This window comes from Strix aluco, chromosome 17 (genome assembly GCF_031877795.1).
Source record: "Strix aluco isolate bStrAlu1 chromosome 17, bStrAlu1.hap1, whole genome shotgun sequence".
In the NCBI taxonomy this organism is placed as follows: domain Eukaryota; kingdom Metazoa; phylum Chordata; class Aves; order Strigiformes; family Strigidae; genus Strix; species Strix aluco.
This window is the reverse complement of record NC_133947.1, coordinates 11,539,747-11,675,953: the sequence shown is the minus strand read 5'-3', so window position 1 is coordinate 11,675,953 and position 136,207 is coordinate 11,539,747. Positions and strand designations below refer to the sequence as shown.

Here is a 136,207-nt window from a genome sequence, read left to right as displayed (position 1 = left end):
AACCAGTAGCAGGTTACCAGGATAAATGGGAATCGTGCATTATCCTGACTAATCAATAGTTGACAGCAAAACCTACGGATTTAGTTAATTAAACTAGAAGTTAATGAATGATAAAGGGCTTTTTCCAAAAAACTTACAGTCGTTCACCAATCAAGTGTGTTGTTTGTTCCAGGAACAAATTGGTGGTGACTATAAGGCCTTGTTTTTTCAAGCGTGAATCAATGTGTTCCCTGTGTTCTTCCTCAGGTTACCATTTCAAATGAGACCAGGGAGCTGCTGCTGGCAGCTGTCAGTGAGGATTCCTCAATCACCCAGATCTTCCACGCTGTTGGGGCCCTGAGTGGCTTTGGCCTTCCTTTAGCATCTCAGGAAGCACTTAGTGCTCTTACTGCTCGTCTTAGCAAAGAAGAAAATGTGCTGGCGTAAGTCTTTCAGATGGAAATGATGCACTGTTGCATGTTTATCCTCTAGGCAGTTGAATTTTGGAGTAAAGGGTATTTCAACTCTTAATTTTTGTAATATAGACATAGTAGAATAGGTGCTGTGTTTTCATTTGATGTATTTGTCCAGTTCATTATTGTCCCTTTGGGGGAACAAAAAATATGTTTTGGGGCTATTTTCAGTGTGATTTTGGAAATGAGTTTATGTATTCAGTTTAGTTCAAGAATAATGGTCAATAAAAAGGACATATCCCAAAGAAGCCTCTTCTTTTTAAAAGATTCACAACAAATTCTTGATTTAATACCCAGCCATGGTTCTGTGTCATTTATGGTGCAGTAGACTTGATGCTTTTCCTCAGCCCTGTTGTTTGTAGGTTGGGATACCTGTACTGTGAGGTGGAAAAAATGTGCCAGTAAGCAGAAGGAATCTTTGCATGTATCACCAAGGAATTAAGTAATTGTACTGTGAAATGAGAGACTAGAGCTTTCATTAAAAGGTGGGGAAGAAAGGGAATCTTTAGAACTTGCTCTGTTGACGGAAAACACAGATTCCTGGAAGCCTCAGTAGCAAGTCTGGGGACCTGTGCTGTGCAGGGATCAAAGTTTGGATTGAAGGTCAGCTGAATGCAGTAACAGCTGTTTTACACTTCATTCAGAATAGAAACTGTAGATGCTTTGATTTAAATGATGTTTGGCTTTAAGCAAGGAAAACTCATACAATTGTTTGGTTTTGTTTGTTCTTGTTTAAGAACCATCCAGGCTTTGGAGACGGCATCTTACTTGTCCCAGCAGGCAGATCTAAGTGGCATTGTTGAGGAGATAGAGGTAGGAACATGCTATGCTCTCTAATTATTCAGGAATTTGTTAGCCTCTGTAGCACTAAAAGATGTATTAATGTGAAACACAAAACGAAAAACCAGTCTGGCTAATTCTTTGCCTGCATGGTGTGGGTTGGCTTCGCTCTTCCTTTCAAGGAGATACTTCTGGACTTGTACTGTTTTACTGACTTTTAAATATACTTAAATACACTAAAAGCTGAAGGTTTCTCTTTCTTCCTAGTAATAGTCTGGATTGTAATAGTAATGACTATTACAAAATACATCAGTGATCCCATACAGATACTCTTGAATACAGGTCTAGCAGTAGTGTTAGCTTATGTGGATCTGCTAGAATTTAAATTTTAATAACTCTTTCTGTCAGGATCTTGTTGCTCGCCTGGATGACTTGGGTGGAGTTTATCTGCAGTTTGAAGAAGGAATTGAGACTACTGCACTGTTTGTTGCTGCTGCCTATAAGCTGTCGGACCATGTGGGTACAGAGCCAGCAATGAAGGAGGTCTGTATCTGCCTTTTCCTCCCTTGCACACTGTAGCTCACAAAAGGATCTGCCTGGTCCCTGTTGTGCAGTGCAAGAGGCTGGTATAACTGGGTAGAATTTCTACTGGAAAAAGTAACGAGCACACTCAGTGAAAAGGGACATCTCAGAGGGAATGCTAAGTAACAGAATCTAGGAGGAAATTCCACCTTCGAGATCACAGGCTGAATTTGGTTTGTTTTTTCTTTTTCAAATGTACAGAAGGAAATTGCAAGTGAGGCCTAGTTTTTCTTTGTTTATTGAGACAAGCTGTTGGAAAAAATCCCCTCTTGTTTCAGAGTTTGTTCTGGTATTTGGCACTTGTCTAGCACTTCTCAGCATTTCAAAGTGTTTTGCAAATGTTATTTATCTGTGAGGAAATGCAGGCACCCTAGTTTGGGGTGCCCGAAAGGGAGACAACTGTAGTACTATATGCCCACAGGAATCCAGATGCAAAAACTTTTTGTCTAAAATGAAAGACTGTTAGAAATTCCTTTTGAGCTTGATTAAGCTAGAAATCATTACTGCAAGCTATCCACTTAGTAATATTTTTCCACAACAAGTTAACTGAGTTGGATGTACTTTTGATTGAGAATGGCAGCTCCCTGAAGCACAAGCCAAAGTGGCAGGGTTGAGACAGAAGCCAGTGTAAGACATCTGAGTTCATTCCTGGCTCTCTTCCATGCTGCTGCCAAACAGACTAATGCGAAGTAATTTTGATGTCATTTTTGAGGTGGTGATTCTGCTACACACAATTCAAACTGTCAGCGTCCAAATGATGTTTAAAAAAAGACCAATTAAGGAAAATTGTTTAGTGTTGCTTCAGAATTGTGCTGTCAGAAGGGCTGTTGTTGGGGTTTAAAGCTTTATCTCTTGTGAATGGTGAGAGCTGCCTCCAGAATGCCACAAAACTCTCTTTAAAAATTAACATGTAGTATTTGAAATAATAGCTCCCTTTTCTCCCCCCACAGTTTAAATGAGAGTGTCAGTTGCTGATTAGGGTCTGGAGTTATGCCATGCTCTCCATATAAATGAAAAACACTGCGTAACTTGCACTACGCAGGACTTCTCTAGCATCTGTCTGGACGCTTTCTCTAGTTGTGATTCTCGTTGGTGCTCATTAATACAAGTAGAAGGGTGAAAATTTGAGATGCAGTGGATTTCATTCAAAAGTGTTCTTTGAGGATTACTAAGTTGCATGCCTGTTGCTTTATTTGGGATTGTATTTGGTTATTCTCATTTCCCACACTCCTTTGCTTGGATCAAAGTACAGGTAACCAATCCCTCTGTTTTCCAGACTAGCAGGGAGTGATGGAAGAATCTGAATAATATGGCATACCCTGCGGAGTGTGGCACAGACGCACTAGCGCTGCAAAGCCAGACTGCAGAACCAGCTGGGGGATGCAGTCCCACTCCTACTTCGAAGAGAACAAATTAGCTTTGGCACATCCCAGGGCCAGAGCTGGCTCTGTGCTCCTAGTGGTACTGCTTTAAAGCTAATCCTCTTAGCTTGAGGACACTGCTGAGCCTAAGGGGATAAGCCTGCATGGGCCTAGACTGGCTCCTTCCAGAGCCATTAGGATGCTTTGCATCACTGCTCTGTGGCCTTCCCAGCTTGGCAGGTAGCCAGGACACCTAGCCTGGTCCTTCTCCACTGTATGGAGACAATCGTACAGCTCCTGGAGCCAAATTGTCATTTTGCAGCTGCACACAGTCTGGATAGCTGAGCTGATGGCATCGTCCATTCTGAAACACGTAGTTTGAAAAGGTAGATCCAAATTCTGGTTTTGAAAGTTTGTAGCACAATTACAGCAATTGTGGTTGGAACCTCCCAGCCAAGAATAAGAATGCTAATGTAACATTCAAAAGGTAGCTAATTTTGGGTTACCTCATAACTTTAGTTACTTTTAAAGCAAGTGGGAAATTAAACAGTCTTTATGAATGATGATTTTGTTAATAACATTATACTGAGCCTGTTTGCAATGTTGTGGTAAGCTGCTGGTGCTTATATGCGATTTACTTTTCCTCTTTCAGGATCAAATTATCCAGTTGATGAATGCAATTTTTAGCAAGAAAAACTTTGAGACACTCTCAGAGGCCTTCAGCGTTGCTTGTGCCGCAGGTTCTTTATCCCGGAACCGCTACCACGTGCCTGTCATTATTGTCCCCGAGGGGCCTGCAGCTGTGTCTCACCATCAGCCTGTACTCAGGGTGAGTCCTTAGCCCCAAATCTTAACTCTTGGCTCAGTCTTTAGTATTGTAGGTCTGGGCTGACTGAATGTGTAAGGTGATGTCTTTAATTTTTAGCTCCAGGACTCAGGTTCCCGTAGATCTGGGCTTTTAGTGCTTTTATGAAGTGATTCTTGGGAACCTCTGCTTACCCGGGGCTTACCAGACACTGCCTTGAGAAGACCCTGTGTGGAAGTCAGCTCTGCTGGTTACAGGCTCTAGCTTTCCCAGTTATGTTAGAAAGAATGGGATGCTGGGCAGGGGAGCATTCTGGGTGTATAATACAGAGGGGTAGTGAGTCATCTGTGTTCCTGCATTCCTTCTGGGACAACGGGTTTCATGGAAATTCTTTTTTTTCTCTTGTAGCTGCAAGTGACCGATGTTATGTCCCAGCCACTGACTCAAGCTTCTGTAAAACTTGACTATGCCAAGTCTGCATCTAGCAAAGCCACTGTCCTTCAACAGACACCATTTTCTCTGTCAGGGTAAGAAAATAATCTTATTTTTACAGTTTGTAAGGCAAACAGGTGTTATTTAAACAGTGTTAGACTTATGTGTTCTTCCACCACAGAAATGATTTTATGATGGAAAACTTAAAATGCTGTAGTTGCATTTTGTTGGCAATGGGTTACTGAGCACATTTGGTAGTACAGTGAATTTCTGTTGCTTTTTATTTTGATTGGGAGTGGGAAATTGCAATGTTCTTCTGACTTTGGGGGAACTTGGAAGAATTCTTTTCCCACTGCACTTAGCAATGTTAGTTTTGTTCTCCGTTTGTCTGCTTAATCTAGTGTATTTGGAGACTTCTTGGTAGCAACATGTTACCTATTTGTAGGCTGCTGTTAGTGTCCTGGAGGATGCTTAACACCTTGCTTTTTCTGTTACAGAGATGTCTTTGAACTGAACTTCATGAATGTGAAACCTGCAAGTGGTTATTATGATTTCTCTGTCAGTGTTGATGGAGATAAGCGATTTATTGCTAATAAAGTTGAGGTGGGTATGCTTTTGATGGCATTTTAATTATGTGCCTATTTACTGAAACAGCTTTTTATTTATACCTGTTCAGGATGTTACCAGTTGTCTGGCATTTTTATCTCATGTTTTTCTGTATTGCATTGTTTTTTGATTCAGGTATGACCAGGAACCAGATTAATATATGATCAAAAGAGATTTCTGTACATTTCAGAACTGACTTATCACTCAGATGCTGATCTGAGAGCATATGAACAAAGTGGGGGTGTTTATATAGTAGCCCAAAGCAGCTATGCAAAAATGATTAGTAAGAGTGTTAGTTCTTCAGGGCATTCAAAATTTGAGTCTGTAAATCTCAAGGCTTGGCTAGCAGTTGTCTGGTGGTTGCCCGATGTATGGATGCTGAGCATTTGTTGTTGTCTTTGTATAAGCTCTAGAGCCCTAGAAAAGAGTCAAGGGGGTCTTTTGGCATCTCCTAACTGTATATGGTGATGCTTTTGTAGTGGAGAAACAGTGACCAAAGCAAATGCAAATGGTCTTCATTTCATGCATACATGCATACATTCATGCATACGCCTTTTTGGTGGCAAAAGCTGTTACACCACACCTTTCTAAAGAAGAGTTCTATATCAACACTCAGAGTTTTACTTCCCTCAAGTTTGTTACAGTGAGAAGAATGTGACCTCTGTGACTATTCATATAGTCCGGTATCAACAGCTGAGCATGCTCTTCTCCAAAGATGTCTATTCCCAGGGTTAGTTTTTGCCCTCAGTTGCCCATTTAAGGGAAAGATTAGCTTTTAAAGTCTTCCAACATAGTCAGCTTGGAGTGGAGGAGGACACTTATTTACAACTGCTGACCTTTACTCTGTGTATCAAATTGATGTTGTCATTGTAATAGTAATGGCACTTAGGAGTGTCAAAAGGGGATTGATTGGTCCTGCTTAAGCTCGCTGCTGGCACGCAGAGGTACGGGTAGGAATGGATTAACGCTGGGGCGGCTTTGTGTGAACCGCTTCTAATAAGACACATTGTTACGGGGGAGGACTGCTGGGGGAGCTGCTTTTTTTCCTTACTGTTATTAGCATTAATTGTCCTTAATGCACCATCGTTTTGACAGTAATGAGCTAAACCAGTGGGTTATTACTCCGTCAGAGACTACATTTCCTGGCATTAAAATATTTGAGAGATGTTTGTGTACTGTTCGGTTGGAGGGGCTCTGTGCAACAGCTCTGAGTTGCCGTCACATAATTTTTTTGAAATTAATATTTCATTAGTCCATCTTTTTACTCCCATCTTGGAACAAACTAAGGCTTTACTAAAGTTAGCCTGAATAGTCTCCATGTTAATGGATCCATTTTCAGGGCTAACCTCTATCTTAAATTACACTTTTTGTCGTAAAGGAACTGCCAAGATTGTTGTGTTTGAAGTCTGACCTGAATAGTTTGGTTTGTGTTTCTACATATTTTTCCCACAGGTTCCTTGTGAATTATTTGTCAGGGTGAGGGTGTGGGGCTGGTTCACATGAGCAAACCTGTAATAACAAATTGTAGTATAAGATGAAAAATATCTTGGCAATGAAACTTTAATTCTCATCGGGAGCATTTGCAAGCTGTGAGAACAAATGTGCTAATTAAAAACTACAGACTGCAGTAACTGCTTATGTTTGAGAGAAGGATTGAAATCAGTCAAACCCACCAAGGTTCACTGCCTAGATGGTCTGTGGTTTGGGACTGGGGAGAGGGCAGGAAGTCATTTCTCTGCTTGGGGTTTATACTGCACTTAGCACAGAGGAGTGTGATAAATGGCAGGGCCTTACTGGCTGCCCTGCACTAAGTGATAAATGCTGTGACTCTGAAGGCGAGCTTGCTGAACAAAGTGCAGGTCTGCAGAAATGCTTTGGCTTTTGCCTGCTGGTAATAAAATCAGCAGAAACCTGTTAGGCTTTAGGAGCCAACAAAGGCATAACTCGTTGCTGTCCAGAGACCTCTCTCGTCTCAGATTGCTATCCAGTAAGCAGAAGTACGTGTGCACATGCAGTTTTAAGTTGTATCTCATGTGATGTGATCTTTAATAGCTAGTTTCTGCTGGTTCAAAAGGGAAACTAGTTGGATGTGGATAGTTTGATTGTTTCATTGAAAAAAGCTCTTCAAAGGGCAGCTAACTCCAGCATGACTGAGAAGCTGGTGTCTTCAGAGCTGGCTGCTTGTGCAGGGAGGAAGGGGGTGGATTAGGGTTAGTGACTGACACATGAGCTTTACCATAAGGTCAGTTGCTGTAAATCCTCCTGTTAGGTTAGATTCTGTCTTTGGCTTAGTGTAAGACCCCCTTTGGGGAAGGGGACAGAAGAGCTAAAGCTTCTGCAGTGAACTTGACCATAGTTAGTATATGCCGAGTACTCTGAGTAATTTTCTGTTGTGTTTTGTTGCAGCTGAAAGTAAAAGTTTCCACAGAAGTTGGGATTACTAATGTAGATCTTTCTACTGTGGATAAAGATCAGAGCATTGCGCCAAAAACAACCAGGTAAAATGGCTTGGTGTGTGTGATCCTTTAAGGGGCAACTGTGGCTCTGGGCTGGAGGTCTTCTGAGCTTTACCTACTTCAGCTAAAACAGAGGAGTCTTGTATTGGAGTAACTACAGAGTTACACCCATGCTGTTTCTCTTAAACCTGTGAGTTCATAAGGAGAATACTCATTATTTTTGTAGGTGGTTTTCCTTAATACTGAAATAAGTACTAACAGAAGCCAGGCAACCTGAGTCTTCTGTTCCTTTGTTGGCACCTCTCCATAGCAAAAGCAAGTTAAAAGAATTGTGTTAATGTTTCTGATATTATTGGGCTTCAGTAGAGATGCTCTAAAGCAACATGTACACTGTATTTAGGGGTGTGGCTGTACCACTGCTAGGTGTACTTGAACTTCACTGGTTTTTAACTGACATCAGTTAGAATGTAATGTATGGACTTTAACAGCCTCACTGAGGCCGCTCTGTGTGTTGATACAGCCTTCCTGTGCTGAAGTTTGAATGTCTGTTTTTTCTGTTCTGCTGCCATCACACCTTTGGTTGTAGCATAGCCTTGGCTAAATGGAATGTAGGGTCTAGTATTAGCAAAGCTTTCTTCTGGTAGTTCTTTGAACCGTATAACAAACAACTGTTTTACTTGATAAGGTATGTAGCTCACAAAAATCCTACTAAGAAAATTCCATTAATTTCTTTTCATGAAATTTAATGGTGGAAGAGGTAGACATGTTTGTTCACCTGTCTTTTTGATAAAATAGCTCATCTGTTCTGAGTAGACTGCAGGACTGCTAGAACAGGCTTTCATGCCTCGGTTTCTTTGAACACCAGGCCTTCTCTTGGAAGATCACCTCAATTGTGTTTGTTTTTTTTCCTCCTAGGGTAGCTTACCCAGCAAAAGCCAAGGGCTCGTTCACTGCTGACAGCCATCAGAATTTTGCTTTATCCTTCCAGCTGGTAGACGTGAACAGTGGAGCTGAACTCATCCCTCACCAGGTTAGGACAAATTTTTGTAATGGCTTTGTCACCAAAATGTTCCATCTTGAAGCATCTGAGGTGACAGTTGCTCTTGAAAAGATTTGATAGGTTTTGAGAAGCCTTATGTTTCTGACATGGACTGTGAAAAATGACTGATCTTGGTAGATGGGAAGTGGATTCAGTTCATTTGTTTAGGCTGTATGTTAAATGAAGCCTCTTCGGGCTCTGGTACTGTGTCTTACTTAACAAAATGAGTGCAGGTAGCCTGCACTGTTAAAGAACACTTCTGGTTTTTTAATACAAATTGTTTGCTGAAAAACCCCTCGAATGTAGATGTTTCTTTAACATTTTTTTCTGTATACAATAGGAAAAAAAGGGGAAAAAAAAACCCTACACAACAAAAACTATATATGCATACCTCCCTGTTCTGTGGTGCTGCATGTACCTTGCTGAGGAACATTCAGTGTATTGTCCCATACACCAAGTGGGCCACTGGATGGTCTGGTCCTGTGTTAATGTCATTACTCGCAGAGACATAGAACTCTGCTGATTTGCGGGTTATACTCCAACTTTTGTTAACGTGGTGCTTTTTTGATTTGAGGGTAAATCTCTCATTTCACTGGCATTTGTAAACACACTATGAGATATTCCAGAAATGTTACAATCTTTCCTTTCAGACTTTTGTCCGACTTCACAACCAAAAGACTGGCCAGGAAGTAGTGTTTGTTGCAGAACCAGATAGCAAGAACGTATACAAGTTTGAACTGGATACCTCTGAAAGAAAGACTGAATTTGACTCTGCCTCTGGTACCTACACTCTTTACTTGATAATTGGAGATGCCACTCTGGAAAATCCAATCTTGTGGAATGTGGTATGTAGCTGGAAGTGTGGTGATGTGGTTTTGAGATTACAGGCAGTCTGACAGGAGGGTGTGGTACAGGCTTGGAAGAAAAAAGCTCCAATGTTTTGTTCTTTCTAGTGAACTAGAATCCTTTGGGCCATTTATGGGCTCTGAGGTTTGCTGTTTTATTTTAAGTTTTTAAGTAAGCATCAAAGCAAGACAGAAGTGAACATTCATTTCATCATGTGGTGGAACAGCAACTTCAGAATCTTTATAGGTTTGATTGTAATTTCACAGCAAACACTTCAAGGTTTAGCCTTTCTGTGCTTGCTTGGAAATAAGTCCAATTCTTAGTGATAGGTGAATGGCATTGCTTCTTTAAAAATTGCGTCTTAAAACCTGGTGGCTTTTTTCTTAGTTTCCTTTAAAAATCATGTCAATAGTAGATTGACAAATAAGGAAATAGGCCACAGTAATGGAACTGGTTTTATAAATCTTTTAAAACGTTAAGATCAAACTTCATGAGGCTGCTTCATTTCAGGCTGATGTGGTAATCAAATTCCCAGAAGAGGATGCACCATCCACAGTCCAGTCCAAGAACCTCTTTGTTCCCAAGCCTGAAATCCAGGTACAGTCAACAACAAAAACTAGGTGCAGAGATGGGGGGCTAGTCCTACTAGTATTATTTGTTCTCATCGTAATTTATTTTTGAAAAGTCATATCTCATTAAAAAAAAAAAAATTTATACTGTGTAAGTAATGTAATTAAAAGAAGACCAGAGTTACTGCTTAATGGAAAGAAATCTGTTTCAGTCCTCTGGAGGATGAATAAATAAGTTGGGTGTCCTACCTGTGAGAGAGAAACTGGTGTCACTGGGAAGATTCAAACATGAAAATTTGACTAGGTTAGCACCACAGAGAGCTCTCTGCTTCTGAAGATTTCTCTTGTTTTGTTCCAGCCATCTGTGCTGATGACAAGCTAACAGGTACTTCTGTGAGCACAGGAAGTTCACTGTGCAAGAGATCAACTGTGCAGGGGCTTGAATAGATGCTACTTTAAAGAGTCTGTCTTTGCTTTAAGAGGAATGCTTATCATCCAGGGAAACGTCTGGGAACAGCACCGGGGCTGCAGCTAGCCCTCTGGGGAGCTGAGAAGCTGCTCTGTTGGAATACTCCTGCTTATGAGTTGGTTTTGTTCATTTGCAGCACCTCTTCAGGGAACCTGAGAAGAGGCCTCCCACAGTGGTATCTAATACTTTCACAGCATTGATTCTCTCCCCCCTGCTTTTGCTGCTCATTCTGGTGAGTGAACTGGGCCACAGAAGAACAACATTTTTTTCCTATCCGGTCTGAAGTCCAGACTTAAGAGGTTGGCTAGCTAAACTTCTTACTAAAACTCTCCGTTAATTGTGACTAGCACAGCAGTGCTGGAGTCATAGCTAGCAAATGTCAGTGCACAGCCCTGGTCTGGTATTGTCACTTTCCTAAACTGTTGTTGAGTTTATAGTCAAAACAGCAAAACACTGCTGCCAAGTAGAAGTGGGGTTTCTCCAGTGTGCTTCTGCTAGAGGTGTTGAATTAAGTTGAAAAGGGCAGATTAAGTTATAACAGACATTAGACTTCCACAGGAAAAAATAAAAAGCAGTGATTCTGTCCTGCACTTAATACATCCATCACAACATCTGTGTTAATCCTATCAGAATGATTCCCATGTATGGACATAATTAAAATTTGTGTGTCTGTAGTTGAAACATCTACTGCTACTCACTGTATCATCAGATCAGTGTTTTGAACTTAATGCAATACAAAATCTCATCTAGTCAAATTAAATTACTCCTTATGTGGAGGATGAAACTGATCCCTTATCTGCTTGGCAGTAATTTCCCATTAGGTACTCTCACTGAAAGCTGGCATTCAGTCGTGTCCACTGGTCTCTGGAGTTCACAATACACAAGTTGATCACACTTTAATGAAAAATCTCTTTGCTGCTGCTTCTGTTTCCCGTCCTTCATAGCTTTCCCTTTTGTGCTCTGAAAACTGACATTGGTTTTATGAGCAAGCATCTTGTATCTATGGCTGTTCTTTTGCTGAGTCCAAGCCTAGAACCTTACCCTTTTTTGTCATCTTAATTGTAATTAATTCAGCTGGATAGAAATAGAAATGTTTATTTTTCTGGAAAATGTAGATTTGGAGCAATACCCTCTCATCACTTTAAGAAAGATAATTGAGGAACTGCATTTGTGCAGTCAGAAGCAGTAGGAGAAATTTTCACTAAAGGAGTTCCAACAGTGCCGTCTTTAGCAAAATGAGTACTCTGTCCTCTTGTAGTAGTAAACAAGTGCTTCTGTAGAGAATACACTGTATTCATTGAAGAACTTAAAGCAAACAGGCTTGAAAGATACTGAAGTTTAAAATAAAAGCTTGTGTTTGTAAGGCTGTTGTGTGTAACTCAGGCTTTGTTTCTTTTCCTTTTAGTGGATAAAGATAGGTGCCAACATCTCCAACTTCAGCTTTGCTCCCAGCACCATTGTTTTTCACATGGGACATGCTGGTAAGTGTCAGAGGCTTTCTGCTTTGTTTGACCTTCTCACCTGGGAGTTACAGATGAGAGCCCCGGTGGTTAATGGGCTTGCAGTCTATTAACTATAATGACATAATAGCATAACATTTGTTCTCTTGTTTTCATCTGCCTTCCTGCTTTTCATGATTGTTAATATGGTGATAAACCTGTTTTGGCCATCAGCTTCTAACAGCCGTCATTATCTGGGCTCCTCTCTCACACCATTTATCTGTACTTAATAGAACTTCTTATTTCCAGAGGTCACACTTTCTTTATTGCATGTTTATCCTTTGTAAGCAGGGAGTTTCTGTGGGGATTGAAACCTGTGGGACTGCCATCTACACTGAAAGACTACATCTTTTCTTTGAAGCTCTTCCTGGGAAAGCTCTTCTTGTTCTTTGGCTGGACCAATTTTTTTCATCAATTCTATTGTGCCCTTGGTTGCACAGTTATTTACTCTCTCGGTAGAATTTTAAAAAGCAGAGCAGGTTGGGAGAACATTGGATCTACTGTTTCCCAAATGACAGTGTGTTGCTTAATCCAAGCCATTTTCCTTGGAAGCTTTATAAAGCTGTAAGCTCCTACAGATGTGCAAAGGTTAATATCCTCTATTGACATCCAGAGTATCCTCCTCATTTTAATAGCCTTTAATGTCTATAATATGTCCATAATTCTAACACGGGAGGGTTGGTTGCAAGCCATCAGTGTCATGTTTTTCTCCAGTATGGAGACACAGATGCCTTCTTCCCCTGGCAATAATGTATAGTCTTTAGATCTGCCATTTTAGAGCTTCAGAGATGAGATAGAAACCAAATGCTTAGGCCTGGCAGTACAACCTAACAATTGTTCTGAGAATAACAAATGGTTGGTCTTTCAAATGTAATTTCAGCCCTGTGCTCTGTCTTTTTTTTTTTCACAGCAATGTTGGGACTCATGTATGTCTACTGGACTCAGCTCAACATGTTCCAGACTCTGAAGTACTTGGCCATTTTGGGTGGCGTCACATTCCTGGCAGGCAACAGGATGCTGGCTCAGAAAGCAGTAAAACGGTAAACCAGGGACGGATGTGTTGGTGGGAGCTGCTTTTAAAATCAGTGGGGAGGAGATCACATTGGTGCTATCATGTGTCAGTAACTGATAGGGTAACAAACGCTGCTTTTGGTTCTTGGATCTTGTGTGTGGGGATGGGCTGCTCGGTCCCACTTTTGTGCCTGTTTTAAGAATAAGGGCATGAACTGAACAGGGCAATGAGCTGCTCTGTCTGAGATCCAGCTAACTGCTCCTTCAGAGAGAATGGTCCGTGTGGCCACTGGCTGAAGCCATCAGGCACACAGAAAAAGCAAAGGGTGCAAGTATGTGCACTTTGACGTGGGGAAACCCAGATTTGAAGAGACACATTCACTGACAAATTTGTTTTACTACATGATATATCAAGCTCTTACAGTATTGTTAGATAATAAAAGCCACTATAAATGCAGAAGAGGCCCAACTCTTCTGTAGCTGTGCTTGTGAGATAAATTTTAAGAGGAGGAAGGTAAGGCGGGGGTGTCTTACTGCTGTCTTCCCCTGCCTAAAGGGGGATTGTAGAGAAAAGGGAAGCAGATGCTTATTGGAGGTGTGCAGCGACAAAGGGCAATGCACGCAAGCAAAACCAGGGAAAATTCTGCTAAATGTTAGGGATACAGCATTCATTTCTGTACTGGCACAGTTGTGTCTTCTGCCACACAGTGTCTCGTGACTGTGCCCTGGCTTAGGCAGCCTGCAGGCAGTTTGACCCAAGCTTCCAATACGGTGCATTAATTAGAGGTTGATCCGTTCCCTCTCCTTCACTTCTGCCGCATGGGGTTTCCATGTGAGACTTAAGTTTTAGCCTTTTTGTACTAATGTAGAGTTTGGCTTTGAAGATGATCTTACTGACCTGCTTTGCCATCAAACCTGCGCTTTTCTTACTTTCCCCTCTTTGACCCACTAGGAGTTGTTTATCCTTGCATACCTGTTTACATAGGTATCCCTGGGTTCTCACTTTTTTGATTACAGATTATTAAAACCAGAACAAGAGCTGTAAAAAAAACCACAAGAATATGATTTTCAGTGGTTTTGCACTGATTTGTTTTCTTTAAAACATCTCTACTTGCATGGCTGTAGCAGGAAGGATGATTATTGTAATCAACCCTTGCCATACCATCCTCCCAGCTTTCCCAGCCTTGCTCCCTGGGGTGTCCAGCCCTCTCCACTGTGGTGCTTTCTCTTGATAGCATAACAGTTCCTACTGGGATTTTGTTGCCGGTGGGGCTATGTTATGTCATTTAATAATGTTTCTTTTTTAATTTAAAGAGTAATGATAAAATCATTATTAATTACAGATTGCCTAGGATACAGATTTGGGGAAAAAGAATACAATGAAGCTTACTTCTAAGCATCTTTGCTCAACCAGGGCTTCTGTTAGCACATAAATGCAAGTGGTTGGTTCCTACTTCAAAACACTGCAGGGGGTGTCTGTGTGCTTTTTCACTGTAAATGACATGAAGCTGCAACTACAATGGTAAATTTGAAAGTAAAACTTCTACCTTAGGCTAAAGTTAAACCCTTTGTACATTACTTTAAAGTTCAAAAAGACATCTTTTTGTTAACGCGCTGCTAGCCCGTCTCAGATGTTGAAGTGCAGTGGTAATTAACTAGATTGCACTTTGAGGCAAAGCTGCTGTTCCACTATGGGGACTGCTGGTGGGTGTGGGAAGGGGACTGTATAAACCATCTTTTTACAGAAGTTACCAGAAGGCCTGGTTTTGCTTTTTGCATTTCTGTCACTGGCTCTCATTGCTGGAGCAGGGCTGCTTTCCTCCTTCCAATCTTCTCTGAACCTTTCTCCCTCTCTCCTTTTGGCAGGATCGCTGCAGAGCAGAGCAGTAGGTTGGCAAAGTATAGAACGCTGCGGTAAAAGGGGGTTTTGCTAGTGACCAGCTCTTCTAGAAGTAAGGGCCTTTTTGGAATTTGCCTTTCCTGGGCATGCTACCTGTTTCATTTCACTTCATCACTCACTCCTTGTACAAGATATCTGAGCTGAAGCTGCTTCCTTCCAACATTGCTTATTGGGCTTTAAATCAGTCCTTGGGTGTCCTTGGCTACAGCTGGATTTGCATATTAGCAGTACGTGTCCTCTGACACTAAATTGCTTTTGTGTGAGTTCCTTAATCATCTGAAGTCTGTATGGTAATATGTGCACATGTGAGTGTGCTGTCTTGGGCACCAAGCAGCTATCAGGTGATGAAATAAACCTAGTCTAAGCAGTGTTGTTCCTGTAGTAAATTATTAGCAATGTTGGCTGGAGGAGAGCACAATGAAAATGGCTGATATCTGGGCTGTTCCCATCCTGCTGTTGGTACTCCCTATCCCCATCTGCAGTATTCTGGTTATTCAGCTGCCAGGCACTCTGACTGCTGAATTACGTCCTCTCTTGGGGTGGTGAGAGCTCTGTGTGCAGCAGAGCCAGGTCAGCACCACCTCAATTCAGCTGAGAACACGACCTACTCCAGGGCTCGCCCTCCTATTAGACTGAACTGGTCAGTGTGGCTCCGTTGGTGGCAGCAGCCAGCCCCCTCCATTCAATACAATCATCTGATAGCTCTCCATTATCATTTACCAGTGCAAAGTCCTTCGTTTCCTTTCATTCTGAGCAGGTAAGGTCCCAGTTTGCTCTATCCACAGTGACGTAGGAGCAGGACTGCCCGCCACTCTGCATGCTGCCCAGTTCTGAATGTGTGTGTGTGGTTTCATTCTTCATTCAGTGCTCTGTTTTATTCCTGGGAAGGGAGAGAGCATCTGGGACAGGTTCTGTGATGAGACTGAAATCACTGTACAGCGTGCTGCACTGGTACATCTCGTGCCTCATGTTCATAGTGCTCCATGAACACACACACAGTGTGGTGAACAGAGTTCAGTTTTGTGGTGTAAAACAAAACCAGTGTGGGTGGCTGCATCACAGAAACGGCGTGCACTGGTGTAAGCGCCTGTCTGCAGATCAGATAGCATCGAGGATGGTTTCGTGAAAATTACCTATGGAGAATTTGGCATCATGTCCCATAGAAAAACACCCTGTTACTATCTCTTCTCTCCCCAGAGTGTTTTGAGGTATTTGAGCACAGAACAAGCTATGACAAGTAACTGGAGAGGAACAGGAGATGGCTGTGGTTTGTTCTAGTAGATGAATGCTGGCTGCATCCTGGCCATGTTTGCTGGTGCTGGTCTGGTCCCTGGATGCTTCTTTTTACCACAGCTTTGGGCCAGTGGTTTTCAGTTTTTTAGTGGCCTGTTACCAAATGCCTCACAAGTGTGTTCTCCACAGCTTGTATGTTTTCTGTTTCTCAGCCTGTATTTTAACTGCTTAATTCCCTCTGGGCTGTGAGTAATCCTGGAAGATCTTGCAAATAACTTATCCACAAACTGTAAGTTAGGTTTTGCTGCCATGTGCAGTCACAAGCATTTGTCCTTATTGCTGGGTTTTCTGATGCCCCAGATATGTCAGTTAAGAGTATTGTTACCAACTTCTAGGGCAGGACTGTCAGGTGCTCAGCACCCATAGCTATGCACGTGTCTGGAATCTTGGAAGGGAAAAGGACCCCAAAAAGATGGGTCTGCTGTGCCCTCGTTAGCATACTTCATCTTCCTGGGGACATGAAGATCTTTTGTGTTTACATGAACCATCTGATTCCAAGTGGATAGATTGGCCCAATTTAAAGTAAAAGAGTGGTTAAGGTACCTGCAGGCTTTCCATTCAGCCCTGCTTTTTTGTTCAGTTCTGTAATTTACAAGGCTCGTTCATCCCTTTTGCACCAGAAATTAACCTTCATTTTGTCTGACTGTTTCCATCCTTGAATTCAGTCCTCCATTCCATTGTAGTACTGGTTTTATCATTCCGATAAGCTTCCTTTGAGAAGCTTATCTGACAAGGTTCCTTTGAGAGAGAATGAGGGGTCTGGGGACACTGTACAAGGAAGTGTTTTGTTGCCTGGAAGAGTTAATTTTTTTTATTTTCTTTCCAGGACACACTAGTACCAGAAGAATGGAAGAAATGGGGAAAACAAAGCAAATGCCTTCAGATCAGAAGTGGCTAAATAACTGAAAGACCAGAAGAAGGAAGGCAGAAGCAGATTTTTTTTTTTATATTAAGTCAAAAGGGTGCCAGTTATACTTTTTTAAAAACCTGATTTTCATCGTTGTGTTCACGCTACTTGAATGCTTTTCATATGGATCCGGAAAATCCTTTCTTCCCTGGATCCTCCCCCCTTTTTCTCACAGGACATTTGAATTTCCTTTAGAAAAAGAGGAGGAAGAAAATACATTTCTGCCTTTCCCCAGATTTCCTCTCCTCATCCTAAAAGATCTGTGAATAAAGAGGAAAGAATGGTCCTGAATTTTGTTTTTTGGCTGTCTCAGAGGCTGTGATTGGAAGTTGTGCTCACATGAGAATGAAAAGAGCTTTTTCTGGTGGGTAATTTTGTGTGAGTCATTGCTGTGTGAAGCTTCCTGTTCTTTCATGTCCTTTCCCAGAGGGACATGTTATTGGGGAGGACTTCCCACTCCTGCCTGTCCCTTGTGTGCCCCTGTCATCTGCATTTCTCCGCTCATGGCAGTTCTCTCTGACTTCAGGATGGCACCAGGCTGGGCTGTGCTGAGTTGCTGTGGGCCCGTGGGGCTCAGGCAGGAGGAGTCCTGGGGGCCCGGCCCTTGCGGGGAGCCAGCTGCGGTGCTGGCGGGCCTGGCTGTGGCTGACCCTGGCAGGTTTGGTGGGTCCCTTGAGGGGGTTCACTTCCTTCCAGCCTCTAGAAGTAGCCATTTCACTCCAAATACAAGTTGATTGAGGTTATTGCCTCTGTTCTGTGAAACCGAATGCCAGGAATCTGCTGGTTGCAATGTGGCCACATCTGAGTCGCTTGAGCTCTAACTTCTCAATTAATTACTACCTTCAGCACCACTAAGCAGTGTGGAGGCAGCAGACTTGGGCTTTATTGAAGGACACGCTGACAGTAATAACCAAAGGCCGACATCTCCTCCTGATGAGCAACTTCCACGTGGGAAACTTAACAGTTGCTCCCTCCCCTACATCTCTGTGTTGGCTGCTGTTTGTCCCATGTCAGACTAGTTTCTTTAAAGGCTTTTTGGCAAAGGAACTTTATCAAATATCTTTTGGAAATCCAAGAAAATTATATCAGCCAGCAAGCATGTGGATACAGGGTGTGGAGCTGAATCCTCCAAAGAACTTCACATGTGTGAGACATGACTCCACTTTATAAAAGCCATCTTGCCTCTTCCCCACTGCAGTTGTTCACACTTAGCTCACTGTTTCTGTTCTTTGTAATAGTTTCTGCCTGTTTGTTCACTGTGAACATTACACTGGACACCATAGAGCTTTAATGAGCTACTCCTTTCACCTCCTGCACTCCTTCAAAAAACTGATCTCATGCTGCATTCCAGTCCTCTGGGACTAAAGGAGTTTTAAGCAAGAAATAGTTAAGCTACTATTTGTAGTATTTTACCCTGGAATTCCTTTTCACCCTAGTGAGTTCTTTTGAGCCTCATATTTTGTTACTGCTCACTTAATCAGCTTTGTTTTATAACTAATTTTTTCCCCTGATGCTAGGACAGTATTTTCCCTGTTCCTGTAGAACTCTGGCACGTTATCCAAGGAGAGCACAGATGCAAAAAGAAAACCATGGAGTGCTACTGTGATGTATCTTCTCTAAGCTGTGCATCCTGCTGTTGATTTTTCTACCTCCTTGGCTAAGTGTTAGGAAAGGTTGTTTTTATTCTTTTGACCTTTTATTCCTCAGACATTTTCTGGTTTGCTTTATTTGGTTTTGTATTTAATCTCCCAGAGTTTGAGTGTTTGTTTCCTCATTTTGATGCAAACTGAACTTTCAGAGTCCCTTTTATTCCAGATAGCAGCACCCACCCAGCTGTTTAATCATGCAGACTTAAGTCTTTCCAAAATGTTTTTGATAGGTCTTTTGGTTTTATTAGCAGTATCCAATCTAGTGTTTGCGTATAGCTTTCATGCCTCTTAGCAGAATTATAATTTTTTTTTGCTACCATGTTTACTTACAACTTTAGGAAGCTGCTTCATTTTTTTTATAATTCCTTTCCTTGGAGCAAGTAACTCCTAATGGCTTCAAGTGTCTTAGTTGTTACAGAACAGGTTTACAAACATCTTGAACCAGGCCTACTCGGGTTGTTTTTTCTTCTGTGCATTCTTTGTCCAGCCATACTGTGAAGCAGGATGGCTGATGTCTCACTGACAGCTCCCTGCCTGTGGAAGGGTAACAGATTACCCATCAGTGCACTTGCTGTCAGCTTCACTGATCTCCCTCAACATCCCTCATTGCTTCCCATCCCGCTGGGCAGTACATAGTATTTTCATAGTGCTGAAACTGTAGAGCCTGAACAGGGAGAATGTAATCTGTAGGGATCTGTTGCAAGTATGAACGAATTTCCATGCATACTGGAACCTACCATCCTAAAATATGGTCACCCGAGGAAAAATGAGATGGCATCTACTGCAGACTATCAAGGAATTGTTCAGGTGCAAGGAGGGATGATTTCAGAGGCCTTAATATACGTTTGCACGCCACTATTTCCAACCTGGCATTAAGTTATTAGTACTGGACCTGGTGCCTTCATTAGCGCAGCTCTGCGTCGTCCTCGGTGCGCTTGACTGCTGTCTTTGAGCAACATCTTCCATTCTGGGCCCAGAATCAAGAAACTAATGTCTCAACAAAGAGCCATCTTGACCTGCTGTTGGACAGGTTTATTTAGAACAACGTTTATTTCCTGCTAATGATGGGAAAGCAGACCCCATCCTGACATTATTTACGTTTCTGAAGACATAATTATTACACAAACAATAGGAGAATTGGGGTGACAGGGAAGGAAGTAGCTGCATGAGATCACTGGGTTAATAAGTTACTTTTTTGAAAACATTTACAGTTGTAACTCTAGCCACGGTGGAGTTCAGAGCCACTGGATGGCACGTTGAATTAAAACATAGTGACAGCCCAATCTGATGCACAGGGATCTCCTTTAACTCTTGCCAAGCAGAGCTGGAGCTTCAGTTTGAACACCTCAAGGCTGAGCAGTAACTGTAGCTGAGCTTTTCAGAGTTCAGTTTTGCTGCCAGGGCTCTGTGTCAAGGAGCTAGACAGCAGCAGCCCACAGCTGCGTTTCTAATGGGTGGTAGATATGTGGATTCATGTCTTGCCTTGCCCTGATCTGAGCTGCGTGTGTGGTTGTGCCATCAGCATCTATTTAGAGGAGGCTGTAATCAATTTACTAAGTTGCCTAAAGGTGCCTTTTGGTGGCCTCATGTTTATTAATCAGGCCCTCAAACAGAATGATGACTTGGCAGAAATTTTGCTATGCTTCGTGATTCGAAAGCCTTAATTAGTAGACAATATGTCCCCAGGATTACAACTGTACTGGTTGTTTTAGTCTTTGTATGTAAAGCAGCCTGAGGTTAAACCACAGAGGTATTTTTTTCTCATTTGGTACACAGACCAGTATTTAGAGAGGGGAGTTAAATTGTGAAGACTGAAGTAAATGAAGTAGTGCATCAGAACTGCATTCCTTTGAACAGGTCTGAGGAGTGTGTGCATCAGTTTCCAGCTGCTCACATCCAGGAATGTCTTCATCACTGTGAAGGGCTTACTGTACAGTTAGATCCACGAGCTCTGAATTACTCTAGACAGAAGCAGGAGGAAAAGAGAATTATGAGAAAACTTTGTGAGCACACACAGAAGTTTTTTCATTCTTTGGAGACTTTTTCTGGCTGACCTTGTTTGTGGAAAGGTAACCAAGTAAAGCATGGCAAAAGAGATGCTGAAATGCCATGCTCTCCCAGCTGAATCCATAGGCACAATTTATATCCCCAGCCCCCTTTTAGTTTAGTATGCACACAGGTCTCTCCACACTCCTTCATGTTGTGCTGACTAGGGTTGGACAGGCTTAATCTCTGTGGGACAGAGGAGCGAGATGAGGTTGTTTCAAACAGGCCAACTGATGTTTGTATGAGTGAAGGTATTCCTGAGGATGGACTGTCTGCTGGCTCTCAGTCCCCCAGGGCTGGCAAGATTTAAGAGTGTAATTCAAGTTCCAGGTGACTACTCTCAGGAGTGAGGGGTAGAGAAAACAGTAAGACTTCCTCTCCTATTCAGTGCAGGGAAAACCTGAAATGTCCCAGAGATTTAGAGGCAGGTTCTGCTCCTGGAGAAAGACTTTGGTCTGTCGGGCACACCGTCTCAGCTTTACAAGGCTGCTTTTGGTTGCTGCAAGCCTGTTCCCAGACATCCACATGCAGCTTCACAGCACTTGTGGTCTATCTGTTCAGACTAACAGGACTTTAGGTACTGGACAAAATTGATGGGGAGTTGTTTTCCCTTAAATTGCAGCAAGCCCCCTTTTTCATGGACAGCAGTGGGAGCTGGGTTCACTGGAGAGCCTTCAAACCGCTTGAGCAGTGCAGAAGCAGCGTGTTATGTACAGAATTGAGCAGGGAATGGTACTCACCAGAGCATGGGGAGATGAAAAAGGGAGAAGTGTTTACATGAGCTTAGCCAGGGTGCTGGGAAAGCCTTCTAACCGACTGCTGTTGATGTCCTGAGGCCTGTGAAAGAAGAGAATAGGACAGTGATGGCATAATTGAGAGAGAAATTCTTTCTTTCCACTGCTATTTTACTGAATTTTGGGGTTGAGAAGACAGCACAGTGATGTGCTACTGTGTGTGGCGTGGGCTGGCTCAGGACGGGCTGTTCCTTATCTGCACCCTACTTGCCAACATAAGGGAAGGGCTGGGTTATGGGGTCAGGCAAGAGCTTTATTCTTTCCCTGAGCATACCTGAAAGATGATACTTAATCCAGTAGCTTCACCTCTGGAAGCCAGACAGCAGAAAGGACTTTGTCTTATTCCTGTGGTGAGCAGATAATGAGCTGATTCCCACCTACCTTTGATTCTGCAGAATGGCTCCCAGGAAGTCCCGTAGTACCATCTGTTGGTGGTAGCGGCTGTCCATCAGGATGCTGTCAGACTGGCGCCTTGTCAGAAATTCGTGCACCCCTTCTCCTGGGCTGCTCTCACTGCTTCTGTTATGCAAAGATGAGAAACATCTTTGTTTCAGAGATGCTTTTTAGTCCCTTGCTCAAAGTTTGGCTCAGGCTGAGCAGCACAGCAAGGGAACCTGCTGGGTATGAGCCTAGGGCCATTCTGCTTAATTTCAGTAAGAAATTGGTCAGCTGTATCTGCTCCTGTGTTAGAAGAGGGATTGGAGCTGGCTCACATCTGACTAATTGGTCTTATTTAGTGGCAGTCACTGATCTATCTAACCAAAGCTACCCGAGTGGTAGTGGAGAGGCTGTTTTCTGTGTTCAAACCAGGCCAGGCATAACTGTTTCCTACCAGTGAATGATCATTGCAACTATTATTTGCAAATATTATTGCTTGTTGATATTATGGTAGAGCTTTCAGCTGATCTGACGCTTATAGCCTTGGAGGAAAGGATTAATTAGGCTGCTTAATGATAGTTACAATTAGGGGGATCCGAGGCACAGGGATGCAGGATGCCCTTCGGGATGTGGAACAGCAGGAGAGATTGCTTCTGTTGCAGTGGAAGGCAGCTATTTCTGCTACATGCATGAAAGAAATTGCCCAGTGTAATAAGCAACACATTAGCCCTAGGATAGCAAAACACTGGCTTACCCAAGCCGCTTGCCAATGATGGTCTGTAGGAATTTACGGGCGGAAATCTGCCCCAGGAATTTCCGGTAGTTGTCAGTGAATATGGCATCAGCATGGCGCTGCATCCTAGGGGTGAAAGACAAGCACAAGGTGAGCTCTCTGAGCTAGCAGTGAACATTCTAGGTGAGAAATAGGTGTTTCAGATGACAAAATACACCAGATGTAATACTGCTGATATCAGGGGCAGGTAACCATAGCAAGTGCCTTTTGGTATTGGACTGCGTTAGTGTTGGAGGGTAAAAGGATTTGAGGGAGCTCAGTCCTGATGCAGGAGGCAAAAGAAAATGTCTGTTAATCAGTATCTACACTAAAGCAAGTAAAGAGAAGTGCCTGCAAACCAACAGTGAGGTCAGAGAACCAGTGGAAAGGAGGAGGAGACCCACAGGCTGGGAGAGGGCAGAGCTGTGGCTGGGACATTCCTGTGCTCTGCTGCAGCACCATCACCTCCTGGGAGGGCTGTGTTTGGGACAGGGTGACAGGAGCCTCCAGCAGGTCTCCAGCCTGTGGGTAGACCCAGGCTTCCACGGGTAAGGGAAATGCAAGCCACTTGGCTGGTCCCACTGTTGTAAGGATGAGTCCTCTGTGCTTCAGACAGGCAAAATCATCCTCCATCTCCTGGCAGGGGTGGAAAGAAGAGGCTCTAACAACTGTGTGGATGGATGCCCAAAGCTCGGTGGAAAATTCTGCTCCCTGCAGGAGCCCTGGGCCTGTGACCCTGCTCCTGTCAGTACCTCCCTGCTGCTGGGGGACAGCAGGAAGCGGCCCTGGACGTGGGTGATGGTGAGAGCTGGCACGGTACCAACCTTCTGCTCCGGTTGCAGGGCTCAGATGGGTTCTCCCCCTGGAGCCTGGACTTTGTGGTGCTGGTGGGACTGAGTGACCTGCTGGTCTGCTCCTGGGCTGGGGGAAGATCGTACCCAGCGTACTCTTGCTGCAGCGGGGCTGAGAGATGAGGTACAAACCTTTTCTCAGCTGAGTCTGTTAACAAACCCTCCTCCTCCTCCTGTTCCTCTGCTGAGGGGTTGTGGCTCTGTGATGGGCTGCTGTGCTGTAGCTGGAAATTCATGGCCTTGCCAGCAACTGGCCCTGGACTGTACCTGCAAGACGGAGCCAAGGCATACCACAAGACGTGCTCAGTTGCCAGTCAGAGATCAGTCTTCTTGACCACTACTCCCTGTTGTCCTGCTTTTTCTTTCTCCTTTTGCCATCCCCATCTCATCAGTAACGCAAGTGTTGTCTGTAACTCTCCCCAGCTAGATGCTATTTCAGCAGTAAAAAGATGGTTGATAGAGCTACCTCAAACACACGTGCCCCTCGCTGAGCTCCCAGTATCCTTGAGCAAAATTCCAGCAATTGTGGTATCGTTTGGCCATGGCTTCGGCACAAGGCTAAAGCATGTTGTATGGGACACTGCAAATCCACATTATAGAACGCAGTGCTCAATTTTGTGCTTCCATCGATTTGTAGTAGTAGGAAATAATATTACAAATTCTAACAGTCCACAAGGAAATACTTGAAATATTAACAGACAGCTGTTGAATTCATGTACTAGAATATCTGCAGTTCTGACTTCAATGCAGGTGGCCTGCAGGCACAAATTTTAACCAGTGATGGAGCTGGACGGGCCGCCTGCTCTGGAAATTGCCAGATTTCCCTTTATAGAACCCAGTGTTCAATTCTAAAACTAACTGGGCTGAAATATTCCCTCAGGTGCCTGCCTTCTTTGGAAATCACCCCCAGACTAGCAGTGTACCCAGAAAATTAAGCCAGGGCAAAGAAACAGGCTTACCACGGCACATACATCTGGCTTTCAGAAGCACTGGCAGCCTTAATTTGGCACGTGCTTATTTTGCACAAGGTCAGAGATGAGGCAGGGAGTGACAGTGTGGATAAAACACTCAGCAGGTTACCTGAGAGCTGGGTAGAGAGGAGAGGAGATGGAGCATGCGACTAAATGCAGGAACAGGAGCAGGGTGGCCTTATCCAACATCTTCCAGCCTTTGGAGTCACCTGAAAGGCAGAGCAGTCTGAGTCAGCAGCAGTGAGATGCTCCGGGCCAGGAGGGGAGGCCAAGTACCACCTTTGTGTTCTTGGTCCCTCTGCTCATTTATCAGCACAAACGAACTGGAAACATGCCTCCGTGTTCATGGTTATGGTGTTTCCCGGTGCAGTGGTGTCTTGATGTGGCAAAGTCTTCCCCAGGGAGTGCAATTCCTGGAGGCAGAGGCTGTGTGTGACCCCACAGGGAGCTGGTGTCTCCCTTGGGTTGGAAAGCAGGGCTGATCAGCAGCGCTTCACGCTGTGGGACCCCTTATTGACCTGTCCCGCTGCTGTGGTTGAAGGAGAGCTCTCAGGCTGGGGTGAGCCCCAGGGACCACTGCATGGGCTGGAAAAGCACCTGGATGCTGGAGGGCAGCAGTTAGCAGGGGCTGCCAAAAGCAACCTCACGACCTGCACAGGACCATCAACAACCAGCCCCTGGGACCTCTCCTGCCCTCCGCTCTCATGGGGACGTGTGTCTGCTCACATGGCTGTGCAGCACAGGTCTGTGCTTAACAGCTGACTGGGCTGCCTTGCTGGCTGTCCAGAGACTGGGGAGAAACAGGGAAATCCAAATAAAATTCCTGGGCAGAGGGGTAATACTGGCCCAGAGGTAATCCTGGCAAACCCATTTATCAAAGGCAACAGTGCTGAGCTTGGTTAGCCAAACAAAACACAGACTGTTCCTTCAGTCATTGTGCTTGGGAGAGCGGGGATGGACTGAAATACATCTCTTTGGGAGAGCTGAACTGCTGCTGTGTCGAGAGCAGCCCCCCTGCCGCTCAGAGAGGCGCCTACGCTGCTCTGAGCACCGGCTTTGGTGGAAGGGGAGATGGACTTGAGCCGTGTGTGTCTGCCCTCGGACAGACGGCTGCGGTGCTTCGTGTCCTGGGGCTGGCTGAAGTGCTGCGAATGACTCAGGACAGTCGTCTGAGGCTGCCCTCCTCGGGAACTGAATGCAATGCTTTTGTCATTGGAAGCGAGGGACAGTAGGAAGGTATTTCAGTGAACGTTCTTCCTGAGTTTTGATTGAAAGCGATTGATCTTTTGCTCAAAAAAGATTCTTTAAGAATGTGGATAGAAATCTTTAAAATACCAAGTTTCCCGTTTCCCTGTTCCCTGTCTTATTTTACACAAGAAAAGAGCACAATGATGTTTGATCTCCACAAGAGGAAAAAAAACCCTTCCAAATGTATGACAATACTTTCTTGCACAAATGGAAAGGGTTTGGTTGGGCTTCTAATTGCCCAAGTGAACTTTTCAAACAGCGGGTTTTACTGACGGTGGTGGTAGGAGGGGGCCCCTTCTGATGGAGAATATCAGCAGTGAGCTGATTTATTGTTCAGACGTAGCTGCCCACTCTCCTGACTGTAGATCACCATAGTGAGGGGGAGGCTAGTTAAAGACTGGTGGTCTTGCAAGTGGGTCCAATCTTGATACCGTGGAAGTTAATAACAGAATTAGTGGCAGTGTCAGAACTGCAAGGACAGACATGGGAAAAGATGGTGCACTAAGAAATGGTGTTTCTTATCACAAACCCACTCTCAGCCCAGTCCCTGTTTCCAGCTGCTTGTGCCGGGGGACCAGCAGTTTCCCCAGGTGCTTCCCCAGGAGCAGCGCCGTTGCTCCTGGCTCTAGCAGAGCTTCTTGTGAACTCATGAGTGGCATCCCCTACCTCTGATACCTGGTCTTTTACGAATCGCTCTGGCCCCTCAGAGAGCCGAGGAATTCTCAGAAGAAGTAAAAAAGTGACTTTGACTTACAGGGCTTCTGGTTTTAGAGCAAATTTCCTGCATGCTTTTTTTTTTCAGTTGAACGAAAAAGGCATGCCTCTTTTGTGCTTCTCCCCTAAATACCTCCAAGACAAATCCCAAATCAGATCTTTCTACATAGAGGAAATGATCTAAAGCATCTGTGAGGGGGTACCAGAAGACTGGCACCAGCATCTATAGAAAGTGCCAATCAGGAGATTAAATCTGTGCCAGGAAAGCTGCTATGTGAGCTGAGAAGTATCAATGTAAATGAAAACCTAGCCCAATGTTGTCTGCTTTCCTTTTTTCTTCCTAGGATACAGCCCTGATTACCACTTTCTTTTTGTACCTGGCTTCTCTTCTTTGAATGCTAGCTTCTTCTGCAGAATCACTTTTTGTCCCTCTGAGATTTTTTTTTTCATTCTCTATTAGTTTCTTTGCAATATATTTTGTTTGCTTCTGGCTTTGCCTTTCTTCCCCCGTCTTGCTTTGTCTTCTCTCCCTTAACTACAGTCTGCTTCTCATCCTAGTTTTTTGGGTATTTCTGTCTCCCTTTTTCTCTTGGGAAGCAGTCTGAAATGAAAGTCTTACACCCCTTCCTAGAAGTGTCTGCTATTTCAGAGAAGCTGGGGAATTGAAGTGTCACCCTGCATACAGGCAGCTTGACAGCTCTGCAAAACCTTGTCACCTTCAAAATTCTCCTGAGGTGAGAGACACCTTACTTTCCATTCTGGCAGCATGTGAAAAAATGATTAATAAATAAATTCCCCTTAAGATGAAGAGCTTTCAGCAGATAAAGCGTAATAGCTTCATTCCATCCTGTGCAACACTAACAGCAGCATTGTGACAGTGATGTTGGAGAGATGGGGTAACTGTCTCTTACTGTTTCTGAAACCTTAACCTGATCAGTCTTAAAAATACCATTATGTAGATGAAACGGAGCTTTTACCATGCCTGCTGTTTTATAAAGTTCAGACTTTTATACTATGAAATACTATGTTAGAAAAGCAGAAATCCTTTTAAGTGCCTTACTCTGCCTCGTTGTAGCTGGCTTTGCATTATCTGTAACAACCCGTTGCGTTTCTCCTCACACTTTGGTTTGGCTTAAACACAGTTTTATTGATGAGTGAGTAAAAAGAACTCGCATCAGTATAGCAAAAGAGGAAAACTGTGCTACAGCCAGTAAACATCCAACATGTTTTTACAAGGCTCATCTATATTATTGATTTGCATTTATCCTATAGTTCAATTATTGTTTCATTCTGTAACTTGGTACAAAAATATCTTGTATGGTGCAAAGGATATTGTACCTGGCAAAGCTAATTACTGATACCTGCTTTGATTGCATTTCAGTGTAATTTAATTGTCTCCAATTTCTGAATAGACATTATCTTGTTAAATGCACATACAGAGACTCACACTTACCGTTCCCTTAGAAAACAAGTGCTTCCTAGATCAGCTCCTGCCCAGGTGTTCCCTTCCCCTGTTGCAAATACAACTTCTTCTCTAGAGCTGCTTCTGTGAGCCCTGCTGGGTCCGTCCCCTCCGCACGGTGCCTGGGCAGGACGTGGGACGCTGCGGAGCAGGGAGGACACTCTCGGATCTCCCCCCGGCTGTCCTCTGGCTGCCAGGGAGGTGCATCTCCTCTTTTTATACCTGTGCTCCCTCAGGAGTCCTGTGGGCTTCTACGCGTCAGAGAATCAATTATCCTCCTGAATTTCAAAGGCTGTGTTTAGCATCCTCTTTTTTGTGTGTGTGCAAGGACGCAGGCAGGGAGGTTGTGGGGAGAGGGTTATGCCTGTAGTCGAGGGTCATTTGCATCCTTTATTGTTCAGAGAGTGGAGGGCAAATAATAACAACGATAGTCTGGCAGAGTGAATGACAAATTTGCTTTGCAAGGTAAACTTCTCTTTCCCTTTGCAATTGCATTTTTTCCTTCTACTCCACAATGAGTGTGAGTTAACCATTAATACTTTCTCACACCGCCTGCTCAGGAGGGTTTATCTTTTTGCTATTTTCTTTTACTTTGATTATCAGCCTTTTCCTCCTTCTGCTTTGTTACTCACACCTGCTAGCGTTAGCGGGGCAGTTCATGCTTCAGTCCCTCGCAAACATCACAGCTTCACATCAAGCACACAAAGCAGCTGGAGAGCACTGCTCCGTTCATGTGCTCTGGAAAAAGGCAAGGGTCTTCCCTGGGGTGCTGCATGCGCTGGCAGCTGTTTTCATTCCTGGAACAAGGTTTATGAAAGCCCCATTAAAAAGAACACATAGCCTTGGTGCCAAGAAGACCAGGACAGTTCAGAGGAGTTAAAAATGAGGTGCCAGCATGAGCTCCACCTGCCAGATTTTTCGTATTGACTTTATAATGCCCAGAATTGATGGGGACCCAGACCTTCCTGTCTCAGGGCTTGTGTGACTCGATGCTGGTAAGAAGTTTCAGCAGTTGAGATGACTCATATCTGCCTGCTGCTGAATACCTTCACCTTGCACCACAGCACTCATCACCGCTATCCGTGGCAGAGAGGGATTGTAGGGAAGGACAGTGCATCTGGTGTGCACATGGGTGCCTGTGTGTGCAGGGGGTCAAAAGCATTCAGTGCTGGTCTAACTCTGCCATTGCCCCTTTGCTTCTTGCTGAGGTGAGAGATCAGCACTGTGATTATGGCTCACTTCTTAGTGAAGCAATATCCTCCTTCCAGACTGTGGGCTCTCAGTAAGCAGTAACCCAACAGTTGGAAAGGCTTGAGTAAGCTCAGCACACCAAATGACTCTAGTGTTAAATAACTGTCGCTCTATACCTAGACAGATGAGCACCAACACCCTGGGGTTCTCCCTGCTTTGAGTGCTCATGTACCCTTTGGTATCAAATCAGGACCAGTCCACTTTGCAGAGAAATCATGAGAAAGAATTGAACAAAGCAGGAGCTTGAGCTGACCCTAAACTAAGCAGCTGACCACGGCCCTTCTAATGGAATCCAGAAACACAACAACAATGTGAGGAGAAGCAAGAACTACTACCTTCCTCCAGCTGTAAAAACAAATGGCACCAGCCTGTTCATGGGGAGAGGATCTGCTATGCAAATCAGGCAGGTATATCATTTGTATCATCTACTCGTGAACACTGGAGAAGGGGATGTCTGGGTAGCACAGAGCAGGTTTTCCAAAATCCCTGTACGGGTGCACACAGCTGTGTGCTATCTCTGCAAACTGCAAAGGGATTTTTGTTTGCTTTTTTGAAACAATCTGTTCATGTTCTCTCATGTGTGAGGCCGGTTGTACCAATTTTTCAGCATGACTTATTTTTCTTCCACTGTCTTGGTGCTACACTGGCTGAACAGATGGATCAGACCGTGTTGTTAAACCAGTTGAGAGCCAACACTATTTCAAGGTGTTATCCTGTAGTGTGGTTTTGAACTAATTCACTATCCGCCTGGCCCACTGCCTTACACAGAGCTGCTGTAAGATACCGGGCAATATCTCAGATCAAGGAGAATCAGTCTGTAATTGACTTGTTTATAGCTGCCTGCTGCCCAGCTTGGATTAGGAGGGCTGTGATTCACATCCATATCTCAAGTGTTCTGCTTTCAAAGTAGGCTATATAAAGCTCCATCGTCCTAGGGGTTTCCTTGTGCTGCCTGGGTTGGGTTCCTGTCATGCACAGCTGGACCCAGCAAGACTCACACAACAACAAGCTCTCTTTATGACTTCAGCTTAATTGCAGGAGGCAGCAGAAATTTCTAAACTCCCTCCAGGCTCTGTCGAGTGTATCCAGTTTAGGAGTTCTGAAATAGTGTCTATTTATGAGCAGCTTTTCTGTCCTTGGGATTTCCTGTCCCAGCTTTAGTCAAAACCTTCGTATCTTCCCAAGATGCAGAAGGGTCATTTGTGGAGCTCCTCTGCCAGACTCCTTGAGCTCTCCCTCCGGCTAGCGAGGCCGCCTCCCCTGCAGCAGCCATGGCTGTGATCCCCACTGCTGCCGGCAGGTCAGCCTCAGCTTGAGTCCGACGATGGGTCCTCTGCCTGCTAACATCTCTGGATAAAGATGCTACAGACTGTGATAGGGTCCGGTGTTGTTTGGAGCCAGTTTTGCATCCATCCGTGTTGCAGTGTACATTTGAGCTGGCAACTGTGGTCTTTGTTCTCATGGTCATTTTTTAGTAGGGTAGTCAGGCAGGCAGAGCTGGTAGCCCCTGCACACGCAGGAGGGTGGCTCTGGCTGCAGTTCTGCACTCCTGACAGCCCGAGAGCTGCTCTGTGCATATCAGTGGCGTTCAAAGTCTAAACATACTGGTTGTGTGACAGTATTCCTCATGGGAACTTCGTTTTAGGGGTAGTATCAATAATAATTTGGCACAACAGATGACAAACTTGTTTTGCAAAACAAACAGCTTTTTCTCTTTAGAATATCTCTTGTTTTGTCCCTAGAACCTTCCCGGTTTCTCCCCACCTCTCCTCCCTACTGCAGCTGGCTCCCAAAACATGAGGAATGTAACACTCGAATTACCTCCCACAGATCATCACTTCAGGTTAGCAACACGCAGTGGGTAACTGTCCATTTGTCCCCTAAACCCAAGCCTACACCAGTGCAAGCCAGATGGAGTCTACAGCCAGGTATGAGCTGCCGCAGGTACCTTCTGCAGCTGGAACTGCCGGATTTTGGAGTCACATCCATGCAGACCTAACCTCCCCAGGGTCCTTGGGTGAAGCGCATGCCAGCTAGTTTTATTTCAGTGCCAATCCTTCGCTGACAAAGGACACAGCATTAGGATCCTGCAGCAATTTCCCAGATATTGATTTCCTCTTAGCTTTACCTCCTCCGGTCTCCATGCCATGCTTTAAAAAATTGCCTCTGTCTATTCCAGGTGCACAACATACAGCTTCAGATAAGCTGAGGAGTATGTGAAATGGTCCTGCTCACCTTGTGAGGTTGAAACTAATGACAGTAAGAAGTAACTCATCAAATGACAAAAAAAGCTTTTCTGCACTTCTCCAAAATGGCACAGACAGTGGCTGTTGGTCCCCAGTTTCTCCAATCTCCACCACTTCTGAGAGAGCCCCACACAACTGTTCTCCCTGGTTTTCTTTTACTTCAGAGATGTGGTGGTAACTTATCGCAAATGCCCTAATGGTAAATTAAACAGAACTGCCTAAGATTAGAGGTTATATTTTTTGCCTAGGTTTGCTATCTTAGAGGTAGGATGGAACACATTTTGGTTCAAATGTTTTATCCCAAGTGGTAGAACTAAGGCACACTATAAGTAAGTTGATCATCAGTCATTTAATTACATTGTCCATTATTGCTACATACACAGTAACTTTCATTCCTAAGTTTTTTGCAAAAATGCAATCATTGCTGTGGATGGCAAGCAACCAAAATGAGATGAGAAAGACAAGATTTGGCCTGTGTTGCCAGTTTCTTCTAAAGAAGAAGCAAAGGACCCAAAACTTAAACCCAGCAGGTGTGGTGAGACTTGCCATTAGAAAATCATACGAGACTTGGCTTCTCCACCTTGAAAGGATAAAGTGCTGGGATTTGGATCTTCAGATCCTCCAGACTCAATCCTTTGAACATCAATAGATTACCTAAGGAGAATTTTCCCTTGAGGAATTCAGATTGGTAGGAAGCTGAATACAAACATCAAAATAATCTCAAGGAAGGAGTCCCTCTGGATGAGAGCCCAGTTTGAACTATGAGTCTGAAGCAAGGGATCAGATTAAAACCAGACAAAATAAATCAGTAATTTAAAATGTGCAAGAAGTGCTATCAGAAAGGACTGTCTCATAGCATTAAAAGCCTGCTTGAAAAGCCTACTTAATCTTCAAACATTAATGTATCACCGAGACTACAATAGAGCAAATGGCACCAGCCTGCAAGATGTATATCTGTCAGGAGGCCTGATGAGCTCGGTGGGTGAGATCCATTTATAGAGCCCGTACCTGCCTGGCTCTGTTTATTTCCTAGCAGAGTTGCTGGAGTGTTTCAGCATCGTCCAAGTGAACTGCCAAGATGTCAGCATGTTGCACTCAGCTGTAGGTTTGAGAAGTACCGGTTCCTGAATTTCTGGCTCTCTAAATACTATCTCCTTCCTCTTCCAACCCCGGCAGACAGAGCTTGGACGCCAGCAGTGAAAGTCGGTAATTAAGGAGTTCATCTTTGGTCTTAGCACTCTCATTTCAGTTAGGAAAGGAGCCTTGACTAGAAGGTTACACAGCACATTGCAGCTAGAACCAATGAACAGGGCTTCAATCCTAAACCTGTCACCGACTTGCAGCGACCAGGCTCACAAAAGTCCTTTGGCTGCTGGTGCCCCACTTGAGGACCCTACTCCTGATGTTTGGAAGCTCTGAGACCTTCATACTCCGGGATGGAGAGGCAGCGTAGGAAGGGGTCTGTGAATCTCTGTGCAGAGGGCCCTAGTGACTACCCCAACGACAGCCCTTCCCCTCAAAGCAGGCTGTGAATTAGTCTACATATTTTCTGTGACTTCGTTTCCCATCAGAATCCAAATGTCGCTGTTACTGCTCTCCTTGGGAAAGTCCTTTGAAAGCTTCTGACAGAAAACAGAATTTGAGGAAGATGTGTCACTGGTATCATGAAAGTAAAATGTAGTTTATGGAGAGGGAGTGAGGAGGGCTACATTTCCAGTAAGGGCTGAAAAATGAAAGCAGTTGTTACTAATTTTTTCGTGCTGAATAATAATATGCAACCTGAGGATGAGAAGACCTTGGTGCACAAGGATGTGGTACATGTACCATGAATGGTAATAAATAGGTCTCACTGCAAAGACATGCAGGAAATACTGCAATGCAAACCAAAGGAGAAATGTAGAAAGGGCTAAAAAAACTAAGGATGATTTGGATTTGGAGAAAGACTTTATGCCTGAGCTCTGTCTACTTAGATTTGGGTGCTGACAAAATTGCCATTTCCGCTTGTTGAATCAGTTGTAGCTTTGAAACACACTGACAACTCGTAGGCTTTGGAAAAAATCTTCTCTTTTTTTATAAATAGCTTCCTTTTGTATCATTTCACAATCAGCTGAAACGAACGGGTCAGTGTGGTGCTGGTGAAAGGCACGCAGCCACAGCGGGCTGATGGCACCACCTGCTTGCGGTTCAAAGGCTGAGTGTCTCCGTGCAGAGCCTGGCACCGCTCTACCAGGGTCTGGTGGTCTCCGGGGCGGGATAGTGGTGGAGGGAGTGGGAAGGAGCTGTATAAAAACTGCAAATTTCACCTGCGTATTTCTACTTAGACTAAGTAGTGGCACTTCTGCTGGGGGAGAGGAGGGGAAAGGAAGGAAACATACAGTATGGGTTGGAGTCTAAGCGTGTATTTTCGCCTTCGCCTGCAAACTTCAAACTGTGAGGATCAGAGCCCATGAGAAGGTGTGTGTGGACAGCAGCACCACCAAATTCAGTGTACTGGTAGTATTGGGAAGAATTTAATCTGGCCGTTTAATCCATACTGATAGGATTTCTCCTGACATTCACAAGAATTATTTCTCCCTCCTCAGTGTTTTTGTGTCCTAAATAGTGTTTGGGAGCTGAAAGGGCAGATCCTGAGCTCTGGGTTTATCCCTTAGCCAGTACAGCCACTCACCAGGGACAGTGAAAGCTCTGGTAATTATTTAAGAGTAATTTTTTTCTTAGGACTTTTATGCTGTAAGAATTTCTTTGTACAAGTATCTCTGGCCTCTGAAATTCGCAGCCGTGCACATTCTCCAGTTGTCTGTAAAATCTTCTGCACTTAAAAAGATGAAAGGTTTTTAATCCAATTGCTCAAAACCTTTGAAATTGTTTTCATTAATACCCATTTAATTCAAATGCTTGGCAACAGCCTAGAAAATCCTTTTATTACAAATGCCATACCTTACTCCCTCAATAGATAAGTAACCGATTAGGTTTTCCCCAAAGTATTTAGGCTCTCTGATAGCAAAGCTCTGCAGCAAAACTGACCTGGCACTACTGATATTTTAGGGTTAGGAAAAGAGCAAAACAAATCAGATTCTTTAAATACCACAAATGAACAAAACAGAGCACAAGCCATTTTTCCCTTTGTAGGTCATCTTATCAAGACATCTCCATTTCAGAGTTGGATAGCAAATCGGGACATTAAAAATAAAAAAAAGAACAGCAAGAGCAAAGCCAGAAGCTTGCATCTTAATTGTTGCTACCACAGCAATTCAAGGGAACAGATCAAAACCTCATAGATAAAGAGAAATCCGCCAGGACTGAAAGGCCACACTATTGATGGCGTGGATTAAAATGCTCGCACTGAGAGGGCGAGAACATTAACCCTGAGGTGTAAAGGCCCAGGGCACTTCGCTGCCAGAGGGGCCGACCCGGGCCTGGCCGTGGGGACCTACCGGGGGGTCAGCACCCACAGGCGCCCACAGGTGGGGCGGAGCCCGCGGCAGCGTGAAGCCGAGCGGCCTCAGGAGCCTTTCGGAACGCAGGCGCTGGCGGAGCCCGGCCGCCCGGCCCCACAGGCCAGCGGGCCGCCCGCAGGCCGCCCTTAGCAACCCGGCACCCCGGGAGGTTGCTAGGGGCGGGGCGGGGCGCACTTCCTGCCGCGCAGGAATCACTTCCGGGGCGGCGAGGCCTGGCCGTGAGGGGCGGTGAGCGGGATGGGCGGCCGTGAGGGGGAGGCTGGGGGGCTCTCGGGGGGGTCTGGAGCGGCGCGGGGGCCTGCTGGAAAGGTGTATGTTGGAAAGGAGGGATGGAGCGGTGGCTTCAGCACCGCCCCGGCCCCCCCGGGAAGCGGGTGGCAGAGCTTCGGGTGCAGGGGAGCCTCGCCGGCTCCGCCGCGGCCCGCGCCTCCTGCTGCAGCCAGGGCTGGCCACCGCTCCTTGCAGGGAGAAGCGGCGCAGAGCTGTGCTCTCGAGAGGGGAGGAGGGACGCTGGGTGCCCCTGCTCTGAGGCTGCACAGCTGCTTCTCCTTACAGCCCCGGACCCGGCTGGCAAAGCCGGCTGCCTGGCCCCGGGCCCGTAAGCCCGCAGGCTGCTCGGCCTCGCTCGCGGTCATGTTTTCAGCGGCGCTAAGCGCGCCCAAATCCTCCTGGAGCCAATATGAATTGGCCAGTCTCCATCCCAACACCTACTAAGTCATTTCAGAAATCCAGCGTGAGCCTTTTTTGCCTCATCCTTTGATGGAAGCTTTCATGTTCTCCACCGATACTGTTGCTCTTTATTTCCACCCCAAGAGGAAGCTAATATATATATTATTTGAAGTGCTCCTGTGGCTTTGTTCTATGCTAATTATATAGTGCTAGGCCTTGAAGATGCCAGTTGGGAAATACAGGACAGCAAAAAGAAAGGTTTGAGCCTGTCCTAGCTCTATTGAGACGGCTAGTTTATGGCCCTGGTCCTGAAAACACATGGTTATTTATCGTAGGGCCTGATCCTGCGCCCAGGGGGACAGCCACATCATCTTACAGTGGTGTCACTGAGCAAAAGCATGATCCTGCAGCCCTGAGTAGCCCCTCTCTGGATCTGTGGTACAGCTCTGGCTTTGCTACAGGACCAAGTCCTTTTGTGTGGGGGTCATTAGCTTGCTGTAAAATGCTAGTAGAGACAAGACTGAATATTTTTGAATTGATAGTCAAAATCAATTACTTTATTGCAGAGAAACTGTTTGTGACCTGTTTCTGCTGTTATGTTCCAGTGAGATGGCCAGGCTTGGGAGAGGCAGTAGCTGCTGTTAAACCAGATGAGTAAGCTGGTGGGGTGGGGTGGGGGGCAGGAGTTACCTCTCAGTGTCTGAAGTAGGAGTACCAATCTTTAAATGCAATTTAAGAACAGTTTAAGTGTAGTCATGTTCATAGTTGAGGTGGTCTGAGGAAAAAGGTGGTTGATAATTCATGGTGAAGAAGAGATGTTAGCCAAGGAAGTGGTGGTGAAACTGTTAGCTTCTCGGGAACAAGGAGGAAGACTCCATTATCCAGGGACCTGTTGGACTAGCTGCAAGGCAAAGTGTCAGGAGGTCGTGCTCTCCATGAGAAAACTCACTTTGCGAGTTTTGTGTGGTGCAGAAGGTGGCCTGCCAGACACTGAGCCCTGGTTCCCCAGTGCTCAGCTTTGGCCTGCTCATTTGGCTAAGGTTTAGCCTCCTTGTGTGTGCGGGTTTGGGCATTGTGTTAACCACTGGAGTTTTTTAAAACAGGGGAGAATTTTGCTAATATTAGTTCAGCTGTACTGACAGGAAAACTAGTGGTCCAAATGTGGGTTGCCTGCGGTGGCTACTGTGCAAGCGAGGATGCTTTACTGTGACTAGTTGGAGCATGATGTCAGGTCTTCTCTGAGCATATTTCATGGGGCAGTGCTTAAAATGGTAGTGGCAGCTGCTACCAGCTTGCATGAGAGCTCTTGATGCTGGTCATGTCACCTGGGTTTGTTAGAAAATTACTAATACCTTCAAAGGAGGTGAAATAGAAAAGGGGAAAGGAGGAAAGTGAGGATGGAGATTTTTTTGTTTTCATTGTATCAGTTTCCTTTTCTGGTTTATTTTTGTGTGTTGTGTTTCAGGTGTATGAATCCGGATTATCAGCAGGAGTTTGTCCTGAGAAAACTCCAGGTGAGGAATGAAGCAATATCCCTTTCTGCTCTGTTTGAGGAAGGGGGTGGGCAAGAATAAGGTTTTCAAAAGATATCCCAATAAATGAAGTTGAAATAAAATGCAGCTCAGGGGTGAAATTTCCCATGATTGTGTTTCTTGCTTAGGACCTGCTGCCTTAGTGGGCTGGGGGAGAGGGCATTTTAAAAGTTAAAAGCCATTAGGGATGAGCCACTTTCATGCATGCTTTGTTCACATCGGTGTACATCTGGTGCAGCCTTTGGGTCTGCGTTGTGACTTGCTGAGCGTGGGTGGCCCAGCGTGTATTCTGGCTTCATGCACAGGTCCCATGCAGCCCTTGTTTACTGAATTTTAATCAAAATTTGAAAAATTTTCTTTCGCTGAAATACAAACCTGGAAGGGACTGCAAGAAGTCACCTATTCTTATCTCCTGATTCAAAGGCAGGATTATATGTACTCACGCCCTATCCCAGGGGAATGCTTATCAGATCTGCTCTTCTGAATCACCAGTAACAGGGATTCCACAGTCTCTGTATTCCAGTGGGTGGCAGTCCGTGCAGTTGGGAATTTTTCTTCTTTTAAAATTCAAAATAATATCCCATACTTCAACTGAATTAAAATAATTGTTTCTTGTAATTTATATACCACTCCTTTTAGTATGTCCCCAAATGACATTTGCCTCTTATGCAATGTTGATTGATTCTCAAATTTATCAACTAACTTTACTCAAATTATACTCTTAAGTTTACCATCTTTCTGAACTGGGTCACATCTGCAGATTGTAGAAATCTCCTCCTAGCCTGAGAAATACAGAGCCTGCTGTGGAGATAATTTCTAGGAGGCAGATTACTACCATTCAGCTAAAACATGCATGCAGCACAATCTCACACCCAGGCTTCGGTAATATAGAGAGTTGTAAATATCAGTCAGTAGTGCTGATTCAGTAAGTGCACACCAAGATCATACTGATCAGGAAAACGGAGTAAGACGGTAATCACAACTGAGTTCTGATGGCATCTCAGACTAATTGAATTTCCCTTTTGGGACTTTGTGGCATACTCCAGCAATTGTGGCAGGAGAGTTCTGTTATTGTAGAAAGCCATTAGTCATTCATAGAATGAATTGACAACTCCATTAGCAAAAGACAAAGGAAGGAAGAAAGGATGGTCTCGTGGCTGAGAAACTAGCTCGGGACCCAGGAGATCAATGTTTAACTCTGCCATAAAATACCTCTGTGACCGTCGCATGGTGTAACCAGCCACTAAAGCCATGCTTAACTTGAAACAGATAACTCTTTCCTCTGCCTTCAACAGATCTACCTTCTCTGTGGTTTATTTAAGTAATAGTTGGTTTTGTACACCATCTAAAACAACAAGGCTGTGACCGCATATACAATGTAAGTCAAAGTGAGTAATAGTCACCTTGCATGCATGATCAACTTCGGGGAAAGTATATTCTTGCTTATTAAGCTTTTCCCTTATTGTTTAATGAATATTGTTCACATTTGGTTTGTCTTGCCCTCACCTGCAAATGCACTAATACTAGCATTTGAGGACTATTTTCTTAGGCAGATGGTAAAAGACAAGCATTCAAATAAAATGCAACTTTCTTTTCCCTCTTTGTTATTGGATCTGTAGATCTAGGGTGTCTTAAAAAAACCTGCATGAGGTAGTCTTTCAGTTTTTGGTAATGGAAAGTAAATTCCAGAAAGCATGATGCAAATAATTGCTCTTTTTTTTTCCCCTCTTTTTGTAGTAACCAGTCTTCTTGAGAGCATTAGAGGAGAAGGGTGCACTCACGATGGCTGCTGAGTTGGATTTCTCCCCACCTGAAATCCCTGAGCCCACATTCATGGAGAATGTGCTACGCTACGGACTCTTCTTTGGAGCCATTTTCCAGCTTATCTGTGTGCTAGCCATAATCCTGCCAGTTTCAAAGTCCCATAAGACAGTAAGCAGTACTCTTTAATATTGATATAGGTGGGCAGAGTCAGAGAAAACAGGATGGCAGAGAACCTTGAGTAGCTAATGGAGACACAGTGGTCTGCCCCTGGGATTGATGACAGTTTCATTGTTGGTTCTCTTTCCTTCCCTCTAGCTTTCCCACCTCCAGCTTTTGTCTTGTGACTTACCCACAGATCAGAAAGTCAGGAACAAATACCTGAGTCAGGGTCTCTGTGAATATCAGTGAAAAAAGTGACCTGGAGCACTGGCAAGGTGTGCTGAATGTACATGCTGTTCCTGACTGCCCACGAGGAGGCTTTAGTCCCAACCGCATACTGTCATCCTGCTGCTGATTTGCTTTATTAATTGCCAGGCAGGGCGTCCCCTTTGCAGGACCTGCCTTTCAGGAAGTGACTTTGGGCCCAAGTTTGTGTGCGATTTCTGGAAACAAGATACAGGTGAAATTCGTGATATATTTTAACATGAGGAAGGCAGCTTTCAGTACAGACACCCAATCCTGTGCCGGCAAGTGGAGGGTCCTTTGATGTAGTTAGTAGAGGAAAAGGTTAAAGTGGAAGGCTGAGGTGAGCTACTGGACTCTGATTCCTCTAGACTGGGCCACAGTGGGATGACCTGCATCTGCCTGGCTTTTCTGATAAAAGGGCTCTGTGTGCTTGGTAATGCCTGTGGTGCTGGGGACAGATGTAAGGCTGTAAGTTTGGTGTTTTGATACAGATTTTGTCTAAATGTATATCGTATATTTTCAGTAACAACTCAGCATGGGAAGTTTTGTTTTCAGGCTATCTTTATTGCCATGTTTGCTCCCTCTTGTAAAGAAGCAGCACGGAAATTTTCAGTGTATCTGGGGAAGGAAATGCCTGAGGGTGAGGTACAGTGTGAAGGATGCAGTTCATGACCCAACTCTTCCACATTTAACTGCCGGTGTGATGTGAAGTGGCGTTGATGTCCTGGATCGGTGACGCTGCCCCGACATGGGTGCGTGCTCCCTCCTGCTAGTCCTGCTACAGGAGCTGCAGCAGGGAGATGAACCAGGCAGCTGCTGGTCACGATGCGGTGGCATTGCAGGTCTTGCACCGTTACTCTGCAGCCACCAGCGCCCATCTGTCAGAGTCCATGGTTTCTCCTGATAAATTTTTGAGAAATACTGACTAGCCTGATTCTTGAAAGCTGAAAAGAGTGAGAGCTTTAGTTTGAAGTGGGAAACTGAAGACCAGGCCTGCAATTAAAACGATAAAGCTCAGGGACCTGTTACTGTTTTAAGTTGCAAGCATGCTTTGATGCTTGCATGCTCTACTTTTTATTTTCTCCATGTGTATACTGTCCTCTTGATTTACTGTCCACATAACTAATTTACAAGACCGTAAACACCAGAGGCTACCCCTCCAGGTCTCGGGAATGATGCTTGAGTCTGGGCAGGCTGTTGAGGAGCTTCTGTGTCTTGGAGGCTTCAGGCTTTGAAGTCTACCTTGGTTTGAACATTAGAAGGCAGCAGTGCTCACTTTACAGCAGCAGCACACTGCATCCCTGAGTAATATGTTGCTCCATTTCTCCAGAGCCTGCCAGCTCCCTGTGTGCCGGTTACAGCCTTTGGAAAGCCAGCCAAGTCTTCTTCCTTGGAAAGCCACACAGATGTGAACTGTAATAGCCCAGTAACTTGAGAGACGTTTGAACCAAGCTCCTTGATTAAAAGGATACTGTCAGATGCTCGCCTCCCCCTCCATTATCTGGAGCGCTCTCTTGGAAGCTTGAAACTAGCACGTCTTGCTCAGCCATTTTTTGTGTGTCCTTTTCCAGTTGGCACGCTCTGACTGATAGAAACCAAGATGCTAAAGCAATATTTATACTCAAATGCATTTAATGAAAGGAGGCAATCTGCATGTGTGCGCTTTCTCAGATGAGACTGGCGCTGTTCCCTTGTGTTTTTACAAGATAACTAGACTTTATTTCTCATGGCTGAAATATTATCTGTCATCTCGCCTGAAGGAAACTAGCAGCATATCTAAGCATTCCTTGTTAGTCCAGGTGAAGAAAGCTTTGCCTGCAATTCCCTCCCTGGATTTTGGGCTTGGTTTAGAGGCTCTGAACTTTACATTCTTACTACTGTTTTGGGGAATATTTTTTGTCTTGCACATGATAGTGATTAACATTTGGCAGAAATACCTGCTGAATGTTTCCATGCACACTGGTGATGATAATGGTATTTTCTCCTTTTCCTAATTTAAACAGTTTTCATTTAGAGCTGATTTTCTTCTTGCCTTTAAAGTTGGTTTTGTTTTTCTTCTCCAAAGCCAGTTTTAGACACTTAAGCTTTTAACGGCTTCTCTGGTAACAAGCTGTTTCCATGCATAAACTCACACTCATCAAAAAGCACATGCAGAAGAAGCAGAGATGGTGCTGCTTGAGTCTCATTAAATGTGGACTCAGTTTGATGTAGATGTGTTCCAACAGAGATACCCAGCACTTGCTTCCTTTGGCTTATACTCAGATTCCCAAAGTGAGCTGTCAGCAAATTGTAGAAGAAAGTTACTGATTGTTTCTTAATTGATTCTTGTAGGACTCGGACAGTTTTGAGCCTAAGAATTCGGAGACAGTGAAGAAGCCAAAGGCAACTGCTCCACAAATAAGCAAGAAACCCAAGAAGGAAACCAAAAAGAAACGATAAACGCATGACCGATGAGCCTCAAAAGACAAAATAATCACCTATAATCATGCTTCCTTGGAGATGACATCAAAGGCAATTAACTATATTAAATGGTTTTCTGGCATTGCCATGCTTTACCTTTTGGGGACAAGGGAGAAGAAACTTAAAAGAGTGGAAGGGGTGGGGTTCTGCCATAGATTTCTTACAAGCAAAGAGGACTTCACATGTCCAGGACTTCATTTGGCATGATTAATGTGTCAGTCACCGTTAAAGTAACTTCTGTCATTTCTGATGGGTAGAGAGGCCTGTTGTCCTAGCTCCCGCATGCTGGCTTGGATTTGTAGTAAAGTCCCTGTGGAAGGTGGAGCATGGGTTTGCTACTTTGGATACCGGTTTGTGTTGTATTTTTTGAAGGCAGAGGGATCAAATGGATCAAGGGTACCGCACTACACAGCTTTGTATTCATCTCTGTTGTCATCTAGTCTGAAATACATAGCTGCGTTTTATGGCTTAATAATAATGTCTTTGTCATATTCTTTAATTCTTTAGGTAATAACGCATCAGATTCCAGACTGCTGTAGATGAAAGCTTTCATTTCCCCAGCGTCGCTACCTCTTTCTTACTCCCCACCCATGCATTTTTCCTTTCTATTCCCACCCTTGAAAGCAGGTACATTTCAGGGAGTTGAGACTGTGGTGGGGACTGCAGTGAGTACAAGAATCAGGGAACAGTTGGATTCTGGAAGGTGCAGAATTTAATGCCTGTGCTAATGGGGTGTTCTTGGAAACTTGGGAAGACCAGGTACTGCATGTTGGAGAGAAGCTGCTCTGGGGCGGGAGTGTCGGAGTGCTGCACTGGGCATGGATCAAACAGCGCTGCCTCGCTGTGCCGTTGATAAACCCTCCTGTCAGCTGGCTGAGTCCTAACCGTGTGCTCCATTTCAACACAGCTGGGGTTTGGTGCATTTGCAAACTCCCTCCCAGCCTTACCTGCTACAGTCTGCTGCATCTCCTCTTGCTGCATTCTTCCTGAAGTGAAATAGGAGCTCAGCCTGAGGAGATGGGTATTTTAAGATCCAAGGGGTGGCAAGCTAGCTGTGTAGCATGACTACATGGCAAGAGACATATCCACAATGTTCCTTCAGGCTCTGGCTCTCCAGGCCCAGGGACAATCTAGTATTAGATTTAAATATGGCTAGACAGGCCTGGAAAGAGATAGGTGGTGACGTAGCCACAGAGTCTCTGTAGGGCAGCTCAAGCTTCCTGATGCCAGCTCACATCTTGGTTTGTTTGATCACGAATGAGTCAATGGGAGGAGAACCTGCTCTTTTAGGCGCACCCAGGGTTCAGAGCAGCTTTGAAGGAAAGGGTTCTCTGGCAGGCCTGCAAGTCTGCCATCCCTTTTGCATACATAGACTCCCATCCTCAATTCACAAATGCCTTGGGAGCCCGGGTACGGTAGCAGTGCTGTGCTGCGCTGCGTGTTCTCTAACAGGAGTTGAACGGCACCTTTGCAGGAACCACCAGTGTTAAGAACAGCCACGTTCTCTGCTCGCTTTTGCTTTTGATGGGTGGGACAGATGGATCCCAGTACCAGTTTGATTCTAACCTCTCACTGCTTCCCCGCTCCAGGCTCTCTGCTTCTCTTAACCAGAATGCTGACACAAGTTGCACTGCTTAAAATCCGGCTTGGAGTTCGGCTTTAAATTCAGCATTTTCTTTTTCTTCTCTTTTTTTTTTTTTTTTTTGAGTCTACATAAAGGCGATACTAGGAGGACAGAACAAAGCATGGGAGAGACAAGCATTCTGAAGTTGCTTTGAGTTCTCAGTACAAAGAAACATTACAAAAATTTCCCACGCAAATAACAACAATATTGTGCTACAAGTTTCCATTACGGACCCGTGTTCCTGCCTGTGATCTGCAAGGGAAAGAAAAGTGTTGCCACTGCCCTGGGTGGGTACTGCAGATCACTTCTTCCATTTTAATAAATGAGGATGGTGGTTGTTTTAGCTGACAACTCTGGCTTTCTGCAGTTTACCTAAAGAGAGGAGGGGTAATGCTTTAATGGAATTGCAACTATTGAAAGAGTAGCACACACTACCTGAAACATAGAAGCTCTTCAACAGCTAAAAACCAGTTAGAGATGAGCGCTGTGGCTTTTACCTGAAATAGCAGGCTACTGCATCAACACATCAACATCTATGTCTAGCTATTTGCAGGCTGGCTTACTCATTGCTAAGTAGAAATCATGGATATTGGGGTTTGGTTTTGTTGGGGGGAAGAGGGATTAAGATAAATTTCCCAGTCTGTTCCTAACAGCTTGTTACCTATTTCAATGCTCTTGTTAGCTGAACTTATAGTATGTTTTTAGAGATTATCAATATCCCATGTATTTTAGTTTCTCTTGAAATGTGTAATAAATACAACCAGAATCTCTTTGTTTAAAAAGAAATCTGTTTTTAAAGTTGTGCTGCCTCTTTCCATGCATTCACTGTGAAAGCTGCTGGAACTCTCAGACTATAGGAACACAGGGACAGAAATAGCCTATTCATAAAAATGATCCATTAAGGGAGAGCCTTTCACATCCTTTAATCTGTGAGAAATGGGTTAGTTAATACTGTCAGGCATGTGTGCATCTGTACCTGTGTTTGACTTGGAAGTAGCAAACTATTTCCCAGTACAGCTTCACCTTCCTGGAAGGAAGGAGGAAGTGATGCGATGACTAAATTAATTTGCCTCTCATGGGAGATTTTGGCTCCAAGAGCCCCCATGAAGGTAACAACAATAAAGGCATCATTTGTTAATAATACAAGCAGGGGGTTAGATGGGGGTTCAGTGGACTGGTAATCGGGATTTCCAGTAGCCCCTTGGTGTGTGATTGTAGCTGGTGTGTGACTGGAGCGCAGAGCTGTCTGGTGGCTCTTCTTGGCTGCAGTGAGACTGGCCTGGTAGCCAAGCTTTGGCAAGCATCTGTTGATTCCCTCACAGAAAACTAAAAGAGAAGGACTAGTGTGGTGACTCCTTTAATTCCCAAGCTCTTTTCTCCAGACTGTTTTGTAATTAACATCCCAAAGGGAGCTGAAGACCTCATTAAGTCACTTCTGTTGAAGAGGAGGTTTTCAAAGGTCTGTCTCCAGATCCCAGCCAGCAGGCAGCACCTCGGTGAACAGCACCTTGCTCTGCCACCCAAAGCCCAGGAGCTGGGCTGAGAGCTGGGTTTCCTCTGCTGATGGGTGTTACAGAGTTCCTGTCCCTCAACAGGCTGAGCCTCAGCTCTGAAGACACATGGCTGGGAGTTGAGAATTCCTTGCTTGGTTTTTGATCGTGCTCAAGCAGCTCTGCCTCTCTGGCCATGCTCATCTCACCAGCTGTGGCCATCACCGTCCCCTGGAGCTGTCCCATGCTCACAAAGCATCCTTGTGCTCCTCCAGCACGAGCAGCACAATCCCTTGAGACGGGCTAATAAGTAGCTCGTGACTGGAGTTCCAGTTCACATAGTTCAATTAAATCCCTGTTAATCTTGTTCAGACCTAATTTACTTTCATTCTCATACACACGCTTTTCTCTGCTTCAGAGAGATTCTGGTGAGGTTCCCTACTGACAGGAACTGAAGAGCCCGAGGCCATCTTTGAAGAGGACTGCTGTTTGCAGAGCAGCCCTCTTGTTGAGTCAATAAGCCAAGATTATTTCCCAGCCTGTCATGAGGAATGTGAAAATATTCCTTCAGTGCCTGGATTTCAGGGAGGGTCAAGGCTGGATGTGGTGATGCTCAAGGAGAAAACCAGGAAGGTGTAGGAGGGGAGGACCTGCTCAGTATCTCTGTTTCCCAGGACACTGCTGAACTGTTCCCCTGTGTGTGTTAATTTTTGGACAGCCGATTTTTAGGGTGCTGGACTTCTCTCTTGGGAGCCTCTCATGTGCTGATACTTCTTTCAGGCAGAAGTTATGTGGTTCACAGCCTGTGGCCTGCAGCGATCGAGGTGACTGTATTGATTTAGTTGTTTGTTTATTAATCTCATGAGGCATTGGAGACTGACTGCAGCAAGAAAATGGGATGATGAATGGAGAGTGCTGGAGTACAGAGTACAGCGCTTGTTTGGTGATTAGGTTGGTTGCCAGCTTTGGCACTGGGAAGGAATCTGGCCCTCCTCCTCTTCCTCATCCAACCAGAAGGGATGATTTGGTTGGGGAGGATTCCCTTTCTCTCTGGCAAGACATGGGCTGTAATCAGTGTTTGCATTTCTTTTTAAATTGTCAATTACTGCAGGTCCAAGGTCCTGCTCTTCTCCTCTGACAGTTTGTGTCTTTCAAGTGGTTGGTTTGGGGGGTTTCTGGCTTTTGGTAGCCAGGCCAGTGTGCAGTAGCTGGTCTAAATGTTTCTTGCTTATGGATGGCAATTGCAGGGTGATGAACTCAGCTTCCTGCCTCTCTCTTGAAATTTGGCTGATTTTCCCCATTTCATGTTGATTCTTCCCAATTTGTGGCTTTTCTGTCACCGTAATTCACCCTCATGCCCCCTGTTGTTGCTTCCACCCTGTAGACTCATGTCCATTGCAGTTCTTCTGTCCTTGCAGCCAAATTTTACCTGCCAGTAGCAGACAGTGGGTATCACCTGCTGTCACAAGGACTGGTACAAAGAAAGAACACGTGGTGAAGCACCCAGGATGGAGAGAGCTGACCCCTTGTAATCAGCCCCAACAGTGTGTTTCTCTTCCCTGACGTTTTTTAAAACCAGCAGATGTAACTGCTGGGAAAGGACAGCTCTCCACCTTGGGAGCCCCAGGTATACCCGGGAAGCTGTGCCGTGCACATCAGCCTACCCCTGAGCCATGAGGAGTTAAAACAATCAAATATTACACTTCCGAGCTCTCGTGATAAGCAAGCACTACGATGCTATGAGTGCTTCACACCACCTGCCCAGATCCTGCTCCTCGCCAGCACACACAGATTTGTCTTGTGCAATCCCCAACCTCTCGCAGTGCTCACTTCCCTCCTCCCAGCTTTCCTGGTTGCATTTAGTGCCTGGAGGCCCCGGTGAGGCTTTGATGCTCCTTGCATCCTGCTTGCTGGAGGCGTGAGCCGCCACGCACCAAGAAACCGCAGTCCCGCCGAGGACGGCAGCGATGCAGAGCGGGTGGTTGGAGCAGAGAGTCCAACAGGTTCCTCCATTGCTCAACCCCAGCCGTTCTGGCTGGTAGCTACAAGGTAAACCCGCTTTGGGTCACATCTGCTTTGCTTTTTAAAAACATCTGTTGCCTGGCTGATGGCTCTTGTCACACTTGAGCTCAGCTCCCCAAGGGGGGATGCTGTGGGTGGAGGGGATTGAAGGGCTCTCACTTCAGTTCTAGGCAAGGAGCTGTGTCCCTAGTACCCTGCAGTCCTATCTACATGCCAAATGCAGCATTCCTTATGTGTGAAACCTGCCCTCTGGACTGTCTCCTTCTTTCTTGCCAGAAGGCTGTCCCAGCCTCTCACGTGCTGCCCCTGTAAGCGTCAAGTTCAGCCAGCCCCAGTTCATGGACTGGGGCCACGGAAGGTATCAGCACTGGCCTGAGACATCTCATATTTTTCCCAAGCTGAGGCTAAAACCCAGGTATCCCTGGCTCCAAGGCTGGTTCCTACTGCCTTCCCTTTGGCCACTGCTTCTGCAAAAGCCATCCCAAGCTTGCAAATTCCCCTCGCCAAGAGCCAGTCTGAGTACGACAGGCACCAGTGAGCTCTCGCAGGGCAAAGCTGCTCCCTCCGCTCAGGGAAGCAGCTCCAGATGCTTCCAGCTGCTATTTGTGCCCCCGCTCTGGCAGCGCAGGCAGGAGCCGTGCTGGAGCCGTGCTGCTGCCGTGGGGCTTGTGGGCTCGTGTCCCTCCGGCTCCCCGAGGGCAGCTCTTGCCCGTCAGTGTGTGCTGGGTGGGCTCACGCTGCAGTCGAACGGCTGGGCCACGGCTGGTGGGGTCTGTGTGGGAGAGGGTCTTCATGGCTGTGGTCCCCACGGAGCAGCTACGGCAGCTCCTTTGGGCGGCTGGAGCGGGTGTCCCCAAGTGTCAGGCCTCTGCAGTGAAGGGAATTGCAGGGGGAGCAGTTTTTGAAAGAAGGGGAGAAGCTGCAACCATTTCTGCTCGCCCCTTATTTAGCTCACTTCAAACTGAGCATGGATCCAAACATCATATGGTTTAAATTTTTCAGATTCAGACTTTGGCCTCTTAGCCCATCCCTCGCTCAAAGGACCAAGACTGGATGATTAAGGGAAAACACCCTTGTGTCTGCTTCTGCTCCGCTTGGCGCAGGCCACAGCCGCTCGCAGGCGGGTGAGCAGCCGGGTGCAGGCAGGGAGGCTGCCCCGGGCTCCTTCATGGCCCAGGGAACACCACAGCCCCCAGGGCAGGGTCGCCTGGATGTGGCTACCAGAGCTTTGCACTAGCCAGCCATCCCTCTGCTGCTCTGTTAGCAAAGCAAGCTGGAGCGAGGGCTATAAATCTCATCTGGACAAGTTTCCGTGGGCTTTTCTGAACCGCTCTTTTCTGTTGATACTAAGACTGGCCAAAAAGCCGAATTTCCACCACTGGGAAATGCTAACATTTTGCATGTGGCTTTTCTGCTGAGCTGAGGCAAGAAGCACAAAGTGTCAGATTTTTGCACAAATGAGCTATTCCAAGGTACCTAATTCAGATTGTATCAAAATGTTGTATTTTATCAGTCAGAAACCTGATGGGGAATGTTGTGTCTCTGTTGAACATGCAGATAATTCCCCCCTCCGAGCTGTTGAACTTGGTGCCTCCTTATCAAACATTTGCACGTCACCGAGTCAGTGGTTTCCCTGTGGTCCTTTCTCCCAGGGAATTTTACAGTGACGCTTCCTGGCTGGGGCTGCCTCGGTGCTGAGGTTAAGGGCCCCTTTTGCACGGCAGATTGTCACCACGCTGAGGGACATGATGGGTCCTGAGCTGTCCTGAGCCGTCCTGGTGATTTCTTCTCAGCCACCCCTTTTTATCCTACAGCCTGCGGGATGCTGGTGCTTGCCACTCGGCTCCTGCAGCCCTGATGCTCAGTGCAGGAGAGAATGGCCAGAATTAGCATTTCTACCATGAAATATTGCCAAAATGGCTCGTACTGCAGGAGTTATTCTGGTCAATCCCCCTTAGTAAATCAGCTCCTGAGCTCATAACTGCAGTTTCCCTAACGGAGCTGGTGGTGCCGATTGTTTGCCATCACACGCTCGCTATTTGCAGGGCTGTAAAGCTCAACGGTTATAAAATCTCAGGGCAAGAGCCGTGGCTGCTTCTGTGTCTGTCCAGCATCTCAAACACAACCATTATATTATTAATAGTAATAATTCTTGCAAATATATTTGGGATTTGCAGTGAACAAAATGCAGCTAGCCTCAGGACAGAATCCATTAGACAAAACTTATTCACGCTTGCCAAGGGGATGCTTAAAAATAAATCTGGCTGGAGATGAATAGATGTTTTGTTGTAAATCCACAGCTACGTTGGAGAGGTCAGGACTCAGATCAATTACTGGACCCAAAAAAGCATCCTCTTACTGTGCAGAAGAGTTCAGGAGCTCCATGGAGCAGTTTGGTCTGCGCACCCGGAGGGGGAAGGAGCCACATACTTACTCATGAGCGTGACAGCGCTCTGCCTGTAGTAACTCTCATTCTTCTTCTTCCTGATGAAACTTGCATAAAGGTCAGCAAGAAAGCACAGAAATACCTGAGCACATCTTGATTTCTTGTTAGAATATCATTTCAAGACATGCTGTAATAACTGAGCCACCAGAAATATTCTGTGCTACTATTTTTTTTAATTTGAGAGTACCTGGTTTTTCAGTTTCTGTAACCCTTTTCCTCTCCCTGGGGAGGGGGGGGGGGGAGGGTTATCAGTGCTATTTAAAAGTGAAGAGAAAGAATCATCTCAAAAAAAAAAAGTTTCAGGGAAGAGACTGAAATCCCTAGTTGGGTAAAAAAAGAAAAAATTGTGGATTAGACTGTTTAAAGATAAATACTGGGAGTGGGGCAGAAGGGGAAGGAAAGCGGGCGGCTGGGGGGTGTCTGTCGGGCTGAGGACCTCACGGCTGAGCCAGGGATGCACAGAGATGTGCTGGGTTGCTTAAACTTAAATGGGCTTAAATCGCATTATCGCCAGCGCTGCATGTTTAATGTCAGAGTCCTGTGAGGGCACATTCCTGAATCCGAGCCCAGAAGATAAGAGGCTGGTTTTAGAGAGTGACTATTTGCCATTTTAAATTTGCATGTTGGCATCTTCTTCGAAGAAGAGATTATGTCGTGGACTTGGTCCGGTGTGTTAAAAGGCACAGTGCCTTTGCTGTTTGCCTTCCAGCAACAGGCCAGCACCGCCAGAGATGAAAACGGCGATTGTAGAACAGCCTGTAGAAAAGGAGCTGATTGCAAAAGAGGAAAACAAAATTCAAATATTTATAAGTCATAATTGCATCTTAGTTTTGGGTCTGGATCCAGTAGAGGCTGAGTCATCCTAACCAGCTCAGCCAGGGCTGGGGCCGGGTCCCCGCTCCCCCGCGACGCTCTCCCCTCCGGCGGCGGCTCCTCACGCCTGCTCGGGGACTGCGGGAGCGGGTGCGCCCGGGATCAGGAGGGAGAGGGGACTGTCCCCGTGTCTCTGTGCAGGCACAGCGGGGAGAAGGCATGGGGGACCCCAGGCATCCACCTGCCCCCCTCTTCGCCCTACAGTATGTCCAAAGTATTAAGGTATGTGTGAGCAGAGCATGCCCCCCGCCATGTGGTTAATTCCTTAACCCCACATCGGACGTTATGTCGAGGAGTCCCTCCCTACACATCCCCACACCAGCCAGATAGCGGAGGGGGGGCTATGAACACCCCCAAAAAGCCTCAGCACAAACCGGGCTGTGGTTTGATGCTCCAGCAAGGAGCAAGTGGGGCTGCTACCCCCAACCCAGCCGCTCTCCAGCTCCAGCTGCCCCACGGGCGTGCGGGGAGCCCGGCCACCCTCTCCCAGCCCTGGGAGGCAGCTGGGAGGCAGGAGGGAAAGCGTCGGGCCCTGCCCGGCTGTAGGGACCTTATCAGCGGGCGGCTCCTCCCAGGGAAGGGCCCCTCGGCAATGTGCTGGCCAGGGGTGATGGATCGGTGCGTGCGTGACTCCTTGTTCCTGGTGACTCATGGATTCGCTGGCCTTCGCCAGTGTCATGGGAAATATTTTTTTAATAACTCAAAAGAACAAGGCAGGGGGGGTGGGAAACAGAAAGAAAAACTCCACCACATAGTTCTCTGAAACTTCTCAAATTGTTTCTGAAGTGTCAGGTCTTGCTCTGAGTAATGGGGTTTTCAGAAATCCCTGCTGAGTGGCTGCAAGGGCTGGTCGGAGGGGTGGGCAGGGGACGGCGGAGGTGGTGCTGGCTGGGGAAATACAGCCCACGGGTCACTGGAGCCGGCCAGCAGCCGAGCGTGCCTCATAAACCAGCTAAATGGGGGTTTAAGGAGCAGACTGCTTCACCCCATTTCTTCCTGGAGGATGAAGTGACAGGGAACACCGTAGAGGATTGCTAATGGGGGAGGTGGGAGGGCTGCCAGCGCCGCTGAGCTGGTCTGGCAGCCCCGACGGGTGCAGGAGTCGGGGCGTCCGGCTGAGCCCTGAGCCCACGTGTGCGCCCCGGCACTGCTCTGCACCGGGGGAGAGAGCTGGGCATTTTCCACCTTCTCCCAGTGCTAGGGGCGAGGCGAGGGACGGCTGGAACCGTCCCCGTGTGCCCACCTGCCCGAGTGGGACTCGGGGGGACCCGCACTCCACCCAGCCCTGCATGGGGTGATGCTGCCAGCCGGGCACCCCAGGAACACCCACAGCTCCGCTCTGCCTCGTTTCGGAGCCTGACACCGGCTGCAGGGGCGACCTGGGGCTGTATTAACCCCAGGATGGGGCAGATGCCCCAGCGGGGCATGGCCACCCCTGCGTGCCAGGCTGCCTCCAAAGGGCCTTGCAGCTCCCCGGGGCTCCTCAGGGAGGCCCCGGACATGCTTTATCTTTCCCTGCTTTTCCTCAAAGCTGAAGTTTTGCCTCCTTCGGACTTCAGAGACAGGGCAACGTGGATTGCAGCCCCCTGGCATGGCGAGGTGTCCCTCCTGGGGATGGAGATGCACAGATTCAAGTGCAGAATCTGACAAAAGAGCGTTTCTCCCTGCTATTCGCCAGGTGTTAGAACAGTTTAATAAAGCAAAACCCCAAACCAGCCGGGTTTTGACCTCCTGAAAATCACTTTTCTGTTACCAGCTCCGGCTTCCAGGTAAACACAACACGCAGCCCGGCGGCGCTCGGAGCGCTGGGCTCGGGTGGGCGAAACCCCCCCGCCGCGGGGGAGCCCCCCCCAGCCCCTCACCTCACCCGCGGGGCCGCGCAGACAGAGACGCGCCCAGGGGACCGAGGCCGCCGCTCCCACGCGTGTCCCCGGCGCGACCAGGCGGTTCCCCCCGCCGCGGGCCGGGGTGCGCCGGCAGAGCCCGCGGCGGGGGCGGCCCCTCGCCCGCTGCGCGCCCCGCGGAGCCCGGCTGCCCGGAGCCTTCTCCCTTAAAAAAAAAACCACGGAGGGGAGGGGCTGCTGCTTTTTTCCCCCATCCGCCGTTTCCGGTTTGCTGCCATATTCCTCTTTTTTTTTTTTTTTTTTTTTTTTTTTCCCCTCCCCGTGGGTTCCCCCCCCCGCCCCGAAGAAGGGGTGAGCGGGGGCGGGCGAGGCAGCAGCGCGCCGGATCCGCGGCGCTGCGCGATGCTGCTGCCGGCGGCGGAGCCCTGAGCGCCCGGCGCGGCCCGGCCCGGTGCGGGCACCCAGAGCGGCGGCGGCGGGGGGCGGCGGCCGCGCCCCCGGCGCGGAGACAAAGCCGGGGCCGAGCGCTGGAGGCGAGCGGCGGGGCCGGCGCAGGCGGGAGGTGAGCGGGCGGCGGCCGTGGGGCCGGCGGGGGATGCCCCGCTATGGGGTCCGGGGACGGGGGCGGGAGGGGATGCTCGTGGTCCGGCCGCGGGGTCCGGGGTGGGGTGGGGGGATGCTCGCGGTCCGGCCGCGGGGTGCGGCGGGAGGGGTGCCCGCCGACGGGTGAGCTGGATGTGGGTCCGATCGGGGGGTGCTGGCAGCTTGGCGCGGAGGCTGTGGGTCCAGCCGAGGATGTCCAGACTCCGGTGGGGCAGCGGTGGGGGGGGGTCCGACAGCGGGGGATGCCCGCAGCCCCGTGAGCTGGCGAGGGGTCCCGACAGGGATGCTCGCCGTCTGGCTCTGGGTTTCGGTGGGGCGGCTGCGGGTCCAGCGGCGGGTGCAGATGGTGGGGTGGGTCAGCCGTGGGTCCGGCGGGGGATGCCGCTGTCTAGCGGCGCAGAAACGGGCCCGGCCGGGGACGCTGAGGGTCCGGCGGGGCGGCCGTGGGGTCCGGCGGGGCGGCCCCGCCTGCCTGCAACTCCCCTTTGTTGTGATCAGGGGCTGTGGGGGACCCCCGGGAGCGCGGGGCGGGGAGAGCCGGGCCGTATGTAGGCCAGGACATGAAATATTCATCGCCCCCCTGCTTTGATGTCTCCTGATCCGCTTCCCTTGTCGTGTTCGCTCACTGGTAATTCTGGGGCCGGTGTCCAGCCCGGGTGGGCCTGGAGAGCTGGGTCCGGCGGGCTCCTCGCTCTGCCCCTCGCCGGGGCCGGCTCCGGGCTGCTGGGGGGCTGCAGAGCCCCGGGTTGCCTGATTCAAGGCTTTATCCAGCCGGGAAGTTCCCCCATGCAGCCGGGGCGATGCAGCCCCCACGCGTGGCTGCGAGCGGTGGCACTGGCGGGTCCCCACTGTCACAGCCCCCGGAGCCACGGTGGAGCATCGTGGGTTTTGCCCTGAGCCACACTGGGGTCAGGAGGGGCTCTGACCCCTGCTCGCTGCCCGGGGGGCTGCGCAGGAGCTCGGGCAGGCTGTGCTGCGTCCGGGTGCCGTTTGGGACGGGCGTGGGGGGCAGCCTGTGGGGCTGGGGCCCACCACCAGGGCTGTGTGCGCTGGGGACCGGGGCTGGAGGGGGGGTGGCATCTCGTGGCGCTGACCCTGGCGCGGTCCTGTCTGGTGCTGAGTGTTGTCTCGGGGAGCTGCGCAGCCTCCTGCGAGACCTGCTGGAAACGAGTGGGGATCTGCCGCATCTCCCCGCGTTTTGCTGGCCCGGCACAGCACGCTCCTCCCCTGGCCCTTCCTCGCCCCGGCGGCTGCTGTCGTGTGCCAGGGCTCAGCCCCCTGGACTTGGGGCCAGGAGGGGACTCTGGTCCCAGTCCTGGTCCTGGTCCCAGTGCCATCGATCGGTAAAGGTGGCAGGGAGTGGGTTGTGCTACCCTGTGTGTGCCACCGACTCACCTGTCCTCCTGGCTCCCCAGGAGCAACGCAAAGGAAGGGACATGATGTGACTGTCCAGTGCAGCCGGGGGGGTCCCCCAAGACAGGTCCCACCACCCCGTGGCATGAGGAGATGGGGGCAGTGGAGGGTGCAGAGCCCAGAGGGTTCCTGGGGGAAGCTCCTGCCTGGGGCTGGCAGTGCCCACGCAGCGGGGACAGGGACAGGACAGCACGTACCTAGCAGTGCTGTATGCAAACTGAGCTGCGGGAAGGTGACAACAAAAGACTTGATTTTTTTCTTCTTTCTCTCCGGCTGGTGCTTCCCGGAGGAGGAGGTGTATGGCAGGAGGGAGCTGGAGAGCTTTGTTGCTCTCCTCGCAGCCAAGGAAATACCCACTGCCAGCAGTGACCTGTGCACGGGTGGGAGAACTGAGTCGTGACCAACCCTCCCAAGGTCCAGCCGTTAATGGTGGGAAGCCGTTTGTCCCTGCCAGACTTGGAGACCCCCCCAGCACCCATCAGCTCAACACACGGCTGGACCCCCCGTGCAGCACGTGTTGGTCAAACAAGGGCGGGGGGCTGGCAGGGCTGTCCGGGGAGGCGTGAGGATGGGGATGTGCAGGGGGACATCAGTGGTCTTGCACTTGAAAGCAATATCCCTTTTGTTATTTCCTCTCTGGGGCTGCTTCTGACACCTTTGCAGCCAGAGAGGTGGATCCTGGGCTGCCCTGTGCTAAGCCAGCTGTTCTGCGCCACTTCGTGCTGGCTTAGGATCCAGCCCATAGCAAAACCTTGGCCGTTGGGTGTCTGAGACGAGGCTCGTGTGCCCGCTCCCCGGGGAGCCGTGGCTCTGTAATCATTAGCCAGTTAGCGCTCCTTTGGCAGAGAAGGGCACCTTTGCTTGAAAGGTCGAGGGTCGGTTCCTGATTCCAAGATTTGACCCAGGAGCAGCAGGGCAGAGGCTCCTCCAAACACCTCACCTCGATGGCCTCACCAAAACGCAGCCCGATGGATTTTTTTTTTTTTTTTTTTTGGAGACGGGGTTATTTATGGGCTGGTGCAGCAGCAGCTAAGGGAAGTCCAATGTTCCCTGTCTCGATCGTTAGTGGCCTTGCAGTGCTCCCTGTGTGATGGAGATGCCCTAACGATAGCTCTGCCCTTTAATGACTTTGTGCCAGAGTGAGGAAAAATCATGGAGGTACCACAGGGAGGCAGAAAGGGCCGTTCCAGCCCCCGGCCAGGGAGCTGGGGAATGAGACGAAGAATGAGCTGCGGCTTGTGGTGACCGACCTATGCGGAGGCTCTGCTGCAGAGACAAGAGGCTCCTTTGCTGCCTTGGTGGCACGGAGGGGACATCAGCAGTCCTGAGGCGGGGATGGCCTTTAGCAGCGTGGGCAGCTCCCAGGAAGCAGCAGTTGTTTCACCAGGATCGCCGAGGCGGGGAGGGGGTGGGCCGTGGGGCTCCTGTGCCTCCAAAATCGCGTCTGCCTCTCCCTGCTACTGGTGCCAGGATCACGCCTGGCCTTTGAAGTCATCACAGAGCTAAAACTCTTATCTAATGAGACCTGAAGGACTTGGTCCATAATCTCTCATTTTAATAACCAGCAAATGCCTGTAACATCTTGAAAGAGAAAAGGTAGGAGCAAGCAAACAGTCTGCGCTTCCTCCCAGCATGTCTAAGGGGGGGAAAAAGCCCCCTGAGCATCACTGGGGCAAAGCGCCGTACTCCTGGCATCGCTGGGGGAAATTTGAAAGCCTATCTGAAGCGCTATTGTTTCCTGTACTGTCTATTTTGCAGCTCGGTTTCCAACTTACTCCTTTATCTCTCAGAACAATTTCCCCTCAGAGCTCACTTCTGCAGTGCTCCGCGTCTTGCCCCAGAGCCCGCCTGGAGATGCGTCCACCCCACCGGCCGCGGGAAACGGCCTCAGCAGACAGTGGCATGGCCCCACGCTGCTCCGTGCAGGAGAGATCCCTTTAATCCGATGCCTGGAGAGCAGCTTGGACCTCTGGATGGAAATAACCATCCTTGCATGGCTGTTCCTGGGACAGGAGCACGGATTGTCGCTGTTTCCAGTCCAAACTCCTCTCTTCAACTGCCTGTAGCTGCGGGTGGTGCGGACTAACTCCCCCAGGGCTTGTGTCTTGCTGGGGTTTCCGCTCATCAGCAAAAAATATGCAGTGTGTCACGGGGCTATTTTAAAGTGGGCCTTTTCTGAGCATAGCAATGCTTTGGTCCTTCATCTTTTAAATGGGCAGCAAGCTGTGAAATGGTCCAGTATATTGTGTGCTTAGCAAGGAAAAAAATAATATAATTAATTGGCTGATCATGGCTCCATCAGCATGGGCTGCAGTTGATGCTCAGGGGCACCCAGACCCCCAACTTGGCCCTGTGTTGGCACAGGCGACCTTGGCCCTGGCTGCAGTAGGAACTGGTGCTGCTTTGCACATGCCTCTGCACACACATGCTTTGAAAATAAAGCCCTGAAACAGATTTCAGGAACAAATGTGGTTTGAACCTGGGCCAGGAACCAGGACCTGCAAATCTGCGTCTTTGCACTGACTTCCCTGCAGGCTACGGATCTCCTGGCTGCCCTCGCTGCGGAGCAGGGAGGTGTTTGGGAGGGCTGGGGGCTGGCAGGGCTGCTGCAGGGCATCAGCTGCTGGGCAAGGCGGGGCTGGTTGTTGATTTTAATTCAGACCTTAAAGAAATCTTCTTGAGCCCCTTGGCTCCAGGTGGTCTCGGTGGAGAAGCAGCATCCGTAATATCCATAGGCTGGTGTGCAGTATTGGTGGGCTCGTCTGGAGGAATCTGGGGAACAGAACTGCCCGAGCATTTAAGGCAAAAATATAAGAAATGGGGCACGTGCATAGCGAGCCTGTGCTTGCCTCACAGCTGGGGAACCAGCGGAGGTTTGGGCAAGGCATGCAGCCTGGCACACGTGGTGCCCGCACCAGGAGGGCACCGGGGTGGCTTTGGGGCCCTCAGCGAAGGGCGAGCAGCCTTGCTGGGGCAGCACCTCTGCCCACACGTGATGCAGGAACACTGGTGGCTCAGGCTGTGCTGCACTTCCTTCCCCACGCTGCAAGTCTCGGAGGCCAGTCCGGAGCCTCCCAGCCCCATCCCATGCTTGACCTGTTGTGGTCTTGCTCCTGTGACCGTGAGGTTTTGGCTGGCCCCAAGCCCACTGTGTTAGGGCTGGGTGGATGGAGGAGAACCTGACTGCGTGCTGCAAAAATAGCATCCACCCAGCGTGGCTGCTCCCATCCTTCCTGATAGTGTTTGGCAATCTCAGACACCAAAAACCTGCACAATGAGGGTAAAAGCTCACTGCTGCATTGCCCCATCTGCCAAGGGTGAGGTCCAGCTTGTCCTGAGCCACGTGCCCTCTTCCCATGCAGCATCCCCCTTCCCACGCTGTGCCCCGGTTTGGGGGCAGCGTGATGGGGTTGGGTCAGTGCTAAATTGGTCCTCAAAATGTCTCACCTTGGGGCACGCTTTAGCAGGAATTTGGGGTTGGAGGTGCAGCTCTGTGTCTGCGTTTCACTGCTCCACCTTGCTTCCCCACCTGGTAAGGAGCATTGCATGCCTCAGTTTCCCTCGGGAGCACCTGGGAAGCTGCCACCGGAGGTTGGTGAGGCTTTACACCGAGTGCGAGCCTCAGTTTCCCCCTCCTGCTGCTCCTTCACCAGCCCCAGCTGCACTGCCCTGCGCCACGCACGCCCCGTGCACAAAGCTCTTCCTTAGGCAAGGCAAATACAGTCTGATCTTCATGAAGTGCTGTCACCTTCCTCACTCACCCATCCGCAGCCTCTCAGATGGTGTTTTTGATGGCTTCCTCCCCAGATCATGGCCCGGCTGGGCACTGATTTCCCCAGCCAAAACCAGCCCTCGCGACTTGGTGGTTTTGTGATGGCGGCGGCATCGAGCGATGCCATTCTGGGTTCTGGATGCTCCTGGAGTGTAAGCGCGTGCTTGGTGACTTCTGAAAAAAAAAAAAAACCAACACAAAAAGGCTGTTGGAGTCACTCCCTGTTCGGCCGAGCCCTTTCCTTCCCCTGCCCATCGGGCGAGCGTTGGCAGGGCCCTGCTGTGCCGGGGAAGGGATCGGGAAGCCTTGGCACAGCCGGGGGGAGCTGCCAGTGAGCACCCTGCTGCGCCGGGCAGGGAGGGTGTCGTGGGACGAGGAAGGGTGCATGGGTAGCTGTAACAGTCACTGCGACCAGGATGAGTTTCATGCTCCAACATCACGGGCAGTTGAGTTTGGAAGTGTGTGGGGTGGAAAGGCTCAGGGTGCTGGGACTGGTGTGTGTGCCTGGGGCTGGGCAAGGAGAGCAGCACGTGGGGCAGCTGCAGGCAGCTGCCTGCCCACCGCGGCTGCCTGCACGCGTGCACAGCTGTGTGTGGATGTGCACACACGTGTGTGTACGTACACTAATCTGAGCTCTTCTTGGTGCTTTGGGGATGGGGATAGCTCTCGTGCCGTGGTCTGGGTGGGCTGTGCTGGAGCCGCCACGAGCCACAGGTGATGGAAAGCAGAGGAGATGCCCTTCATCCCTTTGTCCTTTGTCCCTTCATCCCATCCCCGCGGGCTCTGCCCAAGAGCGGGGAGGGGGCAGCTCCGGCTCGGAGTGGTTATTTTGGGTAGGAAGGGCAGCACGAGCGAGGGCTGGAGAGATACCATGGGAGGGTACAAGGTCCACGCGTGGCTCGCCCCACGCCACTGGCTGGTGTCGCAGCTCAGGGCTGGCCCCATCCACCTCGCCCATAGCCCGTCTCCGCTCCCCAGCACCGCTGCAGCGAGCGGTGCAGGGCTGGGAGGTGTGTGGAGCCCGGCTCTCCCCTCCAGGAGCAGCAGGGATAAAAGACACCAGCTCAGCGTTTTTCTTTGTTTTTCATCTGCTCAGGCTGTTTATAGCGAGCACCGTCTGGGCTGCACCTCCTGGCCGGCTCCTCTCCCAGCAGCTCCAGCAGAGCTGCTGAGCATCCCGCTCACCCCAGGAGCGGCTGGGGAATCTGACGCAGCTTTTTGGGTATGGAAATGCTGTCTGGGGCTGGCTGATCTCCGTCTGCCCCTCAAGACCCTCCCTGGCTGCTTCCTCTGACGCATCCTGAGCGAGTTGCTTTGTTTTGGCGGTGCAGATGGGAGTGGCTGTGGGGACCAGCGTCTCTCGCGGCTCTGCCACCAGCAAAGTGGGGTCTGATGGTGCTGAGACCAGACCCACGGTCCCGGGCTGTGCCCACTGCTGTGGGCGCTGCTCCCGGTCCCATCCAGGTGAAAGCGGGAGTCGAGTGGACATTGCTGGAGGCTGGTCCTGGTCACCCAGCCTTGCCCTGCAGCCACCTGCTGCCCCCGTGGCATGTGTGCGTTAGGGCTGGTGGCCCCACGGTTCCCCAGAGCATACGGCTTGCGTCGCACACATGCCCCAGCATCCCATAGTAACCCGGGAAAATAAACTGATAATCAGCATAAATTTGCTGTGTGGGATCCTGCTTATTCATTTGAAACTGTTCAGGGATCTGCAAAGTGGGAAATGTTGGAAATGGGTGATGGATGACCCTTGGCCTCTGCTTGGCTTCTCCTTCATACCCTCCCGTTGCAGTGAACCCCGGCACGTGTCGTGCCAAGTCCCCGTGGCTCCCAGCCAGGAGCAGGGCGATGCCCAGCCCCACGGGGTTTGTGTTGAGGGTGCACATACCCTCCCTGCATCTTCCCTTGTTTACCAGCAAGTGTTTCAGTTCCTGTTCCGTGTCAGGAGGGTTGCTGGGAGGTTTCCTGCCATGGGGTCCTGTAGGACCCCTCTGCAGGGCCGGTGGGGCTGCAGCTCCAGCCCTCAAGGGCCAGTGGAGCCCTGGGGAGCTCCTCTCCTCACTGGACTGGATGGGCTGGTTTCTCTGAAAGTGGAAATGTTTTAGCAGTGACGCCAGCATGGCCAGGGGTGGTTGTAACTTGCTCAGATCCGGAGCTTTTCTGCCTCCTGCGTGTTCCTTGCCCCCTTCCTCCCCCAGCCCTGGAGGTTTGCCGCATGCCTGCACTGCTGTCCTCACCCGGGGGGGTGAGATTGCTGTGGCTCTCTGGGTGCTGTTGGGTGCGGCAGCCCTCGAGCTGGGGCACGCACAGGTGGCAGCACCATTTTGGCTGGATCTGAGCCACCCGTGAGTCACATCAGCCTCTCACTGCCACCTGCCCCTTCCCCAGGAGCTGGGCACGGGGTGGGCTGGGTGCTGCACCACAGCCGTCCCCAGAGAGCACCCGGGGCAGATGTCCTTTTACAGAAAGCAGAAGCAAACTCCATTTCCTGGAGCCTGAGGCTGGCGGCACTGGGAGACGTGCTGCAGAAATGGGGAACAGAAATCCTCCCTCTTCCTTGAGAGGCCAGCTCTTGTCACGGCGTCTCCATCTCCCCCTCCAGCGGGGCTGGCTCCTCGGCCTGGTGCTTTGCCTGGAGGATGGGAACAGGTTGATGTGATGGGCCATGGGAAGCTGGGGAATTGGGTGGGAGCACATGGATGCCAGCATGCCTGGGGGCTAGTATTAAAAATGTACATTTAGGGTGGGCATTGAACCCCCAGTGCTGAGCTAGAGGGCTGTTTTGGGGAAGCATCACCCTGTGGCTCCAGGCAGTCCCAGTGGCCAGGGAGCTCCAGCTCCTAGTGCCAGCCCAGCTTGACATTGGTGCTCCCCGGCCCCACAGGCACTCCTGCCCTTGGAAGCATTTCCTTTCTGTTTCATTCTCCTGGACTTGGCAGGAGGAGAGTGGTGCCCTCATCACCTGCTTGGGAGAAGCCGGCTTCAGGTTAACACAGGCCGAAGGCTTTGTGTGCCCTTGGAAAGCATTTGCTGGAGCTGGTTGGGCAATTCCTGGCTTTGGCAGGTGTCCTGGTGGGAATGCTGGAGGCGCAGGCTGAGTCGGGCTGGGTGGCACTGGTAGGCATCATCCCTGCTCCGACGCGGAGCAGCGCCAGCGAGGTCAGGCTGCACGGCACCTGGCCAGCTTTGAGCATCTCCTGCTGGAGATCCCACCACCTCTCTGGCCCCTGTTCCTGTACTGGACCACCCTCATGGTGAGAAAGCTTTTTTTTTTCCCCATCTCTAATTGTCAGGATGCCCTTGCAGTGCAGAAGGAGATGGGGGATGTGAGGTGCTCCCCTCTCCCCCGTGGCTCCCCTTTCTTCTGTGTGTGCAAGCAGCAGGCTTGGGCTGGGTTTTTTCTCCATCCCAAAGCTCTCCCAAAGTGCTCATGCATGGATAACAGGGAACAGCAGGGGCTCCAGGACCCTTCAGTCAACTTTTGTTTCTTCCCTGACCCCAAATGCTTCCTAGCAGCACCCTGGACCTGGGGGTTCTCCCTTGGACCAGAGCGTGGGGCTGGCAGAGCTGCAAGAGCCCTGATTTTTGGGGTGGCTTTGTTGCTGTATAGGGGTGAGAAGGGGTGATGGGGCACTGCTGGCTGCCCACGCTCCCTTGTTGCAGCAGCGGCTCCCCGTGCAGCCCTTTGCAAGGGGCTGCAGTTCCCAGAACCCACCACACAGCACAGCTCCGTGGGGAATGCCAGGGAGTGGTGTGCCAGGAGCTCCCACAAGCTTTGCTCAGTCACGGGCTGGTCAGGAAAGGTGGCTGCCAGCTCCCCCCAGAGCCGTCCATGCCACTTAGTGATGTACATTAAAATCCCACTGCCTCGGTGGAAGCTTTGAGTGCGCACAGCTTTGCCTGCTCCCAGGGACCTGGTGCATGGGGCTGTGGGTGAGCATCGCCGTGGGCCAGCCCAGGATTCCCACATTCCCACGCCAGGGGATCTAAAGACATGGCCCCATCGGTACCCAGGTCTGCTGCAGTGCGGTGATGGGGATGTGACACAGCGTGGCAATGGCCACCTTCCCTTCTCCCATCCCTTGGGGGAGAAGAAGGCTTAAAACCGAGCGCTTGGCAGCTTGGCACCAAGCAGCACAACTTGCCACACGTCCTGCTCGCTCCGAGCAGCCACTTGCGTTCTTTTGGGGAGATAAGGCTTGCGACTTTTTCTTGCCAGCCTTACACAAGATGGTGCTTGTGGGGTGCCAACTGTCCTTACCCGGCTTCGGGGTGCTGCGGGGGGCACTGCCTGCAGCTGCGTGCAGCTGCTGGTGTTGGCAGAGCTGCTGCTTGTTGCCCTGGCCAGCCAAAATCTGCCTGTCAAGGGGCCAGCCCTGCGACAGTGGGGAGAGCTCGAGCTCCCTGCACAGCTCCCTGTGTGTGTGTTTGGTGTTTCCCAGTTTCTTGGCCATATTAACATCCAGAACCTGCTTTTGGGTTTCTCAGGGGTTTGTTTTGGTCTTCTAAACTCCCTGTTTTGTCAAATCTTTTCGGAGGCATTTTGCATTGCTCTGGACCACGACTCTCCCCCATGCTTGGGGGGATAAATTTGGATGGCAGATTTAATTATCCTTTCCCCTTTTGTGACCCACTGGCCCCTGCTAGCTTGGGCTGTGGAGCTTTAATTAAGATGGTTTTAAATTTAACGGGAGTTGACAGGGTCAGATGGGAGGGGCTGGGACTTACATACGTGGGGGCTGTGTAGCCAGGCCCCTGCACAGCAGCCGTGCTGCCATCCCCTGTCCTCCGCCAGTGATTCCTGTCATCTGGGAGAGTGTTCTGTCAGCTGGGGGGGGGCTGGGGTGCCTTAACTCAGGTGCCTTCGACATGCAGTCGCTGGGCGAAGTGGGGGTCTCGGGCAGGCATGGGGGCAGCTGTCCGTGGCTTCCCTGGTCCCCGAATTGGAGCTGAGAGATAAAGTGAGCATCTCTGCACCTCTCCTTCTGGTTTAGGAATCAGTGCAGGTGAGAAACGAGTGTCCTTGCGGAGGAGAAGGGCTGGAGGCGCAACCCAGGCCCTCACTGCGTCAGCCAGGCAGGGAGAGGGTCTGCAGCATCAAACTCTGGTTTGCGGGGCCAGGGGAGCAGCTCCCCATTATTCACTGGCCCTTGGGACTCATTGCAGCAGGGCTGGTCCGAGCCTGGCAGAGACGTGCGTCTATGTTCTCCCCTTGTACCGAGCAAAGCCTGATATCATGGGACAGGGGACAGGAATCGCTTTTTCCATGGGGGACAGGGTGACCTGCTGTATTTGGGTGACAGGAGGTGATGGTGGGCTGAGCTGGGGCAGCGAGGCTTTTGCCAGAGCACCTGGGGCTGTTCCAGCCGTGATGTTTGCCATGGGAAAAGGCAAAACTCCATTAGCATCCCCTGAGACCAAGGGGGAAACTGCTGTGTGAGCGTGTCCGGGGCTGCATTTCCTACCAAAATGCGGGGAGGGAGCAGGGGGCGATGCGGGGAGAGGGACGGGGTGTGGGGTGTTTGGGTACCACCTCGCAGTGGCTACGGTAGCACCGACCAAGCAGTAATTCATCGCCTGTGGCGCGGTGCTGGGGTGCTGACCCCACTGTCTGGGTGCCACCGTCTCAGGGGCAGCGCTGCCGCCTCTTTGTGCTGCCTGTGCAGGGGGACACAGGGGACGGCCAAGTGCCCTTCGGCTCTCGGCTGCCTGCCCACCTCCAACCTGGGATCTCTGGTTTTAACAGCACATCTCGGAGGCAGCTTCTGTTTGTTCTGTGTGGATCTGCCCCGGCTGGACCCCGGTCCTGCTGGGAGGGGGTCGGTTCTGCGCAAAGGGGGATGGAGTGGGCTGGGGTGGGTTTGGGATCACCGCTCTCTGCTCCTTCCCATCCCTGGTGCCTGCTGCTGTGGGCTGGGTGCTGTGAGGCTGCTTTGTCTCGCCCGCCGTCCTGCACGCTTCATTTTTCAGTCTGGTGTGAGACAGTTGCAGTTATTAATCTCACTGGGGCTTTGCAAGCCAGGGACGTGGCTTGGCTCCCTCCGGCAGCGGGTGGGTGCTGGTGCCCCAGCCCTTCACCCACCTTTCCCCCAGCACCCACCCCATCCCCTTTGCTGGAGGTGCCCCTCAGCACCCACCCACCTCCTGAGCAGCCCCAAGGACAGAGCTTGTTTTGCTGGAGATGTCTCTTCCCCACGGCTCGGTGTCTGGTGTTGGGCCCCAGCCTGTCGCGGCATTTCCCAAGGTTTCTGCTTCTGCCTTGCAGAAGCCGTACTGCTGTGTTTTGTCTGCTCCCAATCAGTGTCTTTTGTTAGTGTCTTTGAAAAGAAGATAAGATCGCTTCCCCCTTCGCCGCCAGCCCTGCTATCAGCCTGGCGATACCACAGCCATTGTATCCTTGAGCGATCAGGGAGCAGCGGAAAACAGCCGGAGTGGGACCTGTTGGAGAGCAGCGGTTCCCCTTGCTGTTGTCTTTCCAAGAGCATCTCTGCCGTGGGGAGGTAGGGCAGTGGGTCGAGCCTTTTTTCACATCCCAAGTTGCCAGTTAGTTTGGGGGGGCAGAAACGGCGGGGACGCGGGTCAGAGGGGCAGGAATGCTGGGCAGGTTGGGCGGCATTTCCAGCGCCGGTGGGGGAGGACAGGGATGCCGCTGTCTCGTGTGCCGTGATTTGATCCGAGCTGAGTTGTGCAGCTGAGTGTGCTTCATTTTTAATTGCTTTTGGAGAGGGGAGGGTGGGGGTGGCTCCTTGCTGGGGCTCTCTCCTTGCTGTGGCCTCTGCCCTGGGCAGGTTATGTGACGGGGCTCAGCCCTGGCGCTCTCTCCTCTGGCTGCGGCTCAGCCCAGCTGCTGCCTGGGGGCGTCTGGGAGGGCCGGGGAGACCCTGAATGCAGAACCCAGCAGCACATGGGGATGGCAGTGCTGGAGGGTGCCTGAGCCCAGCCGTGGCTGTGCTGGTGACACGCTAGCTGGGATCACAGCCCTGCTACAGGGCAGAAAGCAGGGCTGTGCCAGGCTGCTGCCGGAGCAGCTGCTTTCAGCCACCAAATACCCAAACCTGGGAGCGTGAGGGATGTACGTGCATCCGTCTGCCTGGCAGCCATGCAGGGACCTGTCCCTTCCCCTTCGGAGGGCCTTGCACCTTGCCACCCCAGCACGTGGCTGACCCCAGGCTGAGGCATATCTGGGTTTCCCTGGTGGTTTTTTTGGTCCTATTTTGTCTAAACATGGCCATGACCTCGCAGCGTGTGCCCGGGAACCCAAGTGGCACAGCGTGCATGGGCGGTGGGGACACGGACACCACGTGCGTACGCGGCGCAGCCTTATTTGTATGTGCTACAGCCCGGAGTTGAGACTGCAGCTTCCCCCACCTTCCATCCCGCTGTGCAATTATTGCTGGTGAATATTAGTCAAGTACAAATTACAAACCATTCAAAGTCTTAAAGAGCTGTCAATCAGCTGCTGCTTATTATCCTAATCAAATGCACTAAAAATAGTGACAAAACTTATTACCAGGGGGAAGGGGAGGCCATCAAAATAAACCTGTGGTGTGGCACATCCCCTGCATGGCAGCCACTGCCCCAGGCGCCCACCCAGCGAGAGGGACACGGGGCGGCTGCCCAGCATTATGCTGACCCCACGGAGGTTTGCTCGGTGATTTCCACCATCATGCCACAGTGTTTGCAACGTAACAAGCCTGGTGTGTGCTCCATGGGGCCCTGCACTGTGGTCCGGGTAATACATGGGCTGAGCAGGTCGGGTTGGGGCAGCTGGGGCAGGGGAGGCTGCGATGGCAGCAGCTGGAAGGAGGCTGGGGTAGCAGCAGCTCTTTTTCCTTTCCTGCTGTCTCTGTCTGAGCCCTCTCCTCACTACACCTTCGTGGCTGAAGGCCCTTGCACGAAGGCAGGAGGCTGTGGCTGGTCTCACTTCCAGGCCTGCTGCCAGCCAGGTTAGATGCCAGGGCAGCAAAAAGCTGCCCACCCTGTCCCCATCCATCTGGAATGTTCCCCCTGGATGAGATGTAAAACCTGGGCTCCAGCTGGGACAGGAACCTGTTGAGATGCTGCCTGGGGCTGTGAAGCTGAGGGTGCTGCAGGGGCTGAATCCCCTCTGTGCCCTGCAAGTGGGAGTCCCTCGGGGGCTGCTGAAGCCTCTGCCCAGCACTGGGTGAGCAGGGCTGGCTGGAGAGAGATTCCTTTTCAGTATGAGAGAGCGGAGAAGGGGCAGTTCCTGCAGGGTCTGGGGGCTGGGAGCAGGTGGCAGAGCCAGGCAAGTGACTGCTCTGGCTCTGTAGGACCCTGCCTTGCTCTGCTTTTGTCCCAAAGCCACCGGTTTGTCCCTGAGCCACTGCTGCTGACAAGTGTCCCTCCATCATGTACACTTGTGACAGGAAACTCTCCTTTTTGAAAATTTGGCTAAAACATGCTTTTCTAGTTGCATCAGGGCTTGAGCAGCACAAGGTGGTCCCAGACCTTGTGCGTGGTTCATGCCATAGCATGTGCTGCTGGGGAGGGAGAAGGTGACTCTCATTCCAGGGGACAAGGTCCCTGGTTGGTGGCCAACCCTCCCTGCCACTGGTGCCAGCCATCCGGAGGTGGGGTGGCAGGGCTGAAGACACTGCTGTGTCCAGAGGAACTGGCTCTCCTTCTCCCCTGAAAAAATCCCTCGGCGGGCTGGGGGTGCCTGTGCTCCCCTCTCACCCCGTGACGTTGCTCAGGGCAGCTCCAGCCGCCTCCTCTCCCATCCCCGGGTGGGTTTGATGAAGTGGAGCAGAGAATCGTCCCCTCTTCACACATGAGAGATCAGAGCGAGTGGGTGTGAGCTGCCAGCCCCGTGCTGGAGGGATGGCGAGGAGGAGGAGGAAGAAGGCAGCGGCAGCCCTGAGCACCAGACTGTGGCACGGGGGGAGAGGGCGGCGGGGTGCGGGGACGGCGGCGGCTGCTGCGGGTGCTGACGTCCCCTCTGTCTCGCAGGCTGCGGCGGGAGCTGAGCTGACTTCGCCGGCGGCCCCTCCCCACCCCGCAGTGAGGCTGTAGCCAGAAAGCACTGGTAAGGCATCTCCGATGGCCCGGGGAGGGGGGACCAGGCTGCTTTGCTGAATGAACCCACCTGGGAAAAGGGAAACCCCTCCAGCCCCATGGCGGGGCTCAGGTGTGGGGTACCGGGTGCTCTGCAACAGCCGGATTTGGCCCTTGAGCATCCATGGGTGGGTAAGGTGCTGGGTGCAGGAGCAAAAGGCAGAGCCCTCCCTTCGTCCTTCCCACCCTCGGGTGCTCCCCGCGGCGTGGCTGGCGCGTGGGGGCAGAGCTGAGGCCTCGCAACTCGGCACCACGGTGGTTTGCGATGTGCCGCCGGCGCTGACCCTGGGGAGCGGAAAGCAGGGGAGTTCCTGCAGGCTGCGACGTGCCCGGGGTGCTAATCCCCGCCGCAGGAAAGCTGCCTCGCATCACTCGGAGGCGAGTGCCAGGAACGCTGGCCACGCTCCAGCCCGCCGCCGCCGTGCATCCCCTGCCGAAAGCCAAGGCCCCGGCTGGGCTGGGGAGCGGTGCTGAGCCCCCCATCCCAGCGCTGTCGGCTGCAAAAAGCACGGGAGCAGGGAAATACGCTGCCAGGCATCAGCCCTGGCTGGATGTTGGTGGCTCTGAGCATGCCTGCAGCCTGTTACATGTAGAAGTACTGTACTTTAGACATAAATACAGCATAGCTGCTGGCAGTGGGTAATTTTTGCAATCTGGACGCTGTGATGCTGTCCCACAGCTCCCAGTGATGCTGCTGGGGTGTGCTGGGGCCGGGCAGTGGGTTTACCCCCTTCCTTCTCTGCCCCTTGGCTCTGGAGGGGGGTTTGTCACTGGCTCTGCTGGAGGCAGGGGGGTCTCTCCCCACTGGTGGGGCTGGTGCGTGGCCCCTCTTCCCCCAGGGACCTGAGTGCACAGCACATTCCTGCTGTCATTAATAACTCCTCTGCCAGGCTCTTGCACAACTCCCTGCCTCCTCCCAGGGGGAATTTGCACCCTTTCCTCACTGGCGGCCACAGCAGCAATGCAGGGTGGTGGGGGATTTCTCAGGGTCCCCTCTCCTTCCTGGGGGCAGGTGGGGAACATCCTCCCTAGGGCAGCTACAGAGCTAAAGCCGCATGGTCACGTTGGCTGAGTTACCTGGGGCTCAGAGCTGAGATTGCCAGTTTTGGGGTTGCCAGCCTACATTTTGCACTAGCCAAATTGAAGCGAGGTGTTTTTAGGTGCAAAGCTGGAGAGCTTGGAGCAGGGCTTGCTGCGCTGCAGCCCCTTCCCCAGAGGACCTGAGGCTCGTGCCTCCTTCCTCTCCTCCACTCCCATCTTCGGCTCCTGCAGCCTGTCAGAGCAGCACGTCCTGGCGACCAGCACAGACCCAGCAAAGCCCTTGCCAAGGAGGGTCAGTGCCCAGGCACGAGCTGGGAGCTTGCAATGTGTGCTGGAGAGCTCTCCCTCCCCAAAACCACTGCGCAAGGAGGGATGAATTCACAGTCCGTGGCATCCCCAGTCAGGACATGCCTGGGAGATGCATGTTTTGTGCCTGCAGTGTGTCAAGGCAAGGAACCCCCCTGCTTTGGAGATATTGGGGAAGTGCCTGGGAGTTCCACTCTCCCCTTTCTGTGCTTTTCTCCTGGCACGTTGACTATTTTATACTAATTTCTCTCAGTGCACTGATAAATCAGTTGCCGACCCAGGCTGGCAGCCCCATGGGGTGTGCCTGGGGGACATTTGTGTCCCCAAAGTACTGCTAAATCTGCCGCCCCAGCTGGGGTGTTTTCCTGCCTGGGGAAGTGCTGCTTCCAGGGGAAACTCTGAGCAGCTGCGCCCCTGGCTCACGGTCGCGTGGGCAGTCACAAGCCGCACGGTCACAGCCCCGCTGTGCCCCCACTTTCCTCCCTGTGCTGCCGCTGCCACCCCAGGAGCGCCAGCGGGTGCCGGAGCCCCGGGTGGAGGTGAGAGAAGGGCTGGTGTGGGATGGGGAGGTTCACTTTCCTTAGTGGTGGGGTTTTTTTCTTGTCATTTCTAAGGTCCTGCTTTCCCCCGCAGTTCTGCTTTAGTATCTTCTGCACCAGGCTTTTAAAAGTGAATTTATTTATGGGACAGACCCCCCCTCCCCTTCACCATGGGATCTGCCTCTGGATTGCCAACAGCGATGATTTGCAACTGCAAAGTTTATATTTGACCTTACTTTGCTCCGAGGCCCCCAAAGCCCAGCACAGATATGCGTGGGCCAAGTCCTGTGGCAGATAGAGGCATCGGTCCCTCCTCGTTGCATGCATGTGTAGGAGGAAGAACAGCTCTGCTCCCCGCTGGAGCGGCTGCTGTAGCCATACCCAGCCCGAAAAATCAGTTTATTCAGATTCCCAAACGCTGGCATGGTTTGATCCAACCAGCATGGTTGCAGCTGAAGCAAACCTGTGTGGAAGCGAGACAGGGGATGCTGCTGGTCCTCTGTGCAGTTTGGGAGCTGGAAAACAGTGGATGGAAAACGGTAGATGGAAGTTGAGTCTTTTGGAAGATAAGCCCTGCTGGTCAGGCAAAGCCCTCACTGTGGGGAGGGGAGGTGGGAGGGGGCAGCGCTTGTGCCTCGCACCCCTCAACTTCCCCCTGGCCGGAGCCGGGGGGGCTCTGCCCCGCCGACGCTGGGGCTGTGCAGGCTGCTGGAGCTGCCCTGTGGCTCTGGCCCTGCTCGTGGGGGCTTGGCCCAAGTTTCTCTCAAAACATGGGTTAGAAAAAACATCTGTTGGGTGAGGCTGAGCCCTCGGCAAAGCCTTGTGGGTGGCTGCATCCAGATCCACACCCCATGAGCAGCGGCTGTCTCCTCTGCTCCTTCCCTGCTTGTTTTTTCTTACCAGAGATACTCTCCCTGGTTGTCTCCACCTCCCTTTTCACTCCTGCCATGCATGATCTAGCCTAAATATTTCCTTCCATAGCTTCAGGACACTGCTGGGTATCCTGCCATCTTTGGAGACTGCAAATAATTCCCTTCCTTCATTTATATCATTACCTTGAAGGTATTTATAGAGCATGGTCTTGAGTGGAAAGGAAGGCATGACTATATATAAAGCCAAGATCCCTTGGTCCTTAGCCGCTAACTGCCTGAAACTGCTCCTGATTTAAACTTTTTTCCTGTTTGCTACACGTTTTGGACTTCACAGTAACATCCTCAGCATTTAAATCCCTGTCCTGAGCAAGCAGAACGATGCAGCTATGGGTTCTCCAAATTTCTGCCATCGGAGGAATCCAAACTTGTGAATATTTGTCTGGGTCTTGTCTTCTCCTGTCCTTACCCTGGTAGAAACCCTCGTGTAGGAGGAAACATGGCTGGGTAGGGGCCTGAACTACATCCCACAGTGGGCACCTGGCCCCGGGACATCTGCAGCCGCTCTCCTGAGCACCGGTCCAGGCTCCACGCTCAGCATCCTCCCCCCACAATCCCGCAGCTGAAAATGCTTCCCTCTGCTCCCACAGCACGCCCTGGCAGCTCGCTCCCAGCATCTCGCTGGCTGTGGCAGCCACGCGGGAGGTGGCTCAGCGTTAATGAGGGACGATGCTGTCCCAGGGCAAGGACAGGATGGCCAGACTTTCTGGCAGCTGAAGCTTGAACAGACTCCAGAGGTTGTTTTGTTTCCTAGTGGGCAGACTCATGCAAGCCCTGGGAGGCAGCTTAACAATAATAATAATAATAATAATAATAATAATAATAATAATAATAATAATAATAGAAGCCCTCTGCATGTGTGTCTGTCTTCTGCAGCCCAGGACCATGGGGAGCAGCAAGAGCAAGCCCAAAGACCCCAGCCAGCGCCGACGCAGCCTGGAGCCCACCGACAACGCCCACCACGGGGGCTACCCAGCCTCGCAGACACCCAGCAAGGCGGCTGCTCCCGACGCCCATCGCACCCCCAGCCGCTCCTTCGGGACCATGGCTGCTGAGTCCAAGCTCTTCGGAGGCTTCAACACCTCCGACACGGTCACCTCGCCGCAGCGTGCTGGGGCGCTGGCTGGTCCGTGTGGGCTGGGGCTCGGCGGGGCAGGGAGGGTCTGTTGGGTCTTTGTGGGTTTTGTTCCAGCTGCTTCTTGTGGTGATGGGGTCTTCTGCTTCTGAGGGACACTGGCTTTGAGCTAGAGGGGGAGCAGATCAGTGTCTTACTGGCTGGCGGGAGGATGGTGGGAGAGGAGGGTCTCAGTGAGGTCACCCAGCACCGTGCCGTGGCAGTGCCGGTGGCTGTGCCTGGCCTGAGTGCTCTCTCTCTCTCTGTTGCAGGTGGAGTCACCACCTTCGTGGCCCTCTACGACTACGAGTCCCGGACCGAAACAGACTTGTCCTTCAAGAAAGGAGAGCGCCTGCAAATCGTCAACAACACGTGAGTGTCCCTGTCCCTGCAGCCAAGCCCCGTTGTCCCTCCTGCGGAGCCCCCGAGCCCAGCCCTGGCAGGGCCAGCTCTCCCCAGTGATGGGTGTTCAAAGAGGGATGCGCCAAAACTCGCACGGACACAGTGACTTGTCCGAGGACATCAGCGTTGCCGGCGATCATTTGCCTGCCCCCGTGTCCTCCCAGCCCTGCTGCTGGTCACTGTTGCCTTGCAGCCTTGTCACCAAGCCACCTTCTCTGCTTGCTCCAGCGCAGGGCTGCGTCCCTGCCGGTCCCCTGTCCCCATCAGCGCTCAGCTCCCTCTCGTTTCCCTGGACACATCTCCTCAGCTTCACGGGTGCTTTCCCTTGTGCTTACTCAGTGCCTCTGATCTCAGCTTCTCTCTTGACTCTTTTTTCTCTCCTCTGTGCCATGCTGTCATTTAGAAGAAAAGTGGACGTCAGGTGTGTATTCCAGATTATTACTATGATTATTGTTAAATGGCAAAAGCCTGTCTGCTGCCCATGTTAGGGTAAGGTTGGGTGGAGCGGGGCTGGGAGGAGATGGTTGCCCGATGGTTTTGTGGTTGCCCCATGGTTTGTCCTCCCTGAGCGACTGGGGCAGAGCAGGGGAGCCCCTTCCCATGCCAGGGAACTGCTCCATCCAGAGCTGTGTCTGCACCCAGGAGCTCTGAACCTGGCCTGCTTTCCTAGTCTATGCCTGGCACCTCTCTGCAGTCCTTTTTCAGTTGGCTCTCTGCTCCCTCCTGGCCTTTTTTGCATTTATTTTTACATCTTTTATTTTTATTTTTTGTGTGTGGCTCAGGGGACTCAAGCACTTCCTTAGGGGTCTGACTCCCGCTTGTTTGCTCTCCATCCTGGTCACAGCAGCACACCCATCGCTTGCTGCGTAGAGCAGGGCAGTGTGACTAGCCAGAAGATGCTCCTAAACATGATCCTGTATTAAACCCACGTGTGGCCTGTCCTGACACAGTCTGGAACCTGCCTGGTGGACCCACTGTCCCCAGCCATGGGGTTGCCACAGGGTCCCTAGGGTCTGCAGTGCCCGCTGGCCCCTCCGCTGTGGCCGTCCAACCTGGGCACCCAAAACAGCTTTGCAGAGTCAAAGGGTGGAAAGATGGGGGAACGTCCTGGGGGTGGTATTTCTCCTGCAATGGTCAGGCAGTGTTGAACAAACATGTTTTCAATTTGATCCGTGTTCTCCTTGTTCCAACGCTGTTCATTAATGGTGATTTCTTTAAGTCCAGGATGTACAGGGCTTCAGCGCTGCAGGAAAAGCCTGAATTTGGGTGATTGGGTGCTTCTTGCTTTTACAGCCTCAGCAGCATACTAGCCCCAGGCTTGGGCTCTGGTTTGGGCTGTTATGAAGTGAGCTCTGCCCGTTGCAGGTCCAGATTGGGCTGATATATGAGGGTTTTTTCTTCATGCTAACTTACATCACTTCTGGGGTTTCCATATTTTTTTTCCTCTGCTGCCCTTGTCAAAGGCTCGGTTAGAGGGAAGGGTCAGGGCGCGATGGGCTCTGCAGCATCCTGGGGAGCAAAAGGGCTTTTTTTGGTGATGCAGCCCATCGGTGGGAGTGCAGGATCTAGCTGCAGACCTTCCCAGTGTGTGCTGCAGCTGCATGGGTGGGATGTCCACAGGGGGAGAGGTGGTGGAGAAAGCTGTCCAGTTTGTGCAGTGCTCGGGGGCTAAATCTCTTCTCACTGGGTGCCCAGAGATGCTCTGATGGTCCAGGAGCAGCTTGGGCTGCTGCGCTTTGGAGACAGCAAAAGCCAGGCATGTGATGTCCCCTTTGGGCTCCCTGGGAGGGCACAGTCGGTGCCCTGGGGCTGTGGGGAGGGTGCTTGGCGTCAGCCCGGGAATGGCTGGCAGGTCCTGGACACAGCAGGAGCCCACAGCCACAGGGATGACTGGCTACCAGTGGCTTTGCGGGGCGGCTGCGGATTTTGGCTGCTCTAACAGGGCTGGGGTTGTGCAGGGTGAGAGGAGAGGCCTCCATGTCACCCACATCCCTGCTCCCGTGTCCTGGCAAAGCCCAGACTGTCTGCAGTGACCCTCGGCCTCCCGGACGGGCCAAACCCATCCACCCCAGTGCAGAAAGGATCTCCTGGTACTATTTCCAGTGGGAGGAGGTCTCCTCCCAGCCAGCTGGCAGCCAACAGGGATGTGGTGGGGTATTTTGGGTAAGATTGTGCAGGGAATTGTTGAAATGCTTTGTTTTGATGATGATGATTATTTTTTTTTTTTCCCCGCTGAGACATTTTTGGAATAGTTTGTTTTTGCTGAATTCCCAGCTTGAAGCCCAAGCTGGAATAAAGCCAGAAGTCAAAAGCTGGGCATTTCTCAAGCAGATGTTTTCTCCTCCCGTGGGAAAGGAGCCCAACCAGCCTCCTGTCCCCTTCAGAGCCACCTCAGTAAAGGTGACTGGGGCAGCAGCTCTGGCTGGTGAGCCCAAGCTACCTGCCAAGAGACACACCAGGACCAGGAGAAGTTAAAATACTATCCGGGGCTGCTGCGAGGCTGGGGATGGGGAGCAGAGCCCGGCTGTGTGGTTGGGAGATGTCCTGAGGGTCCCTGCATTTCCTGGCCCTGCTGGCACCAGTGTGGGGAACTGGGGGCCATGTCCAGCGTTTCCTGGCCACTTCGAAGCATCTCTGGTTTAGCTGGGACAAGCAAAAGTGACAAGCTGCTGGAGCCAGGATGGAGGTTTACATATCTGCAGGAGCCAGGGATGGGTTTGGACGTGGTCTGATGGTCTTTTAGTGGTGATGGAGGTTGCTAAGGTTTTTCTGTAAAGTGTTTGTGGAGATCATCCTGCCAAGTTCTTGCATCCTTGCGGTGCTGTTCCCACGAATCTGCAGTTTTCCCGTAGCCTCGTCTCCCTCATGGTCAGGATAAATTAGGTGACTCCATCTGATGGACAAGAAGATTCAGGTGGTGGGAGGAAGCCCTGCTGTCTGTGGGGAAGGGGAAGCTGCCTCCCACTGTCCTGTTGTTCTTCTTTATTTATTGTCCTTTCCTGCTTCATCCCAGGCAGAAGCCTGCAGGGAGGAGGACAGAGCAGTGAGAAGGCTCCCGTGCCCGGCCAGCTCCTGGGGACGTGCTTTGGGGCCACTGTGCCCAGGGCAGGAGGGATGGCGGGTCAGCCCCGGAATTTTGGGGGTGGCACAGGGGGTCCTGCAGGGCAGAGCTGTGCTCAGAACCGTGGGTGTGTGTGGCTCCATGCAAGCAGTCGTGCAGGCAGGGCCGTGAGGAAGCTCATGGTCAGGGGCTGCGCCCATGCAGGGTGCCTGTCCCAGGGCACCCGAGCTGGACGGAGCCCACCGCATCCAGGCTAGGCATCACTGCGGGGCAGGTCTCACCCGCTGCTGCCTAAACCTCAGCCCTATCCTGTTGCTTTTCTGCAGCCTGTGTTTAACAAACTCTCTTGGGTTTTCCCAGTGCTTTTTTTAATCACTGCCATCATTCTGTCGCTTTTCCCCGTCTCCCCTCACGCCCCCCTCGCCTGTCGCTCCCCGCTGCCCTGCTGCCTTGGATCCCCAGTGCCTCTCAACCTCCAGCCAGGCCCCCTTCGCATTCAGGTTGGCTGCGAAGGTATTTTGGCTCGCTGGCTGCCCTGCCTGATTTCAGTTTAAAGCATCCCATATGCAGATGGATGGCCCTAATACTGACAGCTTGGCAAAACGGAGCCACGGGCAGGGGCTGGCAGCAGGAGCCCTCCTGGCTGGGGTCCTGCTGTGGGGCTGGGGGCTGTGGGGGCTGCACCCCTTCTCAGCGGGGCTCTTTGCTGGCTCATCCCGGCCCTGGCGCCTGCGGGCGGGAGAGGGACCGGCCAGGGGGCTCCTGGCTTCACACTGAGTGTGTTTTGGTTCTCTTGCAGGGAAGGTGACTGGTGGCTGGCTCATTCCCTCACTACAGGACAGACGGGCTACATCCCCAGTAACTATGTCGCGCCCTCAGACTCCATCCAGGCTGAAGAGTAATTGCCATCTTTTAGACAGTTTAAAGACGAGCAATAGCAAATGCACCCTGAGCGCTCCTCCCTTCCCTGCCCCTCTCCTGGGCAAAACCTGCAAGGCCTTCGGGTTTTTCCTTTTTGTTATTTTTCCCCTTTGAATTTGCAACCCCCTCGAACATTTTGCAGCCTTTCTTTAAGGCCCATAAAGTGCGGAGGTGCAGCTGCTTGCGTGGTGGAGGGATGAGTGGTGGCGTAGCAGGGGCCGTGGTGGACCTGATGCTTTTGGTTTGGTTTTTACTTTTCTTCATGGACACGCATCCGTGTGTGAGGATGCTGCCGGCTCTGCCTGCACAGATCGGGTTCAGCGCAGAGGTGACCGTCACATGGGGAGAGCAGGCAGGGGCAAAGCTGGCCATAAGTTCAAGAGCAGGAGGTGCCAGCCACGTCCCCAGACCCTGTCCCCAGTCAGCAGCATGGCATCCCCTCCAGCAACAGCTTGGGGGGCTTCAGTGGTCCCCGGAGCCCCTCGTTTGGAGAGGCTTTTGGAGTGAAGGTGTTTTGTGGCCTGTGGTGCAGGATGCTCCTTGGGTGATGCCCAGCCCGGGCAGTACAGGGGCATGGTGCATCCTGAGGTGCCCAAGCCTGGAGACACAGCCTGTGGTCTCCGAAATCTTCAGTGGGGGGGGCCAGGGCTGAGCCCGCTGCTTGGAAAGGCGATGGAGAGGGTGGGTGAGTGCCAGGCGCTGAGCCGCTGCTTTGTTCTTGCAGGTGGTATTTTGGGAAGATCACTCGCCGGGAGTCCGAGCGGCTGCTGCTCAACCCCGAAAATCCCCGAGGCACCTTCCTGGTCCGGGAGAGCGAGACCACGAAAGGTGAGCAGGGCTGGGGGGGGCGCAGCCAGGGGGAGCCCCTCTCTGGGGGTTGGGGAGGGACATCTGTGTGGGGACCCCAGTCCCCTCAGTCGCTCTGTGCAGTCCCAGTTCCCCCAGCTTAGGTGCACGGGGAGGGAGAAGGAGAAAGGATTCATACCCTGCAGACAGAAGCCAGTGTTGGGGGTCACTGAGTGATGCCCCTCAGCACAGGCAGCCTCCTGGGGTCTCCCCTGCTGGTGCCGGTCCCCAGGGAGCAGGTGCTGACACACCCATTAAATCACCGGTGACATCTCTATGCCGAAGGCGCCGTTACACCGACAAACCTTCCCCCCTTGGAGGGATGCGGCCGCTTCTCTCCCACCACTGCCTGCCCAGTGGTCACCCTTCAAAGAGATGGTTCAGCTCATGGCAGGGTGGGAGCCGGGTGACTCGCCAGCTCTGGCAGGACCACCAGGCAGGATGCTCTTTTTTCCTGGCTTTTTAGTTTTTACACCCCCAAGTAGGTGTTTTCTGTTTTTTCCTGGTCCCTAAATAGTGGTAAAATCTTGAGCAAGTGCTTCCTGGGCAACCAGACAGAGGCAGTGATGAATTTTTAGGTCCTTCTTTCAAGTCTAATGACTCTTTATACTTGTTTTGTGCCTCCTGAAAGTGCAAGTTTTGATCTTTGTGGTTTGGCTGCTGAGGATGCTGTTTCTTACCTGGAAATGTAGTTTAGTTTGGCTCCAAATGCACCTTTGGGAAAAGCTCCTTGATGTTCCTTTCTGTTTTGATGCTTTGAACTTGCCACTATTTATTTTATTCCAGTGAAAACTTTTCACTCAAGCAGCAGCATAAATCTTCCCTTTCATTACCTGTGGCCTCAGCAGCATGGTGTTGCTCTCGTGTGGGCAGAGTGGAGACAGGCACCCAAAGTGATGCCCACAGTGGGATTTATGGAGCGGGGAGTTGGGCCCACCAGCCCCTTGGCTCCCTCTGAGATGCTGAGATGTTGGGGTTGTGAGTCAGCAGTCTCCTGACTGGTCCTCTCCCCTACTTCAGCATCCCCGCTTTGCCTCCAGAGCCAGATTTGTCCCTGTGTCCCAGGGGGCTGTTCGCTCTCCTGCTCGCTAGGCCCCCCTAAACCCAGTGGGGTCTCTTCCTCGGTGCTTGCCTGGGGGGCACAGTCCATCCCCACAATGCTGGTCGTTGTGATTACATGGCGTGGCTGTAGCCAGGGGTACGTGCCATCCCTCCCTGGCATGAGGTGCCAGCTCATGCAGCCAGGAGTTGCTCCCCATCCTCTGCTTTTGGGTGAAAGCAGCAGCCTGCATGCACAGCCCTGGTCCCCTATGCCCACCCCCTGGTAGGACCCCTTGGGGAGCACCCGTCTGCGGTGCATCTCCCCCCCAGCCCCTCGGTCCTGCCCACAGGTGCCTACTGCCTCTCCGTCTCTGACTTCGACAACGCCAAGGGGCTCAACGTGAAGCACTACAAGATCCGCAAGTTGGACAGTGGCGGCTTCTACATCACCTCCCGCACCCAGTTCAACAGCCTGCAGCAGCTGGTGGCCTATTACTCCAGTGGGTAGCCACTTGGGGTCCCCTTGGGGTCTGGCAGGTGCTGCTGGGAAGCCAGTGTGGGGCTGGGGGATCCCAAACCAGCTTGGGGGGACCCTGGAAAAGCTGGTTGGGTTTTAGGGAGGAGGGTGAGGGTTTGGGTACGGGTCCCTGAGGTGTTTTGCAGGGAAGATGTGGGGTAAAGACATCATGTGCCTAAATGCCCAAGTGTCACCCTAGTGTTGTCCCCTCCTGTGCTAGAACACGCCGACGGCTTGTGCCACCGTCTCACCAACGTCTGCCCCACATCCAAGCCCCAGACCCAAGGCCTTGCCAAGGATGCCTGGGAAATCCCCCGGGAATCGCTGCGGCTGGAGGTCAAGCTGGGACAGGGCTGCTTCGGAGAGGTGTGGATGGGTAAGGACCATTCCCACCCCGCTGTCCCCCCCGTGTCACCACCTGCATCTTCTCCCCAGCTATCTGCAGGTGCCCGGAGCCTGCAGTGGGGTGGGGGAGCAGGCGATGGACATGGCCCCCTGCCCCATAAATGTGTCCTGAGCAGCGTGTCCTGTGCCACAGGGACCTGGAACGGCACTACCCGGGTGGCGATCAAGACGCTGAAGCCCGGCACCATGTCCCCAGAGGCCTTCCTACAGGAAGCCCAGGTCATGAAGAAGCTCCGTCACGAGAAGCTGGTTCAGCTCTATGCGGTGGTTTCGGAGGAGCCCATTTACATTGTCACCGAGTACATGAGCAAGGGTGAGCGCAGGAGGGATGCCGGGGGGGTGGCCAAGGGGCTCTGCTCTGCCGGATTGCTGTGACCATGGTCTTCCTCGCAGGGAGCCTCCTGGACTTCCTGAAGGGTGAGATGGGCAAGTACCTGCGGTTGCCCCAGCTCGTGGATATGGCAGCTCAGGTGGGTTTGTGCATCCCCAGGCCTCTCACATCCCCTTCCGAGGGTGCTGGCTGCCCGAGCATTTCACTGGGCTGTCGTGGCTGTCGTCTGTCAGGTGGTGGGGTGCTCCACAGCCTCACTTGGGTGGGTGCCACCATCCCCTCTGGGTGCTCAGCCCAGAGCTGGGTTGCAGTCAGGAACCATCATTTTGCCTGTTCCTGTTGCTGCCGGCTCTCCCTGGGTATTCTTGAGCAACCGGCTGTTCCTGCACCCCAGGTGGGCTCCCCAGGGACCCTCGTGTCACCCCACCAGCCTCAGTGCCCCATGTGCTGGTCTCCACAGATTGCATCCGGCATGGCCTACGTGGAGAGGATGAACTACGTCCACCGGGACCTCCGGGCAGCCAACATCCTCGTGGGGGAGAACCTGGTGTGCAAAGTGGCCGACTTCGGCTTGGCACGGCTCATCGAGGACAACGAGTACACCGCTCGGCAAGGTGCGTGCCCGGCGCTGCCGGCACTGTGCCCAGGCAGGCAGCCCTGGAGCAGTGGCCACTGGTCCCCAGGGGTGCGCGTTGCATCCTGAGCCGGCACGTGGCCCTGCTTGCACGGGAGTCCTGGAGGCACTTGCAGCCCCACGCACCCCCAGGCACCGCGGGGCTGGGAGCAGCCCCTCACCCTGCCTCTCCATCCAGGCGCCAAGTTCCCCATCAAGTGGACGGCCCCCGAAGCTGCTCTGTACGGCAGGTTTACCATCAAGTCGGACGTCTGGTCCTTTGGCATCCTCTTGACCGAGCTGACCACCAAGGGCAGAGTGCCATACCCAGGTGAGGGCTGGCACCGACCGGCAGAAGCCCTGTCCCTGTTGTGGTGCCCCAGTACCAGCTGCCTGTGCCCAGTGCTTGCCCCTGTGGTTCCCCAGAGCCATCTTTGCGGAGGAGCAAACTGATGCAAAGTTTCTCCTGCAATTTGGGCAGGGAGGGCGGGCTCGGGGGTGAGCTGCCCCTGCCCAGGTTAAATCCTGCCCTTCTGTGGCAGGGCGAGCAGAGCCTGACCAGGATGCAGGGTCACAGCCACCCTGTCCCACTCTAGTTCCCACACAAGGATACAGGCTGTCAGGGACAAGCGATGTTGGGCTGGGGGGTCCCTCTCTCTCTGGGTCACCAGAGTTGCCCATAAGGCTCATCCCAGCACGATGCCCTCAGTGTCCCCTCTGGGGAAGGTGCGGTGCAGGATCTGGCTGGGCTCTAATCGATGCCCGCTCTCCTCTGGCCACACGCAGGGATGGTGAACCGAGAGGTGCTGGACCAGGTGGAGCGGGGGTACCGCATGCCCTGCCCGCCTGAGTGCCCCGAGTCCCTGCACGACCTCATGTGCCAGTGCTGGCGGAAGGACCCCGAGGAGCGACCCACCTTTGAGTACCTGCAGGCTTTCCTGGAGGACTACTTCACCTCGACAGAGCCCCAGTACCAGCCCGGCGAGAACCTATAGACCCGGAGCTCCTCCTGGCACCAGGGACGCTGCCGTCCTCGCCGCGGGGCGCCGAGGGCTGGCCTCCCCGCCGAGGGGCCAGTTTTTTGTGGAGCAGACCCGGAGCAGGATGGGGCATCATCTCCGGATGTGGCCAGGGGAGGTGCTGGGTCCCCCCATCACTCATTAAGACTTCTGGCCTGTGTTTAATGAAGTGGCGCCGTCCCGCTGGCGAGAGGAGCCTGCGGGCGCCGGTAGAGCCGGCTCGAGAGGGCGAGTGGAGCATCTCCCTCCGAGACACTTGGCTTTCGGGAGATCTTTCCCCCCCAGCAGCTCTGGGGTGAGCCTGGAGGAACTTGGGGACAGCATCACCCTGCCTTGGACACATGGCCCCAGTCTCTTGCACCCCCTTTCTAAATCAGCACAAATTTCCCTGCCCCTTTGCCCTCCCTGCCATCCCCTCCTTGGCTCCGCTTCTCCCGAGGGCGCCAGCAGAGACGTTTTGGCACGGGGAAGGCACGATCCCTGGCTGGTTCGGAGGGGGCGATGCTCTGGAGCAGTGGTGCCAGTGTGGGGTGGCAGTGGAACGCTGGTGGTCCCTCTGGCCTCACTGCAGCCTCACCGGCAGTGTGAAATGTGGCTGCTCATGGCTCCAGTGACCAACACCATCCCGTGGGAGTTACCTGGGTGCACATTCGAATCTTCCAGCTGCGTCTGTCCCCACAAGGGATCCATCTCATCTCTCCTGGGAGTGGCACTTGGGGGTGCCAGCAGAGCCCTCACCCTGCCTGCCACCAGCCCCGCTGCCCCAGCTACACCTTCTCCCACCAAGCAGTCCTGGTCTTCCAGCCAGCTCCCTGGGAAGCTCCCCCCAGCCGCCCTCCCCGGCTCCACCACCAGCTCTCCCACTGGCAGAGTCCCCTGGGCTGGCCCTGCCACCAGATCCGATGCCACCGCAGGGCTTGGGTGCATGGCACGTGTGGCTGTTCAGGGTGTGGGAGTGTTTTGGGGAAAATACTTGTCTTTCACAAATGCTTTTGTCCACCCAGTACGTTTTTAGCTGCCTTCCCCCTACCCCTTGTGTCTCAGCTACTGGGCTGCAGTCCCCATGCAGTGGGAGCATCCCCAACCATGGGCCACCATCCTGGAGGAGAGTCCTGGGAAGCGCTGTGCTGCACGGGAGACATTTGCATCCTCCTCTCCCTTGCTCGCTCCCAAAGGCCTCAGCCCTGTTTTGGTAGTGGGTGGCTATCTGTGCCCAGCTTTGCCCCCACACCCATCCCACGGGGCTGAACTCAGGGCCGGCAGGGCAGCACCCAGCCCCTGTGCTCTCCTGCCCAGCACCTGCTTGTACATAGCCCTCGAGCGGTCCCCGCACCCTCCCAAACATTGACTTAGTTGCATGTGTTGATTTTTTTCCCCCTCATGCGGCTGTACCCAGCTGGAAACCCTTCGCCGTGGTGGCTCACAAGGCTTTGCTCCCTCACCTCTCAGGTCCCGGGCAGCCTCGCTCAGAAAGACCTTGGGGCTTTTTGGCTGCTCTGCTGGGCCAGGGGTGGGATGGGGGCTCGAGGGGGTGCTGTGGGGCAGGGGTGCTGCCACGCACCCATGGGAAGGACCTGGAGAGGGGAGCCAGCAGCTTCGCCCACCTCTCAGTCCTCAGGCGGTGGGCTTTCTTTGCCTCCCCATTGCTTGTGGGATGGGGTTTCCCTCCGGCACAGCCTCCTTGCAGACAGCAGACCCAAACCACCTCTCACCAGCCCCCGCTGCGCTGCCGGTGTCCCTGGGTGGGAGCTGAGTATGGGCAGGGGGGCAGCCCAAACCCCCTCCCCAAACCTCTGCTGGAGCAGGGCCCAGACATGCCGCTGCTCCCGCTCGCTCCTGCAGCTCCCCAGCCGCTTATTTATGAACCAAGTGCTCACTTGGTTGGTTGGTGGCTCCTTTTTAGTGAGTAAAACCTTTGAAATCAGCTTGAACAGGTTCTTCAGCAGTATGGAGAGATCCTGCTGGCTTAGAGAACAGTGACTGGTTTAATGGATTTTTTTAAATCATTCTGGGACTCGGAGCCTTTTCTCCCTGCTTCCTAGTAGATTTGCTGTACCCAGCGTTTGGGCAGGAGCTCTCCAAACCTTGATATTCTGGGTCTTTCCATCCCTGAGATGGGCGGCTGCTGCGTCCCTGTCAGCACTGCCAAAGAGCCCTGTCCCGCAGCAGCTGGCCACCAAGGGCTGGCCTGTGCCATAGCTCTGCCTCAATTATACAGAATCCCCATCCCCAGGAGAAACCTCTTAAAACTAACATGCGGAAGCCAGATTTGATCTGAAAGCAGGGGAGAGAGAAGGCAAGTGCACATGTTAAGGTTTGGCCTTTGGCTGTCTGCAGCACGTACAGGGTCTTGCATGAGTGCAGCGGGACGGCAACGGGATTAACCCAGTGGTTTCATTTTCTGGCTCTTTCTGGCAAGCGGCAGAGCAGGAACGCAGCCTTGGTGCAAGGAACACCCCAGGCTGGCGTAATTCCCCATGGCTTTTGGCAAGCTCTGACGAAGGAGACATGCTGGGGACATTTCAGGGCAGAAGACAGTAGAGCAATCCTCAAGGAACCCTCCTGCACGGGGCTGGGGCTGTGTGTCTGCATGTCCGTGTGTCCATCCGTGTTTCTGTGCAGCGGTTTCGGTGGGACCCAGCATCTCCAGACTCGCCGCTGCAGCTGGCACGACCAGGAGGCCCTGGGGATCGAGAGCCTCTCCTCCATCACCGTTGTTGTCTGCCAATTTATTTTTTAAGCCAATAAACTCCAAAGGGGAGCCCCCACCTAAGGATGCTCTTTGGCTTCCCAGGGTCAGTAATGCCCTACAAGTTATTCTTCACTGCTGTTATCATTTTTTTTAAACGGTGTTTTGTAAGATCTCCGACTATGCAGAGAACATGTGGATCTGTTTCTCTCTCTCCAGCTCCCCTCTCCCCCCACCTGCCTTTTTCGGTGTCTAAGTAAAATATTTAGCTTTTTTTTTTTTTTTTTGGATAATAATAAAACTTTGGAGAAAAACCTGAAAAGGTCCAGTTTTGTGGGTGGTGGGGGGTGGAGATGCTTTGAAACTCTAATGTTGATGTAAATACTTTGCAGTTTGATAATTAAATACAAACAGACCTCACAAAAAAAAAAAAAAGTGTAGCTCATGTATGAGAAGACTTCTCAGCATCCCTGTTACGGGAGTCAGTGGTTCCTGGAGCACGTGCCATGCCCATGTGGCACTCCTGGTGCTTCAGAGGCTTTTTCTGGCTGATGCTTCTGGGATCTGGTGCCACTTCTGTCCTGTGGTGCTGGAGCCATTCCTGTGTCCCCATGCAGGCTCATGGTCCAGCACAGCCCCAGCGCCTGCTCCGGCAAGAGGAGCCTCATCTGCTGTGTCCCTCCTGCTCCAAGAGCCAGGGCCAGCCAGCTGCCCCAAGCCCAGCAGGCAGGAGGCCTGACTGCCAACCCCCATCAGCTGGTCTGGGGGGGACAGAACAGAGAGCAGTCCTCCCTTCAGCAGAATCTGCTTCGTCGGCAACTACAAGCAAGCTGGCTTCATTAGGATAATTAGTGGGTGCTGATTGGGATCCCTAACTTGGTGATTAAGTAATTGATCTATAGCACAGGGTTGGGGGGACGGGGAGCAGGTCTTCTGAAAGCTGGGTGGTTCAGTGATGCTGTTCCTCCTTGATCACCACTGTGGTCTGGGGTGGCTTTAATGCCCCAAGTCTCTGGGTCTGGTTACTTGATGCTGGTGTGTGGCTGCTCCCTCCTTGGGCTGGTAAGTGACTCAGTCTTAGCACCTTAAATGTTGAATGCGTTATGTTTTGCTTCTCTTTAAAGCAATTAAGTGATTGAGGGATTATCTCTTGTTGGGAAGTCCCTTGGTCCATGTGTGGGCTGGGGGTGGGTCAGTGGGGTCACTCTCGGATGGGAGCTGGGGCTGAGGCTCCTCCAGCCCTTGGCTTTGCCCCTTTGGCATTGCAGCTCGGGAGTGGGGTGGCCATGGGGTGGTGTACAGAGGAGGTTGGGATGCTGTGGGGAGGCTGGGGTGCTGCAGTCCAGCCCGAGCCCTGGGGCAGTGAGTGTGTCTGCGGTGGGTCGTGCCCAGGGGTTGAGGGGGGTGGATTTGGTACTTCCAAGCCCTGCCTATAGCACTGCTAGTTTCCTCCTCTCTCTGTCCCCTTTGCTCTGTGTCCAGTCTTCAGTCTCAGTGGAAGCTGAGGCATCTTAAAAAGATAGTTGGGGCACTTGGCAGCACCTGCAGCCCACCCTGGCTGTGTTCGGTGGCTGTTTTGCCGTGGAGTGACCCCCCTCTGCCCACTCAGACCAGCAGGCCCCCCTGCCAGGCATCCCCAGCCTGAGCCAGGCAGATGCTCCTGGGGATTAGCCCACATGCCTCCTTTAATGGACTTAACCTTGCTGTTTGCTTCCCACTTGCGTTGCACCCTGTAAGCCTGGGAGAGGATTTGGGTGTTAGGGTGGGGGCTGTGGCTGTCCCCACAGCAGGTCTGGCGAGGAGGTGGGGGCGCTGTGCTGGGCAGCTTGTGCTGGCAACGGGCACGTAAAATGGCAAGGATGAGTTGTTTGGCCTGAACATCCCCTTCGCTTTCCCCAAAGCTCAGTGGTAGCACCCCAAAAGCACATCAAGTGCTGGCTCTTGACGCAGGCTCCCAGAGGATAAGTGCTTGCGAGTAGGTGGGGGGCAGCCCTGAACTGCTCGGCATGCTGAGGAGCCCCAAGAGCAAATCCTGGGCTGTGCTGTGGGTCTGGGGTCTCTCCGTAGCCCAGTCCCAGTAAAAAGGCTCTTGGGACAGGGTCTGGCTCCAGCCCCCACTGTGCCTGCTGCTCGCTGGTGACAAGGGGTGAACGGGAGGCTGCCAGCATGTATTGACTTGGAGGACAAAGCCTATCTCTGTCCTCTGCAGTCTCTGCCACTTGGATCTCATACCCCCAGCAGCAGGTCGGGGTGGCACCTGAGCCACCCATCCTCCCTTGCCCTTCTACCAGAGGATTTGCTTTGCTTGGAGGTGTAGCAAAACCCTCTTGCCAAGGGTTAATCTCCAGGCTTCTGAGGGAAAGGCTAAAGTCCTTACCTGACGTCTAGCTTACCTCCCACAGTTGCTGATGGCTAGGAAACTGCTCCAGTGCAAGGAGTAAGAGACAGGTAAGACCAAAGGGCACAGGCAGGGCATCACTGTGGCACTGAGTGATGTTTGTGCCTTCCCTGGCTCAGGGGGTTTGGCTGGACCAGCCCCACGGTAACAACGTGAGAGGGTAAGGTTGGAGGCTGTGGAAACCCAGTGCAATCAGCAGCAGGGCTGCACCTCTGGACTTGGCTGCCTCTCTGAGCTGCCTGGGGGTGCTTCCAGCCCAAATGGCTCCTCAGTGGGATCAACATCTCTCCTCTGTCTGCTGCGAAGTTACTAAGGCCATGCTGTGCGCTTGTCTCAGGGTAGGAGGCAGGCAGGAGGCACTAATTGACAAGATCCAGGGATGGAGGGGCAGACACCCGGAAAGTGAGCTGGTGGCCGTGGTGGCCCCTGACAGCTGATTCCCTGCCTGCACCCCGAGCAGTGCTGGGAGCTCGACTGCCAAACACTAGCCCCTGAAATGAGATGCACCCACATGGATGTCTGGCAGCTCTAGAGTTCAAAAAGCCATACCAGCCTGGTAGTCATGGCCAAAACTTCTCCATGGGAAGCCTCATGGTGTCCCAGTTGCTCATCTTGGGGATGCTGCCTCTCCCTGAGGAGTGGTAAGGAGGGGAGTGAGAAGCCCCCAGACCCTGAGGCTGCAGGGAGGAGCCTGAAGTCTGCTTGAGCTAAGCTGCATCTCTGTTTCTAGGGATCTGAGCCTGGGTTTGTTTGGCTTTTTTTTTTATCTTTCTTGACCCTGCTGTGTTACTGATCTGTTATGTGACCTAGAAAAGAAAATGATCTCTCCTTCAAATGGAAAGACAAAGGAACAGCTTAACGCTCCTGCTCCCTGTATCTAGGGAGCACCAGGCAGATGGACACTTTGTAATACAGCTCCGTGCCAAAGCCCTTGTGGGCCGTGTCCAGGCTCGATGGGACCTGGCACAACGCAGCAGTTGTTTTAAACCCCACTGCTTTCAGAGTCACTAGCGTAGATACACCACTGGGACGCCTGCCCACCACTGCAGTCCCCAGGCAGAGACCCCTCGGTGCCTCCAAGATACCAGGGGACAGAGCCACCCCACTGCTCTTCTGGCAGAGAAGCTCCCTGAGATCAGGGCAGAACATCTCCTCTGAGCTTTCTTCTGTGCAGCCAGCAAACGCCTGCCCAAGAGCACAGGTGCTGTGTCTGTACGGGCTCAGTCCAATTTGCCGTGCACAAGCAGGGAAGCTGTGATGCTGCTTTTCAAAAGCCATCGGGTTCAACCTGTTCTGCAGTCACAGGCTGGTTTTTCATGGTGTCTCTACAGAGAAGGACAAGCAGGGCATTAGCATGGGAAGCGGGACCTGGTTGGGTTCCTCACTCTGCCTGAGGCTTTCTGTCTGACCATGATGAATTTGCTTTAATTTTCTATCTTTAAAATGAAGATGGTATCTCTGTGCCCTAAAGAGGGCAAGACAGTGTGCTGGTGAGGGCTGTGTGCATATCAAAGAGCGCTCCTGAACTACGGTTCAGGTGGGAGAGCTGTGAAAAGTAGGTTTCTTACGCATCGGTCTGCCAAGATCTCTCCTGTCACTACACCAGCAGCTTCCCCTTTTGAAGTGCTTTTACCTCTGAGTTGGGTCTCGCAGAAGCCTGCAGCTGCATCTTGTCTTGAACCCCATGTACAAAGCCAGGGCTTGCTCTCATCCAAAGGACTGTCTGGCTTTGTGGCTAGGATTTATTTAAATCGCTGCAGAGTGCAACTTGGCTAGTTAGCAGCAAAAATGTACTCTTAAAAGGACTGCATTAGCTTGAATAAATTTAAACTTTAAAAAGTTGCTCAGAGCACAGACAACAGTCTTGCCATAGCTTGCAAATGAGAGGCCTTCCTCTCTCCTTTCTATTTGTTATTTATGCTGGAGCTGATATGACAGCTACTGGGATTTCCCTTGGCCTGACAGGTGACAGAGCTGTCATATCTATTCTTGGTGATGTGGCACATGCTTTTTTTAAAACACGTGAATACTGATATGCCCTGAACACTTTCCAACTTGGACTTGATCTTCAGGGCTTGGAGCAAGGGTAGAGGAAGCCGTTTTCAGCTCCAGCAGCACTAACTCTCCAAGGTGCTCCTGGGTGCTGTCAGATCCAAGTCCCCTGTCTGGTTGAAGCATGTGTCCCCCTTGTCCCCCCGGTACTGCACGGTGTCACAGCCAAGGCTGGTGAAGGGCCGACACAACCACATCTCCCCCGGGATGGCTGGTGGCAGCTGGGTTGCTGCATGGTCTCTGCCCACAGCAGGGACAGGTCAGGAAGACGCGGTGTCCTGCGATGGGCTCGCCTTTCCTGCCAGGGTTGGGACTAGTGGCGGCTCTGGTTTAATTTTGTAAGCGATAAGGAGAGGGCGAATCTGTCACGTAAGTGCAGAGATACAACCTGTGCTGTGTGTGAGTCTGTCTGGGAATCACCAGTACGGTTCTTGGTCTGCCCACGGTCAGGTTCGACGGTTAATGAGAAGAGTCAGTACCGGGAGCTACAGGGCAAACAGGCTCTGCCTCTTGCTGGAAACTCCCCGGGTTCTGTGCTGGGAACAGAACAATACAGACACATGACTGCTGGGCTAAGGCATCCACAATGAACACCCAATGCATCATGCTGGGCAGGAGGCCACAGACCAAAGTTTATAAAGCTTTATTAAACATTTTGAACAGCTGTGCAATGAACAAACAATACTCTGGAAGTTTCACAACCTCATAGCTTGAGCTTCTTGGGGACTGCAACAGCCACTTCTGCTGCTCTCCACTACGAGACTGAAGATAGCAAAGGGGAGGGAACCCTTTAAAGTTTAGGGACAGTATTTTGTGTTAACCTCTAATGTTTCCCACAAACCTCTGCCCCAGGTTGGGCTCCCCAAGAGCCACGGCTGCACAGTAACGTACGCAGTGTGGAGCTCTGCACAGCTGTGGTGTGCAGGACTGACACCCCCCTGCCCAAGGCTTTTTGACATCCTTCTGCCAGGGGAGATGGAGAAACCAGGCACTCCTCTCACCTCCTGCCTTCTCCAGCCAGTAGCACCAGCACCTTCTGTCACCCCTGGCCCCAAAACACTATCACTGAAAACAGCTGAAGCACTTACTGCTTCAAGCCATGCCTCCACCTCGGGATCCTCTCCTGCCCTGCCCACAGCTGGCTTTTTGGGCTAGCGTGAGTTGTATAGGGTGAGGTTCACAGCAGCTTTCAAAACCCCACATCTTGCAGCATACTGGTTCTTTATCCCAACAGTCAATACCTTGGTAAACCCTGGAAATCTATGAGGAGGGGAAGAGAGAGTCTCCACTACCTGTGAGGCTTTATAAAAGCAGCAGCATAACTGAGGCTTTCAGGCTATGATCTCGGAGCATAAGGAGTTCAGAAAGCACTTCGGCAGTGCACGCATCTCTTTGGCAGGCTGAGCAGGAGGAGATGACTCAACTGCCTCTGGCTCCAGCAGCTTTTGGCCAAGTGCATCTGTGAGCTCTTGAGCTTGCCCTTGATCAGCAAGGTGGGAAGGCTGGCTCCCCACGAAGAGGAAGATGAAGATAATCTTGTAGCTACTTGAGTAGAAATCAGGGGGCCACGAGTCCTGAGTTAGACCACTGGCCTAATGCAGACAAGTGACACACAACTCCACCGCCGCGCAGCACCTGGGCAGAGGCCAGCAGCGTGGTCTTCCACCAGTTCTCAGGAGGGCTGGTGTCCGTTCCCAGTGATATGGGAAGGAAAAAAAGATTTCTGCTTCTAAAAAAGCAGGTGGTGCTGCCAGAGTTCACACAGTAAACAAGTCGAATTTCACAGGCAGAGTGGGAGGAATTCACCACTCTAGTCCACACACAGTTACAGGAAACAGGCTGTTTTTACTCCAGTCACATGCCTAACACCCCCTCCCTCCTCCCTAGCCCACCCCCTTTTTAAAAGCAAAACAAGAGCCCTCAGCAGACTGGAAGATTATTGTTTTCTAGGTGCCCACTATGCTGGGATCGTGAGCCGATTCCGGCAGCTGGGATCCTGTGCAGTGATACAAGAAGCAGTTCCCCCAGCAGCTGTAGCAGATGAGGAATAGAGCTGCCAGGAAGACCAAGGCACAAATTGTGCAAGGTTTCCGTTCCAGGAGGAAACTGAGCAGGTAGAAGCCCATGAACATTGAGTGACTGAACCACAATGCTGGGTTGAGGGGCTTGGGTATGAGCAGGACAGGGAGCAGCCACTGAAGGCAGTACATGGTGGCTGGCTGGCTGGGGCCTCGGGGCAGCAGCAATCAGGTGTGATCCAGAACAGTCTCCAGCAACTCCTCCAGCGGGCAGGCTGTTCTGTAGAGAGGGGTAAAGCGTCAGAATGTCAGAGAAACAGCAAAAAAATCAACAGACATTCTTTTCGTACAGCTTCATTTACTCCCAAGCATTGTATGCTGATGCCTGAACTCCCAGTACTAAATTCTGGTGTGTTGCAGAGCTGGTGGAAAGTTTCCTGCTTTCTGAACCACTCAGCTGGGGACATGATTACTGCTGGTGTAGATGCTGTGTGCTTTGTTGCTCAGGCTTTTACCCAGGCTAACAGTTGTGAGACCCTTTTCTTCAGCATAGTGCAGAAACAGAAAGGGAGAGGAGGAAACAGAATGGAAAACAAGCTGCCACAACCTTCTGTACACACATATTTATCCAAGACTGTGCAAAGAATTGAGTGATGGTAAAAACAAATACAACTGAGGGGTAAACTATTAGGTGCTACAGAGAAGTGTTAAGGAAGCATTAGTGTAGGAAGTGTCAAGAGCACAAACTGCTTCCTCCCAGACACAGACCTGTTATAAAGTCTTCCAGCAGGACAGCATCACATTCAAGCTATCCATGTAGCTCCCCAGGAAAGCCCTGACAGTGTCCAGGCTGCAAAACAAAGGGGAGGACAGTCCCTGCTTAAGGGATTTATAATCCTTGCCAATCAGCTAAAGTCAGATAAGACAAAGTATGTGAATAGATCAAAGAGGGGACAGTCTCAAAATGGCAATTTTCATAAGTGCTGTAAACGCAGGATTTCCTCACTTGGATTATTATAAAACCCTGGGGAAACAGTGAGCTTTAAGGGCTTCTCTAACCAGGGATGGCAGCACACTGTAAATCCAGAAAACACACTTCTACCTTTAGCAAGCACATCAACTACACTAAGCATGTGGGGGTTTTTTTGTTCTAAGCAGTACAAACATCTTCATCCAGAAATTTCAGATGGCTTTAAAAATAATAAATGCCTTGCAGATGTTTTTACAGAGCCAGAACTGTTGAAAGGGGGCAGAAGAGTGGAGTTTAGCAGTCTGGGATAGCAACAGCAGGTCAGGCTAGAAAGTACCAGTATTGTTGGGAGGGAATAACTGGAAACTTTCCTTCAGTTCATGCAGTAGGGAAACCATGAGAAGAAAGTACTCCTAGTTTATTACTCCAAAAAGGCAGAACCACACAGGGGAATGCTGGAAAAGGGAAAAGCTTGGGAAGGGTGCTCTTCCCTGCTGTCCTGTAGCACATCATGATGACACGCAGCAACACTGAACGAAGCAGCTGCTAGCCAGGGCATGGACAGACAGAGAGAGGACAGCCCCAGCCTTGCAGAACACCACAACCTCACCCCTACTAAGCGGAGCCTGGTCAGAACAGCATCTTGCAGCAATCCTTTTATCTGAAAATACTCAACTGAGTAATGCTCTGTCAGAAGAATGAAGGGCTGAGCCAAGCCTGTTAGGATTACAACTGGGAGGTGGGAAGGTTAGTAGGATGAAGGAGTGAGAAGGTAAACAAACAGCACATTCCACTGGCTCCTGTTGGCAGGAGAAGGGATTTCCTGGCGAAGGGAAGGAGAATGAGGGATTGCACAGAAAAGCCAAGAGAAAACCACACATGGTTCTCTTCCAAAAAACCGCTGAGGTCAGACTTGTTTTACGGCTCTGTAAGCTCGTAGGTACCAACCGGCTCTGTTGTCAGAAGCAGGAAGCATGCTGCCATCCACTGTGTTCTTAGCAGCAGGATCTATTTTAAAGTTAGTGAGAGAGAATGCAAGCCAAAATCACCACCAGGGCAAACAGATTAAGAGTATCTGGGGAAAGTATGTTGTGCTGGTGCTCGAGACCACTCTCCAGCAGAGGGAGGGCAGCTGGGGTCCAATTAGTAAAACTAAGCTGTGGTTAGGCAGCCAAAGAATAAGGAAGAAGTTAATTTTACATTGCAATATGGATAGAGTCAAGTCAAAGGAATAAAATTCCCACTGTTAGTCCTGTTTTAGGCAGGTCACTCACTCGTATCGTTAAGGGCAAGCCCAGTCCCAAGCCTGTTTCCCCCATATATAAACTGGAAATAAAGATTACTTATTTCATAACAAAACATGCTATCTGCTAGCCTTTGTGAATTGCTTAGATGTTTCTGGAGTAAAAGTACTGCAGACATATTGGATAATTTTTTTCCAAGGGGAAGAATGGAGAGAAAAGATTTAACAACAAATATTTGAACAGAAAGGTAATTAAACCCAACTACCCAACTTTTTACTTCAGACTACATTGAATAGAACAAAGTTGTACGAAATCAATGATCTGCAGCTGCCTCAACCCTCTGGAAATGTTCCTTCCTTGAAGTTTCCTACAGTCTGTCTCTCCCAAGTGCTCCAGACATTCAGCAGTACAAATCTCTGCATAAACATCATGTCATACTTTTGCTAGATCCAGCCCTGAAGTCACAGCAGCTTGACTTCTGTAGCTGGACATGTGCGGCAGTCTTTGGGTCACCCATTCTTGAAGCTTTAGTTTAAAGTGCCTACAGACAATTGCTTCGGGCTGCCTCTAGAATAAAGAAATGGATAAAAACCAACCTAAGACAGTGTGTCTGTCAGAAGAGCACAAAGCTGGAACAAAGCTCTAGAATCTCCCAGGACTAATGTTGTAAATCTCTCAGCTTTAATAAGGCCACGTGTCACTATTGAGCCTTTAGCTCCCAAACTTTACAACTGACCTCACCTTAAGAGTATAATTTTAATTCGTGATGTAGCTGCATTTCACTCCACGATCTGGCCTCCTCACCATGGCAAAGATTTAAACGATAATGCTCCAAACAGTGAGTTGATTCTAAGCTTGTAAGCATTATCTAAACAGGCAAATCAATCTCAGAACAAGTTACCCATTTCTAAATATTGGTATTTCCTGCAAGAGCCAGTTGCTTGTAGCAATCAGTGCAACCGCTGCAGAACAAAGAACCATTTAATAGTGCCTATTTTTACTATGAAGTTTCAGTGTCAGTGCCCTTCAATCTGAAAACCTCTTGGGCTTCTAACAAATGCAGACATTCTAATAGTCTTGTATCTGTAGTCAGTTTGCTTGTGTGGTTGTGTGCCCCTCCACTATCCACCAGCTAAAGGTTGAAAACACTTTTTCTGCTGCATCCCACAGCCCATCCTAGGTAAGGTACCTACTATTAGAGACTTCTGCAGCTCTCTCTTCATCAAGTGGCTTTCCACATACTCCTCCTAGCTCTTCACTGGAGGTTCCTTTATACAGCTGGCAATGAGACTGAGTTCTCTTTCCACACTATTGATCAAAGACAAACAGCGTCTCCTGCTATCAACTCTTTACTGAGCAGGGAACTATCACTCTCCCTCAGGCCCAGGATGGGCAGTCCCTTCTTGAAGCCGTACAATATTCAGTTTTGCCTAGGTTCTCATGCAAGGTGAAACTTGCAAATGAAGAACAACCTTGTTGTTTTTGTCCCCTCCTCATGATCCAAGCTAAAGATTACCATGTCCCAGAGCAAATAAGAACCTGTCACCCAACAGTATTTCTACCAGCTCCCTATTTCACAACTGCATCCTGCTTTTCCTCAACCAGTTGCTCTTGTTCTCCCCTGCCTGACTCATCTTTCCTTAGCCAGCCTGGTGTCCTGCTATCCTCAAGACAGCTCTCATGCTCCTGCTCAAGTCATCTGACTTGGCGGCCACTCATGTTTACCAGACAGCTCCTTTTCATCGCACCACCACTGCCTCCTCTTGCTCCTCTGCAGCTCTTAGAGTCTCCGGACCTTCCTTCAGACCCCTCAGCAGCAGACAGCAGGCGATGCTCCTGCTGCTCTCCCTGCAGTCAGCGCTCAGCAGCTCCATCTGATCTCCATGTGCTGCTGGAGCCTCGTCCCTGCCGGTTCCTGAAGGCAGAGGAGCAGCCTGGGGAGGTTCCCTGCACACCTCATTAGTAAGCAAACACCAATACCTTTCCACATGCTTATTAATCAGCTTCCATGGGGCTCACAGCCCTTCCTTCTGTCATCTTCCCTCCCAAGACCATTCAAAACCAGCAGGTCCTACTGGTATATGTTTGTGGAGAGGATTTTCAAATTCCAGTACAAGGGTAGTGGCACGCCTTTCCCAGCCAGAAACAGAACTTTCATTATGACAAGTCAAAAGTGAGTAGCACAGCACAAGTCTGTAGTGCTTTGCAATGCATCAGTGACATTTTAGAATAAATCCACCTGAGGAGCTAGCAAGTTGTTCCTTGGTATTCTACAAGCTAATTCAGCACTTAAGAGGCTGAGATGTGTTTCTACACCATAGGTTTCATACATCAGTATGCCAACACCAAGTCTGTATCTCTCTCAAGAATGTTTTCATTCCTTAACAGTCTATTTACCTTGATGGGGAGAATAATCAGCTGGCTTTTCCTAAACACTTAAAAGGTAACATTGTTCAGACCTTACTAAGGCAGCTGTTAAGCCAGTACTGCCCATAGGGAACTTCCCCAGCAGATGCTACAGAAACAGTCACCCAGGCTGGCAGCCAGAACATCTGCAATAAAAGACCAAGTAACCTCTTTATTGGGTGGTGGTGGTGCCAATTTCCTCCTTTCCCAGAAGCCGAAGTTTCTGCTTGGGAGTGAAAAGTCACATTGTCTAGATAAAAATCTCTCAAGTTACACAGTGCACATAAACTTCAAAGTAAGCCTCAGGGATTTGCACTGAGTTTCTTACCTATAAGGCTCACCTGTAGTACAGTTTGCTTAAAACTGTTTAAACCAAAAAACCTGTCACAGCCATGTAACTTGAACTGATGTGGGGGCAGTGCTTCATGCTACCAGCATGTGTTCAAAACCAACTCTCAAATACCAGATAGCACCCAAAACGGCTTCTAAAAAATATACAATATCCAAAGCACTGGGGAAAAAAAAAAAAAAAAGAGGTGAAAGAGCTACCAAGTGATGAGTTTGAGGAGTTTAGCTAAGAAAAGCAACAGCAGACCAGCTTTCTAGATGCCAACCCTCTCTCTTAAAAAACCCAAGAACCGTAACTGTTCAAACTTTAAGACCTATTTGCAGTATCGGGATTTAACTTCTTCAGGGTTTTCTTTGGTCTTGCCACTATTTTTTCTATTTTCTTAAAGCTTTATCTGCCACTATGACTCAGCTGGAAAAAGTGAGTCTTCAATTTTTGGCAAAGGCCTTATCCCAGTCTTTGATAAGTTCATGCCTTGAACACTTGATGTAGACTCAGAAATGGTGCAATATAATTGCAAACAGTTTCCAAAAGAGCAGCAAATCGTTAACCAAGCCTTGGGGTTACGAAGTGTTCTGATTTCTCAAGCTAGAGACAAGCCAAAGCAACTCCTTTCATGACAAGCTGAGGTGCTCTGTTGAGCCACTTTTCATCACTTCCATAGCTGCTCTCCCAGCTTTGTTACTAACTGGGGGATTGATTAGCCTGTGTCCAGCAGTAGTGCAGTGCCCACTCGACTTGGGCTGCAGTGCACTCACAGCACCAGGGTGAATAAACCTCCACCTGTGAGCAGGAAGGCAGCAGTGTGATCTGTGTTCCTCTGCACAGTAAATCACAGGAGCAGAACCTTAAGTCAGCCAGCTCTGTGGTGGGAAGAGATGTCAACATCGACAGTTGTCATTTGAAGTATCGCTACTTTCATCTGTACTAATTTATTAATTCTCAGTGGTCCTCATTCCTGCCCTCTGCCCTTGTTTAACTGCCAAAGATCACAAATGCCAGGCCCAGTCCAAGCTTCCTGAAAAACATAATTATTTTTAGTTTTAATTTGGATCTCTCCTCTACCTTTTGTGCCTTTGACAGGCTTCAGAAGTCTGAATACAGCCTGATAAAGGCCAGTTTTCTGCATCTCAGGTAAAGAGAGGCAAAAATGCAGCATTGGCAAGGGGTTCTGGGCACTTATACAGGTTGGAAAGGCAAAGGCTACTCCACTATGACAGTATTTGCAAGGTCAATTGTAATGTTTCAGTACAGGGGTAATGAAGTATAAGAGAGTTCGGTGTGTTGCAGACTGCATTTAAGAGCTTCATTTTTCATCTCCTCTTGCACTCGCGTGTTTGGGATGTAACAAGCAACATTCGTACAACAGAACAGGTTGTAATCCCGCTTTGCCTACTGGCTCAAAGCGTCCGCGGGGTAGCAGGGAGGGTGCCTGCCCGGGCACAGCAGCACTGCGGAGTGCCGTGTTCTCTGCTGGACAAAAGGATGTCAGAGGTGTCTTGCTCTGGGGAGAAGTGGGCCAGGGTTTGCTTATGGAAGGTGCTAGAGCGAGCTATGAGATGTTCCTGACTGAGAACAGCGGTACAGAGGCAGGAAAAATGGGGGGGGGGGGGGGGAATACGGTGTTATTTTCATGTTAGGTTGGCAATAATGGAAGCGTCCTCACGGCGGGCTGAAAACGGCTCGTTTATAACCCCCGCACGCTCGGCTACGGCAGCGCGGCTCTCCCGCCGTCACCGCCCTGGGACACCCCCCAACCCCCGAGCGCTTCCTCCCGTCCCTGAAGTTGGCGAGTGTCACCTCCGGCTCCGGCAGACCTCCGCTCGCCCGCTGACAGCGCGAACGCCGCGCCGAGGCCGGGCGGAATGGGGATCGCTTCAGCGGGGCTCCCTTCCCCGCCCCTCCCCGCGCCGCCGCCGCCGCCGGCCCGGAGGGCGGCTGGGCCTCGGCGGCCCCCCCCTTGCCCGCTCCCCCCCGCCCGTACTCACGGCGCGGTGCTGCGCCTCACGCCGCCATCCCGGGGCCGCCTCCGCCGCGGGCCCGTCCGCGCCGCGCCCTGAGCAGGGAAGGGAGAGGCCGCCCGCGGAGCCGGCCGCGCCGCCCGGGGGACGCCCCCCACCGCCGCCTGCGCGCCCCGACAGGGCGCCGCCGTCCTGCCAGGACCCCGCCGCGGCTGCCCGCCGCCCGCCTGTCCCCGAGCACGGCCCGGCCCGGCCCGGCCCCGCCGCGCAGCGGCTCCGCCACGGACCCGCGCTCCGCCGGCGGTGACCGGGAGGGCGGCGGTGGGAGGTGGGCGCCGCTCTGTCAGGCGGCGCCGCTCCGTCAGGCAGCGCTGCGGGCAGCCCCGGAGGCCGGCCAGTGCGCATGCGCGTAGCGCCGGGCCTGCGCCGCGCCTGGAGTTTTTTGAGTGCTTCGTTGCCTTTTAAGAAATTATATGTATTTGTGTACATTTTTTAAAATTTAAAGTGCCGTTTGGGCGCTTCTCTGCACTGCTCGGCGTGCTTCTCGCCGGCTCGTTTTGCCCGGCGTTGCCGGGGGTTCGCATCCGCTGCGCCCTGCGCTGCGCGGGTTCGCGCGGTGCCGCAGGCCTCCTGCGCGGCGCAGGGGCTCTGGCACGCTCTGCTGCGCACACACATCTTCGCCTGCTGTTTGCGTGCTGCTTTGCACCGTGCGGCGCGCTGCTTGCCTGCGTTCTTGCATGTTGCAGGTAACTGCATTTGTGCGTGCAGCTTGCATGACTCTCCGCAGGGCGGCCTGCTCCTTGCGCGCTTTCTTAGATGTGGTTGCATGCTGGTTGCAGGCTTCTCTTTGCACGCAGTTGGCATGTGTCCCTGCACACCACTGCGCGCTGTTCACACGCTCACAGGTTTGCACTGTGCGGCATGTCAAGTATATGCTTTCTTGAATTCCATCGCATACTATTTTTAGGCTTGCTTGCATGCTGCTTCCTCATCGCACACGGCAGTGCACTTTTGCTGCTGATTTAGCCCTCTCGAGCCCCAAGGGGTCCCAGTTTTCCATGCTGCACCCTTCTTGCTGCTGTATCTCAGAGAGGTAGAGCAGTCACAGCTCAGTGGCCTTAAACACTTTATTTTTGACATTGCTTGCTGGCAGTCCTCTGGCCAAGCATCACTGGGCTGGCAGCAAAGCCCAGGCTGCTGCGAGCACCCCAGCTCCAGCCCTTCTTTCTGCAGACACCCAGCAGCAGGTTACCACGCACAGCTCAGCCATGACCAGCTCCAGCTGGGTTCCCAAGGAGGCCATACAGGGAAGGGAAAGAAATAGTCCAGGAAAAATACCCCAAACATTAAGAATTGGAGTGTTCCCAGCTGCTTAAAACCCACCTAGCTGTGACTGCTGGGCTGCCTGCACTTCTCACAGGGTTTTCTGCTTGGCTGGCCCCTGTGTTTGATGGATGTGATAAGACTGGCCCCCTCGATGGCCCAGCAGGTGAGAATCCAGCCCAGGATGGTTTTCCTCCTGCTTTGCAGTTACTCCAGGCTCACCTCTTTATGGGCTGTTTAAATGCCTGGTTTATGGCACTGCATGGGAATTGCCCCAGAGCCTTTGGCTGATGCCAGCTCTGGCACCCTTTGCCCGTGGCAGCTCCTGGCTGGCCCTGGCGTGGGCTGCCCTCATCATTCTCAGCACAGGGACCTTTTTTCCTGCAGAAGCAACAGTCCGGTTTGCAGCAGTGCCGTGTTTCTTGCGCTGTTTTTGGCTGGTTTGGCTTGCGGTGCCAGCTGTGTCCATGGGTGCTGGCCTTGGCACTCGGGGCGCTTTGCAGGATCCCAACTAATGCCTGGAGCACGGGGAGCCAGGCTGGGGGGACCTTGGCTGCTCTGAGCTGCTCTGGCATGTGCTGATGGTTGCAGTTTGCGGGATTTATCCTGGATCCAACCTGAAGCAACTTGAGGTCTCCAAATCCTTTTGCAAACTGCAACGGGGACCCTTGTGCCTGAGACTCCTGGCTGTGTCCCCCTGTCCATGTGCTACTGCAGGAGCTGTGTGCTCGCTTGGGTTTTATTTAGTTGTTCTATAAAGAAATTCTGGTTTGCACTTGAATCCTGGCTGGCAGAGCTGTAGCAGCAATCCTGTGTTTGGAAGAAGCATGAGCTCCCAGCCCTGTGACGTCCTTCTTGTCAAGCAGGGACAGAGGGATCATCCCAAACTTACGTATTTCGTATTTCAGCAGCTCTGCAGGCTGCATGGAGCCATCCAGGGGAGTGGATCCATAAGGAGCTGCAGAGAGGGCATCTCTGGTAGGGAAGTGAAAGGTAATCCCAGGCCAACTGGAACAGACTGTTCTGTGCAGGACAGGAGGCAACGGGGGTTTTGTGGTCTTTCTGTTCAAGCAGAAGCTTTTAAAGGACCTCTGGCTGTGCTTTGCTTTGATTCTGGGTAATATTTCTTCTAATGATTTCCTTGTGCTTTGTTTAGCTGCTTGTAGGCAGTTGTCTGTTCCTTTCACAAAAGCCACATCCAAGATGCAAACGACATACCCCTGAAAACCTCAGTCAGAGGCCGAGCACCACCACCAGTGTCCTCTCGCTGCTCTGTGTGAGCCACAGCAAGGTGGTACCTTGTATTTTATGAAAATCACCACAGAGCATAGTGGTGCCAGTGTTCCTGCATTCCCACCCCATGGCTCGGGGAGGACCGAGGCTGCCACCCACCAGCAGAGCCCGGCTGGCCACAGCTCAGCACGTGGGGTCTGCTGAGCCCACAGGCTCCCCGAAGCTTTGGGGGTGCAGGGGAGCCATTGGGCAGACATGTAGAAATGATACCGAGGAGGCAGAGGAGAATCTTGTGCTGCAGCAGAGGGGTGAGCAGGTGGAAGGGTTTCAAATGCTGCAAGAGAAGCTGGGAGCAAGAACTTTTTCCTGAGAAAGAAAACAAACCCTTTCCGTGGCTGAGGGGACAGACATACACCATGGCCAACCATTCACCCGCAAACTGGATCAAATGTGGTGAAGTGTGGCAGAAGGGAGCTGTGAAACGTGGCAGTTGTGGGAGGTGAGATGGTAGAGGTGAACCCATCTCTTCGCTGCAGATCACACCCCCTCCCCTTACTGTGTCTGCATCTCCTCCCAGCTGACTCAGGTAGCGTCTTACAGGGTCAACTCTGCCTGTGGGGTTGAGAAAGTAAAACCAACCAGGAGCAGCACAAATGTACAAAACAGTTCAAGTTTACTTCCAGCATTGTTCCCAGCACATAAGTTACCCCCCTCCCCAACAGAAGTCTTACACCTTTCCCAGTCCTGCAGCAGCGCAGTTCAGTAGTCAGTGGGCTTAGAGCCGTTTCCCATTTTAATGATGGGAGCAGTCTCCCAGCTTGTTGAATCCCAAAGAGAGATCCAGGCAGCAAAATGGAGCAGGCTGCTTCCAGCAAAGACCAGAGGCAGCAGCACTCTGCTCCCTGCGTCTCCCCACAGAGCCCTGTGGCCAGCGCCGGCTGCCCCGGTTTCTCTCAGAGCGGGGGCACCCCCCTGAATTTGCGGATGATGTTGGCCAGCCTCTTGGCCAGCCCGCCCCGGCTCGGCTCTTCCACGTGAAACGTTCTGGTCAGCAGGTTGTAGAAGGAGCCGTAGCACACTGCCACCACGGTGCAGGTCAGGCAGATGACGTTATAGGGCATGCTGAAGTCAGGCGTCGGCAAGTTCACCAGCAGCGGCTCCGTGTAGAGGCGCACAAAATAGCTGGAGCCATCAGAGGAAGGAAACCTGGAGAGTGGAATCAGGAAAGGGGGCGTCAGCCCGCACAGGACCGCTGCTCCGTGCTCACCAGACAGGATGACAGTGGCCAGTAGCCCCCAGGTGCTGCGGCACGGCCCCGCTCCCCAGCACAGGCACACTCACAGCGAGGTGAAGAGAGGGCTCTGCTCCACATCCACGTCCTTCATCGCAATGACGCTGGGCACCAGGGCACTAAGCACAGATGAGCTAAGGAGACAAAGGACATGCAAGTGTCAGTCCTGCCAGCAGAGAGACAGCAAGAGTTTTTCCTGTCCCCAGAGACCTGGGCAGCAAGTCCTACGCAAGGCTCAGAAGGGGATGAGGAGCTCAGGTACGTTGTTACCTGACGTAAAAGCCATGATTGGGGTCAGGTGTGTACTCTGTCCACTTCAGTAAGGCCCTCTCAAACTGGATTGTGATCTTGGTGACGGAGTTGGCTGGCAGCTGGATCAACATTTCTAAGAGGTGAGGGCGTCTCCGGTCCTGGGCTGGCTGGTAGTGGATGTAACCTAACCCCAAAGAGACACCTCAGTGGCACCGGGGGGACCTTGTCCAATCTCACATTGCCTGAACGTCTCCCATAGGGTGGGTGCTCCTGCTTCCCCACTCCCGGGAAAGGTTTTCTGGGCAAGTGAAGATGCACAGATAGCAAAAAGCATGTATTAAGGCTAAATCTGGCTGGTCTTTAGAGCTGATGACCCACGAAAGTCAGGTGGTCATAAGGAAAGGTACAAATGCTAAATAAGACCCAGTCATCAGTTTTAAATCAAGCCTCCTTTACTACAAAAATCAATTCACTTTGGTTTAGACCCTTGTTGGGTTATGAAACACTACCCATGTGCCTCATGAAACAGACTTAATAAAGTCTCATCTGCTGTGAACGCTGAACTGAAGGCTACGAAAACATCCTAAAATGTTTTGTTTTGCAGTCCAGTTACCCAGTGATCACTGGGGCCCGAGGGAGGGGCTAAACCATCTCTGGAATGAGCTGCTTGTGCCAAGGGAATCGGGCGGCATGTGCTGCCAGGAGGGTTTACTTACTTGGCTTGTTTTCCTTCCCCTTCGTGATGATAGTCAGAGTGTGCACATAGAGTCGCAGATACCACGGCACAGTCTCCAGCAGCATCACGGGGAAGGCCCGGTACGGGTGAGTGTTGTAGATGAGAGTGCTGATCTCTCCAGTCTGCAGCCCGTATCCACTCACGTAGCGCTGAGCGTGGAGTACGGGTGTCGGCAGTTCCGCTGCAAGAGAGGAAAGGACACAGGAGTGGTGGGCCGTGCCAGGTGATTTTTAGGCCTGCAGCCCTGACCAGCGGTGCAGGAGGAGTGAAGTTCTGGTCACTCACAGCTGTCTTGGGGCCGCTTCCACTTCAGCTGCACATTAAGGCTGCGAGACGTATTGAAGAGCGAGGGGCTCAGCAGGTCATAGACGGCGTAGGTTCTCTTGTCTCCCTGGACAATAGCCTCGTATACAGATGCTGGAGCGGGGGTCACTTCCAATAACTCCTTTTCCTGAGAAAGCAAATCGACCATAAAAAGAAAAGCGTCCCTTGAAGTAAGTGGCAGTGCTGGGCAAAGCCCCTCTGGCTGGCCCTGAGCTCTACCCCCCAACGGCCAGCTCAGCACTCTTACTAACACCACCACACTCATCCCCGCAGCCCTGCTCAGAGGAGGGAAACCAGCTCCCTTCATTAGTGCTGGAGGGCTCCTGGAGCATCTGGCTATCCAGGGGGTGGAGGTGAGGATGTTTCAGAGCCACTCAAAGTGGCTGAACTGAGGGAGCAGGGGTTGTTCTCTGGTCTGCGAGCATTACCTTGTTCTTAGGGGAGATGTCAACATAGACTTTGCTCTGCGATGCCAGAGGACACGCGTCAGTAAGTGTGCGAGAGAACATCTTAAAGAGGGACCAGTCTGCAGGAAGAAAAGTCAGTGGCAGGTGAAGTGCTGCAGGCGGGGGGCACTTGAGGACCACAGTGCACTACCGCTGAGCTTACCTTTCTTTCCTTGGCCACTGGAAAAGGTGTCAAAGACCACAGTGAGGGTCTGTCTGAGCTCCCAGGACACAGCCAGGCAGGAGGCATCCTGCACAAGAGAGAGACAGGTGGCTCTGATCACACCTTCTGGAGGGGCAGGACACCAGGACAGAGTTGGAAGTCCACCAGGACTGCAAGAATCCCCTGGGGACGCAGGTGAGACCAGAGAAGCAGGACGACAGCTGTGTTAGACACAGTGAAGCCCCCACAGGGGAGCTGGGCAAACCGGTGTGTCACCCTGCAGTGTCACAAGAAGGCTTTGGATTTTCTCTTGGAGGTGTTAAAGAAGGGAGCCCTGAGCCTCACACTTACCCTGCAGATGGGGCGGATGTGCACTGCCTGTGAGTGGTAGCTGCTGTGGAATAAGCGCTCGGCCTTCAGCAGCACAGCAAGCCCAGCCTGCAGGGAGAAAAGGAGAAACTCAGCCCCAGGTCTGTTCTCTGCTCCCACTGAGAGAAAGACCCTGCTGAGACTTCCCAGTGCACGCTCCCGCATTGCTGTCGGGGACCCAGCTCCTTCGAGAGTGGCCCAGCGAGGCAGCAGGACTGACCCTTACCTTTGAGCCACATGGGAGCAGCTTCTTCCAAGGTGTGAGGTTCTCTGTGCAGACGACCTCCCGGGGCAGGACAGCATATCGCAGGAGATGGTGATCTGTCCCTGGGCAGGGAGGTGGGGGGTCAACAGGCTGGTACTGCTACAGGCATGAGAGCAGAAGCAGACCTGTTCCACCCCGCAGCGTACCCCACAGCCCACCACCCTCTCAATATCCCTGAAATGCCATGAGCTCAATCAGGAATAGATCCCTCTCTTCGGGGTGATTTGGAAAGAATAGGTAAGAGTATATTCTAGCAGATTTTTTTCATGAGTGCCTTAAATCCTCCAGTCCTCACTGTTTTGTAAAATGCTTCTCAGAGAGACAGATGAGGGCTTGGGAGCATGTCAGGTACTGCTTGTGGGTTTCCTCTGTTCAAATCCAAGCCTCTTTTGTAGGGAGAGGAAATGCTTCCAGGAGGAGGTAACAGACCCTGTTGTACACACCCAAACCCAGAGCTGTTGCAGGATCTGTGTCTGGACTCCCCGCGGTGGCACAGGGTGGAACCAAAGCTAGAGGCAAGAGTGAGAGAGCAGAGCCAGGCAGCCAAGTGCAGGCCGGGCTCACCGTTGGCTAAGCCCAGGGGTTTGAAGGACGCCGTTGGAGTGACTGTGTTGGTTGAGTCAATGAAGTTGAGAGAAGCACAAAATATTCCTGAGAGGATGTTACTCAGTTCTTTCCAGGCTTTGTCAACACTGTGCGAGAACAGATACCAGAAATTACTCAGCAGCTTGAATCCTCGGAACAACAAGCATTAAGTCAGTAACATTCAATAAACACACTGGGATGACCACGCTGGCTTTCAGAGGCTGCCAGGAGCGGGCACGCAGAGGCTGCTGGTCATTGCACTCTCCAGCTCTCTTGGTATTTTATTCTAACGCATGAAATCTGGGGGACATTCACTGCAGGGGCAGCCCCAGGGCTGGCAGAGCTTCAGACAGCCAGGGACCCGGTGGTGGGTGCAGCTGGTATGTGAGGAGGCAGGCTGAGGGAACAGGGAGCATGCAGGAGGTGACGTGCGGTGTATGGGGAAGGGGCTGTGAGACCTAAAGCAACACCTTGGTGCAGCGCTGAAGGCTGACCCGATCTGCAGACCCAGAACGGGCCACTTGTAGGGAGGAGAGAGCTCTGTGAGTCCACACAGAGCTGCTGCAGCTCAAACAGGACTGTGAGCCGAGGGAGATGGTGACAGATATTGGATGGGAGTCAAAGGAAGTGAGTCACGGATGAGAGATAAAGATATAACCCTATCATATTAATGCAGCAAGGGGTTTGTCATCACAGAGCCCAAAAGGGAATTACTTATTCCTTTAGTGAACAAGGGTTTGCCCTCAGCACCACATCCTGCCCTGTGCACTGAGTGGGGCTACGTAATGCTTTTCCTTAGAGCTGCTCCTGGGGTTGTGGGCTCTTTATGCCGGGGGACATTTTCCAACCCAGGAGGCCTCTACACACACCATGGCTGCTTTGTGTGAAAAGGGCAACAGCTCCCGGGAGTGGTGGCCACAGAGAGGACCCAGAGGGACAGACCTATGGCCAGGGTACCTACTCCGTGACAGTGGGCTGGAACCAGACCCAGAGCTCGGCGCCAGCAGGTGCCTGGAGGGGCGGCTGCCCCCAGGTCCGGGTGCGCCAGAAGCCCTGGGTGAGGGCGAGGTGGAGCTCCTGCACGCCCAGCGCCGCCACCAGCCGCCCCAGCGCCTTCGGGAAGAGCCTGTAGTGAGACACTGCGGGCAGCGTTAGCCCCTGCCCGTCTCCTGCCCCGACACCACGCCAGGGCCTGGCCAAACACGCGTCCTGCCCCGGCCTGCTCCTGTCACACAGCCCGCTCCATCGCCGCGCCGAGCCCGCTCGTGCTGACATCACCGCCTCGCTCTGCCCTGCTCCCGCTCCCCTCAGCAACCTCCCCCCGCCTCTGACGTCACTCGCCCGCACTAACGTCACCCCTAACGCGGTAACGTCATGACCCCCATCACGGCGCGCCGTCACTCAGCGACTAGCCCCGCCCCCTGCGCCGCGCCCCAGCCAATAGCGGCTCGGTCCCGCCCCGTCCTACCTGCGCCCCGCGGCAGGTCCGCGTCCCACCGCGTGCGGAACTGGAAGGTGGCGGCCACGTCCCCGGCGGGCAGCGGGCTCAGCAGCAGCTCCTCCCGCAGCGCGTCCCGCTGCGCCCGCCCCTCGCCCGCCCGCCCGGGCCCCGCCGCCGCCGCCAGCAGCAGCAGGAGCAGCGCCGCCGCCGCCGCCATCGTCCCGCCGCCCACTTCCGCTTCCGGCCGCGCGGCCAATAGCGGCCGCTTCCGGGGTTGCCATGGAGACGCGGCGCCGCAGCCGCGGCCCGGCCTCGCCTCCCCGCTCCCGGCGAGGGCCCGGCCCGAGGCCCGAGGGTTTTCCTCCCGCTTGGGCGGGGGGCGGCTGCAAGGAGCCGGGCCGGAGCCTGGCGCCTGCCCCGGCCCGGGGTCGGGGGAAGCGCCTGCCTGGCTCTGTCTGAGCCCGGCCGGCGGAGAGCACCCGGCAGCAGCTGCCCCCAGCCTCGGCGCGAGGGCGTCTATTTTGTGGGGAGCTCCCCGAAGGCTCCCTCCCCCGGCTCTTAAAACTGGGGGAGCTCTCGTGCGGCCTGAGCTGGGGTGGTTCGCTGCAAGGCTTTACTGCGCACGAGGACGCTGCAAGGACTGTTCCCGTCCCCGGAGTGACTTCCTCTCCTCAGCTCTCGCCGCTGTTGTCTGCTCTCCCTCTCTCCTTGACGTCCCCTTTCCGGAGGACAGCGTCTATCTGCGGGTGCAGAGCTGTCCGGAAGCACCCTACTTCCACCGGCTGCCAGCCTGGGGCCACCCCGGGAGGAAGCAAACTGCAGCCACAGCAAGGCAGCAACGACGGGGGCAATCTGACGGCACTTCCAATGCCTCCCGCTCCGGCCATCGTTCCTGGATAACTGGGGAGCTCCATCTGGTCACACGAAAGGTTGGCTGTCACAGGAGGGAGTGCAGTAAGGTCTGAACATCCCTGGGAAGCAGCTGGGATGAGGAGCATTCCCTGGGTACTGTCGCTTATCTTCCAGGTTCCTTTCCTCGTGGGGGTGACCATGGTTGTGCTGACACAGGCCGAGCAGGGACAGCGCTTTCCTGGCCTGCAGCCACTGATAGCGGCAGCGGGCCCCTGGCCAGCTTAGTGCCTGACTCCTCTTGACCTGTCCTGCAGGGAGCAGGCTGCAAAGTGGCTTCATTTCAATGGTTCTTCCTTTGCTACTCTAAAGCAGCCTCCCGCCAGAGCTGCTGCCATCATGCTGTGCTGGGGGAGCAGCCGCTGCTGGTGCTGCGTGTGCTGATGTTCCCCACGCAGCCGATTAGCATGGGAAATCCCCCGCGTACTCATGGCAGGTAGCTCAGGTCAGCAGCATCTGTACTGCAGCCGCTGGCTCTCTCCCTCCTGGAGGCAGCACCCATGTTGCTCAGTATGGTGACCTGCTCCACTAAGAGCCACCCTTCTCTGCCAAGGTCCGTGTAATCTGCTCCCACCCTGGGCGCAGGAATTATCCCTGTGCTGGAGCTGGGCTGTGCTTCAGGAGGCTTCATTTTTCTCCTGTGTGTCACCCTTAGCACACTGGCTTTACACTGCTCTCCCTCCTGCAATCTCCACCTAACCCTCACCCCCCGTGCTGTTTTCTCCCAATAACACACGCACCCACTGCTTGATTAGATCAGAGTGTTATTTCTCTGTATGCCATCGTTAAATGCTTGTCTGGATGGGACCTTTGTCAGTAGGACAAGGGGAGCTGGGATCCCAAGGGATGCTTTCTGGGAATGGTGAGGGTGTGGGATGCTGAGCATTTTGGGGGAGTGAAGCAGGGATTGTTAGCAGCAAAGCCTGAAGAGTTAATTCTGGGAGCCTACAATACCCCTTTCCTTCTCCTTTGGCTGCCAGGAGAACCTGCGGAGGAAGAGGAGGGGAAAACCATCTCTCCCCTCCCGCAGGGCAGCAGTCCAGGAGGGGGTTTACTGAGCGCCAGCAGCTTTCCTTCCTTGGGGCTGGCAGGTCTGTACGGAGGAGGCTGGGAGCAGGGCAGAGCTGGCTGCTAGCTTCTTGCCACCTGCTCTTTGGGACTGTCCTCCTGCAGGTCCTCCTCATCCGACTGCACCACGGGGGTCTCGGCCCCCTCCTCGCTGGTGTCCAGGCTATTCAGATCCGTGGAGACAGAGGACGTGGAGGAAATGCGTGACTTGCTCTCGGCTGCGTTGGGCACTTGCAGGGTGATTTCCTCTGGGCACTGGCTGGCATCTGCCCCTGGAGGAGAGAGTGGTAAGAGAAAGAAAACGGCTTCTGGAGATTTATTGCTCCCTAAGCTTCACAGATAGCCCCTTCAACACACATGTCTTATTCGTCAGCAGGCTGTGCTTTCCTGGCTGCTCCCCATCTCACACCCCCGGCTTGGCTCTGGGCAGTGCCGCACATCCCCGCTCCTGGCAGTGGAGCCTTTTCTGTCTCGCATGAAACACAGCTTGGAGCCATGCTGTGAGGCCATTGGCTGCAGCAGGCAAGGAGACATTTGGCTTGGTTTTGGTGAATCACTACAGCATGTGTGCGTGCTGACACCCCAGGTGTTTCCTGAGGGACCCAAGCCCAGCTCCCCGGGGTCCTGCAGCCTTCCTGCTCGGCACAGTGAGCTCTGCAGTGTGGTGGGGACCTGGGAAATCGTGACATGACACTGGCTGCTGCAGAGGAGCTTTCAGGACAAGAGAATTTGCCCCACAGACTCTGGAAAGTGCCTGTGCTCTCCTATCTTCTGCAGCATGAGGTATTTACAGGGGTCTGTACCTCTGGGCTGTGGAGGTGGATACTGACGTGGACCAGCTCAGGGTGAGCTCCCTCCTGCCTCACAGACCCCAGCACCAAGTGTCTTGTCTTTGTATGAGTGTGTGTGGATCTGCACACAGGGTGGCTGGGGCTGAGGAACAAGCCAATGTGGGTACTAGAGGCAGGAAGGGCTCCCAGCCTGGCCCGCAAAAGGCTCAGGACTGCACGTACCTGGCAGGGGCCCAGCAATGCTGCTCTCCTCTGTCCCACAGCCTAGAAACACGTCCACGGTGTCCTGGTCTGACAGGTCCATCATGTCCATCTGCTCCAGCATGTCCACATTCACCTCCATGGAGGAAATGCTGCCTAAGGGGGCTGCAGAGACAGAGGCCAGCAAAAAGGTGAGTGCTAGTGCCAGGCAATGGGCATTGTGAGCCCTGTGCAGGCAGGACCCTGAGGAGGGAGGCCAGCCTTGCTGTGGGGAACTGAATTCTACTTGCTGGTAAGAGGCCCCCAGGAAAATCATGTTTCCTTAAAACATCCCTCTGGAAGCCTCTGCTGTCTCCCTGAAGCCCTTGTCCCTGCCCCAAACTGCTGTCTGGAGGAGCCTGTCTGAAGCCAGTGGCTATGCAGGGCGCCAGCGTGGGTACCCATGTGCAGTGACTTAAGTGGTGTGAGTAATCCACAGCGCACCCACACGCAGCGTGTGTGGTCCTGTCTCAGCGCAGGACATGCGTGTCCCTGGCCATCTTTAGACTGGGGATGTCCCACCGATCTCTAACGCCTGTGTCATCGTTCCCTGAAACACCCCCAGCCCTGTGCTGGTGCCTGCAGCACTTACGTCTCCGATGCTCTATTTGCAGGTGAGACATAGGGAAGAAGAAATCCACGTCGTGCTGGAAAACCTCCTCAAAGAACTTCTGCCGGTCCCGTAGTTTCAGCTGCTGCTGCTGCATCTGCTCTGCATCCAGGCTCCGCTGCGCCTGCTCCATGTCAGCTGGGGAGAAAGGTGAGGAGGGTCAGGCCAGGCAGGGCTGTCCGAGCCCTTCTGCCCGTCCCAGCTCACGCAGTACGGCTGTGCTGGAGGGCAGGTGATTCCCTTCTGCTCTGCTTTACCAGCGCACATTGCTTTAGTCATCATGAATAGATGTTACCCACCAGAACAGCAGCGTCACCAGCACCTGCTGTGCTGGAGCCTCAGATCTCGCTTCCAAGAGGCAGGGCAGCCGGGAGCAGGGAGCTCAGATGCTGCGTTCACAACTGCTGAAGTGAATTATCGAGGGGGGAAAGGGTGTTGTTATGAGATCAACCATGGTTTGCACATGTTCAAGTTTCAGTTTCCTTGCTATAAAACAGAGGGTTGTCTGTGAACGCTAACAACCAGGGGAAACTCCCAGAGACAAGAATTGGTGTTAGCGCTCCAGGCTTTCTGGGCTGAGGGACGAATCAGGAATAAAAGGCATCAGCAACACTGTCACTCCTGCACACGTGCACCCCTGCTGCCACAGTCGCTATAAATACAGCCGCACCCACGCTTGCAGGCTCCCCCGTTCACATCCCCCGCTTGCACAGCCAGCTTGGCTTCTGCCTGCACAAACATTTTCATTCCTGTAATTCCTCCCGCAGTTCAACACTGGTGCCTGTGTCCTTGGCTCTCACGAAAGGCCTTGGGCTGTTGGTGAAGGAGCTTGTTGCTTTATCCCTGGGCCTGGTACCTCCCTTTTGGGTTGTGTACCACAACAGCAAGGACCCAAATGGCATAGAGGGGCTGTGGCTGGTGGCCCCGGCTGTTCCCAGGCTGGTGTTTGACCTCAACCAGTCCAGATTTCCTCTCTGCTGCTCTTGGCCCAGCCGGCATAAGGAAAATGTGATTACTGGAGCAGGCAGTGCAGTAACCAAGGAAACCAAACAAACATCCTCTGCTCTGCCTGAGCAAGGCCCAAACCCTCCACTCCTCCAGGCTGGGGAGGAGGGAACAGCGAGCAGCATCCCCACCCTGTCTGGCAGGAGCAGGGGCAAGGACAGCGGAGGCGGGGGGCTGGCTGGCAGCAGTATGGAGCAGCAGAGGACCCAAACAGGAGAGAGGTGGTGGGCCTGGGGAGATGTCCTGGAGATCAACGACACATCCTCCTGAGAGCACTTTCCGGGCTCCTCAGCACCCTGTTTCTGGGGCATCCTTCAGCTAAACCCCATCATCTGCAGCCGCCTGCCCCGGGAGGCCGGGCTGTGCCTGCAGCACAGCGCGGGGATGCGCCGTGACTCAGAGCCAGTCACCACACGCTTTCTGGAAGAGGCTCTGGTCCTCTGCTGCTGCTCCGTGCTGCTTCCTGCGATGCCCAGGGCGGCGATGCTGGCTGCCTGAAGGGGCCTTCGCCCCGGTGTGTCTGTCTGTCCTCAGCACTGGGTGCCTGCTCTGGTGCAGAGGCTGGGTGTGCTGCGCAGCACCCGGCTTTCCTCACAAGGCTGACTGGTGGCTGCAGCCCGGTGCAGCTGGAGTAAGGCAAAAACCTCCTGCCTCCCCCGGGCTATCTGCAGGGGAGGATAGAGCCAGGGACAAGGAGGGGGGTGACCGGGGCACTGGTTATGGAGTTGGCTCCTTTCAGCAGCTGGAGCCAGCCCTGTACTGTCTGTCCCAGGCAGAGCTCTGCCCCCCAGCCTGGCTGTGCCGAATCCACAGCAAACAGCCGCAGCTCAGCACACCGAGGAGAGCCCATCGGGCTCCGGCCGGAGGGAGCTGGGGCTCAGGGCAGAGGCTGTGCCAGTGCCCAGATTCGGGGTGACAGACCGTCTCTCCATGCTGCATCTTGCCAAAGGGACCCACTGTGGAGGTAATGAGGAGAGTCTCTAAGTCCTCCTGCAGTGCAAAAACAAAATAAACCAAAATGCTAGCGGGCACTGCCCCGAGCACCCTGAGCGTGGCTGATGTGTGCCATTAATGTTCTCACTGCCCATCTCTCCCCAGCACATGACCGATACTCGGGGTAAGGGTGCTTGGGGAGAGTCAGGACGAGTGCTGGTGGCAGCATTCCTGTGGGCGCCAGGATTTCTCTTGTGGGAGAAATTAGCAGGACCTGTTTATGAACTTGTTTTCGAGCTCTCGCCGGGGAGTTGGGCACGAGCACTGAGATCCCATTATGTAAGGAATGCCGGCAGCGGGAGACGGCAGCTGGGCTGTGCTTGGCCCTGCCTGACCCGTGACCGCGGTGAGAGTCGGGGATGGAGCCTTCCCCCCTCCCGGGGCTCTTCCGGGCCTGAGGGGAGTGAACAGCCCTGCTAGTGTAGCCGCTCCTCAGCAACCCTTGCAGGGGAAATAAAGGAGAGCGGCATTCCCTGCCGCGGCCCTTCCCCATGTGACGGCCGGTCACACTCCCCGGCTGTCAGCCGTGGGGATTGTCTCATCCGGCTGGCATGTTCCCACCGCGGGACACGTTCGCACACACAATGCGGCCCCTGTGCACCGTGGGGGATCTGTCGGTACCTGCTGGTGGCCTGGCTTTTATTACTATTGTCATGGTTATTACTACAGCCCACTCAGCCAAGGGGCCGGAGGCTGATCAGCATTCAGAGCCAGGCTCTTCCCCGCTGGCTGAACCGCCCAGCGCGGCTGCGATGGCACCGAGCACCCCGCTGCCTTCAAATCCTTCCGGCTCTCACAGCTTATTAGCCAGCGTGGCTCAGAGAGGAACCGGGGCCAAATGCTGGTGCAGAGGTTGGGTGGGCAGGGCAGGGCAGGATCCCCCCCAGGAGGTGCAGGCAGGGATTTCCTTCTCGCCTGCTGCCAGGCAGCTGCCCACAGGGTGGGCTGTGGGCAAGGACACTGGCCCCACTGGTCCCTCTGTCCTGCCAGGGCCACCGAGGGGCCAGCCCTCGCCTGGTGTGGGCTCATGGCCACCGCCGTGGTGGGGAAAGGCGTGGGAGGGCTGGCCGCGAAGCAAACCACTGCGAGCTCTCCCATCCACACCCTCATCCAAGCAGGCTGGGAGAGAAGCAAGTGCTGGGGTGCAGTTAGCACAGGGTGAGGGCCAGACAGGGCATGAGGGTGCTGGGAGCACCAAGCTAAGGGTGTTCTCCCACCCAGCGTCTGGGCTGGGAGCAGAGCACAGTTCAATTATGTGGCTGTGCTTCCGCTGGGAGGGGGATGTGTTTTTCATTCCTCCTTGGCCCGCAGGATCCCAGTACAATCCCCCCTCGGTGCCAGCAAATAGAAGGGGTGTATCTGGGGGTGGGAGAAGGCTTGTTAGTGTAGGCACAAGGCCAAGAGAGGATGGGGATGGCCTTTTCTTGAGGCCATGGCTCTGCAATACCTTGCAGAGATTTTGAGGGATTTAAAGAAGGTCCTGAAAAATAACCTGACCCGTGGAAAGGGGCAGGGAGTGATGGGGTGGTGAACAGAGTTTAAGTCAGGGGTCGTTCCACTTGTGGACCAGGTCCCTGGTGAATGAAAGAGCTGGGGAAGGCTCGCCCAGCCAGGTTCTGCTCATCTTCCTGCACTTTCCCAGAGCGCGACCCCCCCGACCCTGCTCCTCCAGAGCAGCCCAGGGCTCCCCACCGCTGCCCAGCTTGGACTGTGCCGTGCAGTGCTGCGAGGAGACGGGGTGGGGGGAAGATGCAGCTCCTCGGCTGCCACGAAATCTTCCAGGAGGCTCTGCCACGATCACAAGCCTTTCCCTATCACCCTGCCCCAGCAAAACCACTGTGGGACAAGGGTAAATTCCAAGGGCTTTTGGCTCCTTTAGCCTTGGGAGAAGCAGCTGGTGTGGAGAGCGGGGAATGCTCCAGAGAATTGTGCAGGACCAGGCTGTGCGGAGACGGGATGCCTGGACACGCCGGCTGCCTGAGCGTTAATTCCCTGCACGGTCTTTTCTCAATCAGCACGTCTGACCTCGTGTTGCAGCACAGCAGAAAATAACTAGCCCCGATGAGAGGAAACGCACCCGGCGAGTGCGAGGGAGGCAGTGGTTTTGGCAGAGCCCCTTGCTGGGAAAAGCAATGAGAGGGGGGAACTAGAGAGGGAGGACATGGCACCTTATAACCCCTGTCTGTGCCGCGGTTTCATCGCCTGCGCTCCTCCGTGCGATCTCCAAATCCCCTGTGTCTCAGAACTAAAAATATCGCTGCCGCCCAGAGCTCCTTCCCCGGCAGAGGCTGTCATAAGACCCTGCTATTTACGGGGCCCTGCTTCGATTCACGCAGAAAGAAGCGTGAGGACAAGAAAGCCCAGGAGGGCAGCGCAGTGCCCGAGGAACAGCGGGGCAAGCCCGGGGCAGGGATCCAGGGCAGGGTCCCCCTGCGACCCCCCTGTCACCCCGGCTGCCGCTCGCTCAGCCTCCTCTTCCCCGAAACCCCACGGGTGCGGGGGAATCCGCTCCTCCGGGGGGTCTCGGGGCTCCCAGGGGTGCCCATGCCGCTCCGCAACAAGCCCGTGGCCCAACAGGTCCCCGAAATCAGCCACTTCCCAGGCAGGTGCCCCCCCCCGCCCCGAGCATCCCCGTCCCAGGCGTGGAGCTCCCCGGGCAGCCCCTGCCCGAAGCAGCCCGGGAGCGGTGTCGGTGCAGCGGGAGCTCCGCGGGGGAAGGAAAGCGGGGGGGTGTGGGGTGTGCCACGGCTGCCTTGCAAGGGGCATGGGGTGGGTGTTGCGGGGGGGACGCGGGCAGCCCGAGCCCTGCCTGCCCGCCCGCCCGGTGCCGGTGCCCCCGCTCCCCTCCCGCCAAGCACTTACCGGGCAGCCGCCGGCTGCGGCTCTGCGCCCCGGGCCCCGACATGCGGCGGGCGGCTGCTGCGACCGGCTCGGGATGGGGCCGGGCCGGGCCGGGGCGGCGGGGCTCAGCGCGGGGCGGCCGCCCCCCCGCTCCCCGCCGCCGCCCGCCGCTCGCCCATGCTGCGCGCTGCGGGGCGGTGCTCGGCGCTGCGCGGGGCGGTGCCAGCGCCCATCCCCGCGGCATCGCGGCGGCGCCGGCCGGCTGCTGCCCTGCCGGGGGTCCGGCCGCTGGCCGCTGCTGGGGGCTGGGGGGGGTCGGGCTGCGGGAGGCCTGCGGCGGGGATGATGGGCGCGGGAGGCTGGGAGGGGGGTCTCCGGTCCCCGGGGAGGGGGGGTGTGTCGCCGGTCCCCAGAGGTGGCCCTTGCAGAGGGTCCCCGTGCAGAGCAGGGTCCCCATGCCCCGTACTCGGTCCTCACGGAGGGTCGCTGCGTTTCCACGACCCATAGAGAGTCCCCATGCGGGGTCCCTGGTCCCCAAGGAGGGTCCCTGCAGAGGGTGTCCCCCCCCGCCATCCACAGCTGCCCCAGGCAGAGCTGTGTGCCCCGCAGTGTCCGGCTGCAGGGGCTCTGCAGCCCCCCCACGCGTGGCAGGAGGTGGGCAGGCCTGGAGGCAGGGGTCTCTGTGCCTGGGCAGGGAGCACAGTTACCATTCATCTTTGCTTTTTTAGTTTTTTTTTTTTTCTCTTCTCTAAATTCCCAGCTCACGCAATCACATAGGAGAGACGACAGCACGCTGCATGGATGGGCCGTGGGCTTCCTCCCCAGCTCACCACTGGCTTTCTGAGACCCTCATCCCCCAGCAGACCGCACTCTGGGGTGTTTTCTCCCACGTTCAGCTCTGCACATCAGGGCTGCTCCTTGGCAGAGAAGCGGACTTGGCCGCCCGCCTCCTTCCTGTATCTCAGCAGGGTGAGTCAGTGCCTCGCCGTGCCCAGCGCCATCTCTGCCCGCAGGCTGGTCACTGCCAAGCCGGGACGAGGAGGGGGCATCCACTCAGCCCTTTTCTCTGCCTGAAAGGGAGTTTCCAGTGTCTGTGGTGTGTCCCGCCTGCCTGCCCCGTTCTCAGTGTGTTTCTCTCACTGTCTGGATGACTAAAGATAACTGGATATTGTTTGTGTCCCAGCTCTGTTTTTGGCTACTGTTGCTTTCCTGTCCCCCCCCAAGCCTCCTGGGAGCTCCTGCTGCCAAAAACCGCTTTGTGCTGGGGACCGGGTGCCCGCACCCTGTGCACTTGCCCGTAGCTGCTGGCTTCAGCTCACATGGTGGTTACGAGGGATGAACTTTGTCCACGTGAATGTTTAACCATATCCAAAAAGCACCCTCAGTCCTGCCTGTTTGTTTCCACCTGAGCATGGGTTGCCAGCATGGTGGCCTGGGCCTGGAGGACTGGGGGGCCAAGCTGGTGGAGCAAGAGGAGGGGTCCATGGGCTCTGAGCAGCTGCAGGAGCAAATCTCTGTTGGGTACCTGCTGGCTCTGGCTTGCTCCCAGCTTTGTGTGTTCTGGCACAGCCTCTGGGCAGCAGCAGCCATTTGCTGCCGTCCCTGCTGACCCCCTGCCCTGCCCTGCCCTGCCAGCCAGCGGGGAGGCGAGGAGGCAGGGCCAGGGAATTAGCTCAGGTCTCAGCTATGTGACATGTCTGTGTCGACTGGCACCGGTTACTACTGCGAGGTGTGGAGACTGTTTCTGGGCACAGGAGTCCCCTGAAGCACCCCGAGTTCCCTGGGGCTCCCTGTGGCCCGAGTCCCTGCTGCGGGGATGGTGCGTGTGGGTGCTGCCCACGCAGGGTGACACACACCCAGGCCACTGCTGCTGTGGCCTCTGTCCTGCCTTGCTGGGAGGGGGTTGGAAAAGCAGTGATATCATCAGCACCAGCACGGAGCCTGACTCATCCCAGCTCTTCAGCACAAGCCGTGCCGCTCAGCGGGGCACACATTTTATTCCAATTAAACCAACACAGGCAAGCCAGCTACACATAATGATTTTTTTGCTTCTGGCCAAGCGTGCGGGCCCCTGGCCAGAAGGTGAGAGGGGACAGAGGTGACACTGAAGTCAGTGACTACTGGTAGGAAGCCTAAGAATAAGCCCTGCCAGATACCTGGAGGGTCTGCCTCGGCCGCTGCAGCATCCCTGCCTCCCTTGTGCCTCCAGTGCAGCTTGATGGCACCGTCTTGTGTCAACAGCCCTCGCCCTGACCGCAAATGCCCAGGTCCTTGGGAGGTGTCCCCTGGAGATCCGGGTCACAAGCCCAGGTAGGAATGATGCCTCTTCTCCTCTCCACGACACAGAGTTCAGCTCCTGCTAAAAGTCCCCAGGGGAGCCAGCATCAAAGTGCATCCATCATCAGGAGAAAATGTAACGTGACTTGTTCCTCCTGCCCTTCCCGCTCAGGTTTCTCCCGTCTATTAGAGGTTTGGAGGTGAGTCAGGGAGCTGGGGGGCGAGAATGGAGCTGGGGAGGAGTTGGCTGCTAAGGGAAAGGTGAACCTGTGCCAGGCAGGTGAATCACTTGCTGGTGAAAATAGATCTTATTCTCTATGAGGTGTGCGTGGATGGGGCTGGGAGTGAGCCACAGCTTTGACTCTATCAGTAAATTGTGAAGTCAAGAGAAAAACAAGGCAAAGCTGCTTTCCCAGTAAACGAGGCAATATATTGCAAGGGAGCAGCCCGCAGCAGGCAAGGCTCCAGCAACCCGCGGTCCTGCGGCTCCCTTAAAAGGGGTGATTTTAGCCTGGGACAGCAGGGAGACAGAAAAGCCATAAACACCCTCAGAGGAATGTGACTGCTGAGAAACCAGCATCTCCGCAGGGCCGGGGAGGGGAGGCGAGGTGGGGGGAACCAGGCTGTGCCGAGGTGCTGCCTGGCAGGGGTTCGCAGCACGGCTCAGTGCCAGGAGCCTGCTCGCTCCTTGGCCATGCCCTGCCCCGAGGGAGGGGAGCCCAGTTTCTAAGCTAGCGGTCCCTGCGAGGTGCTGGGGGAGGCTCCTGCCAAGCCTTGGGGGTGTCACGTCCCCACATCCTTGGGCTCCACACCATGTAGACGTCCCCGACGGCCAGCTGCTGGCACGGGAGCTGGTAGAGTTGGGAGGTCATGTGTGGGCAGCAGGACACCCAGCCCCGGCCATGGGCGAAGAAGGGGTATTCCTGGAGCACCTCAGCAGACACCTGAGCAGAGCGAGGAGAGGTCCCACATCAGGCTGGGGCAGGGACATCCTCCCTGCTGTCTGCTCTCACCTGCTTGCCCTGCAGTTTAGGCAGGCTGGCTCCTTCCCAGCCGCACCAGCAGCCGTGCTCAGCCATGGTGTTTGCCCCCAGTAAACCCACCAGCCTCGCTGGGCCCTGCAGCTTCCTTTTACCCTCCCGCATCAGGAGAGGTGACTGAGGCCGTGCAGCACAGCAGTGGCAGAGCTGGAGTTCACCTGCTCTGGCCCTCCCTGGTCACTGATCCCATCTGCTGAAGGAGCAGGGCCAGCCTGGCCTTGAGGAATGGTACCGATCCATCCATCAGGAGGCCAGGAGTTGCTCAGGGCTGGCTGGTCCTGCTCTGCAGTAACATCTGCAGGGGCTTTTTAGTTGCTTTGGGTAACAAGAGCTGCGGGAGCACAAAGGATGGTTGCTTGTATTGGTGACTGCCACGTACCCTGCGTGTTTGGGCAGGGTGGGCAGGGGTCCCCAGCTCCCCTATGTTCCCTTTTCCCCGTAGGATGGTACCTTACGCACCTGCCTGTCCTGGTCCCCAAGGTAGACTTGAAGGAAGGCGAAGCCAGCGCGTGGGCTCCTCCAGACGCCCTGCACCAGGCAGGGGCTGAGGTGCAGCTCCGCACTTGCTGTGCACCCCAGGAAATCCTCCACCTGCAGCTCCTCCACCCTCTTCTGCCGGCCCCCAGGCAGCACCGTCAGAGACCCCAGATGGAAATGGGGCAGTGCGAAGGCCGTGCTCGCCGTCGGCAGCAGCAGGGACCAGAGCCCGCTGGCACGGGACGGGGCTCGGCACTGCCAGTACGCGACCGCGGGGCAGAGCGGCCGGGTATATACCAATGCGTAGGATGGTCCCATGGGAAAGAGCATGATGGAGGCAGAAAGGTGAGTAGGGATGGGTGTGGGCATCGTGGGGACGTCCCTTGTGGTGGCAGGTGGCATCTCCTCATCCTGCCCTTGCGGGGAAGCAGCCCCGGGAGGTGGCTGCAGAGGGGCAGCGCTGGCTGAAGGCAGAGATGAGGGGCTGGGGGGCTCTGAGGGGCTGGGCGGGGGATGCCTGACTGCAGAGCAGGGCACATGCAGCATGTCTGGAGCAGCCCCAGCATCCTGCAGGCTGGCCCTCTCCCCGCCCAGCTCAGTCGTACCCACTGCCAAGCCAGGGGCAGGCAGTCCATAATACACCTGTGCCTGTGGAATACAGGCTGCAGGGAGCCCCCCACCCAGCTCTGTCCCTCCCCCAGGCTCAGCCCTTGCTGGTGCCATAGGGCTGGCTGGAGAGCAGTGCCCTGGCAGGGCCACCACTGTCCCCAGCCCTCTGGCCTGTCTGCCTGTGTGCTGCCTGCAGAGTGGTGTCCAGGCCACAGTGTGCAGGCAGCTCTGGGCTCCGTGATAGTTTTGCAGGGAGCCCTCGGGGTTGAAGGTGCCCCAGCCCCTTCCACAGGCAGCCGCAGTGCCTGGAGGCTGCCCACAGCCCAGTGCTGCCCCACCGGCAGTGCCTGCCGTGCTGTCAGCATCCCTCGCATGCTCTGGCACAGTGGCTCTTGCTTGTGGCTGCTGGATCCCCACAGGAGCCACTGGCTTTGTCCAGCTGGCCGAGACCCAGGCAGGCCCGGGCAGCACTTGGGCAGCTGCCTGCTGTCCCCCGGGCAGGCAAGGCTGGCAGAGGGTGGCTTGCATGGCGCTGCCAGAGCCCGGCTGCCCGGGGCTGCCCTCGGCCAGGGGGGCTTTCCTCTCCATCATCTCCCGCTTCTTCGGAGGCAGGCTGAGCAGGCTGAGCCATCCCATGTGGGCTCTGCTCTCGCTGCCGTTGGGCAGCCCTGTGTCCTGGGGCATTGCATGGGCCATGGGCAGGTCCCAGCAACGCTGCTTCACCCGTCCAGCCCTGAGAGCAGCAGCATCTAGGAGAGCACCGAGCAGAGAGTTACAGGGGATGGGGAATGGTGGCTGGCCAGGTCAGGCAGGAGCAGCAGGAGGCAAAATGGATGCAAGGACAAGGGGTTGAACCCCCTTGTACAGGGTTACAGCAAGGTGGGGACAGAGGAGAGCTGCAGCCATGGCTGCTCCCTGCAGCCGTGGGAGGGGGATGAAGCCGTGGTGTCTCAGGGAGGCCCGGGCTGCTGCAGAGGTTTGCCGGGTGCTACGTTACCCATCTGGCTGTTTGAGCTTCATCTGCTGTTCCCACCACCCCCGCGGGTTTCGCCTCCTGTCTCTTTGCAACGAGCTCCCGGCCCCTGGCTGCCCTACAGATGCTCCCCACAGCAGGGAAATCCCACTGGCTGTTTTTACTGCCACGGGGACTTCAAATGCAGTGAGGGTTAGTGCCAGAGCCCTGTCATGCAGGATGCTCCTTTCTGCCATAATCATGACTTTTTTCCCCTCATTAGCTTTAAAACTCCATTGGCCTTAGCGGAAGGGCAGCATCAGCCAGCCCGAGCAGGGCTGTGCCATGGCCCCACTCTGAAATCAGAATCAGCCCTCGAATGGGATCTGCGACCTCCCTGCTTGTCTGCAGGGATCTCTGAAGAGAGAGACCCCTTCCCCATGGGACAGGAGCTCTGCGTGCTTGGCCCTGGCAAAGCCTGGAGCAGGGATGGCCACCCTGAGCATTCAAATCCATGCAAAGCCACGCTCCCAAGTCTGCTGCAGAGATGGCATTGCCTCTTCCTCCTGCCTCCGAAGTTCTGGGCTTTCGCATAATGCACATTATTGTCTCATGCAGAGGATGGACACCCCATTGCCTCCCACTCTGTGAGAGAGCAGCCGAGCCATGTGCTCCCAGCACTCTGCCCCACAGCTGGAGCCCCCCACCAGCATGGCCAGACCCTTCCCTCCTGGGTAAGGGGTTGGTGCAGCCCAGAGGGTGCAGGAGCTTGCCCCATCTCCCACGCTGCGCCACAGGCACTGAGCACCTGTGGAGAAGGTCACCCCGTGGGGCGGTGTGGGAAGCTGCTTGCACATGTGCTCCTGCTCTCCCCGCCGCTTCTTGAAGCAGCCACAGGAGATGAGAGGGGAGCCCGCCCAGGTACCGCTGCAGCCCTGCACCCCAGGAAACCAGTGGAGTGGGAAGAGGGTCTGGGGTCAGAGGTGGCTGGGGACACCGGAGGCTGGGGGGCTCCAGCCCTCGCCAGGGTGATCCCACTGGTGCTGTCACATGGGGACCCAGCAGGACAGAGGGTGGACCTGGGAAATTGGTCATGGGGACAGTGCTGTGTGAGTGCTGGGCATCCCAGTGTGGCCTCAGCCCCATGGTGGTCCCAGTAGCCTGGGGTCCTGAGACCCTCTGGGCCCTGCTCACCCCCGGGGGAGGTGGGAGGAGGAGCAGAGCCGAAACTGCCTCCTCCAGCCCCTGACATTTAAGGCACACACTCTGTCTCTGTTTTGTGGTTAAACACTGCTGGGTGAAAAAGCCTTCCCTGGCTTGGCAGAGTGCTGCTCACAGTCATGTCAGTACCACGAGCAGGGGACGCTGGCGGGGAAGCACATCGAAACAGTGATGTGGGACAGGCTGCCAGACCGGGGGGGAAGCGTGGCTGGCAGCGAGCACCCCAGCAAGGTCCTATAGCCTCAGCTTGAAGGCGCCAAGATGTGTCCAGAGCCGTGCTGAGGACAAGACAGGGCTGTGAGAGATACCCGGGGCCAGAAGCACCTCCGAGGATCAGAGGAGGTGCTGACCCACCCTGCAAGGCTGGGACAACCTCGCTTCTGCCACCCTGCTGCTTGCCAGCCTGTGAGCCCTGCCCCAGGGCCAGCTGGGTTTTCCTCCCCACCAAGAGCAGCAGGAAGGTGCTGCCGTTGGGAGTATCTTTCGCTCCCCTTCCACGGGGACCCCAGGGCTGAGATCAGCTGGCAGTGCTCCCCCCTCCACCTCTGCAGTGAACGCACTCGCTGGACTTTACTCCCCCCACCCCAACAACCATCAACCGGTGTGAGTCACTGCGGCCACATCCCAGGGCGAGAGATGCTGGGGGAGCTGGGGCAAGCGGGGAGGGAGGGGGAGCTTCCAGTAGCAAAATGCCAGCGGAGATGGAGGACTGCAGCACAAGGGGGTGACCCACACCAGAGCACCTCGAGAGGAATGTATCCCGTGGGGAGGACTCACGGCGCAGAGAGTTCGTGGAGGGCTGTCTCCCGTGAGAGGGATGCCTCGAGGAGCAGGGCAGTGCTTCCCGCCCCGGGAGGAGAGAGCGGCGGACAGACTGAAAATGCCCATTGCCTTCCCCCTGCCGTGCCACTGGGACGAGGACACAGAGATATCAGGAACAAAACTGAGCCTGGGAAGAAGGGAGGGCAGGGGGGAGGTGTTTTCAAGCTGTGGTAATGCTTCTCACTGCCCCACTCTGTCTGTCACGTGTTGGTTTTGTTAGTGTTTGAATTAAAGTGATGGTGTTTTCTTTTCTTCCTCTAACGGGTCCGTCTTTTGCCCATGACCATAACGGGCGAGCCACCCCTCTCTGTCCTTCTCTCGATTCTTGAGCCTTTTGACTGATTTTCTCCTTCCCAGCGCTGCAGGGAAGAGGCGAGCGAAGGGCTGCGTGGCGCTCAGTTGCTGCGTGGCGCTCAGTTGCTGCGTGGCGCTCAGTTGCCCTCTGGGCTCAAAGCACGAGAGCTGGCTGGCAGCAGGGTGGCAGAAAGAGCAGGACTGCCTGCGAGGGAGTGGGGTTTCCCTTGGGGATGAGAAGCAGAAACAGCCCCAGCTTAGTCCTGCAGCCATCCTGGGCTGGGAGCGCTCAGGGGCCACCTTGGGGCAGCAGAGCTGGGCTGGGGGATGGACCCACGGCCGGGCTGAGGCCCCGCCATGCAACCGCTCAGGGACGGGTGCTGGGGCAAGTGGGTACAAGGGATCTGCTCGTGACGCAGCTCTGCAGACTCCTTGAAGGACCACTGATGGCGGCAGGACTGCGCCCAACGCACTGTTCAGTCAGTTCTGTGTTTCAGCCATTCACTTCTATATTTCAGCACAGAAGTGTGTCTAATTCATCTCGAGGGCTAACGTAAAAATTCCCCCATGTACCCCGTGAAGTTGCAGCCCCTTAAGGTGTTCTCACCCCCCCTGCACAGCTGGCACTGCAGCTCTGATGTGATTAGAACCGTGGGATGTCACGGCCCGTGTACCAGCTGTGGGTTCCGGTGCCTGGCAACGGGCACAGACCAAGCAACCCTCTGCCCTGCCAGCAGCCCCTCTGCCCTGCTCCCAGCCCAGACCTTCTCCCCTGGTCCTGACGTCTCACAGGAACAACCCCAGCCCTTGTCCCCTGCTCCCAGTGCCTCATTCCCCACCCGGGTGCTGCCATCTCGGTGGCACCTGAAGGCCCAGAAGAAGAGGACACTTGTGCTGCCAGAGCTGCGGGCGCGCTCCAGAGAGGTGGGCACCCTGTCACTGCCCGGGCAGGCTGGAGCAGGCAGTGCAGGGATGGTGCGGGGTGGGGACCCCTCTCTGGGGAGCTCGGGGGGCCGGGAGCTTGGCTCACACTCTGCAGCCAACCCTGCAAGGCCCCGGGCTGGGAGAAGCCCTTCTGGGCTGCTCATGCCCTGCTGAAATCGAGCATCCCTGCCTGGGGGGACACATCCTCGGGGGAGTCCAGGGCTTGTGCCGGAGGGATGCTCACCAGGCCCAGCTGGGCTCTGCCCAGAGCCTGAGCCGGTGCCTCCTCTGCCCCTTTCCAGGCTACACCATGAGAGCTGAGCCCTGCCCGCAGAGCAGCACAGAGAGCAAGAGCTCCCTGCACAGGGTAAGGAGCTTCTGGGCGCCGAGTGAGGCGCGGGAATGGGGTCTGTGCGTGGTGGGGCCTGGGTCTGTGCCCAGCGCCCCGCGGGGCAGGGAGCAGGGCCACTCATCCCTGTCCTCTCTCCTCCCGCAGATTGTCAAGCCCTCGCCGCTTCCCAAGCTGCTGAAGCAGAAGAAGCACAAGGTCCACCACCTGCAGGTCCTGATCCATCTGGACCGGTGGGTGCCAGTGGCCAAGGAGCCACCCAGCCTCCAGCCAGCTCCTGCTGGGGACGTGCCCAGCGCCCCATCACCCCACGGCTCTCCCTGGGCAGTGAGAGGGGGCAGGGGTGCCGAGCCTCCTGTCCCACAGCTGCACTCGGCTGGCTGGGGCACCACCAATGGACTTTTCTGCTTGGCTTTTGACGTAGGGTGTGGAACCTTGTGCTTGAGGCTGCGGGAACACCAGACAGCAGCAGGGAAGCGGCGGAGGAGATGGAAGTGGAAGAGCAGGGGGAGGAAGCAATGGAGGTGGAAGAGGAGATGGACAGGGAGGTGGAAATGCAGATCGACCCGCCAGCAGCAACACAGGCACGTGCTCCCCATTCCCTGCCCGCAGTGAGGGTGGGCTGCCTGCTGCCAATCTGGGGATGGGACTGCTGTGGGTGGGCCCCGCTGCAGGGACACAGTGCTCGGTCCCCTCGTCCTGGTGGCAGAACTGCCACCACCGCGCTGCCCTGAGCTCCCATCCGCTTTGGGAAGTGAGCGATTCCTTAGGGCCAGGCAGCCCAAGTCTAACCCTAAGCCCAGCCGGGGCTTAGCGCTGGTGGCAGAGTCCTGCTCTCCCCAGCGTGTCCCAGGGCTGTGGCAAATACCATGACCATCAGCAGTCTACCTGAATTGACCGTGCCGCTTCCTTTTCTTGCAGGGCACATGGACACGCTGGCGGGGCTGAAGGAAATCTGTATATAAGTTATGTAGTTTGTTTTGTTCTCTGTTGTTTTGTAAATAGATTTCTTTATGTTTTTCACGCTGTTGGGACTGAAGGAAAGATGTATATATGTTATGTAGTTTATTTTGTTAGCTGTTGTTTTGTAAATAGATTTCTTTACATTTTTCAGTCCCAGGCTCTCTTTGCGTTTGCTTTGGGTACAGGCGGCGTTGGCAGGGTTGTGCTTTCCACTTGCTCTGGGTTCCCGGGGCTGGAGGCGGCTGGGGGTGCTGGCACGGCCGCCCCGGGGGCAGGGGGTACCTGTGCACAGAGCGGGTCCCACTGACGGCGCTCACGGCACTGGGCACCAGCGGGGTTCATGGGCTGCCACTTGCCTCCTCCAAAGCATTCCTGCCAGGAGGTACAAAAAATGGCAGGAGCCAAGTCTGGGTGGGATAGGAGAAGGTTACTGAAGTCCTGCGATCTCTTGCTTGCTTCCCCTTGACTAGCTCGGCTACGAAGCGGGCTGAGATAGAAAGGGGTGTCTAAAGGGCTTTTGGAGGCAGGAGGGTTGCACGGGGGCATCTGCTCTCCGTTCTGGTGCAGAGTGGGTGGTGTCCAGTAGGAAAATGCCATCGGGGAGGGAGGGACGCTGCTGCGTGCAGCAAGTGCGCCCGCACACGCACAGGGGGTGTCTGAGTTCAACCCCCCCGAGCTTTTTTAGCTCACGCTTCACCCAGGCCGTGCTCGCCGCGTGCTGACGGCAGCACACCGTGTCCTTCCCTCGGCAGCCGTCGGTGCGTGCTGGGCGCGGGGTCTCGCAGGGGCTCACCCCGTGGCGTGACGTGCCCAGCTGGAGCACGTGGCAGTGCAGCCATGTCCGACCGCCTCCTGCATCCAGAGGCCAGACAGGGCTGAATTCCGCCCCCATGGCCGCATCCATACTGGAGGACACGGGCAGTGCTCGGGTCGGCTCGCCGGCTGCTCGTGGGCCAATGCCAGAACGAAGGAGATGGTCCTCGACCCCCGGAGCTGGCCCTATGCTCTGGCCCCTGTGCAGCTGGGAGCCGCTCGGTGCATCCGCACGGCCGTCAAGATGAGGCGGTGGGGAGTGGGGGGCGGGCTGGCAGGTGCCCTCTGCCCACCCCGGTGTCCTGGGCTGTCCCCTGCCCCCTTCCCTGGGCCCGGCCAGGCACAGGGGGGTGCCCGAAGCTGCCCCCTCGGGACTGCAGGGCTGGGTGCTGGGCTCACGAGGGGGAAGCCCACTCCCAGCTGAGCCTGGGGCTGTGTCACCCTCCCAGGCTGATCCCTGAAGGGGAAATGCAGATGGGAACTGCTCAGCAGTGGGAACCTGTGACCGAGCAGTGACCAGGCACGGAGGGCAAGAGGGCAGGGCCACCCCGCTGCCACCCAGGGGGGTCCCTGCAGCAGCAGAGATCCGTCTGCAGCCTGTGGAGGAGCCCCGGGACCCTGTGGGAAGAAGCAGCCCCCGCCCCTGCAGTTCGGCGCTGGCAGGACTGCAGCACCAGGGGTGACCCAGGTCCCTGCATCTCCAGAAGAATGTATCCCGTGGGGAGGACTCACGGCGCAGAGAGTTCCTGGAGGACTGTCTCCCGTGAGAGGGACGCCTCGGGGAGCAGGGCAGTGCTTCCCGCCCCGGGAGGAGAGAGCGGCGCCCCGGCCGAGAACCCCCCGTTCCCTGCCCCCCCGCAGGCCGCTGGGGAGAGGAGTGTTGCAGAGGCTCTCCAATAAACAAACAACAGCCTAAAGTTAAAAATGTTATCAGCACAATTAACTAGCACCCCGCAAACATTCAACAGCTTGTTGATTCCAGCGTCCGTGAGAGGAGAACAAAACCATCACCACTGCCTTGGGTTTGACGACAGCCCAAACCGCTCTGTCACTCCCCTAACAAATGAGGGCTCCCAACCTCGAGGAACTTCTCAGGGCAGCGTCCCGACCCACAGAAACCCCAAGGAGTTTCCCTGGGCGGCGTCCTGGCCCAAGGAGAGAGTCCTTGACAGCAGCGTGCTGCTCCGGGGGGGACTAGCTCAAAATGGCAGCCCCGGGGACTCCATTTACGCCCAGGCCGGATCTGATCTCTGGTCCATACCGGCTCCTGTGGGCCCAGGGCCCCAGGTACCATCAAGCCCTGAGAACAAGGGTGCAGGGAAAGGAAATCAATAGCCGCTACATTTCAGCAGCCAAGAAGCCCGATTTTCATCGGGCGGGTGCACCTGCCACGAGGAGGTAGAGACATCAGGAACAAAACTGGGCCCGGGAAGAAGGGAGGGCAGGGGGGAGGTGTTTTCGAGCTGTGGTAACGCTTCTCACTGCCCCACTCTGTCTGTCACGTGTTGGTTTTGTTAGTGTTTGAATTAAAGTGATGGTGTTTTCTTTTCTTCCTCTAACGGGTCCGTCTTTTGCCCATGACCATAACGGGCGAGCCACCCCTCTCTGTCCTTCTCTCGATTCTTGAGCCTTTTGACTGATTTTCTCCTTCCCAGCGCTGCAGGGAAGAGGCGAGCGAAGGGCTGCGTGGCGCTCAGTTGCTGCGTGGCGCTCAGTTGCTGCGTGGCGCTCAGTTGCCCTCTGGGCTCAAAGCACGAGAGCTGGCTGGCAGCAGGGTGGCAGAAAGAGCAGGACTGCCTGCGAGGGAGTGGGGTTTCCCTTGGGGATGAGAAGCAGAAACAGCCCCAGCTTAGTCCTGCAGCCATCCTGGGCTGGGAGCGCTCAGGGGCCACCTTGGGGCAGCAGAGCTGGGCTGGGGGATGGACCCACGGCCGGGCTGAGGCCCCGCCATGCAACCGCTCAGGGACGGGTGCTGGGGCAAGTGGGTACAAGGGATCTGCTCGTGACGCAGCTCTGCAGACTCCTTGAAGGACCACTGATGGCGGCAGGACTGCGCCCAACGCACTGTTCAGTCAGTTCTGTGTTTCAGCCATTCACTTCTATATTTCAGCACAGAAGTGTGTCTAATTCATCTCGAGGGCTAACGTAAAAATTCCCCCATGTACCCCGTGAAGTTGCAGCCCCTTAAGGTGTTCTCACCCCCCCTGCACAGCTGGCACTGCAGCTCTGATGTGATTAGAACCGTGGGATGTCACGGCCCGTGTACCAGCTGTGGGTTCCGGTGCCTGGCAACGGGCACAGACCAAGCAACCCTCTGCCCTGCCAGCAGCCCCTCTGCCCTGCTCCCAGCCCAGACCTTGACCCCTGATACCCACTCCTCACAGGAACAACCCAGCCCTTGTCCCCTGCTCCCAGCCCCTCAGTCCCTGCCCAGGTGCTGCCATCTCGGTGGCACCTGAAGAAAGAGAGGACACTTGTGCTGCCAGAGCTGCGGGCGCACTCCACAGAGGTGAGCAACCTGTCACTGCCCGGGCAGGCTGGAGCAGGCAGTGCAGGGATGGTGCGGGGTGGGGACCCCTCTCTGGGGAGCTCGGGGGGCCGGGAGCTTGGCTCACGCTCTGCAGCCAACCCTGCAAGGCCCCGGGCTGGGAGAAGCCCTTCTGGGCCGCTCATGCCCTGCTGAAATCGAGCATCCCTGCCTGGGGGGACACATCCTCGGGGGAGTCCAGGGCTTGTGCCGGAGGGATGCTCACCAGGCCCAGCTGGGCTCTGCCCAGAGCCTGAGCCGGTGCCTCCTCTGCCCCTTTCCAGGCTACATCATGAGAGCTGAGCCCTGCCCGCAGAGCAGCACAGAGAGCAAGAGCTCCCTGCACAGGGTAAGGAGCTTTTGGGTGCCGAGAGAGGCACGGGAATGGGGTCTGTGCGTGGTGGTGCTGGGGTCTGTTCCTGGTGCCCCGGCAGGGGCAGGGGCAGGGAGCAAGGCCGCTCACCCCTGTCCTCTCTCCTCCCGCAGATCGTCAAGCCCTTGCCGCTTCCCAAGCTGCTGAAGCAGCAGAAGCACAAGGTCCACCACCTGCAGGTCCTGATCCATCTGGACCGGTGGGTGCCAGTGGCCAAGGAGCCACCCAGCCTCCAGCCAGCTCCTGCTGGGGACGTGCCCAGCGCCCCATCACCCCACGGCTCTCCCTGAGCGGCGAGAGGAGGCAGGGATGCCGAGCCCCCTGTCCCACAGCTGCACTCGGCTGGCCGGGGCACCACCAATGGACTTTTCTGCTTGGCTTTTGACTTAGGGTGTGGAACCTTGTGCTGGAGGCTGCAGAAACACCAGGCAGCAGCAGGGAAGCGGCAGAGGAGATGGAGGTGGAGGAACAGGGGGAAGAGCAGATGGAGGTTGAGGAGGAGATGGACAGGGAGGTGGAAATGCAGATCGACCCGCCAGCAGCAACACAGGCACGTGCTCCCCATTCCCTGCCCGCAGTGAGGGTGGGCTGCCTGCTGCCAATCTGGGGATGGGACTGCTGTGGGTGGGCCCCGCTGCAGGGACACAGTGCTCGGTCCCCTCGTCCTGGTGGCAGAACTGCCACCACCGCGCTGCCCTGAGCTCCCATCCGCTTTGGGAAGTGAGCGATTCCTTAGGGCCAGGCAGCCCAAGTCTAACCCTAAGCCCAGCCGGGGCTTAGCGCTGGTGGCAGAGTCCTGCTCTCCCCAGCGTGTCCCAGGGCTGTGGCAAATACCATGACCATCAGCAGTCTACCTGAATTGACCGTGCCGCTTCCTTTTCTTGCAGGGCACATGGACACGCTGGCGGGGCTGAAGGAAATCTGTATATAAGTTATGTAGTTTGTTTTGTTCTCTGTTGTTTTGTAAATAGATTTCTTTATGTTTTTCACGCTGTTGGGACTGAAGGAAAGATGTATATATGTTATGTAGTTTATTTTGTTAGCTGTTGTTTTGTAAATAGATTTCTTTACATTTTTCAGTCCCAGGCTCTCTTTGCGTTTGCTTTGGGTACAGGCGGCGTTGGCAGGGTTGTGCTTTCCACTTGCTCTGGGTTCCCGGGGCTGGAGGCGGCTGGGGGTGCTGGCACGGCCGCCCCGGGGGCAGGGGGTACCTGTGCACAGAGCGGGTCCCACTGACGGCGCTCACGGCACTGGGCACCAGCGGGGTTCATGGGCTGCCACTTGCCTCCTCCAAAGCATTCCTGCCAGGAGGTACAAAAAATGGCAGGAGCCAAGTCTGGGTGGGATAGGAGAAGGTTACTGAAGTCCTGCGATCTCTTGCTTGCTTCCCCTTGACTAGCTCGGCTACGAAGCGGGCTGAGATAGAAAGGGGTGTCTAAAGGGCTTTTGGAGGCAGGAGGGTTGCACGGGGGCATCTGCTCTCCGTTCTGGTGCAGAGTGGGTGGTGTCCAGTAGGAAAATGCCATCGGGGAGGGAGGGACGCTGCTGCGTGCAGCAAGTGCGCCCGCACACGCACAGGGGGTGTCTGAGTTCAACCCCCCCGAGCTTTTTTAGCTCACGCTTCACCCAGGCCGTGCTCGCCGCGTGCTGACGGCAGCACACCGTGTCCTTCCCTCGGCAGCCGTCGGTGCGCGCTGGGCGCGGGGTCTCGCAGGGGCTCACCCCGTGGCGTGACGTGCCCAGCTGGAGCACGTGGCAGTGCAGCCATGTCCGACCGCCTCCTGCATCCAGAGGCCAGACAGGGCTGAATTCCGCCCCCATGGCCGCATCCATACTGGAGGACACGGGCAGTGCTCGGGTCGGCTCGCCGGCTGCTCGTGGGCCAATGCCAGAACGAAGGAGATGGTCCTCGACCCCCGGAGCTGGCCCTATGCTCTGGCCCCTGTGCAGCTGGGAGCCGCTCGGTGCATCCGCACGGCCGTCAAGATGAGGCGGTGGGGAGTGGGGGGCGGGCTGGCAGGTGCCCTCTGCCCACCCCGGTGTCCTGGGCTGTCCCCTGCCCCCTTCCCTGGGCCCGGCCAGGCACAGGGGGGTGCCCGAAGCTGCCCCCTCGGGACTGCAGGGCTGGGTGCTGGGCTCACGAGGGGGAAGCCCACTCCCAGCTGAGCCTGGGGCTGTGTCACCCTCCCAGGCTGATCCCTGAAGGGGAAATGCAGATGGGAACTGCTCAGCAGTGGGAACCTGTGACCGAGCAGTGACCAGGCACGGAGGGCAAGAGGGCAGGGCCACCCCGCTGCCACCCAGGGGGGTCCCTGCAGCAGCAGAGATCCGTCTGCAGCCTGTGGAGGAGCCCCGGGACCCTGTGGGAAGAAGCAGCCCCCGCCCCTGCAGTTCGGCGCTGGCAGGACTGCAGCACCAGGGGTGACCCAGGTCCCTGCATCTCCAGAAGAATGTACCCCGTGGGGAGGACTCACGGCGCAGAGAGTTCCTGGAGGACTGTCTCCCGTGAGAGGGACGCCTCGGGGAGCAGGGCAGTGCTTCCCGCCCCGGGAGGAGAGAGCGGCGCCCCGGCCGAGAACCCCCCGTTCCCTGCCCCCCGCAGGCCGCTGGGGAGAGGAGTGTTGCAGAGGCTCTCCAATACACAAACAACAGCCAAAAGTTAAAAATGTGTTATCAGCACAATTAACTAGCACCCCGCAAACATTCAACAGCTTGTTGATTCCAGTGTCTGTGAGAGGAGAACAAAACCATCACCACTGCCTCGGGTTTGACGACAGCCCAAACCGCTCTGTCACTCCCCTAACAAATGAGGGCTCCCAACCTCGAGGAACTTCTCAGGGCAGCGTCCCGACCCACAGGAACCCCAAGGAGTTTCCCTGGGCGGCGTCCTGGCCCAAGGAGAGAGTCCTTGACAGCAGCGTGCTGCTCCGGGGGGGACTAGCTCAAAATGGCTGCCCCGGGGACTCCATTTATGCCCAGGCCGGATCTGATCTCTGGTCCATACTGGCTCCTGTGGGCCCAGGGCCCCAGGTACCATCAAGCCCTGAGAACAAGGGTGCAGGGAAAGGAAATCAATAGCCGCTACATTTCAGCAGCCAAGAAGCCCGATTTTCATCGGGCGGGTGCACCTGCTACGAGGAGGTAGAGACATCAGGAACAAAACTGGGCCCGGGAAGAAGGGAGGGCAGGGGGGAGGTGTTTTCGAGCTGTGGTAACGCTTCTCACTGCCCCACTCTGTCTGTCACGTGTTGGTTTTGTTAGTGTTTGAATTAAAGTGATGGTGTTTTCTTTTCTTCCTCTAACGGGTCCGTCTTTTGCCCATGACCATAACGGGCGAGCCACCCCTCTCTGTCCTTCTCTTGATTCTTGAGCCTTTTGACTGATTTTCTCCTTCCCAGCGCTGCAGGGAAGAGGCGAGCGAAGGGCTGCGTGGCGCTCAGTTGCCCTCTGGGCTCAAAGCACGAGAGCTGGCTGGCAGCAGGGTGGCAGAAAGAGCAGGACTGCCTGCGAGGGAGTGGGGTTTCCCTTGGGGATGAGAAGCAGAAACAGCCCCAGCTTAGTCCTGCAGCCATCCTGGGCTGGGAGCGCTCAGGGGCCACCTTGGGGCAGCAGAGCTGGGCTGGGGGATGGACCCACGGCCGGGCTGAGGCCCCGCCATGCAACCGCTCAGGGACGGGTGCTGGGGCAAGTGGGTACAAGGGATCTGCTCGTGACGCAGCTCTGCAGACTCCTTGAAGGACCACTGATGGCGGCAGGACTGCGCCCAACGCACTGTTCAGTCAGTTCTGTGTTTCAGCCATTCACTTCTATATTTCAGCACAGAAGTGTGTCTAATTCATCTCGAGGGCTAACGTAAAAATTCCCCCATGTACCCCGTGAAGTTGCAGCCCCTTAAGGTGTTCTCACCCCCCCTGCACAGCTGGCACTGCAGCTCTGATGTGATTAGAACCGTGGGATGTCACGGCCCGTGTACCAGCTGTGGGTTCCGGTGCCTGGCAACGGGCACAGACCAAGCAACCCTCTGCCCTGCCAGCAGCCCCTCTGCCCTGCTCCCAGCCCAGACCTTCTCCCCTGGTCCTGACGTCTCACAGGAACAACCCCAGCCCTTGTCCCCTGCTCCCAGTGCCTCATTCCCCACCCGGGTGCTGCCATCTCGGTGGCACCTGAAGGCCCAGAAGAAGAGGACACTTGTGCTGCCAGAGCTGCGGGCGCGCTCCAGAGAGGTGGGCACCCTGTCACTGCCCGGGCAGGCTGGAGCAGGCAGTGCAGGGATGGTGCGGGGTGGGGACCCCTCTCTGGGGAGCTCGGGGGGCCGGGAGCTTGGCTCACACTCTGCAGCCAACCCTGCAAGGCCCCGGGCTGGGAGAAGCCCTTCTGGGCTGCTCATGCCCTGCTGAAATCGAGCATCCCTGCCTGGGGGGACACATCCTCGGGGGAGTCCAGGGCTTGTGCCGGAGGGATGCTCACCAGGCCCAGCTGGGCTCTGCCCAGAGCCTGAGCCGGTGCCTCCTCTGCCCCTTTCCAGGCTACACCATGAGAGCTGAGCCCTGCCCGCAGAGCAGCACAGAGAGCAAGAGCTCCCTGCACAGGGTAAGGAGCTTCTGGGCGCCGAGTGAGGCGCGGGAATGGGGTCTGTGCGTGGTGGGGCCTGGGTCTGTGCCCAGCGCCCCGCGGGGCAGGGAGCAGGGCCACTCATCCCTGTCCTCTCTCCTCCCGCAGATTGTCAAGCCCTCGCCGCTTCCCAAGCTGCTGAAGCAGAAGAAGCACAAGGTCCACCACCTGCAGGTCCTGATCCATCTGGACCGGTGGGTGCCAGTGGCCAAGGAGCCACCCAGCCTCCAGCCAGCTCCTGCTGGGGACGTGCCCAGCGCCCCATCACCCCACGGCTCTCCCTGGGCAGTGAGAGGGGGCAGGGGTGCCGAGCCTCCTGTCCCACAGCTGCACTCGGCTGGCTGGGGCACCACCAATGGACTTTTCTGCTTGGCTTTTGACGTAGGGTGTGGAACCTTGTGCTTGAGGCTGCGGGAACACCAGACAGCAGCAGGGAAGCGGCGGAGGAGATGGAAGTGGAAGAGCAGGGGGAGGAAGCAATGGAGGTGGAAGAGGAGATGGACAGGGAGGTGGAAATGCAGATCGACCCGCCAGCAGCAACACAGGCACGTGCTCCCCATTCCCTGCCCGCAGTGAGGGTGGGCTGCCTGCTGCCAATCTGGGGATGGGACTGCTGTGGGTGGGCCCCGCTGCAGGGACACAGTGCTCGGTCCCCTCGTCCTGGTGGCAGAACTGCCACCACCGCGCTGCCCTGAGCTCCCATCCGCTTTGGGAAGTGAGCGATTCCTTAGGGCCAGGCAGCCCAAGTCTAACCCTAAGCCCAGCCGGGGCTTAGCGCTGGTGGCAGAGTCCTGCTCTCCCCAGCGTGTCCCAGGGCTGTGGCAAATACCATGACCATCAGCAGTCTACCTGAATTGACCGTGCCGCTTCCTTTTCTTGCAGGGCACATGGACACGCTGGCGGGGCTGAAGGAAATCTGTATATAAGTTATGTAGTTTGTTTTGTTCTCTGTTGTTTTGTAAATAGATTTCTTTATGTTTTTCACGCTGTTGGGACTGAAGGAAAGATGTATATATGTTATGTAGTTTATTTTGTTAGCTGTTGTTTTGTAAATAGATTTCTTTACATTTTTCAGTCCCAGGCTCTCTTTGCGTTTGCTTTGGGTACAGGCGGCGTTGGCAGGGTTGTGCTTTCCACTTGCTCTGGGTTCCCGGGGCTGGAGGCGGCTGGGGGTGCTGGCACGGCCGCCCCGGGGGCAGGGGGTACCTGTGCACAGAGCGGGTCCCACTGACGGCGCTCACGGCACTGGGCACCAGCGGGGTTCATGGGCTGCCACTTGCCTCCTCCAAAGCATTCCTGCCAGGAGGTACAAAAAATGGCAGGAGCCAAGTCTGGGTGGGATAGGAGAAGGTTACTGAAGTCCTGCGATCTCTTGCTTGCTTCCCCTTGACTAGCTCGGCTACGAAGCGGGCTGAGATAGAAAGGGGTGTCTAAAGGGCTTTTGGAGGCAGGAGGGTTGCACGGGGGCATCTGCTCTCCGTTCTGGTGCAGAGTGGGTGGTGTCCAGTAGGAAAATGCCATCGGGGAGGGAGGGACGCTGCTGCGTGCAGCAAGTGCGCCCGCACACGCACAGGGGGTGTCTGAGTTCAACCCCCCCGAGCTTTTTTAGCTCACGCTTCACCCAGGCCGTGCTCGCCGCGTGCTGACGGCAGCACACCGTGTCCTTCCCTCGGCAGCCGTCGGTGCGTGCTGGGCGCGGGGTCTCGCAGGGGCTCACCCCGTGGCGTGACGTGCCCAGCTGGAGCACGTGGCAGTGCAGCCATGTCCGACCGCCTCCTGCATCCAGAGGCCAGACAGGGCTGAATTCCGCCCCCATGGCCGCATCCATACTGGAGGACACGGGCAGTGCTCGGGTCGGCTCGCCGGCTGCTCGTGGGCCAATGCCAGAACGAAGGAGATGGTCCTCGACCCCCGGAGCTGGCCCTATGCTCTGGCCCCTGTGCAGCTGGGAGCCGCTCGGTGCATCCGCACGGCCGTCAAGATGAGGCGGTGGGGAGTGGGGGGCGGGCTGGCAGGTGCCCTCTGCCCACCCCGGTGTCCTGGGCTGTCCCCTGCCCCCTTCCCTGGGCCCGGCCAGGCACAGGGGGGTGCCCGAAGCTGCCCCCTCGGGACTGCAGGGCTGGGTGCTGGGCTCACGAGGGGGAAGCCCACTCCCAGCTGAGCCTGGGGCTGTGTCACCCTCCCAGGCTGATCCCTGAAGGGGAAATGCAGATGGGAACTGCTCAGCAGTGGGAACCTGTGACCGAGCAGTGACCAGGCACGGAGGGCAAGAGGGCAGGGCCACCCCGCTGCCACCCAGGGGGGTCCCTGCAGCAGCAGAGATCCGTCTGCAGCCTGTGGAGGAGCCCCGGGACCCTGTGGGAAGAAGCAGCCCCCGCCCCTGCAGTTCGGCGCTGGCAGGACTGCAGCACCAGGGGTGACCCAGGTCCCTGCATCTCCAGAAGAATGTATCCCGTGGGGAGGACTCACGGCGCAGAGAGTTCCTGGAGGACTGTCTCCCGTGAGAGGGACGCCTCGGGGAGCAGGGCAGTGCTTCCCGCCCCGGGAGGAGAGAGCGGCGCCCCGGCCGAGAACCCCCCGTTCCCTGCCCCCCCGCAGGCCGCTGGGGAGAGGAGTGTTGCAGAGGCTCTCCAATAAACAAACAACAGCCTAAAGTTAAAAATGTTATCAGCACAATTAACTAGCACCCCGCAAACATTCAACAGCTTGTTGATTCCAGCGTCCGTGAGAGGAGAACAAAACCATCACCACTGCCTTGGGTTTGACGACAGCCCAAACCGCTCTGTCACTCCCCTAACAAATGAGGGCTCCCAACCTCGAGGAACTTCTCAGGGCAGCGTCCCGACCCACAGAAACCCCAAGGAGTTTCCCTGGGCGGCGTCCTGGCCCAAGGAGAGAGTCCTTGACAGCAGCGTGCTGCTCCGGGGGGGACTAGCTCAAAATGGCTGCCCCGGGGACTCCATTTACGCCCAGGCCGGATCTGATCTCTGGTCCATACCGGCTCCTGTGGGCCCAGGGCCCCAGGTACCATCAAGCCCTGAGAACAAGGGTGCAGGGAAAGGAAATCAATAGCCGCTACATTTCAGCAGCCAAGAAGCCCGATTTTCATCGGGCGGGTGCACCTGCCACGAGGAGGTAGAGACATCAGGAACAAAACTGGGCCCGGGAAGAAGGGAGGGCAGGGGGGAGGTGTTTTCGAGCTGTGGTAACGCTTCTCACTGCCCCACTCTGTCTGTCACGTGTTGGTTTTGTTAGTGTTTGAATTAAAGTGATGGTGTTTTCTTTTCTTCCTCTAACGGGTCCGTCTTTTGCCCATGACCATAACGGGCGAGCCACCCCTCTCTGTCCTTCTCTCGATTCTTGAGCCTTTTGACTGATTTTCTCCTTCCCAGCGCTGCAGGGAAGAGGCGAGCGAAGGGCTGCGTGGCGCTCAGTTGCTGCGTGGCGCTCAGTTGCTGCGTGGCGCTCAGTTGCCCTCTGGGCTCAAAGCACGAGAGCTGGCTGGCAGCAGGGTGGCAGAAAGAGCAGGACTGCCTGCGAGGGAGTGGGGTTTCCCTTGGGGATGAGAAGCAGAAACAGCCCCAGCTTAGTCCTGCAGCCATCCTGGGCTGGGAGCGCTCAGGGGCCACCTTGGGGCAGCAGAGCTGGGCTGGGGGATGGACCCACGGCCGGGCTGAGGCCCCGCCATGCAACCGCTCAGGGACGGGTGCTGGGGCAAGTGGGTACAAGGGATCTGCTCGTGACGCAGCTCTGCAGACTCCTTGAAGGACCACTGATGGCGGCAGGACTGCGCCCAACGCACTGTTCAGTCAGTTCTGTGTTTCAGCCATTCACTTCTATATTTCAGCACAGAAGTGTGTCTAATTCATCTCGAGGGCTAACGTAAAAATTCCCCCATGTACCCCGTGAAGTTGCAGCCCCTTAAGGTGTTCTCACCCCCCCTGCACAGCTGGCACTGCAGCTCTGATGTGATTAGAACCGTGGGATGTCACGGCCCGTGTACCAGCTGTGGGTTCCGGTGCCTGGCAACGGGCACAGACCAAGCAACCCTCTGCCCTGCCAGCAGCCCCTCTGCCCTGCTCCCAGCCCAGACCTTGACCCCTGATACCCACTCCTCACAGGAACAACCCAGCCCTTGTCCCCTGCTCCCAGCCCCTCAGTCCCTGCCCAGGTGCTGCCATCTCGGTGGCACCTGAAGAAAGAGAGGACACTTGTGCTGCCAGAGCTGCGGGCGCACTCCACAGAGGTGAGCAACCTGTCACTGCCCGGGCAGGCTGGAGCAGGCAGTGCAGGGATGGTGCGGGGTGGGGACCCCTCTCTGGGGAGCTCGGGGGGCCGGGAGCTTGGCTCACGCTCTGCAGCCAACCCTGCAAGGCCCCGGGCTGGGAGAAGCCCTTCTGGGCCGCTCATGCCCTGCTGAAATCGAGCATCCCTGCCTGGGGGGACACATCCTCGGGGGAGTCCAGGGCTTGTGCCGGAGGGATGCTCACCAGGCCCAGCTGGGCTCTGCCCAGAGCCTGAGCCGGTGCCTCCTCTGCCCCTTTCCAGGCTACATCATGAGAGCTGAGCCCTGCCCGCAGAGCAGCACAGAGAGCAAGAGCTCCCTGCACAGGGTAAGGAGCTTTTGGGTGCCGAGAGAGGCACGGGAATGGGGTCTGTGCGTGGTGGTGCTGGGGTCTGTTCCTGGTGCCCCGGCAGGGGCAGGGGCAGGGAGCAAGGCCGCTCACCCCTGTCCTCTCTCCTCCCGCAGATCGTCAAGCCCTTGCCGCTTCCCAAGCTGCTGAAGCAGCAGAAGCACAAGGTCCACCACCTGCAGGTCCTGATCCATCTGGACCGGTGGGTGCCAGTGGCCAAGGAGCCACCCAGCCTCCAGCCAGCTCCTGCTGGGGACGTGCCCAGCGCCCCATCACCCCACGGCTCTCCCTGAGCGGCGAGAGGGGGCAGGGATGCCGAGCCCCCTGTCCCACAGCTGCACTCGGCTGGCCGGGGCACCACCAATGGACTTTTCTGCTTGGCTTTTGACTTAGGGTGTGGAACCTTGTGCTGGAGGCTGCAGAAA

At 53.9% G+C, this 136,207-nt stretch overlaps 7 protein-coding genes across 16 annotated transcripts in view; 3 read left to right on the top strand and 4 right to left on the bottom strand.

The window, feature by feature from the left end:
- The window catches only part of RPN2 (ribophorin II), a 20,127-nt gene extending 2,829 nt beyond the window's left edge, over nt 1-17,298 (top strand). The window contains exons 4-18 of one of the 2 annotated variants that reach the window (XM_074843066.1): nt 247-422; nt 1,190-1,265; nt 1,641-1,775; nt 3,828-4,004; nt 4,389-4,507; nt 4,910-5,015; nt 7,425-7,516; nt 8,390-8,504; nt 9,164-9,358; nt 9,870-9,956; nt 10,534-10,629; nt 11,803-11,878; nt 12,807-12,936; nt 14,774-14,859; nt 16,927-17,298. In XM_074843066.1, coding sequence (XP_074699167.1) covers nt 247-422; nt 1,190-1,265; nt 1,641-1,775; nt 3,828-4,004; nt 4,389-4,507; nt 4,910-5,015; nt 7,425-7,516; nt 8,390-8,504; nt 9,164-9,358; nt 9,870-9,956; nt 10,534-10,629; nt 11,803-11,878; nt 12,807-12,936; nt 14,774-14,825 — 1,632 coding nt within the window. In that variant the 3' untranslated portion in view covers nt 14,826-14,859; nt 16,927-17,298. The remainder of the gene's footprint in view (nt 1-246; nt 423-1,189; nt 1,266-1,640; nt 1,776-3,827; nt 4,005-4,388; nt 4,508-4,909; nt 5,016-7,424; nt 7,517-8,389; nt 8,505-9,163; nt 9,359-9,869; nt 9,957-10,533; nt 10,630-11,802; nt 11,879-12,806; nt 12,937-14,773; nt 14,860-16,926) is intronic. The other variant, XM_074843067.1, reaches the window with a different exon arrangement.
- A 4,063-nt stretch (nt 17,299-21,361) lies between these two features.
- Nucleotides 21,362-28,099, bottom strand: GHRH (growth hormone releasing hormone). The gene is given in 7 exon segments (XM_074843222.1): nt 21,362-21,539; nt 21,878-22,015; nt 22,629-22,733; nt 23,630-23,764; nt 24,578-24,677; nt 27,884-27,985; nt 28,033-28,099. Coding segments are annotated over 7 exon segments (711 nt in total). The 3' UTR covers nt 21,362-21,475.
- A 6,932-nt stretch (nt 28,100-35,031) lies between these two features.
- On the top strand, nt 35,032-44,087 carry MANBAL (mannosidase beta like). 4 transcript variants are annotated; one of them, XM_074843087.1, is made up of 6 exons: nt 35,032-35,075; nt 36,083-36,170; nt 36,982-37,030; nt 38,344-38,426; nt 38,786-38,980; nt 41,549-44,087. In XM_074843087.1, the coding sequence occupies exons 5-6, from the start codon at nt 38,831-38,833 to the stop codon at nt 41,654-41,656; spliced, it is 258 nt and encodes an 85-aa protein (XP_074699188.1). In that variant the 5' UTR covers nt 35,032-35,075; nt 36,083-36,170; nt 36,982-37,030; nt 38,344-38,426; nt 38,786-38,830; the 3' UTR covers nt 41,657-44,087. The 4 variants fall into 4 exon arrangements, with proteins under 4 accessions (XP_074699188.1, XP_074699187.1, XP_074699189.1 ...); XM_074843086.1 differs by lacking the exon at nt 38,344-38,426; XM_074843088.1 differs by lacking the exon at nt 36,083-36,170 and having other exon boundaries at nt 35,036-35,075.
- Nucleotides 44,088-52,432: 8,345 nt separating this feature from the next.
- SRC (SRC proto-oncogene, non-receptor tyrosine kinase) lies at nt 52,433-83,047 on the top strand. 4 transcript variants are annotated; one of them, XM_074843521.1, is made up of 14 exons: nt 52,453-52,538; nt 66,735-66,810; nt 70,531-70,780; nt 71,041-71,140; nt 71,574-71,591; nt 75,031-75,129; nt 75,877-75,980; nt 77,390-77,539; nt 77,777-77,932; nt 78,095-78,274; nt 78,355-78,431; nt 78,753-78,906; nt 79,105-79,236; nt 79,692-83,047. In XM_074843521.1, exons 3-14 carry the CDS (start codon nt 70,540-70,542, stop codon nt 79,898-79,900), a joined length of 1,620 nt encoding a protein of 539 aa, XP_074699622.1. In that variant the 5' UTR covers nt 52,453-52,538; nt 66,735-66,810; nt 70,531-70,539; the 3' UTR covers nt 79,901-83,047. The 4 variants fall into 4 exon arrangements, with proteins under 4 accessions (XP_074699624.1, XP_074699622.1, XP_074699625.1 ...); XM_074843522.1 differs by lacking the exon at nt 52,453-52,538 and adding an exon at nt 64,248-64,264; XM_074843523.1 differs by lacking the exon at nt 66,735-66,810 and having other exon boundaries at nt 52,433-52,538.
- Nucleotides 83,048-87,689: 4,642 nt separating this feature from the next.
- BLCAP (BLCAP apoptosis inducing factor) lies at nt 87,690-96,194 on the bottom strand. 3 transcript variants are annotated; one of them, XM_074843526.1, is made up of 2 exons: nt 96,039-96,194; nt 87,690-89,361 (listed from the first exon to the last, which is right to left on the bottom strand). In XM_074843526.1, the coding sequence occupies exon 2, from the start codon at nt 89,271-89,273 to the stop codon at nt 89,010-89,012; it is 264 nt and encodes an 87-aa protein (XP_074699627.1). In that variant the 5' UTR covers nt 89,274-89,361; nt 96,039-96,194; the 3' UTR covers nt 87,690-89,009. The 3 variants fall into 3 exon arrangements, with proteins under 3 accessions (XP_074699627.1, XP_074699629.1, XP_074699628.1); XM_074843528.1 differs by lacking the exon at nt 96,039-96,194 and adding an exon at nt 91,734-95,595; XM_074843527.1 differs by lacking the exon at nt 96,039-96,194 and adding an exon at nt 89,850-91,703.
- A 3,027-nt stretch (nt 96,195-99,221) lies between these two features.
- Nucleotides 99,222-104,671, bottom strand: PIGT (phosphatidylinositol glycan anchor biosynthesis class T). The gene is made up of 12 exons (XM_074843587.1): nt 104,467-104,671; nt 103,960-104,137; nt 102,978-103,105; nt 102,375-102,475; nt 102,131-102,217; nt 101,780-101,867; nt 101,599-101,696; nt 101,132-101,297; nt 100,827-101,027; nt 100,129-100,294; nt 99,909-99,992; nt 99,222-99,773 (listed from the first exon to the last, which is right to left on the bottom strand). Exons 1-12 carry the CDS (start codon nt 104,654-104,656, stop codon nt 99,521-99,523), a joined length of 1,740 nt encoding a protein of 579 aa, XP_074699688.1. The 5' UTR covers nt 104,657-104,671; the 3' UTR covers nt 99,222-99,520.
- A 1,424-nt stretch (nt 104,672-106,095) lies between these two features.
- DBNDD2 (dysbindin domain containing 2) lies at nt 106,096-113,068 on the bottom strand. The gene is made up of 4 exons (XM_074843588.1): nt 112,918-113,068; nt 108,040-108,195; nt 107,430-107,573; nt 106,096-106,688 (listed from the first exon to the last, which is right to left on the bottom strand). The coding sequence occupies exons 1-4, from the start codon at nt 112,958-112,960 to the stop codon at nt 106,480-106,482; spliced, it is 552 nt and encodes a 183-aa protein (XP_074699689.1). The 5' UTR covers nt 112,961-113,068; the 3' UTR covers nt 106,096-106,479.
- Between the last annotated feature and the right edge of the window lie 23,139 nt (nt 113,069-136,207).

What these genes read in the sequence shown, in the direction of transcription:
- PIGT (XM_074843587.1), bottom strand. Translation starts at nt 104,656, where the DNA reads ATGGCGGCGGCGGCGGCGCTGCTCCTGCTGCTGCTGGCGGCGGCGGCG. An exon ending in GGACCTGCCGCGGGGCGCAG is followed by an intron (nt 104,138 to 104,466) that starts GTAGGACGGGGC and finishes CGCTGCCCGCAG; the next exon opens with TGTCTCACTACAGGCTCTTC. An exon ending in TGCTCCCATGTGGCTCAAAG is followed by an intron (nt 102,218 to 102,374) that starts GTAAGGGTCAGT and finishes TTCTCCCTGCAG; the next exon opens with GCTGGGCTTGCTGTGCTGCT.
- BLCAP (XM_074843526.1), bottom strand. Translation starts at nt 89,273, where the DNA reads ATGTACTGCCTTCAGTGGCTGCTCCCTGTCCTGCTCATACCCAAGCCC.
- SRC (XM_074843523.1), top strand. Translation starts at nt 70,540, where the DNA reads ATGGGGAGCAGCAAGAGCAAGCCCAAAGACCCCAGCCAGCGCCGACGC. An exon ending in GCTGGTGGCCTATTACTCCA is followed by an intron (nt 77,540 to 77,776) that starts GTGGGTAGCCAC and finishes CTCCTGTGCTAG; the next exon opens with AACACGCCGACGGCTTGTGC. An exon ending in TCGTGGATATGGCAGCTCAG is followed by an intron (nt 78,432 to 78,752) that starts GTGGGTTTGTGC and finishes TGGTCTCCACAG; the next exon opens with ATTGCATCCGGCATGGCCTA.
- MANBAL (XM_074843086.1), top strand. Translation starts at nt 38,831, where the DNA reads ATGGCTGCTGAGTTGGATTTCTCCCCACCTGAAATCCCTGAGCCCACA. An exon ending in TTTCAAAGTCCCATAAGACA is followed by an intron (nt 38,981 to 41,548) that starts GTAAGCAGTACT and finishes TGATTCTTGTAG; the next exon opens with GACTCGGACAGTTTTGAGCC.
- DBNDD2 (XM_074843588.1), bottom strand. Translation starts at nt 112,960, where the DNA reads ATGTCGGGGCCCGGGGCGCAGAGCCGCAGCCGGCGGCTGCCCG. An exon ending in CCGCAGCCGGCGGCTGCCCG is followed by an intron (nt 108,196 to 112,917) that starts GTAAGTGCTTGG and finishes CTTTCTCCCCAG; the next exon opens with CTGACATGGAGCAGGCGCAG. An exon ending in CATTGCTGGGCCCCTGCCAG is followed by an intron (nt 106,689 to 107,429) that starts GTACGTGCAGTC and finishes TCTCTCCTCCAG; the next exon opens with GGGCAGATGCCAGCCAGTGC.